This window comes from Symphalangus syndactylus, chromosome 10 (assembly GCF_028878055.3).
Source record: "Symphalangus syndactylus isolate Jambi chromosome 10, NHGRI_mSymSyn1-v2.1_pri, whole genome shotgun sequence".
In the NCBI taxonomy this organism is placed as follows: Eukaryota; Metazoa; Chordata; class Mammalia; order Primates; family Hylobatidae; genus Symphalangus; species Symphalangus syndactylus.
The window spans coordinates 87,101,386-87,245,564 of record NC_072432.2 but is presented as its reverse complement, the minus strand read 5'-3'; the positions used below and the strand labels follow the sequence as shown (position 1 = coordinate 87,245,564).

Below are 144,179 nucleotides of genomic sequence, written 5' to 3'. Positions count from 1 at the left end.
CTCTCAGCTTATCTATACAATAATATTTGACATGCATCTCTTATAGGTACTTTTATTAATGTCTATTGGCAGATGAATAAAGATAATGCGGTATATTCATACAACAGAATATACCGATGGACAATCTGTGTTTTATTTGGAGTATTTAAATTACATTTGAAATAATTATTGATAAGGTTGGATTTAAGCCGGCTATTTTGCTTTTATTTTCTTTTTTCTTTTTTGTTTTTTTTTAGACGGAGTCTCGCTCTGTCGCCCAGGCTGGAGTGCAGGGGCGCGATCTCAGCTCACTGCAAGCTCCGCCTCCCGGGTTCACGCCATTCTCCTGCCTCAGCCTCCCGAGTAGCTGGGACTACAGGCGCCGCCACCACGCCCGGCTAATTTTTTGTATTTTTAGTAGAGACGGGGTTTCACCATGTTAGCCAGGATGGTCTCGATCTCCTGACCTCGTGATCCGCCTGCCTCGGCCTCCCAAAGTGCTGGGATTACAGGTGTGAGCCACCACGCCCGGCCTATTTTGCTCTTATGTTCTATTTGTTCCCTCATTTTTTGCTCCTCTGTTCTTTCTTTCATGCCTTTTTATATTAACTGAACAATATTCGGCAGTCCTTTCTAATTCCTTTATTGACATTTATAAGAATGTCTTCATATGATGTGGTGGTTCTCTAGGGATTATAATCAGCACCCTGGGCTTATCGCAGTCCACTTACTGTTAACAGTCAACGTTTTCATGTAACATAAAGAAATGTTGCAGCAAAATTGTTGCGTTTATTCTCTTGTCAGAGCTATTAATTTAGAATAGTTTACATACATTATCAACAGTACACTTAATTTTTTATTTAAACCATCAGTTGTTTGTTATAAAACTAAAAGAAAAAAGCCTTAGTTTTTCATGTTGATGCACTTGCCATTCCTAGAGCTTCTCCTTGCTTCCTGTAGTTCAGAATTTCCATCTGTTGTTATCTTTCTTTAGCCTGAAAAATTTCCGTTTGCATTTCTTGTATTTAGGTCTGCTAATGACAGATGTTCGAAGCTTTCTTTTATCTGAATAAATCTTTATTTTCTCAAGAATTACTTTTTCTAGTTATAGAATTTGGAGTTGACAGGTTTTTTTTTTTATTTTGAAGATGTGGTTTCATTGCTTTTTAAACTGTCATTTCTGATGACAGGTCATCTGTCTATTTGTTTCCATGTATGTACATTATTTTTCTCCCTCCCTTTAGCTACTTTCAAGATTTACTCTTTTTTTGCCCAGTGGTTTGACTATGGTATGTCTGCATTTGGTTCTTTATTTTTATTCTGTTCTTTGAGTTTCTTAAACCTGTAAGTTGATATATGCTGACAATTGGGAAAACTTTTGGTCTTTACTTTTTCAAATAGCTTTTTCTGTCTCATTTTCTCCTTCTCTACTCTTTCTAGGACTCCAATTATGTTAGTTCTAGACTGGCCCTATTTTTATCATTTTTCTTCCTCTGTATTCTTAACTGTATTGGGAAATTTTTCTTGATCTGTTTTTAAGTGCACTGATAGTTTTTCTGCCATCTTTAATTTACTGGTATGTGCGTACGATGTCATTTTTATATAAGATATTCTGTCCCTCAGTTCTAAAATTTGTCCCATTATTTCTTTATCGTTTTTACTTCTCTGTTGAGATTCTCCATATATTCACTCTTATGACCATCTATTCCTTAAATCCTTGAATATGCTTACAATAGCTTATTTTAAATTTCTTATCTTCTAATCCCAGCGTGTGGGCCATTTCAATGTCTTAATCCATTGTTTACTTTTTTTCTTATGCGTCATATTTTCCTGGTTCTATGTCTAGACAGGTTAAATTATATGTTAGATTATGTGGATGATATTTTGTAGAGATAGGTTCTTTTATTTTCCTTTGAAGAGTGACTCTTTTCTAATATTAGTCTTCTTTGTGTAGTCAAACACCAAACTTTTACTCCTGAGCTATATGCAATGGTTGAAATATCTGCTCTGTACTAGCAATTTAGCTGTTGTTTTCTGCTGGATTCTATGGAGTCTCTTTTTATCAATGTGAAATGTAGCAGCCGTCATATATCTGAATGAAGTTTAAGTGCTGATTTTAGATTTTTACTCTGTGACATTCTCCTCTGTGACTTTCACTTGTGTGAGATTTCCTCCCATGTCACTCAAATTTCCCAGTTCTTCTTTTCTGTCAGCCTGGAACTCTGTGCTCTTATTCCTCAAGCTAGTAAAACTCACTGCTTTACTCGTAGACATGCAATTTTGCACAGACCAGGGAGTGTCATCAGGTGTGAAGCTGCATTGATGCAAATTTAAATCATTGAAATTTTTCTTCATTCAATGGTTAAAAACTTCATCAGTGGTCAAATATTCTACTATTTCTGCCTATTTTCTGTTTCTTATTACCATCAAATGTGTATTTTTTTTTTTAGAGTTTGCAGTTTTTTTTTTCTTGAAGAGTTAAAACTTTCTTTTCCTTCAGCAGTAGGGAAACAATGTTTTTGTAGGATATGCAAATGGACATTTGGGAGCTAATTGAGGCCAACCATGTAAAAGAAAATATCTTCAGATAAAAACTAGATAGAAGTATTCTGAGAAACTTCTTTGTGATGTGTGCATTTATCTCACAGAATTAAACCTCTCTTTTGATTCAGCAGTGTAAAAACACTGGTTTTTTCTATTAATGGACATTTGATATCTCACTGAGGCCAATGGCAAAAAAGTGAATATCCCAGGATAAAAAACTAGAAGGAAACAATCTGAGAAACCACTTTGTAATGTGTGCATTCAGCTCACATAGTTAAACCTTTCTTTTCATTCAGCAGATTGGAAACACGGTTTTTGTAGAATCTGTGAAAGGATATTTGAGAGCATTTTGAGGCCTATGGTGAAAAAGAAAATATATTCAGACAAAACCTAGAAGGAAGATTTCTGACGTGAGTTAAACCTTTCTTTTGGTACAGTGACTGGGAAACACTGTTTTTGTCCATTCTACAAATGGACATTTAGTAGCTCATTGAGGCCAATGGTGAAAAATTGAATGTCCCAGGAGAAAAACTAAGAGGAAGCTATCTGAAAAACCACTTTGTGATGTGTGCATTCATCTCGCAGATTAAACATTTCTTTTGATTCAATAGTATAAAAACAATGTTTTTCTTCATTCCGCTAATGGACATTTTGGAGGACATTGAGGCCAATGGTGAAAAATCGAATGTCCCAGGATAAAAACAAAGAGAAATCTATCTGAATAACCACTTTGTGGTGTTTGCATTCATCTCACACAGTTAAGTCTTTCTTTTCATTCAGAAGTTTGGAAACACTGTTTTTGTAGTATCTGTGAAGGGATATTTGGGAGTGCATTGAGGCCCATGAAGAAACAGAAAATATCTTCAGTTCAAAACTAGAAAGAAGCATTCTGAGAAACTGCTTCATGATGTATGAATTCATCTCACAGAGTTAAACCTATCTGTTGATTCAGCAGTTTGGGAACACTGTTTTTGTCATTTTTGAGAATGGACATTTGGGAGTCCTTAAGGCCAATGGTTAAGAAGAAAATAACCCCAGACAAAAACTAGAAAGAAGCTACATGAGCAACTGCTTTGTGATGTGTATATTTATCTGGCATGGTTAAACCTTTCTTTTTATAAAAGAGTTTGGAAACATTGTTTGTGTCCATTCTGCAAAGGGACATTTAGGAGCTCATTGAGGCCAAAGGCAAAAAATCCAATGTAACAGCATAAAAACGAAGATTAAGCTATCTGAGACCTGATCTGTGATGTGTGCATTCACATCACACAGATAAACTTTCCTATTCATTCAGCAGTTTGGAAACACTGTTTTGTAGAATCTGTGAATGGACATATCGGAGCTGATTGAGGCCTATTGTGAAAAAGAACATATCTTTAGATAAAACTAGAAAGGAGCTTTTTGAGAAACTGCTTTTAATGAGTGCATTCATCTCACAGAAGTAAACCTGTCTTTTTATTCAGCAGTTTGGAAACACTGTTTTTGTCCATTCTGTGTAAGGATTTTCAGGAGCTCATTGAGGCCAATGGCAAAGAAGCCTATATCCCTGGATAAAAAAGAGAAGGAAGCTGTCTGAAAAACAGTTTTTGTGATATATGCATTCAACTTGAGGAGTTAAATGTTTCTGTTCATTCATCAATTTGGAAACACTGTTTTTGTAGTATCTGCGAATGAACATTAGGGATCTCATTCAGGCCTATGGTGAAGAAGAAAATATCTTAAGATAAAAACTAGAAAGAAACATTCTGAGAAACTGCTGTGTGATGTTGGCATTCATCTCATAAAGTTAAACCTTCCTTTTGATTCAGCAGTTTGGAAACTCTGTTTTTGTAGTATCTGCAAATGGACAAAAAAAGAGCTCATTGAGACCCAAGGCAACAAAACGAATATCCCAGGATAAAAATTAGAAGGAAGCTATGTGAGAAACTGCTTTGTACTGTGTGCATTCATCTCACAGAGTTAAACATTTCCTTTGATTCAGCAGTTTGGAAACACTGTGTTCATTCTACAAATGAATATTGGGAGCTCACTGAGGCCAATGGTAGAAAAGAAAATATCCTGGATAAAAACTAGAAGGAAGCTGTCTGGTAAACTGCTTTGTGATGTGTGAATTCGGCTGGAAGAGGTAAATCTTTCTTTTCATTCAGCAGTTTGGGAACACTGTTTTTGGAGAATCTGCAAATGGACATTTTGGAGCTCATTGAGGCCTATTGTGAAAAAGAAAATATTTTCAGAAAAAACTAGAAAGAAGCTTTCTGAGAAACTGCTTTGTAATGTGTGCATTCATCTCACAGAGCTAAATCTTTCTTTTGATCCAGCAGTTTGGAAACACTGTTTTTGCCCATTCTGTGAGTGGACATTTCAAAGCTCATTGAGGCCAATGGCCAAAAATGATATCTCTGGATAAAAAAAAGAATGAAACTATGTAAAAAACTGCTTTATGATTTGTATATTCATCTCAGTGAGTTAAAACTTTCTTTTGATGCAGAAGCTTGGAAACACTGTTTTTGTCCATTCTGTGAATGGACATTTTGGATATCATGGAGGCCAGTTGTGAAAAGGCAAATATCATCAGATAAAAACTATAAAGAAGTTATCTGAAAAACGCTTTGTGAAGTGTGCATTCAACTGGCATAGATAAACTGTTCTTTGCATTTAGCAATGTGGAAAAACTGTTTATGTAGAATCTGTGAAGGGATATTTGGAAGCACAATGAGGCCTAATGAGAAAAAAAATTATCTTCAGAGAAGAACTAGAAAGAAGCTTTCTGAGAAACTGCTTTGTGATGTCTGCATTCATCTCACACAGTTAAAACTTTCTTTTGATTCAGAAGTTTGGAAACACTGTTTTTGTCCATTCTGCATAAGGAAATTTTGTAACTCATTGAGGCCAAAGGTGAAAAAGCAAATATCCCAGGATAAAAACCAGAAGGAAGATATCTGAAAAACTGCTTTGTGATGTCTGCATTCCTCTTGCAGAGTTAAAACTTTCTTATCACTCAAAAATTTGGAAACACGGTGTATGTAAGATCTGCAAAGGGATATTTGGAGTGCATTGAGGCCTATGGTAAAGAAGAAAATATCTTCAGATGAAAATTAGAAAGAAGCTTTCTGAGAAACTTTTTTGTGATATGTGCCTTCATCTCATAGAGGTAAAACTTTCTTTTGGTGTAGAAGTTTGGAAACACTGTCTTTGTCCATTCTGCAAATGGACATTTGAGAGCTTATGGAGGCCAAAGGGGAAAAAGTGAATATCTTCAGATAAAAACTATAAAGAAGCTACATGACAAACCACTTTGAGATGTGTGCATTGAATTTGCAGAGTTTATATGTTCTGTTCATTTAGCAGTTTGAAACCCTGTTTTTGTGGAATCTGCAAATCGATATTTGGGAGCACATTGGGGCCTAGGTGTAAATGAAAATATCTTCAGATAAAAACTGGAAAGAAGCCTTCTGAGAAGCTGCTTTCAGATGTGTGCATTTATCTCATAGAGTTAAACTTTTCTTTTGATTTAGCATTGTGTAAACACTGTTTATTTGCCTACTGTGCATGGATACTTGGCAGCTCATTGAGGCTAATGACCAAAAAGTGGATATCCCAGGCTAAAAACCAGAAGAAAGCCATCTGAAAAACCGATTTGTGATGTCTGCATTCATCTCACACAGGTAAACCTTTCTTTTCATTCAGCAGTTTGGAAACACGGTTTTTGTAGTATCTGCAAAGGGATATTTGGAAGCTCATTGAGGCCTATGGTGAAAAAGAAAATATCCTCGGATAAAAACTAGAGAATTTCTCTGAGAAACTGTTTTGGGATGTGTGCATTCTTCTCTCAGAGTTAAACCTTTCTTTTGATCCAGCAGTTTGGAAACACTCTTTTTGCACATTCTGTGAATGGACATTTGGGAGCTCTTTGAGGCCAATGGTGAAAGAGTGAATATCCCAGGGTAAAAACTTTAAAGAAGCTATATGATAAACTTTTTCATGGTGTGTGCATTCATCTCACAGAGTTAAACCTTCCTTTTCATTCAGCAATATGGAGACATTGTTTTTGTGGAATCTGCAAAGGGATATTTTGGAACGCATTGAGGCTTAAGTTGTAAATGAAAATATCTTCAAATAAAAACAAGAAAGAAGCTTTCTGAAAAACTGCTAAAGGTGTGTGCATTCATCTCACAAAGCTGAAACTTTCTTTTTATTCAACAGTTTGGAAACACTCTTTTTGTCCATTATGAGAATTGACATTTGGGAGTTCTTTGAGGCCAATGGCGAAAAAGTAAATATTCCAAGATAAAAACTAGAAGGAAGCTATCTAAGAAACCACTTTGGCCGGGCGCGGTGGCTCACGCTTGTAATCCCAGCACTTTGGGAGGCTGAGGTGGGCGGATCACGAGGTCAGGAGATCGAGACCACGGTGAAACCCCGTCTCTACTAAAAATACAAAAAATTAGCTGGGCGTGGTGGCGGGCGCCTGTAGTCCCAGCTACTCGGAGAGGCTGAGGCAGGAGAATGGCATGAACCCGGGAGGCGGAGTTTGCAGTGAGCCGAGATCGTGCCACTGCACTCCAGCCTGGGTGACAGAGCAAGACTCTGTCTCAAAAAAAAAAAAAAAAAAAAAAGAAACCACTTTGTTATGTGTTCATTCATCTTGAAGAGTTAAACCTTCTTTTCATTTACCATTTTGGAAACACTGTTTTTGTCTATTCTGTTAATGGACATTTGGCAGCTCATGGAGGCCAATGGCAAAAAAAAGAATATCTTCAGATAAAAACTATAAAGAACCTATCTGAAAAAGTGCTTTGTGATGTTTCCATTCAATTCACAGAGTCAAACCATCCTTTTTATTTAGCAGTTTGGAAACAGTGTTTTTGTAGAATCTGCAAAGTGATATTTGGGAGTACATTGAAGCCTATGTTAAAAAAGAAAATATCTGCAGATAAAAACTAGAAGGAAGCTCTCTGAGAAACTGCTTTGTGATGTGCTCGTTCATCTAACAGAGATAAATATTTCTTTTGATTCTGCAGTTTGGAAACACTACTTTTGTCCACTCTGTAAATGGACATTTAGGAGCTCATTGAGGCCAATTTTGAAACAGAATATCTGAAGATAAAAACCAGAAGGAAGCTATCTGAAAAACCGCTCTGTGATGTGGGTATTCATCTCATAGAGTTAAACCTTTCTTTTCATTCAGCAGCTTGGAAACTCTTTTTGTAGAATCTGTGAAGGGATATTTGCAGTGCATTGAGGCCTATGGTGAAAAAGAAAATGTCTTCATATGAAAACTAGAAAGAAGCTTTCTGAGAAACTTGTGATGTGTGCATTTATCTCACAGAGTTTAACCTTTCCTTTGATTCAGCTGCTTGGAAACACAGTTTTTGTAAAATCTGTGAATGGACATTTTGGAGCTCATTGAGGCCAATGGGGAGAAAAGAAATATGCCAGGATAACAACTATAAGAATGCTATGTGAGAAACTACTTTGTGATGTGCACATTTATCTCTCAGATTTAAAACTTTCTTTTCATTCAGCACTTTGGAAACACAGTCTTTTTACAATCCACGATGCAGATTGTATTTCTGTGGGATCGGTGGTGATATCCCCTTTATCATTATTTATTGCATCTATTTGATTCTTCTCTCTTTTCTTCTTTATTAGTCATGCTATCGGTCTATCAATTTTGTTGATCTTTTCAAAAAACCATCTCCTGGATTCATTAATATTTTGAAGGGTTTTTTGTGTCTCTATTTCCTTTAGTTCTGCTCTGATTTTAGTTATTTCTAGCCTTCTGCTAGCTTTTGAATGTGTTTGCTCTTGCTTTTCTAGTTCTTTTAATTGTGATGTTAGGGTGTCAATTTTGGATCTTTCCTGATTTCTCTTGTGGGCATTTAGTGCTATAAATTTCCCTCTACACACTGCTTTGTATGTGTCCTAGAGATTCTGGTATGTTGTGTCTTTTTTCTCATTGGTTTCAAAGAGCAACTTTATTTCTGCCTTCATTTCATTATGTACCCAGTAGTCATTCAGGAGCAGGTTGTTCAGTTTCAATGTAGTTGAGCGGTTTTGAGTGAGTTTCTTAATCCTGAGTTCTAGTTTTTTTGCACTGTGGTCTGAGAGACAGTTTGTTATAATTTCTGTTCTTTCACATTTGCTGAGGAGAGCTTTACTTCCAACTAGGTGGTCAATTTTGGAATAGGTGTGGTGTGATGCTGAAAAGAATGTATATTCCGTTGATTTGGGGTGGAGAGTTCTGTAGATGTCTATTAGGTCCGCTTTGTGCAGAGCTGAGTTGAATTCCTGGATATCCTTGTTAACTTTCTGTCTTGTTTATCTGTCTAATGTTGACAGTGAGGTGTTAAAATCTCCCATTATTATTGTGTGGGAGTTTAAGTCCCTTTGTAGGTCACTCAGGACTTGCTTTATGAATCTGGGTGCTCCTGTGTTGGGTTCATATATATTTAGGATAGTTATCTCTTCTTGTTGAATTGATCCCTTTACCATTATGTAATGGCCGTCTTTGTCTCTTGATCTTTGTTAGTTTAAAGTCTCTTTTACCAGAGACTGGGATTGCAACCCCGGCCTTTTTTTGTTTTCCATTTGCTTGATATATCTTCCTCCATCCCTTTATTTTCATTCTATGTGTGCCTCTGCACGTGAGATGGGTTTCCTGAATAGAGGAGTCTTGACTCCTTATCCAGTTTGCCAGTCGATGTCTTTTGATTGGATCACTTAGCCCATTTACATTTAAAGTTAATATTGTTATGTGTGAATTTGATGCTGTCATTATGATGTTAGTTGGTTATTTTGCTTCTTAGTTGATGCAGTTTCTTCCTAGCCTCGATGGTCTTTACAATTTGGTGTGTTTTTGCAGTGGCTGGTACCAGTTGTTCCTTTCCATGTTTAGTGCTTCTTTCAGGAGCTCTTTTATGGCAGGCCTGGTGGTGACAAAATCTCTCAGCATTTGCTTGTCTGTAAAGGATTTTAGTTCTCCTTCACTTATGAATCTTGGTTTGGCTGGATATGAAATTCTGGGTTGAATATTCTTTTCTTTAAGAATGTTGAATATTGGCCCCCACTCTCTTCTGGCTTGTAGAGTTTCTGCCGAGAGATCAGCTGTTACTCTGATGGGCTTCCCTTTGTGGGTAACCCGACCTTTCTCTCTGGCCACCCTTAACATTTTTTCCTTCATTTCAACTTTGGTGTATCTGACAATTATGTGTCTTGGAGTCGCTCTTCTCGAGGAGTATCTTTGTGGCATTCTCTGTATTTCCTGAATCTGAATGTTGGCCTGCCTTGCTAGATTGGGGAAGTTCTCCTGGATAATATCTTGCAGAGTGTTTTCCAACTTGGTTCCATTCCCCCCGTCATTTTCACGTACACCAATCAGACGTAGGTTTGGTCTTTTCACATAGTCCCAAATTTCTTGGAGGCTTTGGACCTAAAACCATAAAAACCCTAGAAGAAAACCTAGGCAATACCATTCAGGACATAGGCGTGGGCAAGGACTTCATGTCTAAAACACCAAAAGCAATGACAACAAAAGCCAAAATTGACAAATGGGATCTAATTAAACTAAAGAGCTTCTGCACAGCAAAAGAAACTACCATCAGAATGAACAGGCAAACTACCGAATGGGAGAACATTTTTGCAACCTACTCATCTGACAAAGGGCTAATATCCAGACTCTTCAATGAACTCGAACAAACGTACAAGAAAAAAACAAACAACCCCATCAAAAAGTGGGCAAAGGACATGAACAGGCACTTCTCAAAAGAAGACATTTATGCAACCAAAAAGCACATGAAAAAATACTCATCATCACTGGCCATCAGAGAAATGCAAATGAAAACCACAATGAGATACCATCTCACACCAGTTAGAATGGCCATCATTCAAAAGTCAGGAAACAACAGGTGCTGGAGAGGTTGTGGAGAAATAGGAACACTTTTACACTGTTGGTGGGACTGTCAACTTGTTCAACCATTGTGGAAGTCAGTGTGGCGATTCCTCAGGGATCTAGAACTAGAAATACCATTTGACCCAGCCATCCCATTACGGGGTATATACCCAAAGGGTTATAAATGATGCTTCTACAATGTGGAGGCTGGACGTGGTGGCTCATGCCTGTAGTCCCAGCACTCTGGGAGGCTGAGGCGTGTCGATCACTTGAGGCTAGGAGTTCGAGACCAGCCTGGCCAACATGGCGAAACATATGAAAAATACAACGGGCAAACCAAGCAACCAACCCAGTGACAACAAAACAGCTCTACCCTGGAGTCATACTCTAATTTTTTCTATTTTCTTCCCTTTCTGATCCTTTATCCCACTTTCTTTTTCTTCCTCTTCCTTCTCCTTCTTCTTTGTCAAATAGAGGATTGAGTTATCATTGATCCACACAAAGTCCCTCTCTCATTTATTTTCTTTAATTCCCACCCCCCATTTCTATTCCCCATCTTCCCATGTGCAACCTTCCTAATATGTTTGATATGCATCTTTTTGTTTGTATGTATTTTTAGAAAATGTTTATTGTTTTGTGTGCAAAAAATTTAATAAAAAAAGAAAAAAATAAGTAAATAAAAAATAATAAATAAATAAAAAATAAATATAAATAAATCATGCTTCTATAAAGACATGCACACGTATGTTTATTGAGGCACTATTCACAATAGCAAAGACTTGGAACCAACCCAAATGTCCATCAACGATAGACTGGATTAAGAAAATGTGGCACAAATACACCATGGAATACTATGCAGCCATAAAAAATGATGAGTTCATGTCCTTTGTAGGGACATGGATGAAACTGGAAAACATCATTCTCAGTAAACTATCGCAAGGACAAAAAACCAAACACCACATGTTCTCACTCATAGGTGGGAATTGAACAATGAGAACTCATGGACACAAGAAGGGTAACATCACACTCCGAGGACTGTTCTGGGGTGGGGGGATGGGGGAGGGACAGCATTAGGAGATATACCTAATGCTAAATGACGAGTTAATGGATGCAGCAAACCAACACGGCACATGGATACATATGTAATAAACCTGCACATTGTGCACTTGTACCCTATAACCTAAAGTATAATAATTAAAAAAAAACTTGACATAATCTATCTGTGAATATGCTTTGTTATGTGTGGATTTATCTCACAAAATTGAAGAGTTAATTTTTTCTTTTGATTTGGCAGTTGGAAACACTCTATTTGTGGAATCTGTGCAGGGACATTTGAGAGCCCATTGAGGCCTATAGTGAAAACCCAATATCCTCAGATAAAAACCAAAAAGAATCTATCTGTGAAAATGCTTTGCAATGTGTGGATTCACTTCACATAGTTAAACGTTTCTTTTGATTTAGCAGGTTGAAAACACTTTTGGAAGAATCTGCACAGGGATATTTCAGAGCCCACTGAGGCCTGTAGTAAAAAACTGCTATCCCTTGATCAAAACTACAAATAATCAATCTGTGAAAACGTTTAGTAATGTGTGAATTCATCTCACACAGTTAAACTTTTCTTTTCACTCAGCAGGTTTGAAACACCCTTATTTTATAATCAGCATAAGTGGATTCATTTCACAGTGTTAAACATTTATTTTAACTTAGCAGGTTGGAAACACTCTTTCTGTAGAATCTGTGCATGGACATTTCAGAGCCCATTGAGGCCTATACTGAAAACCTGATATCCAGTGATAAAAACTTGAAAGAATCTGTCTGTAAAAATGCTTGGCGTTTTCTATATTCATCTCACAGAGTTAATTTATTATTTTGATTCAGCAGGTTGGAAAAACTCTTTTTGTAGAATCTGCTCAAGGACATTTCGGAGCCTATTGAGGGCTGTAGTCAAAAACTGATATCCCAAGATAAAAATGAGAAAGGAGGTATCTGTGAAAATGGTTTGTGATGTGTGGATTCATCTCACAGAGTTCACAGAATTAAATTTTTTTCTTGACTTGGAAAGTTCAAAACACTTTTTTTGTAGAATATGCACAGGGACATTTTCGAGCCCATTGAGGCCTATAGTGATAAACCAAATATTCCATGATAAAAACTAAAAAGAATTTATTTGTGAAAACGCTTTTTGCTTTGTAAATTCATCACACAGAGTTAAATTTTTTATTTTTGATTCAGCAGGTTAAAAACACACATTTTCTAGAATCTGTGCAGGGACATTTCAGAGCCCATTGAGGACTGTAGTGAAAAACTGATATACCATGATAAAAATGAGAAAGAAGTTGTTTGTGTAACTGCTTTTGATGTGTGGATTCATCTCACAGAGTTACACTTTTTTTGATATAGCAGGTTGAGAACACTCTTTTTGTAGTATCTGCACAGGGACATTTGGGAGTCCTTTAAGGCATATAGTGAAAAACAAAACCCATGATAAAAATCTAAAAAGAAAGTATTTGTGAAAAAGCTTTGTGATAGATGGATTCATTTACAAAGTTAAACCTTTCTTCTGATTCAGCATGATCAAAATGCTTTTCTTGTAGAATCTGTGAAGGGACATTTGGGAGCCCATTGAGGGCTAGAATTCAATACAAATTATCACACAATAAAAAGTAGAAAGAAGCTATCTGTGAAAATGCTTTGAGATGTGTGGATTCATCTCACATATTTAAACCTTTCTTTTGATTCTGCAGGTTGGAAACCCCTTTGGCTAGAATCTGCCAAGGGACATTTTGGTGCCCATTGAAGACTATACTGACAAATCAATTATCCCACAATTAGAAATGGAAAGAAGCTATCTGGAAAATGCATTTCAATGTGTGGATTCATCACACAGAGTTACACTTTTCTTTTGATTCAGCATGTTGAGAACACTCTTTTTGTATAATCTGCAGAAGAACATTTGGTAGCCAATTAAGACATAGTGAAAAACTAAATACCCACAATAAAAGCTGAAAAGAAGCTGTCTGTGAAAATGGTTTGCAATAGGTGGATTCACCTCACAGACTTAAAACTTTCTTCTGATTCAGCACGTTGGAAACACTTTTCCTGTAGAATTTGTGAAGGGACATATGGGAGTTCATTGAGGGCTACAGTTTAAAACTGATTATCATACAATTAAAAAAACTAGAAAGAAGCTACCTGTGAAAATGCTTTTTGATGTGTGGATTCATCTCACAGAGTTCAAGCTTTCTTTTATTCATCAGGTTGGAAACACTGTTTTTGAAGAATCTGCATGGGAATATTTGGGAGCCCATTGAAGCCTATAGTGATAAACAGAATATCCTGTGATAAATAAAGTGAAGCTATCTGTGAAAATGCTTTGTGATGGGTGGATTCAGCTCACAGAGTTAAACTTTTCTGTTTATTCAGCAGGTTGGAAACACTCTTTTTGTCCAATCTGTGAAGGGCTGTTTGGGGGCTCACTGATGCGTGTAGTGAAAAACCAATATCCCACCATAAAAATAGAAAGAATGCATCTGTAGAAACACTTTGAAATGTGTGGATCCATCTCACAGAGTTAAAACTTTCTCTTGATTCAGCAGGTTTAAACACTCTTTTTGTAGAATTGGCACAGGGACATTTGTAAGCTGTTTGAGGCTTACAGTGAAAAACAGATATTCCATGATAAAAACAAGAAAGAAGCTTTCTGTGAAAATGCTTTGCAATGTGTGAATTCATCTCACAGAGTTAAACCTTTCTTTTGTTTCAGTGAAGCTGGAAACCATCTTTTTGTAGAAACAAGGCAGGGACATTTGTGTACCCATTAATGAATATAGTAAAAAACGTAATATCCCTGATAGAAACTAGACAGAAGCTCTCTGTGAAAACACTTCACAATATGTAGATTCATCTCACAGAGTTAAACCTTTCTTTTGTTTCTGCAGGTTGGAAACACCTTTTTTTAGAATCTGTTAAGGGACATTTGGGAACCCATAGAGGCCTGTAGTGAAAAAGCGAATATCCCATAATAAAAACTACAAAGAATCTATCTGTGAAAATGCTTTGCAATGTCTGGATTCTTCTCAGAGTTAAACCTTTCTTTTCATTCAGAAGGTTGGAAACACTCTTTTTACAGAATCTGTGCGGGGACATTTGGGAGCTGATTGATGCTTGCAATGTAAACTGATATCTCACATTAAAAACTAGAAGGAAGATATTTGTTAGAATGCTTTGTGATTTGTGAGTTTGTCTCATCGAGTTAAATTTTTCTTTTTTGATTCATCAGATTGGAAACTATCTTTGTGTAGAATCTGCATAGAAACATTTGGGAGCCTGTAGTGAAAAAGTGATATCCTATGATTAAAAACTAGGAAGAAGATATCTGTGAAAACGCTTTGTGACGTGTGCATTCAACTCACAGAGTTAAACATTTCCTTTGATTCAGCAGGTTGGAAACACTCTGTTTGAAACACCTGCACAGTGACATTTGAGAGCCCATTGAGCCATAGTGAAAAACCAACATCACACGATAAAAAAACAGAAATAAGCTATCTGCGAAAATCATTGCAATATGTAGATTCATCTAACAGATTTAAACCTTTCTTTTGATTCTGAAGTTTGGAAACACTCTTTTTGTAGAATCTGCACAGAAACATTTCAGAGCAAATTGAAGCCTTTGTAAAAATATGAATGTCTTGTGATTAATAACTAGAAAGAAGTTATCTGTGAAAATGATTTGTGATATGTGTATTCATCTCACTGATTTAAACCTTTCTTTTGATTCAGCAGGTTGGATAATTTTTTTTAGAATATGCAACATTTGAGAGCCCATTGAAGCCTATAGTGAAAATCAGAATATTGCATGATAAAAACTAGAAGGAATGTACCTGTTAAAATGCTTTATGATGTGTGGATTTATCTCACAGAGTTAAACCTTTCTTTTGATTCTGCAGGTTGGAAACACTCTTTTTGTAGGATACGCACAGGGAGAATTGGGAGCCCAGTGAAGCCTATAGTGAAAAATGGAATATCCTGTGAAAAAAACTTAAAAGAAGCATCTGTGAAAACACTTTGCAATGTGTGGATTCATCTCACAATGTTAAACCTTTCTTTAGTTCAGCAGGTTGGAAACACTTTTTCTGTAGAATGTGAGAAGGAACATTTGGGAGCCTAATGAGGCCTTTAGTGAAAAATCGAATATCCTGTGATAAAAGTCAGAAAGAATCTATCTGCCAAAACACTTGAAGATGTATGAATTCAACTCACAGAGTTAAATCTTTCTTTAAATTCAGCAGTTTGAAAACACTCATTTTGTAGAGACTGCACAGAGACATTTCAGAGCCCATTGATGCATGTCATATAACTTCTATATCTCAAAATAAAAACTACAAAGAATCTATCTGAGCACACACTTTGTCTTGTGGAGATTCATCTCACACGGTTAAACCTTTCTTTTGTTTTAGCAGGTTGGAAACACTTTTTTTGTAGAATCTGTGCATGGACATTTGGGAGCCCTTTGATGCCTATAATGAAAAACAAATATTCTGCGATAAAAACTGGAAATAAGTTGTCTATGAAAACGCATTGCAATATGTGGATTCATCTCAGAGAGTTAAACCTTTCTTTTCATTCAGCAGGTTGGAAACACTCTTTCTGTTGAATCTGAGCAGCAACATTTTTTAGCCCATTGAGGTCTACAGGGAAAAGCCAAATATTCTGCAATAGAAACTAGAAAAGAGAAGCTACCCATGAAAATGCTTTGCCATGTGTTGATTCATCTCACAGAGTTAAAATTTTATTTTGATTCAGCAGGTTGGAAACACTCTTTTCATATAATCTGTGCAGGGAAACTTGGGAGCCCATTGAGGCCAATAGTGAAAAACTAAATATCCCATCATTAAAACTAAAAGGAAGCTACCTGTGAAAACACCTTTCAAACTGTGGATTCATCTCACAGAGTTAAACCTTTCTTTTCATTAAGCAGGTTGGAAATATGTTTTTTGTAGTATCTGCAAAGGATAATTTGTAAGACAATTGAAGCCTATAAAAAAAATCAGTATCTCATAAAAAAAAGAAAGAAACTATTGGTGAAAATGCTGTGCAATGTGTGAATTCTTCTTCCAGTGCTAAACCTTTCTTTTCATTCAGCAGGTTGGAACATCTTTTTTATAGAATCTGCACAGGGACATTTTGAAGCCCATTGAGGCCAACAGTAAAATATTGATCATTCTGTGGTAAAGATTGAAAAGCAGCTCTCTATGAAAATGCTTTGAGATGTGTGGATTCAGCTCACAGAGTTAAACCTTTATTTTGATTCAGCAGGCTGGAAACACTTTTTTTGTAGAATCTGTGAAGGGACATTTGGAAGCCCATTCTGATTTATAGCAAACAACCAGATATCACGCAATAAAAATTAGAAAGAAGCTATCTGTGAAAACCCTTTGTGGCATATGGATTCATGTCACAGAGTTAAACTTTTCTTTTGTTTCAACAGGTTGGAAGCACTGTTTGTTTAAAATCTGCACAGTGATGTTTGGGAGTCTATAGAGGCCTATAGTGAAAAAAACAGATATCCCATGATAAAAACAAACAAACAAAAAAGCTATCTGTGAAAAGGCCTTGAGATGTGGGGATTCAACTCACACAGTTAACATTTCTTTTGATTCCACAAGTTGCAAACACTTCCTTTGTAGAATCTGCGAAGGGACATGTCAGAGCCCATTGAGGCCTATAATGCAAACTGATATCTTGCAATTAAAACTAGAAAGAAGCTATCTTTGAAAATGCTTTGCAATGTGTACATTCAACTCACAGAGTTAAAAGTTTTCTTTGATTCAGCAGGTCAGAAACACTCTTTGTAGAAACTGCACAGGGACATTTGGGAGCCCATTGATGTCTCTAGAGCAAAACTGATATCCCACGATTAAAAGCAGCAATAACATGTCTATGAAAATCCTATGTAATGTGTGCATTCATCACAGAGAATTAAACCTTCCTTTTGACTGAGCAGGTTGGAACACTCTTTTTGTAAAATCTTCACAGGGAATTATCAAGCCCAATAATGCATATACGGAAAAATTGAAATCCTGTCATAAAAACTAGAAAGAAGCTATCTGTGAAAACAATATGCAATATGTGGATTCATCTTACGTAGTTAAACCATTCTTCCAATTCACCAGGTTGAAACACTTACCATAGAATCTGTGCAGGGACATTAGGGAGTCCATTGAAGCCTATTGTGCAAAATCAAATATCCTGCAATAAAAACTAAAAAGAAGATATTTGTGAAAAGACTTTGAGATGTGTGGATTCATCTCACAGAGTTAAACTTTTCTTTTGATTCACCAGGATGTAAACACTCTTCTTTTAAAATCTGCATAAGAATATTTGGGGGCCCATTGAGGCCTCTAGGAAAAAAACTAATATCCTGAGAAAACAACTAGAAAGAAGCTATACGTGAAAATGCTTTGAGATGTGTGGATTCTTCTGACAGAGTTAATTTTTTTTTTTATTCAGCTGATTGGAGACACTTTTTTGGTAGAGTCTGTGAAGAGACATTTGGAAGCCCATTGAGGCCTATAGTGAAAAACCAAATATCCCATGATAAAAATTAGAAAGAATGTATCTCTGAAAACAAGGGCAAAGGGTGGATTCATTTCACAGAGTTCAACCTTTCTTTTGATTCAGCAGGTTTGACTCTATACTCTTCATGTAGAATCTGCACAGGGACATTTTGGAGCCTATTGAGGCCTATAGTGAAAAACCAAATAGCCCATGCTAAAAACTAGAAAGAAGTTATCTGTGAAAGTGCTTTGTAATGTGTGGATTCATCTCACAGAGTTAAACCTTTCTTTTAATTCAGCAGATTCAAAACACTTTTTGTAGAATCTGTGACATCTGGGAGCCCATTGGACCATACATTGAAAAACTGAAAAATCCGTGATGTAAACTAAAAAGAAACTATCTATGAAAACACTTTGTGATGTGCAGATTCTCTTCACTGAGGTAAACTTTCTTGATTCGTCAGTTTGGAAACACTCTTTTTGTAGTATCTGCTCAAGGATATTTGAAAACACATTTAGGCCTATAGTGAAAAGCAGAACAACCCCGGATGAAAACTAGAAAGAAGCTATTTGTGAAAACACTTTGCAATGTGTGGATTCATCTCACAAAGTTAAACCTTTCTTTAAATTGAGCCAGTTGGAAATTCTTTTTTTTTTCTTGCAGAATCTGCAAAGAGATATTCAGATCATATTAGTCCTAGAGTGAAGAATTGAATATCCAAAGATAAAAACTACAGAGAAATTATGTGTGAAAACACTTTGTGATGTGTGGATTCACCTGACAGAGTAAAACTTTTCTTTTGATTTATCAGGTTGGAAACCCTCTTTTTGTAGAACACAGGCAGGGACATTTGTGAGCCCTTTGAGGGCTATAGTGAAAAACTGATATCTAGTGATGAAAATTGTAAGGAATCTATCTGGGAAAATGCTTTGTGATGTGTGGATTAAACTCACAGAGTGAATCTTTATTCTGATTTAGCAGGTTGGAAAAACTTTTTTTGTAGTATCTGCAAAGATATATTGAGAGCCCATTAAGCCAGCAGTGAAAAACTGAATATTCTGCCATAAAAACTTGAAAGAAGCTGTCTGTGAAAACATTTTGAGATGTATGGATTTATCTCACAGAGTAAAATATTTCTTTTGATTCATTGGAGGGGGAAACACTTTTTTTAATAGAATCTACAAAGGGACATTTGGGAGCCCATACAGACCTATATTGGAAAACTGAATATCCCATGATTAAAACGAAAAAAGAAGCTATCTGTGAAAATGCTTTGTGATTTCTGGATTCATCCCACAGAGTTAAACCATTCTTTTTTTTCAGCAGCATGGAAACAATCTTTTTTTTGGAGAATCTGTGAAGGGACATTTTGGAGCTCATTAAGGCCAATAGTGAAATACTGAATATCCCTTTAAAAAACTAGCAAGAAGCTATCAGTTAAAATGCTTTGTGATGTGTGCATCCATCTCACAGAAGTAAAAGTTTCTTCTGATTCAGCAGGTTTGAAGCACTCTCTTTGGAGAATCTCTGAAGGACATTTTGTAGCCCATTGAAACCTGTATTGAAAAACCAAACATCCCAGGATAAAAACTGGAAAGAAGCTATCTGTGAAAATGCTTTGCAATGTGTGGATTCACCTCACAGAGGTAAACCTTTTTTGATTCAGTTGTTTGGAAACACTCCTTTTGTAGTATCTGCACAGGGACATTTGTAAGCCTGTTGAAACCTGTAGTGAAAAACCAACATCCCACAATAAAAACTAGATAGAAGCTATCTGTGAAAATGCTTGTGATGTGTGGATTCATCTTACAGAGTTAACCCTTTCTTTTGACACATCAGGTTGTAAGCACTATTTTGTAGTATCTGTGCAGGGACATTTGGGAGCCCATTGAGGCTTATAGTGAAAAAAAATGAATATCCTGTAATAAAAATTAGAAAGAAGCTATCTATGAATACGCTTTGCACTTTGTGTTTTCATCTTACAGAGTTAAATCTATCTTTTGATTCAAGAGGTTGGAATCACTTTTTTTAAATCAACAAGTGGATATTTTGGGGCCAATTGAGCTCTACAGTGAAAAACTCAATGTTCGACAATAAAAACTTCAAATAATCTATCTGTGAAAATGTTTTGAGATGTGTGTATTCACCTCACAGAATTAAATCTTTTTTTATTAGGCAAGTTGGAAACATTCTTTTTGTAGAATCTATGAAGGAATATTTGGGGGCCCATGAGGCCTATAGTGAAAAACTGAATATTCCTTGAAAAACTACTAGAGAGAAGCTATCTGTGAAAAGACTTTTTGATATATGGATTCATCTCACATAGTTAAAACTTTTCATTTGATTCAGCAGGTTGGAAACACTCTCTTTGTGGAATCTACAAAGCACATTTGGTAGCTCATTGAGGCCTATACTGAAAAACAGAATTTCCCACAATAGAAATTAGAAAGAGGCTATCTGTGAAAACATTTTATGTGTGCATTCATCTCACAGAGTTAAAACTTTCTTTTGATTCAGCATGTTGGAAACACACTTTTTGTAGAATCTGCTAAGGAATATTTAAGATTTTATGATGGCCTGTTGTGAAAAAAAAATATTACCCAGAAAACTAAAATGAAGCTATCTGTGGAAACGATTTTTGATGTGTGAATTATCCTCACAGAGTTATACCTTTCTATTGAACCTTATTGTTTGAGACATTCTTTTCATAGAATTTGTGCAAGGACATTTGGAAGCCCATTTAGTCCTATAATAACAAACCCAATATCCCATGATATAAACAACAAAGAAGATAACTGTGAAAAAGTATTACAATGTGAACACTTATCCCACAGAGTTAAACCTTTCTTTTGACTTGTCAGGTAAGAAACACTCTTTTTGTAGAATATGTGAAGGTATATATGGGAGCCTACTGAGGCATATAGTGAAAAAATTATATTGCCTGATAAAAACTAGAAAGGAGCTACCTGGGAAATCGCTTTATGTTGTGTGGATTCATCTCACAGAGTTAAACCTTTCTTTTTATTCAGTAGTTTGGAAACACTCACTTTGTGGAATCTATGAAGGACATTCGAGATCCCATTGAGGACTATAGTGAAAAACCTAATATCTCATCATAAAAAGTAGAAAGAATCTACCTGTGAAAAAACTTTGTGATGTATGGATTCATCTCATAGTGATAAACTTTTCCTTTGATTTAGCAAGTGGGAAACACTCTTTTTGTAGAATCTGCGAAGGGACTTTGAAAACCCATTGAGGCCTATAGTAAAAACTGAAAAATTTTGAAAAAAATTTAAAAAACTATCTGTAGAAACGTTTTGCAATGGGTAGATTCATCTCACAGGGTTAAACCTTTGTTTTTATTCAGCTATTCAGCAAGTTAGAGACACTTATTTTGTAGAATCTGCAAAGAGACATTCGGAAGCTTATTGAGGCTTACAGTGAAAAACTGAATATTCTCTGAAAAAATAAACAGAAGCTATTTTTGTAAATGCTTTGTGATGTGGGGATTCATCTCACAGAGTTAAACCTTTCTTTTCATTCAGTAGGTTGGAAACCCTCTTTTCGTAGAATCAGCGCAGTGACATTTGGGAGCAGATTGAGGCCTATAGTGAAGAACTGAATATTGCACCATAAAAACTAGAAAGAAGCTATCTGTGAAAATGCTTTGTGATGTGTGGATTCATCTCACAGAGTTAAACCTTTCTTTTGATACCTCAGGTTGGAAACACTTTCTTTGAAGAATCAACTTAGGATATCTTGTGGTATAACCAAATATCTTATGATAAAAGCTAGAAAGAATCTATCTGTGACAACACTTTGCAATGTATGAATGCATCTCAAAATAGTAAACCTTTTTTGTGATTCAGGACGTTTTAGAGCCTATATTGGCCTATAGTGAAAAAACGAATATTCCACAATTAAAAACTAGATGGAAGCTCTCTTTGAAAATGCTATGTGATGTGTCAATTCATCTCACAGAGCTAAACCTTTCTTTTGATTCACCAGGTTGGAAAACCTTTCTTTGAAGAATCAACCTAGGATATCAGTGAAAATCTGAATATTTTGTGATAAAACCTAAAAGAATCTATCTGTGAAAACAATTTGTGATGTGTGGCTTAATCTTTCTTACAGAGTTAAACCATTCTTTTGATTCAACAGGTCAGAAACACTCTCTTTGGAGTATCTATGAAGGACATTTTGGAGCCCATTGAGGCTTGTAGGCTGAATATCCTGCAATAAAAACTAGAAAGAAGCTATTTGTGAAAATACTTTGTGATGTATGAATTTATCTCACTGAGTTAAGGCTTTCTTTTGATTCAGCCTGTTTGAAACAATTTTTTGTAGAATCTGTGCAGGGACATTTGGAAACTCATTTACACCTATAGTGAAAAATCAAATATCCTGTGATAAAAGCAAGAAGGAAGCAAACTGTGAAAAATCTTTTCAATGTATACATTCATATCAGAGAGTTAAAACTTTCTTTTGATTCAGCATGTTGGAAACACTCTTTTTGTAGAATCTATGAAGGAATATTTGGAAGCCCATTGAGGCCTATAGTAAAAAACCAAACATCCCATGATAAAGCCTAGAAGGAAGCTATCTGTGAAAATGCCTTGTGATGTGTGGATTCATCTCACAGAGGTAAACTATTCTTGTGATTCAGTAGTATGGAAACACTCTTTTTGTAGAATCTGCAAAGGAAACTAGAAATAAGCTATCTGTGAAAATGCTTTATGATGTGTGGATTCATCTCACACATGTAAATCTTTGTTTTGATTAAGTAGGTTGGAAACACTATTTTTGTAACATCTATGAAGGACAATTGAGAGCCCACCAAGACCTATAGTGAAAAACCAAATATTTTGTGATTGAAAACTAGAAAGAAGCTATCTGTGAAAAAACCTTAAGATGTGTGGATTCATCTCATAGGGTTAAACCCATCTTTTGATTCCACAGGTTGGAAACACTCTTTTTGTAGAATCTTCACAGAGACATTTGGGAGCCTACTGGGTGCTATAGTAAAAATCCGAATATCTTGTGATAAAAACTTAAAGAAGCTATCTGTGAAAATGCATTGTGATCTTTAGATTCATCTCATAGTGTAAAACCATTCCTTTTATTATGTAGGTTGGAAACACTCTCTTTGTAAATCTATGAAGGATATTTTGGAGCCTATTGAGGCCTACAGTGAACAACAGAATATTTTGTAATAAAACCTACAATAAAGCTATCTGTGAAAACACTCTGTGATGTGTGGATTCATCTCACAAAGTTAAAATTTTCTTATTATTCTGCATGTTGGAAACACTCTTTTGTTAGAATCTGCAAAGGGGCATTTGGGAGCCCATTGAGGCCTCTGGTGAAAAACAGAATATTTTCCCCAAAATATTAAACAGAAGATATCTGTGGAAATGCTTTGCAATGTATGGATTCATGTCACAGAGTTAAAACATTCCTTTGATTCAGCAGGTTGTAAACACTCTTTTCATAGAATCTATGAAGGGACATTTGGGAACACATTGAGGCCTATAGTGAAAAAACTAAGAATGTGCAATAAAAACTAGAAAGAAGCAATCTGTGAAAATGTTTTGTGATGTGTGGATTCATCTCACATAAATAAACGTTTCTTTTAATTCTGTAGTTGGAAACACTCTTTTCACAGAATCTGTGAAGGGACATTTCGGAGCCCATAGAGGCCTATAATGAAAAACAGAATAGCCTGTGATAAAAACTAGAATGAAGCTATATGTGAAAATGCTGTGTAATGCGTGGATTCATCTCACAGAGTTAAACCTTTATTTTAATTCAGCAGTTTTGAAGCACTGATTTGCAGAATCTGTGAAGGGATATATGGGAGCCCACTGAGCCCTATAGTGAAAAACCAAATATTCCCAGAAAAAAAACTAAGAAGAAGCAATCTGTAAAAATGCTTTGCTATGTGCAGATCTAAGTCAGAGAATTAAACCTTTTCTGTGATTCAGCAGGTTGGAAACCCTCTTTTTGTAGAATCTGTGAAGGGACTTTTGGGAGCTCATTGAGGCCTATAGTGTAAAACAAAATGTTCTACAATACAAAGTAGAAAGAAGCTATGTGTGAAAACACTTTGCAATCTGTGGATCCACCTCATAATGGTGAACCATTCTTTTTATTCAGTTGCTTTGAAACATTCTTTTTGTAGAATATGTGAAGAAACATTTGGGAGCCCCTTGAGGTCTATAGCATAAAACCAAATACCCTGTAATAAAAGCTAGAAAGAAGCTATCTGTGAAAATGCTTCATGATGTGTGTATTCATTTTACAGAGTTAAACTTTTCTGTTCATTCAGCATATTGAAAAAACTCTTTGTATAGAATCCATGAAAGGACATTTAGGAGTTCATTAGGGTCTATAATGAAAAATGGAATATCCCGAGATAAAAACTAGAAAGAAGCTATCTAGGTAATGCTTTGTGATGTGTGGATTCATCTCACTGAATTAAAACTTATTTTGACTCAGCAAGTTTTGAACACTCTATTTGTAGAATATGCAAAGGGACATTTGGGACATAGTTAAAAACCAAATATTCAGCAGATTGGAAACACTCTTTTTGTAGCATCTGTGAATAGACATTTGGGAGCCCTTTGAGAGCTATAGTGAAAAAAAAAAATTCCATGAAAAAAACTAAAATGAATCTACAGTGGAAATATTTTGCCATTTGTGGATTTATCTTACAGAGTTAAACCTTTCTTTTGTTTCAGCAGTTTGGAAACACTTGTATTGTAGGATCTGTGAAGGAATATTTGGGAGCCCATTGCAGCCTACAGTGAAAAATGAATGTCCTGTGATAAAAACCAGAAAGAATCACTCTGTGAAAACAGTTTTCAAAGTGTGAATTCATCTCAGAGTTAAACCTTTCTTTTGTTTCAGCAGGTTGGAAACACTCTTTTTGTAAAATCTACAAAGGGCATTTGGGAGACTATTAAGGCCAATACTGAAAAACTGAATATCCTGTGATGAAAACTAGAAAAAACCTACCTGTGAAAATGTTTTGCAATGTGTAGATTCATCTCACAGAAGTAACTCTTTCTTTTGATTGAGGAGGTTGGAACCACTCTTTTGTTGAATGTTCAAAGAGACATTTTGAAGCCCATTGAGGCATGTAATGAAAAGCAAAATATCCCATGATAACAACTAGAAAGAAGCAATCTGGGAAAACGCTTTGTGATGTGTGGATTCATCTCACAAAGTTAAACCTTTCTTTTGATTCAGCAGGTTGAAAACTTTTTTTTGTAGAATCAGTGAAGGGACATTTGAGATTTCATTGAGGCCTATCATGAGAAACTAATATACTGCCATAAAAACTAGAAAGAAGCTATGTGTTAAAACGTTCTGCAATGTGTAGATTCATCTCCCAATGGTAAACCTTTCTATTGATTCAGTAGGTTGGAAACACTATATCTGTAGGATCTGCCAAGGGACATTTGGCAGCCCCTTGAAGCTTATAGTGAAAAATTGAATATCTGGTGATAAAAACTAAAAAGAAGTTATCTGTGAAAATGCTTTGTGATGTGTGGATTCATCTCACAGAGTTAAACCTTTATTTTTATTCAATAGTTTGCAAACACTGTTTTTGTACAATCTGCAAAGGGACATCTTGGAGCCCCTTGAGGCCTATTATGAAAAACTGAATATCCTGCAATAAAAACTAGAAAAAGCTATGGGTGAAAATGCTTTGCGATATGTGGATTCAACTCACAGATTTAAAGCTTTCTTTTAGTTCAGCAGTTTCAAAAGCCTCTCTTTGTAGAATCTGCAAAGAGACATTTGGGAGCCCATGAAAGCCTATAGTGAAAAACAAAATATCCCGAGATAAAAACTAGAAAAAAACTATCTGTGAAAACGCATTACCATGTGTGGATTCATCTCACAAATTTAAATATTTCTTTGATTAAGCAGGTTGGAAACACTTTTTTTTTTTTAAGAATCTGTGGAAGGTCATTTGGGAGCCCATTGAGGTTTGTAGTGAAAAACTGAATATCCTGTAATAAAAACTAGAAAGAAGCTATCTGTGGAAATGCTTTGTGATGTGTGGATTCATCTTACAGAGTTAAACCTTTGTTTTGATTCAGCAGGTTGAAAAGACTTGTTTTGTAAAATCTGTGAAGGGACATTTAGAAGCCCATTGAGGCCTACTGTGAAAAAAATGAATATCCCTAGATGAAGACTAGACAGAAGCTATCTGTGAAAATGCTTTGTGTTTGTGAAAATGTATAAGTTCACCTCACAGAGTTAAACCTTTCTTTTGATTCAGCAGGTTAGAAAACTCTTTTTGTAGAATCTACAAAGGGACATTTTGGATCCTATTGAAGACAATAGAGAAAAATGGAATATCCCAAGATAAAAACTAGAAAGAAGTTATCTGCGAAATGCTTTGTGAAGTTTGGATTCATCTCAGAGAGTTAAACCATTCTTTTGATTCAGCAGGTTGGAAACACTCCTTTTGGTGAATCTACAAAGGACATTTGGGAGCTCATTAAGGCCTATAGTAAAAAAGTGAATATACCAAGATAAAAACTAGAAAGAAGCTGTCTGTGAAATCACTTTATGATGTGTGGATATATCTCACGGAGTTAAACCTTTCTTTTGATTTAGCAGATTGGAAACACTCTTTCTGTAGAATCTATGAAGGGAGATTTGGGAGCCCATTGAGCTCTATAGAGAAAAATGAAATATCTCGTGATAAAAACTAAAAAGAAAATATCTGTGGAAGGTTTGCAATGTGTGGATTAATCTCACAGTGTGAAACCCATATTTTGATTCAGCAGGCTGGAAATAGTTTTCTTGTAGAAACTGAAAAGTTATATTTGGGAGCACATTGTGGCCTACAGTGAAAAACTAAATATCTCGTGATAAACACTAAGAAGAAACTATCTTTGAAAATCCTTTGTCGTGTGTGGATTCATCACACAGAGTTAAACCTTTTCTTTGATACAGCAGATTGAAAACACCCTTTTTGTGGAAACTGCAAAGGGACATTTTGGAGGCCATTGAGGGCTATAGTGAACAATGAAATATCCCATGATAAAAACTATAAAGAAGATATCTGTGAAAATACTTTGGAATATAGGGATTCATCTCATAGAGTTAAACTTTTCTATTGATTCAGCAGGCTGAAAACACTCTGTAGAATCTGTGAAGGGAAATTTAGAAGCCCATTTTGTCCTATAGTGAAAAACTGAATATTCTGCAATGAAAACAAGAAAGAAGTTATCTCTGAAAATGCTTTGTAATGTGTGGATAAATCAGAGTTAAACCTTTCTTTATGTGAAGCAGGTTGGAAACAGCCGTGTTATAGAATCTGTGAAGGGACATTTGGGAGCACATTGAGGCCAATAGTGAAAAACCAAATGTCCCACAATAGAAAATAGAAAGAAGCTATCTGTGAAAATGCATAGCAACGTGTGTATTCACCTCACAGAGTGAAACATTTATTTTGACTCAGCAGGTTGGAAACACTTTCTTTGTAGCATCTACTAAGGACATTGGGGACCCTATTGACACCTACAGTGAAAACTTTATATCCCATGATTAAAACTAGAAAGAAGCTATCTGAGAAAACACTTTGCAACGTCTAAATTTATCTCACAAAGTTAAATCTTTCTTTTCCTTCAGTAGTTTGGAAACACTCTTTTTGTAGAATCTGTGAAGGGACTTTTTTTTTTTTTTTTGGTTGCAATCATGTGGCTCATAGGGCAGAGCCAGGACTGGTACCCAGGTATACCTGGTATACTTGACCTTAAATACAACGTTTGGTTTTTGTTTGTTTTATTTCCTTTCATGCTTGCTTTTTGAGCTGCTAAGATTAGAGAGGTGAACCTAGAGGGGCTGAGGAGCTGTTCAGGAGAAGGGGAATCTAGCTGATAGAGAATCTTGACATTTTTCAGTATGTCAATTGCCTTTTTCAACTGCAGAATTTCTTCCTGATTCTTTTTAATTATTTCAATTTCTTTGTTAAATTTATCCGATAGAATTCTTAATTCTTTTTCTGTGTTATCTTGAATTTCTTTGAGTTTTGTTCAAACAGCTATTTGAAATTCTCTGTCTGAAAGGTCACATATCTCTGTCTCTCTGGGGTTGTTGCCTGGTGCCTTATTTAGTTTGTTTGGTGAGGCCATGCTTTTTTGAATGGTCTTAATGCTTATGGATATTTGTTGGTGCCCGAGCTTTGAAGAGTTATTCATAATCTGGGCTTGTTTGTACCTGTCCTTCTTGGAAAGGCTTTCCAGGTATTTGAAGGGACTTGGGTTTGGTGACCTAAGTTTTTGATCACTGCAGCCATATCTGCTTTAGGAAGTACTCCAAGCCCGGTAACACTGGTTCTTGCAGACTCATAGAGGTACTCCCATAGGGTCTCGGATAAGATCTGGGAGAATTCTCTGGATTACCAGGCAAAGACTCTTGTTTTCTTTTCTTACTTTCTCCCAAACAAATGGAGTCTCTCTGTGTGTGTTGAGCTGCCTGGAGCTGAGGGAGGGGTGACACAAGCATCCCTGTGACCAGCACCTCTGAGACTGCACTGGGTCAGACCTGAAGCCAGCAAAGCCCTGGGTCCTGCCCAGGCCTGCTATAACTACTCCCTGGCTACTGTCTATGTTCAATCAAGGCCCTGGGGCTCTACAATCAGCAGGTGGTGAAGCCAGCCATGCTTGTGTCCCTCCCTTAAGGGCAGCAATTCCTCTGGCCCCCAGGCAGGTCCAGAGATGCTGTCCTGGAGCCAGGGCCTGGAGGCAGAAACCGTAGAAGTCGATCTGATGCTCTAGTCTAATGTGGCTGAGCTGTCACCAAAACCACCAGAAAAAATCCTTCTCACTCTTCCCTCCCCTTTTCCCAGGCAGAGGATTCTCTCCCCATGTCCGCCACCACCATAAGTTCATGGAGAGTACAGCCAGGGTACCACTAATATTCACTTAAGGCCCAAGGGCTCTTCAGTTAGCTTTTGGTAAATGCTGACAGGCCTGGGACTCACTCTTCAGGTAAGTGGGGTCCCCTCTGGCCCAGGGTAGGTCCAGAGATGCTGTCGAGGAGCCAAGGCCTGGAATCAGGGACCCCAAGAGTCTGCTTGCTGCACTTTTCCACTTTGGCAAAGCTGGTACCTAAGCCCACGTCAAAGTCTCCTTTACTCTTCCCTCTTCTTGGGAAGAAGGGGTCTCTCCTCATAGCCACCACTGCTATGAATGTGCTGGGTCACACCTGAAGCCAGCCCATCTTTGAGTCTCACCCAAGGCACATGGTGTCTACTACCTGGTTACTGCTGCTGATTATTCAGGCCCAAGAGCTTTTTCGTCAGCAGTTGAGGAATTCTGCCAGGATTGGTTTCTCCCCTTCAAGGCAGCACGTTCCCTTCTGGCTCAGCATTGTCTAGAAATGTTGTTCAGGAGCTAGGGCCTAGAATTGTGGCCTTATGACTCTGTCCAGTGCCCTGTCCTACATTGGCTGAACTGGTATCCACATTGCAAGACTAAGTCCTCCTTGCTCTTTTCTCTGCTCTCCTCAAACAGAAGGAAGGGATCTCTTTTGGAGCTGTGAGCTGCACTGCCTGGGGTTGTGGGAGAGGTGGTATAAGCGATTTCTTAGCCCTGCCCAGCCGGTGTCTCATTAGGTCATGCACCCACAAAGTACACTGGATCTAAGCCCTGCACAGCCCTAGGTCTTGCCTAGAAGTTGCAGTCCTTGTGGCCTAGGGTGCCTTTCAAGTTTATTTAGAACCCCACAGCACTTTAGCCTGTGGGTGAGTCTTGTTTTTTTGTTTTTTGTTTTTTTTCTTTTTTCTTTTTTTTTTTATTATACTTTAGGGTTTTAGGGTACATGTGCACAATGTGCACGTTTGTTACATATGTATCCATGTGCCATGTTGATTTCCTGCCCCCATTAACTCGTCATTTAGCATTAGGGGTATCTCCTAATGCTGTCCCTCCCCACTCCCCCCATCCCACAACAGTCCCCAGAGTGTGATGTTTCCCTTCCTGTGTCCACGAGTTCTCATTGTTCAATTCCCACCTATGAGTGAGAACATGCGGTGTTTGGTTTTTTGTCCTTGGTGGATAAGCTTTTTGATGTGCTGCTGGATTCGTTTTGCCAGTATTTTATTGAGGATTTTTGCATCAATGTTCATCAAGGATATTGGTCTGAAATTCTCTTTTTTGGTTATGTCTCTGCCAGGCTTTGGGATCAGGATGATGCTGGCTTCATAAAATGTGTTAGGGAGGATTCCCTCTTTTTCTATCAATTGGAATAGTTTCAGAAGGAATGGTACCAGTTCCTCCTTGTACCTCTGGTAGAATTCAGCTGTGAATCCATCAGGTCCTGGACTCTTTTTGGTTGGTAAGCTATTGATTATTGCCACAATTTCAGAACCTGTTATTGGTCTATTCAGAGATTCAACTTCTTCCTGGTTTAGTCTTGGGAGGGTGTATTTGTCGAGGAATTTATCCATTTCTTCTAGATTTTCTAGTTTATTTGCATAGAGGTGTTTGTGGTATTCTCTGATGGTAGATTGTATTTCTGTGGGATCGGTGGTGATATCCCCTTTTTCATTTTTTATTGCATCTATTTGATTCTTCTCTCTTTTCTTCTTTATTAGTCTTGCTAGCGGTCTATCAATTTTGTTGATCTTTTCAAATAACCAGCTCCTAGATTCATTAATTTTTTGAAGGGTTTTTTGTGTCTCTATTTCCTTCAGTTCGCTCTGATTTTAGTTATTTCTTGCCTTCTGCTAGCTTTGGAATGTGTTTGCTCTTGCTTTTCTAGATCTTTTAATTGTGATGTTAGGGTGTCAATTTTGGATCTTTCCTGCTTTCTCTTGTGGGCATTTAGTGCTATAAATTTCCCTCTACACACTGCTTTGAACATGTCCCAGAGATTCTGGTATGTTGTGTCTTTGTTCTCATTGGTTTCAAAGAACATCTTTATTTCTGCCTTCATTTCATTATGTACCCAATAGTCATTCAGGAGCAGGTTGTTCAGTTTCCATATAGTTGAGCGGTTTTGAGTGAGTTTCTTAATCCTGAGTTCTAGTTTGATTGCACTGTGGTCTGAGAGACAGTTTGTTATAATTTCTGTTCTTTTACATTTGCTGAGAAGAGCTTTACTTCCAACTATGTGGTCAATTTTGGAATAGGTGTGGTGTGGTGCTGAAAAAAATGTATATTCTGTTGACTTGGGGTGGAGAGTTCTGTAGATGTCTATTAGGTCCACTTTATGTAGAGCTGAGTTCAATTCCTGGATATCCTTGTTAACTTTCTGTCTTGTTGATCTGTCTAATGTTGACAGTGGGGTGTTAAAATCTCCCATTATTATTGTGTAGGAGTTTAAGTCCCTTTGTAGGTCACTGAGGACTTGCTTTATGAATCTGGGTGCTTCTGTGTTGGGTGCATATATATTTAGGATAGTTAGCACTTCTTGTTGAATTGATCGAAGGGACATTTTATAGCCCATTCAGGCCTATAATGAAAAACTAAATATCCTGCAATAAAAACTAGAAAGAACCTATCTGAGAAAACACTTTCTGATATGTGGATTCATCTGAAACTTAAAAATTTCTTTTGATTCAGTAAACAGTCTTTTTGTAGAAACTGTGAAGGGACATTTGGGAGGACATTGAGGCCTATAGTGAAAAACTGATTATCCCATCAGAAAAACTAAGAAGCTATCTGTGAAAACCCTTTGTCAGGTGTGGATTCATCTCACAGAGTTAAACCATTCTTTTGATTTGGCACGTTGAAAACACTCTTTTTGTAGAATTTGTGAAGGGATATTTGGGAGCCCTTTGAGGCCTATAGTGAAAAAGCAAATATCCTGTGATAAAAAACTAGAAAGAAGCTATCTGTGAAAATGTTTTGCAACGTGTGAATTCACCTCACAGAGTGAAGCCTTTCTTTTAATTCAGCAGGATACAAACACTTTTTCTAGAATCTACAAAGAGACATTCAAGAGCCCATTGAAGCCTATAGGGAAAAACAAAATATCCCGTGATAAAAACTAGAAAGAAGCTATCTGTGAAAAGGCTTTGCCATGTGTGGATTCATCCCACAGCGTTAAACTATTCTTTTGTTCAGGAGGTTAAAAACACTTTCCTTGGAGAATCTACAAAGGACATTTGGAAGCCCATTGAGGCCTATAATGAAAAACTGAATATCCTGCAATGAAAACTAGAAAGAATCAATGTGTGAAAATACTTTCTGATGTGTGAATTCATCTGAAAGAGCTACACTTTTTTTGATTCAGCAGGTTGGATACAGTTTTCTTGTAGAACTGCAAAGTGACATTTGGGAGCACATTGAGGCCTGTAGTAAAAACAAACTATTCTGTGAAAAAAAACTAGAAAGAAGCTATCTTTGAAAACCCTTTGTCATGTGTGGATTCATCTCACAGAATTAAACCTTTCTTTTGTTTCAGCAGTTTGGAATGACTCTTTTTGTAGAATCTGTGAAGGGACATTTGGGACCACATTGAGGCCTATAGTTAAAAACTGAATGTCCCACAATATTCAGAAGATATCTGTGAAAATGCTTTGAAATGTGTGGATTCATCACACAGAGATAAACCTTTTTTTGATTCAGCAGATTGGAAACACTTTTTTTGCAGAATCTGCAAGAAACATTTAGGAGCCCTTTGAAGCCTATAGTGAAAAACACAATATCCCATGATAAAAGCTAGAAAGAAGTTATCTGTGAAAATGCTTTGTGATGTGTGGCTTCAGCTCACAGAGTTAAACCATTCTTTTGTCTCAAGAGGTTGAAAATACTTTCTGTGGAGAATCTACAAAGGGCATTTAGAAACCCATTGAGGCTTATACTGAAAAACAAAATATCCCATGATAAAATCTTGAAAGAACTTTCTATGAAAGCAATTTGCAATGTGTGGTTTCAACTCACAGAGTTAAACCTTTCTTTTGATTCAGCAGGTTAGAGACACTCTTTTTGTAGTCTACAAATGGATATTCGAGAGCCTATTGAAGCCTGTAGAGAAAAACTGAATATCCCACAATAAAAGCTAGAATGAAGCTATCTGTGAAAATGCTTTGTGATGTGTGTATTCATATCACAGAACTAAACCATTCTTTTGACTCAGCAGGTTGGAAACACTCTCCTTGGAGAATCTATGAAGGACATTTTGGAGAACATTTGGGAGCCCATTGAGGCCTATAGTAAAAAAACAAATATCTCGTGATAAAAACTAGAAAGAAGCTTTCTCTAAAATTTCTTTGTGATGTGTGGATTCTTCTCACAGAATTAAACATTACTTTTGTTTCTGCAGTTTGGAAACTCTCTTTTTGTACAACCTGTGAAGGGACATTTGGGATCACATTGAGGCCTATAGTTAAAAACTGAATATCCCATAAAGAAACTAGAAAGAAGATATCTGTGAAAACGCTTTGTAATGTGTGGATTCATCACACAGAGTTAAACTATTTTTTGCTTCAGCAGGTTGAAAACACTCTTTTTGCAGAATCTACAAGAAACATTAAGTGCCCTTTGAAGCTTATAGTGAAAAACCCAATATCCCATGATAAAAACTAGAAAGAAGCTGTCTGTGAAAACGCTTTGTGATGTGTGGACTTATCTCACAGAGTTAAACCTTTCTTTTGATTCAGCAGGTCAGAAACATTGTTTTGCAGAATCTGCATAGGTATATTTGGGAGCCCATTGATGCCTATGGTGAAAAACCGAGTATCTCCAGATAAAAACTAGAAAGAATCTATCTATGAAACTGCTTTGTGATGTGTGAATGTGACACAACAAAAATGCTTTGTGATTTGTGGATTCATCTCACAGAGTTAAACCATTCTTTTGATTCAGCAGGTCAGAAAAACTCTTTTTGGAGAATCTATGAAGGAAATTTGGGAGCCCATTGAGTCATATAGGGAAAAACCATTTTTCCCATGTTAAAAATGTGAAGGAAGCTGTCTTTGAAATTGCTTTGCAATGTGTGGATTCACCTCACAAAATTAAACCTTTGTTTTGATTCAACAGATTAGAAACACTCTTTTTGTAGCATTCACGAGGGCACATTGGGGAAAACGGAATATCCCATGATAAAAACAAGAAAGAAGCTATCTGTGAAAATGCTTTGTGATGTGTGGATTCTTTTCACAGATTTAAACCATTCTTTTGATTCAGCAGTTTGGAAACTCTTTTGGTGAATCTACAATGCACATTTGGGAATCCATTGAGGTATTTAGTGAAAATCTGAATATAATGTGATAAAAACTAGAAAGAAGCTATATGTGAAAATGCTTTGTGATGTGTGGATTCATCAAACATAGTTAAACCTGTTTTTGATTCAGCATGTTGGAAACATGCTTTTTGCAGAATCTACAGAAACATTTCAGAGCCCATTGAAATGTATAGTGAGAAATCAAATATCCCGCCATAAAAACTAGAAAGAAGCTCACTGTGAAAATGCTTTGTTGTATGTGGATTCCTCCCACAGAGTTTAACCTTTCTTTACACTCTTTTTTTTAGCATCTACAAAGGACGTTTCAGAGCCCACTGTGGCTTATACTAAGAAAGCTAATATTATGCAATAAAAACTAGAAAGAAGCTATCTGTGAAAACTTGTTGTGATGTGTGGATTTATCTCAAAGAGTTAAATCTTTATTTTGATTCAGCATGTTGGAAACACTATTTATGTAGGATCTCAGAGTGATATTTGGGAGCCTACCAAGGTCTGTAGTGAAAAAAACAAATATCCACCAAAAAAAAAACAACCTAGAAAGAAGCTATCTCTGAAAATGCTTTGTGATGTGTGGATTCATCTCACAGAGGTAAATCTTTCTTTTGATTCTGCAGGTTGGAAACACCCTTTTTGTAGAATGTGTGCAGGGAAATTTCAGAGCCCATTGTGGCCTAGAGTGAAAAACTGATATCCTGTGATAAAAACTAGAAATAATTTATCTGTGAAAATGCTTTGTGATGTGTGGATTCATCTCTTAGAGTTAAACCTTCCTTTTGATTCAGCATGTTGGAAACATTCTTTTTCTAGAATCCGTGCAGGGACATTTCAGAGCCCTTTGAGGGCTATAGTGAAAAAGTGACATCCCATGATAAAAACTATATCTGTGAGAACACTTTGCGATGTGTGGATTCATCTCACAGAGTTAAACCTTTCTTTTGTTTCAGCAGGTTGGACACACTTTTTTGTAGAATCTGCGAAGGGACTTTTGGGAACTCTTTGATGCCTATAGTGAAAAACCAAATATCTCATGATAAAACCTACATAAAAGCTATCTGTAGAAACACTGCAAGGTTTAGATGCATCTCACAGAGCCAAACCTTTCTTGTGATTCATCAGGTTGAAAACACTCATTTTTTAGAATCTGAGAAGGGAGATTTGGGAGGCTTTTGAGGCCTATAGTGAAAAACTGAATATCCTGTGACAAAAACTAGAAAGAAGTTATCTGTGAATACACTTTCTAATGTGTGGATTCATCTCACGGAGGTAAACCAGTTTTTTTTTATTCAGACAGTTTGAAGCACTGTTTGTAGAATCTGCAAAGGGAGGTTTGAGAGCCAGAATATTCCACAATGAAAACGAGAAAGTAGCTACCTGTGAAAACCCTTCACTATGTGTCAATTTATTTTGTTGGGAATAACGTTCAAAATCCTAAGGAGATTGAAAACTCAAAATATTCTTAGCAAAGCAATTTTACTTTTGTGCAGAGGGGTGCTTTTCCTTGGTCAGTTGCCATGGATCACACCTGAACATTAAAGAATAAAGGATTGATCAGGCTATTTGAAGAGAGACCTCATCATATCCCACAACTTTCCCCTTCTTTTTTTTTATATAACTCTTTCTCTTCAAATCTTCAAATCTTTTTAGCATAATTTGGTTCCGTTGTTCTACTTGATATTCTAGAAGGAAAAGGTCATTTGAATGAGGGGTAGGAGGATCATAAGAGGTTTTAGTGATAACTGTTTTAATAAATTTTTGTATTAATCCTCAAACACAAGGTATAATGCAGCATCCTACAAGAATAAGCAACCCTATTCCGATGGCCAGAAAGATGAGGATTGAGGACATAAGTCCCTTCCATATACTGAATCAACTTCCCATTAAATTTGGGAAGGGATAGTTTAGTCCAGAATTTTTGGCTAGCTCATTTGATAAGGCAGTAAGACCTTGTAATGCTTTAGTTATGGTCCCACCAGGAGCAGTATTATTAGGGATGTAAGTACAGCATTGGGTCCCAATCATCACAAACTCCACTCTTCTTTGCTAGTTTCATGTCTAATGCTATCCTATTTTCCCAGGCCATTTGACTGGTGGGTCCTAACTGTTTAGCTATCCCTTTAATAGCATCTCCAGTATAATTAATAAATCATTGCTGACTGTAGTAAATGTAATTTATCCAATTCACATTTTTATTTACAGTTAACCACCAGAAGAACATAGATTCAAATCTGGCTGTTATTTGATTTGGGGCTCTAAATTCATTTGGAACTCCTCTTGGGACCCCAATGGCATCTATACAAACATGAGAATCAAAGGACCCATGGGGGGCTTCTTTTGTTTGATGATGTTCGGTTCCTATCTTTTCTGGTTGATGAAATGTCAGAGTGAAAGAAATGGCCAATTGAATTAGAGGACAAATTTTGCTCCAGTTACTTGGCAGAGTGTCCAGTATTGGTCCACCACAATACCACCACACATTCACTTGAGGATGGCTAAGGGCAGACTGATAGGTAAGCTCTTGGAAGAGCTTAAGCTCACTACATCCCATTAAGGTTCCTAGGAATGCCAAGTTTTCTCCATGTCATGAGAGACACGAAGTAAAATTGGCATTGGGAGATGGACACTGAATGGCCTTTGGGGGCTGACCCACAGGGTGTCGAACCTCAAGGAAGAGCAGAGAAAGAGCTTGGCATGATTTGTTGCCCCAGGCTGAGGGGTTTTGGAAGAGAGCTACCATACAGCTCATGCCTGGTCAGCTGGAAGACCATCCAAGTGGAAAGGGGACAATCTGGGCCTCTCATCTATCTTGCACACAAGTGTAATATTCACTTTTGTTTAAAGTGCAGACGGGATATTTAATCCATTCCAGCCAAGTATTTGCATTTTGATATCCTGTCTCTAGAGCTATAGTTTGCCTTAAGTTTTCTACCTCCACAACTGTTGCCTTGGTTGGGTCATTTTGGAGATGGCAGGAAGACGTTGGGCTCACTATACTTGGTGAGAGAGTTGGGTTTCACGTGTCTCCTGGACTCCAGGTCTGAATTCCCTTATTATTATTAACCAGTGGTTTAACTAACGCTAGAGAGAAGATTCCTATAGGGTCCTGCCCTTCAATGTCTGCTCCTAACCCATACCGCTTGAATACAGAGGGTTCTTGGGCCATTGTCTGGGGATTATTTATAATCAGCAACAAGGAGTTACAGTGTAATGGCTTACAATTTGGTGGGGTGGCACCATGGACTAGCTGGAGTTTGTTTTTGTCCCCATAACCTGTTTGAAACAGGAGGCTTGGCTGTCCACCCTTTTACTTAGTGGTCCATCAAACATCTGCCCAGTCACTACAGGGACCTTTTAAAGCTCCATTCTTCTACTTGATTGACTCTTTGCAGTATGGACATAGATACTTATCAACATGGGATAGCTTCCTTTGAGCTTTTGAGCTTGCTTTTCTCCACATGGGATGACTGAACAGGCATCAAACTGAAACATTAAAGGATGGCTAGCCTGAGTTACATTGATGACAAGATGACCTTCTGTTGAAAAGGAAAAAGAAAATAAACAAGTGATTATGAAGCTCCTTTTGGAGTTAGTTTGGTGGGGGTAAGCCCTGGAGTGACAGTCCATGATTCTGGAGGTTGTGGCACCTTTTTGACTCAGGTGTGATGAGTACATCCTCTTTCCGCTGTCGGGACTGCAGTCTCGGTAGTTAGAGGCACTAGGTAGGGACCTTCCCAGGCTGGTTCAAGTTTCCCTTCCTTCCACACTTTGATGACGACATAGTCTCCAGGCTGATGTTGATGTGCTGGAAACTCCTGGGGTAGCACCTGGGCTAGGAGACCTTTAGTCTTAAGGGAAGAGAAAGTAGAGGATAGACCAAGTATACAATTTTTGAGGAACTGATCTTTTGTTTCAAATGCAGGGATGTCAGCAGTGGAGTGTACGTAGGGCAATCCATAAAGCGTTTAATAAGGGGAAAGGCCAATATCTCCCTGAGGGGCAGTCCAGATTCTTAATAAAGCAATAGGAAGACATTTAATCCATGGCAATCAAGTTTCTAAAACTAACTTAGTTAGGAGGATTTTAGAGTCTGATTCATCTGCTCTACTCTTCCTGAGGAGGATGGATGTCCGGGCTAACTTCTTAACGACATGTGCATTGAAATGGGTTTCATTATCTGAATTAATATTTTCTACTAGTCCAAATCTGGGTACGATGTTTTCAATTAATGCTTTAACTATATTACTGGCGGTTGCACTTGAGAATGGGATAGCCTCCACCCAGTGGGTAAAGTAGTCTATTATTACTAATAATTATTTTAATCGACCAATTGGGGACATTTCAGTATAATCAATCTGGACACTTTGAAACAGTCTCAGCCCTGGATTCCTTCTTCCAAGGAGTGATTTCCTGAGAATCTGCTTATTAGTCCTTTTACATATTAAGCAACTCTCTATAACTTGTTTAGCCAGGGTGTAAATTCCTATACATCCATAAACCCGGAGAACTGCATCACACATTACTTGGGGTCCCCAGTCAGTGGGTCCCCTGATGTAATTGAGACAAGACCTCCCTCATGAGACATCTCCCTTTGATCTGGTAATGTCCATTTCCCTTCTGCGTTCTCTTGAGCTCCTATTCTTATTAACTTCTCTTTTCCAGTGGAAGAGAAAATGGGGGTTGCAGTAGGAGAAGGAAGGCATGGAGTTCAATGAAAAACAGGAATTTGGAAAGAAACGGCAACTTGCTTTGCTATCTGATCTGCGAGATTATTTTCCCAACTTGTGAAAGACAAGTCCCTTTGATGCCCTGAGACATGCACAATAGCTATCTCTTCCCACAGTTGGAGATTGTTAAGGACATGGCCAATTAGTTCTCCATGAACTAAATCTCTGCCTCTACTATTGATAAGACCTCTCTCCATCCAAATTTTTCCAAATGTGTGTGCCACCCAAAAGGCATACTTAAGAGTCAGTATAGATAGTTTCTTCTTGGTTTTGTAAATTTTCTAAAGCTTGACTGAGTGCAAACAGTTCACACGTCTGGGCAGACCAATTATTAGGCAGTCTTCCTGATTCTACTTCTTCAAGCGTTGATCCATCAATCACTGAATACCCATTATGTCTTTTCCCTTCAATTACCCAGGAGGACCCATCTATGAATAAGTGCCACCCTGTTTTGAATGGAGTTTCTCCTAAGTCTGGTCAAACTTTTGTATGGTAATCAATAAGATGTAAACAGGTGTGCTCTCTTTTTAAGTTTGGATCCCCCATTAAAAAGCCTGCTGGATTAAGTGAATTATCAGTAGTTAATATTAAACCATCCTTTTCAAGTAGAATAGCCTCATATTTTAAAATCCTTGAGTCACTGGTCCACCTTCCCGCTTTCTGATTTAAAACATCTCTAACTTGGTGGGGCAAGCTTACTATTAATTTTCCTCCAAAGGTTAATGTCCTACTTTCTTCAACTAACATTGCTGTAGCTGCGATGGATTGGATACATTGGGGAAACCCACGAGTGGCTAGGTCTAAGACCTTTGACAAGAAGACCACGGGCTGTTGACGGCCTCCATGCTCTTGAGTAAACACTCCTAGAGCTACACTCTTTTTTATGTTTAAAAAAAAGGTGAAATGGCTTTTCTAGGGAGGGTAGAGCTAGAACAGGGGCATTTATGAGCATTCCTTTTAATTATTCCATTTGCTGGATATCCTCAGAAGTCCGCAAGAGATGATCAGGCTTCTATTGGGCAAGTTTCTCATATAGAAGTTTACCTTTTTGTTTGTTTGAGATGGACTCTCACTCTGTTGCCCAAGCTGGAGTGCAGTGGTACAATCTCAGCTCACTGCAAGCTCCCCCTCCCAGGTACATGCCATTCTCCTGCCTCAGCCCCCTGAGTAGCTGGGACTACAGGTGCCCACCACCACCTCTGGCAAATTATTTTTATTTTTACTAGAGATTGGGTTTTACCATGTTAGTCAGGATGGTCTCAATCTCCTGACCTCGTGATCTGCTCGCTTCAGCCTCCCAAAGTGCTGGGATTACAGATGTGAGCCACTGAACGCAGCCAGAAATTTACTTTTAAATGTATATGCGTCAACCCACGAATGGCAATATTCAATTAGTCCTAAAAATTTCTTGAGTTATTGTTCAGTTTGAGGCAGGGGTAGGGAAACAATTATCTCCACTCTTTCAGATCTTATTCTTCATTTACCTGCACTGATTAGGTGACCTAAGTATTTAACTTTAGGTTCTGCATAGTGAAGTTTCTATTTTGAGACCCACAATCCCTCACATTGCAAGTGATTGAGAATATGTGTAGAGAAGTCACCTACTTCCTTTATATCTTTACCAGATATAAGAAGATTACCTACATACTGAAGCAGGCATATCTGCTTAGGGACTGTGACTTTCTCTAGTACTTTTTCTAGGATCTGACCAAAGAGATTGGGAGAGTCTTTGAACCCATGGGGCAAGACAGTCCATCAACATTGCTGTCTCTGTCCTGAGTGGGGATCTTCCCACTCAAAGGCAAATATATCTCAGCTATCCTCAGCCAAGGGGCATGCCCAGAAGACATCCTATGAAGCTATCACTCTAAACCACTGATGATTGTATGAAATTTTGCTAAGAATGGTGTAAGGGTTAGGAACAACAGGGTGAGTGGTCTGGACTGTTTCATTAGTAGCTCTCAGGTCTTGCACTAATTGATACAACCCATCTGGTTTCTTGACAGGAAGGATTGGAGTATTATAAGGAGACATACAGGATTCAAGAAGCCCATTTTCAATGAGACCCTCAATTATAGGCTTTAGCCCTACTCTTCCCTCTAAAGGTATTGGGTATTACTTTCTCCTTACTATTTGCCCAGGAGTTTTTAGTTTAATATGTGTTGGAGGGATTTGGAGTTTCCCTCTATTTTCTTCCTTTGACCAGACATCAGGATGAATACATTTCTACTCCACAGCAGTGAGTAAATGTAGTGAAGTGAAGAATCCTTTAGGGCCCACTTGAAGGTCTATGCCTAGCCTTAACATTAAGTCCCTTCCTAATAGATTAGTTTCCACATAGGAATTAATAAAAATTGAATATGAGTAAATCGATCTTGATATCTGACTTCTCTGCTTTCTAAAATTTTTGTCTTAAATCCTTTTTCTTTTACCCCAGAGACTAAAAGTTCTTCTGAAGAGCAGGTAAGACCAGGTGCGGGGAAACAAACAGAGGCGCGTGAAGCCCCTGAATCAACTAAAAAGGTGATAAATTCACATTTAGGTCCCACTTCCAAATTTATTAAGGGCTCCTGGTAGGACTCAAAATAAAAAAGGTGGAGCCCCTGACTCCCCTATTGCTCTTCAAAAGTCATGAGTGTGAAAGTTTCTCTTTCTTTAGTTCAGGACATTCCCTCTTGAAGTGACCTGTTTTCCACATCTGTAACACATCCATAACATCTATCTTGTCCTTCTTCCTTCTCAGTCTTAGCATTCTCTCCCCTTGCTCCCTTATACTCCTTAGGGGGCTTATCAAATGAGGGCCCTCTGGATGGAGGCTTGGGTCCTCTCAAGGAGGGTTTAGGCCCCTTATAATCTCTGGCCCCTTGAAAGCCCTGCTTAGAGATATATGGATTTGGAGCTATCTATTGGAAGGTGGATAACTAAGTTTTGTTTTTTGTTTTTGTTTTCCCTTGTCTCTTATTACATATATTTTGTGAGCCTCCCTGAGCAGTTCACTTAGGGACGGTCCTCTCAATTTTCTATCTTTTGTAATTTTCTTGGAATATCTGGCCAACTTTTAGTAATAAAGTGAAGTTGTAATATTCCTTGTCCAAGGAGGTTTTCCAAATCAAGGCCTATATATTGTCTCATTTTCTCCCTCAATCTATTTAAGAATCTAATGGGTCCCTCATCTTTTTCCTGTTGAATATCAAATGCTCTAGAAATATTTTGAGTTTGGGGTACTGATTTTTGTATTATTTTTATTATCATCTCCCTTGGGTCTGACATGTTTTCCCAGTGATTTGCATTGTTATTGTCCCACTAGGGATCTCGAGGGGGAAATTTATAGTCCACAGGAGGAACACTTTGACTGGGAGGGGGCTCACGTTCTCAAACCACCATAGCAGCCCTCCAAATCATACTTTGTTCTTCCCCAGAAAAGAGGATGCCCAAGATGGACACCAATTCAGCCCAAGTGTATATTTGAAACCCTAGAAATTTATCAATTTTATCTGCTACTTCATTAGGGTCATCCAGTAGTGGCTTAAGCTCCTTTTTAAAATTCTGCATTTCTGAACTAGTCAATGGGACATTTACAAAGCCAATAGCCCTCCCCTCCCCACCCCCATAGTACCTCTCTTAGTGGAAAGAAAGTCAGATCTGGCTCTCTAGGTGTGGAGGGAAATGGAAAGTTTGGAATTTCCTTTTTACATTGCTCTATGTCATGTTGAAGCCCCTTTAATGACGGATACTTAATAGGTTGGGGGGGCAGGCTCATAAGATGGTAATTCCGCAAAGTCGGGATTATAGGGAGGGGAAGCAATATGAGTAGAGACACCACAAGCGGAGGAGGGATCCGCAGCAGCAGTTGGGGGAATAGAACACGGGCAAGTAACACAGGCAAGGGAGTGCCATGAAATGGCTGAGGAGTAACCCAAAACCGCAGCTGGAGGGACGTGACAGCACAAGCTGGGGAGTGGCCTGGATTGGAAATGGGGGGAGTGGGATGGGGACAACTGGAAGAGTAACGCAAGCTGGGGAAGGACCTGAAACAGAAATGGGAACCAGAGGTGTGGGGATCAGGGAAAGCTGGAAGAGAGATGCAAGCAGGGGAAAGACCTGAAACGGAAACAGGAACTGGAGGGGTGGGATGGGGGACAGCCAGAAGAGAGATGGAAGCAGAGGAGGGACCTGAAATGGAAACACGAACTGGAGGAGTGGGATTGGGGGCAGCCAGAAGAGGGACGCAAGCAGGGGACAGACCTGAAATGGAAACTGGAGGAGTGGAGTCAGGGGCACTGAATGGAGGAAGATGACCTAGAGGGTCCCATGTGTTAGTAGTTGTGGATTTTCTAGACATGGGGACACTTTCCATTCCAGAGAGGTTGGTTTCTGGTTTTCTCCCTCCAGATTCTAAAGGGTTAAGGAGGACAGGCCTCTGCCACCAACGGAAGGTGTAATCAATTTCTTCCCAGGAGACAGGGCTGTTATCATTAACATGCTTGATTAAGAGCTGACAAATCTGCTCCTCATTAGACTCAAATTTTGGCCGGAAAAGTTAGGGTTTAAGGATGGGTTCTTGAACCCAAATAAAACAGTATTTTATCATCTGCTGTTTTCATTTATACTTGATTCTCTCATTATCTTTCCAATACTTCAGCATAGGCCCCAAGGGGCTATCAGAAGGAATTTCATCACTATCTAGACTCCTTAGTTTTCCTGTCTTATTTGAAACATTCCCTACCTTAGAGGCTATGGGGTGGGGGGGCTCCAAACTCTCCTATTAGAGGTGTCTAACCCCCTTTTTCTGTAGGCTCACTAAGGCTTTTAAGAGGGGGTCAAACCTCTCATATTAGAGGTTTCTCACCTCCCGATTGCTGGAGGCTTACTAACATTTTTAAGAGGAGGTCCAATATCCCAAGATAAAAACCAGAAAGAATCTATCTATGAAACTGCGTTGTGATGTGTGCATTCATCTCACAGAGTTAAACCTTTCTTTTGATTCAGCAGGTTGGAAACACTCTTTCTGTAGAATCAGTAAAGGGACATTTGGGAGCCCATTGAGGCTTATAGTTAAAAAGAAAATATCCAGGAATAAAAACTAGAAAAAAGTTCTCTGTGAAAATGCTTTGCAATGTGTAGATTCATCTCACAGAGTTAAACCATTCTTTTGATTCAGCAGGCCTATAGTGAAAAACCAAATATCCTGCAGTGAAAACTTGAAAGAAGCTAGCTATGAAAACACTTTGCAATGCTTGAATAAATCCAACAGAGTAAAAACTTATTTTTGATTCAGCAGGTTGGAAAACCATTTTTGTACAATCTGCGAAGGAACATTTGGGAGTTCAATGAGGCCTGTAGTGAAAAACCAATATCCCATGATAAAATCTATAAAGAAGCTATCTGTGAAAGCGCTGTTCAATGTGTGGATTCATCTCACAGAGTTAAAACTTTCTTTTGATTTGGCAGGTGGGAAACAATCTTTTTGTAGAATCTGTGCAGGGCCATTTGGGAGCCCATTGAGGCCTATAGTGAAAAAACGAATATCTTGCAATAACTAAAGAGAAGCAATCTGTGAAAGTGCTTTGTGATGTGTTCATTCATCTCACAGAGTTAAACATTTATTTTGATTCAGCAGGTGAAAACTCTCTTTTTGTAGAATCTGTGAAGAAATATTTGGGAGCTATTTGTGGCCTATGGTGAAAAACTGAATATCCCATGATAAAAACTTGAAAGAAGCTAGCTGTGAAAATGCTTTGCAATGTGCGAATAAATCAAACAGAGTAAAAACTTCTTTTTGATTCAGTAGGTTGGAAACACTCTTTTTATACAATCTGCGAAGGAACATTTGGGAGCCCATTGAAACCTGCAGTGAAAAACCAATATCCCATGATAAAAACCACAAAGAAGGAATCTGTGAAAGTGCTGTACAATGTGTGGATTCATCTCACAGAGTTAAAACTTTCTTTTGATTCAGCAGGTTGGAAACACTCTTTTTGTAGAATCTGCACAGGTATATTTGGGAGCCCATTGAGGCCTATAATGAAAAAATGAATATCCTGAGATAAAAACTAAAAAGAAGAAACCTGTGAAAATGCTTTGTGATGGGTGGATTTATCTCACAGAGTTAAACCTATCTTTTGATTCAGCATGTTGGAAACACTCTTTTTGTAGAATCTATGAAGAGAAATTTGGGGACCCATTGAAACCTGTAGTGAAAAATCAAATATCTGCAATAAAAACTAGAAAGAAACTATCCATGAAAACGTTTTGCAATGTAGGGATTCATCTCACAGATTTAAACCTTTCTTTTGATACAGCAGCTTGGAAACACTCTTTTTATAGAAACCGTGAAGGGACATTTGGGAGCTTATTGAGGCCTATAGTGAAAAACCAAATATCCAGTGATAAAAACTAGAAAGAAGCTCTCTGTGAAAATGCTTTGCAATGAATGAATTCATCTCACATAGTTAAACTTTCTGTTGATTCAATAGGTTGGAATCTTTTTGTAGAATCTGCAAAGGGATATTTGGGAGCCTATAGAGGCCTATAGTGAAAAATGGAATATTTTGTGATAAAAACTAGAAAGAAGCTATCTATGAAAATGCTTTGCAATGTGTGGATAAATCAAACAGAGTTAAACCTTTCAGTTGATTCAGCAGGTTGGAAACATTCTTTTTGTAGAATCTGTGAAGAGACATCTGGGAGCCTATTGAGTCCTACAGTAAAAAATCGAATATCCTGCAATAAAAACTAGAAAGAAGCTACCTGTGAAAATGCTTTGCTGTGTGTGGATTCAATTCACAGAGTTAAACCTTTCTTTTGATTCAGCTGATTGGAAACACTCTTTTTCTAGAATCTGCAAAGGGACATTCAAGAGCCTATTGAAGCCCACAGTGAAAAACTGAATGTCCCATGATAAGAACTAGAAAGAATCTATCTGTGGAAACACTTTGTGATGTGTGGATTCACTTCACAGAGTTAAACATTTCTTTTGATTCAGTAGGTTGAAAACATTCTTCTTGTAGAAACTGTGAAGGGACATTTGGGAGCCCATTGAGGCCTGTAGTGAAAAACTGAATATCCTGTGATAAAACTAGAAAGAAGCTATCTGTGAAAATGCTTTGTGATGTATGCACTCATCTCACTGGGTCAAAACTTTCTTTTGATTCAGCAGGATGGAAACACTCTATTTGTAGAATCTGCGAAGTGAATTTTTGGAGCCCAATGAGACCTAGAATGAAAAACCAGTATCCCACAATAAAAACTAGAATGAAGCTATCTGTGAATATGCTTTGTAATGTGTTGATTCATCTCACAGAGTTAAACCTTTCTTTTTATTCAGAAGGTTGAAAACACTCTTGCTGTAGAATCTAACAGGAGCATAGAGTCACGATGATAAATAAAATGGGCTTGAGATGTTAAAGACATGGGAGAAAGAACTTACAGATATCTTTGAGAATGGATGAAATAGGATTGAAAATTCAACTAAGACAATTGAGAGTGATATCTCCTTCAAAATAAGCCATTTGACAGAAGAGGAAGCAGAATGAATTGTATATCTAAAAATCACACACTTACATAACAATCCATTCACTGGTATGTGAAACACAGTGGTGGGCATTTAGTTGAGAATTAAACAAAAGAGAAATAGTAGTAATATTTTCGTGGGAGGGCACTTTATAATGTCTTGACACAGTTAGATATATATTAGTAGGTTATTTATACCATAAATGCCTATGTTTTAATGCTTTATTGTGCTTTTATTGAGGTGAAATTCACATAACATCAAATTAACCATTTTAAAGTGAACAATTCAGTGTCATTTAGTACATTCACAATGTTGTACAATCACCTCCTCTATCTAGTTCCAAAACATTTTCATCACCCTACAATAAAACCCTGTGTCTGTTAAGCAGTTACAACCCACCCCTCCTGACAACTACTAATCCATTCTTTGTCTCTATGGATTTACCCGTTCTGAATATATTATATAAATGGAATTGTACAATATGTGACCATTTGTGTCTTACTCCTTTCACTTAGCAAAATGTTTCCAAGGTTCAGCCACATTGTAGTATGACTTCATTCCTTTTTATAGCTGATAATATTCCATTGCATGTATATATTACAATTTGTTTATTCATTCATCCACCATGGACATTTGGCTTGTTTCTACCTTTTGGCAATTGTGAAAGTGCTGCTATTCACGTAAAAGTAATTGCTTGAGTGCCTGTTTTAAATTCTTTGGGGTATGTACCTAGGAGTAAAGTTGCTGGGTCAAATAGTAATTCTATGTTTAAATTTTTAAAGAAATCCCAAATTATTTCCCACAGTGGCTGAACCATTTTACATTCTCACCAGGAATAGATGAGGCTTTTAATTTCTTTACATCTTTACAAACACTTGTTATTTTCTGTCTTTTTCTTTAATTATAACCATCAAAGTGGGTATAAAGTGGTATCTCCTTGTGGTTTTGATTTGCCTTTTCCCAATAACCAATAATTTTGGGCATCTTTTCACTTGCTTGTTGGTTGTTTGTACATCTTTCTTAGATAAATGTCTATTCAATTCCTTTGTCCATTATAAAATCTAGTTGTCTTTTTGTTGATGAATTGTAAGAATTCTTTATGTATTCTGGATGCCAGGTCTTTATTGGATATGATTTGTAAATATTTTCTCTCATGTGAATTCTATTTTTTCTAAATAAATTCGATAGATTTAAAATTATCTTTATATTAACATCAATATCACTTCCTTGTATTCTCATATTCTTGAGTGGAGACTTGGTAAGGGCCCTGTATACATAAAAACCTATGCTATATATATTGCAACACTCCTGATCTTAATAAGTCTTTGGGAACAAGTTACTCATGGGAACATATTTTTTTACGTGTATTATGACAGAAAAATCATTGAGAATGACTTTTTTAGACTAAGTGTCTAGATTCAAGAATAGGATTATGTCTTCCTTATTCCCGGGTACCAAAAACTGGTACAGAGGTATGAAATAATGGCAATGAAGGATACCAACTAACCTAACATGAATAGGAAGTTTCCTGTAATTAAAAAGATAGTATTTGAATAGCCTTCAACACATCCTGCTGACATTTCTATCAGAAGTTAAAAGTATTAAGGGAAACTACTTCTGTAAACTTAATGGCTTAAACTGCATTGTTTAGGACTCTTTTTTATTGCGTTAAGACTCTTAAATCCCAACCTAATGTACTAAGTTCTCAATTATTTCATTTGGATGCAGTTTCATTCTGTCTCTTGGCTCTGCCCTCTGCTGGATTGACTCTCTTCTTAGACAGGTTTTCCTTCCTAAGTGCAAGACGGCTCAGGTAGCTCTTCCAGGTTTAATACAGAAGAAGAGATGAAGACTCCAGTACCTCAAATACATGCTGGCTCTGACTGACTTGACTTAAGTCATGTGCCTGTCACTGAACCAATTACAATGGCCAAATAAATTCAATGAGCTCATTGACTTAGGCCCAGGTCTAAGAGGAATTACAGGGACATATGATAACTCTATGTTTAAACTTTTGAAAAACTGTTTTTTAAAATTTAACTCCTATTTTAAGTTCAGAGGCACATGTGCAGGTTTGTTATATAGGTAGGTAAACTGGTGTCATGGGGGTTTGTTGTGCAGATTATTTCATTGCCCTGGTATTAAGCCTAGTACCCACTAGCCATTTTTCCCAGTCCTCTCCCACCTCCTACCCTCTACCCTTTGATAGATCCCAATATATATTTTTCCCCTCTACGTGTCCATGTGTTCTCATCATTTAGCTCCTGCTTCTAAGTGGGAAGATGTGGAATTTGGTTTTCTGTTCCTGCGTTAGTTCGCTAAGGATAATGGCCTCCAGTTCCATCCATGTCCCTGCAAAAGACATGATCTCATTCATTTTTTATGGCTGCACAGTATTCCATGTGTATATGTACAACATTTTTGTTATCCAGTCTACCATCGATGAGCATTTATGGTTGATTCCATGTCTTTGCTATTGTGAATAGTGCTGCAATGAATGTACACACACAGGTGTCTTTATGATAGAACGATTTAAATTCCTTTGGGTATATACCCAGTAATGGGATTGCTGGGTTGAATGATATTTCGGTTTCTAGGTATTTGAGGAATTGCCACACTGTCTTCCACAATGGTTGAAGTAACTCACACTCCCACGAACAGTGTATAAGCATTCCTTTTTCTCCACAACCTTGCCAGCATCTGTTATTTTTTGACTTTTATTTGTTTGTTTGTTTGTTTGTTTGTTTGTTTTGAGATGGAGGCTCTCTCTGTCACTCAGGCTGGAGTGCAGTGGCGCAATCTCTGCTCATTGCAAGCTCCACCTTCCGGGTTCATGCATTCTCCTGCCTCAGCCTCCCGAGTAGCTGGGACTACAGGTGCCCGCCACCACACCAGGCTAAGTTTTTTTGTATTTTTAGTAGAATCGGGGTTTCACCGTGTTGGCCAGGATGGTCTCAGTCTCCAGACCTCGTGATCCACCCGCCACAGCCTCCAAAGTGCTGTGATTACAGGTGTGAGCCACCGCATCCGGCCAATTTTTTTTTTGACTTTTAATAATAACTATTATGACTGGGGTGAGATGGTATCTCATCATGGTTTTGATTTGACTTTCTCTAATGATCAGTAATGTTGAGCTTTTTTTCATATTATTATTGGCCACGTGTATGTCTTCTTTCAAAGTGTCTATTTATGTCCTTTGCCCACTTTTTAATGGGTTTGTTTGTTTTTCTTTTCCTTGTAAATTTAAGGTTCTTATAGATGCTGCATATTAGACCTTTGTCAGATGCACAGTTTGCAAATGTTTTCTCCCATTCTGTAGGTTGTCTGTTCACTCTGTCGATCATTGCTTTTGCTATACAAAGCTATTTAGTTTAATTAGAACCCACTTGTCAATTTTTGCTTTTGTTGCATTGCTTTTGGTGTCTTTGTCAAGAAATCTTTTCCCATTCCTAGGTTCAGAATAGTATTGCCTAGGTTATGTTCCAGAGTTTTTATAGTTTGGGTTTTACATTTAAGTCTTTAATCCATTTTGTGTTAATTTTTGTATATGGTGTAAGGAAGGGGTCAAATTTCAATCTTCTGCATATGGCTAGCTAGTTACCCCAGCACCGTGTATTGAATAGAGAATCCTCCCCTCATTGCTTATTTTTGTTGAAAATCAGATAGTTGTAGGTATGCAACCTTATTTCTGTGTTCTCTATTCTGTTCCCTTGGTCTATGTGCCTGTTTTTGTACCACTACCATAATATTTTGGTTACTGTAGGCCTGTCACATAGTTTGAAGTCAGGTAGTGTGATACTTCCAGCCTTGTTCTTTTTGCATAGAATTTCCTTGGCTACTCAGGCTCTTTTTTAGTTCCATATGAATTTTAAAATATTATAGTATAGTTTTTTTCTAGTTCTGTGAAGAATGTCAATGGTAATTTAATAGGAATAGAATTGAATCTATAAATTGCTTTGGGTAGTATGGCCATTTTAGTGATATTGATTCTTCGCATTCATGAGCTTGGAATGTTTTTCCATTTGTTTCTGTCATCTCTGATTTCTTTGAGCAGTATTTTGTAATTCTCATTGTAGAGATCTTTCACCTCTCTAGTTAGCTGTATTCCTAGGTATTTTACTTTTGTGTGGCAGTTGTGAATGGGATTGCATTTCAGATTTGGCTCTCAGCTTGACTGTTGTTGATGTGTAGGAATGCTTGAGGTTTTTGCACAATGATTTTGTATGCTGGGACTTTGCTGAAGTTCTTTATCTGCTGAAGGAGGCTTTGGGCTGAGACCATGGGGTTTTCTAGATATAGAGTTATGTCATCTGCAAATAAGGATAGTCTGACTTCCTCTGTTTCTATTTGGATGCCATTTATTTCTTTCCCTTGCCTGATTTCCTTGGCCAGGACTTCTAATACTGTGTTGAATAGGAATGGAGAGAGAGGGCATCCCCATCTTATGCTGGGCTTCAAGAGGAATGTTTCCAGCTTTTGTCCATTCAATAGGATGTTGGCTGTGGGTTTGTCATAGATGGCTCTTATTATTTTGAGGTATGTTCCTTTAATACCTAGTTAATTGAGAGTTTTTACCCTGAAAGGTGTTGAATTTTATTGAAAGCCTTTTCTGCATCTATTGAGATAATCATATGGTTTTTGTCTTTAGTTCTGTTTATGTGATGAATCACATGTACTGATTAATGTATGTTGAAACAATCTTGCATCCTGGAGATGAAGCCTACTTGATCGTGGTGGATAAGCTTTATGATGCACTGCTGGATCCAGCCTGCCAGTATTTTGTTGAGGATTTTTGCATCGATCTTCATCAAGAATGTTGGTCAGAAGTTTTCCTTTTTGTTGTGTTTCAACCAGGTTTTGGTATCAGGATGATGCTGGCCTCATAGAATGGGTTAGGGAGGAGTTTTTCCTTCTCAATTTTTTGGAATAGGTTTAGAAAGAATGATACCAGCTCTCCTTTGTAAATATGGTAGAATTCAGCTGTGAATCTGTCTGGTTCTGGGCTTTTATTGGTTGGTAGGCTATTTATTACTGACTCAATTTCAGGGCTCATTACTGGTCTGTCCAGGGATTCAATTTCTTCCTGGTTCAGTCTTGGGGGGGTTTATGTGCCCAGAAATTTATCAATTTCTTCCAGATTTTTCTAGTTTATGTGCATAGATATCTTCATAATATTCTCTAATGGTTGTTCACATTTCTGTGGGGTCAGTGGTAATATCCCCCTTCTTGTTTCTGATTGTGTTTATTTGAACCTTCTCTTTTTTCTTCTTTATTAGTCTAGCTAGTGGTCTAGTTTATTAATTTCTTTCAAAAAAGCAGCCACTGGATTCATTGATCTTTTGAATGGTTTTCCGTTCCTCACTCTCCTTCAGTTCAGCTCTGATTTTGGTTCATTCTTTTCGTCTGCTAGCTTTGATATTTGCTTGCTCTTGGTTCTCTAGCTCTTTCAGTTGTGATGTTAGGTTTTTAATTTGAGATCTTTTAAGCTTTTTATGTGGGCATTTCGTGCTGTACATCTTCCTTGTAACGCTGCCTTACCTGTGTCCCAGAGATTCTGGTATGTTGTAGCTTTGTTCTCATAGTTTCAAATAACTTCTTGATTTCTGTCTTAATTCCATTATTTACCCAGAAGTTATTCAGGAGCTGGTTATTCAATTTCCATGTAATTATATGGTTTTGAGTGAATTTCTTAGTCTTGATTTCTAATTTGATTGCACTATGGTCTCAAAGAGTAGTTGTTATGATTTCAATTCTTTTGCATTTGCTGAGAAATGTTTTCTGCCCAATTATGTGATTAATTTTAGAGTATGTGCCATGTGACTGAGAGAAGAATGCGTATTCTATTGCTTTTGGGTGGAGAGTTCTGTCGATGTCTATCAGGTCCATTTGATCCAGTGCTGAGTTCAGGTCCTGAATATCTTTGTTAATTTTCTGTCCTGATGAGCTGTCTAATATTGTCTGTGGGGTATTGAAGTCTTCTACTACTGTTGTGTGGGAGTCTAAGTCTCTTTGTAGGTTTCTAGGAACTTGCTTTATGAATCTCGGTACTCCTGAGTTGGGTGAATATATATTTTGTATAGTTATATCTTCTTGTTGAATTGAACTCTGTGTCATCATGTAATGGCCTTGTCTTTTTTGATCTTCTGAAAAACTGTTTTCCAAAGCTGTTTTATCATTTTACATTTTCACTAGCAGTGTATAAGGGTTCCAATTTCTCCAAGATGTGTTGGTCTGTAACACCTTTGCCAAAACTTGTTATCATTTTCTTTTGATTAGAGCCATCCTAATAAGTATGAAAGGGTGTCCCACTGAGTTTTGAATTGCACTTTCCTAGTAAGTAAGATACTGGGAAACTTTTCATGTGCTTATTGGACATTTGTGTATATTTTTTGGAGAAGTGTTTATTCAGGTCCTTTGCCCATTTTGAAACTGAGTTAGTTGTCTTTTTAAAGTTGAGGTGTGAGAGTTCTTTATATATTTATAATACAAATACCTTGCAAGATATATGATTTGCAAATATTTTCTCTCATTCTGTGCATGGCCTTTTTACTTTCCTCATGGTGTCCTTAGAAGCACAAAAGTTTTTAATTTTGATGAAGTTCAGTTTATCTGTATATTTTGTATCACTTGTGCTTTTGGTATTATATCTAAGAAACCATTGCCTATTCCAAGTTCACAAAAAATGTATGCCTATGTTTTCTTATAAGCCTTTATTTACAGTTTTAGCTCTTACACTGAAGTCAGTGATCCATTGTGAGTTATTTTTTGTATATGGTGTGAGGTAGCAGGGCAAATTTATCCTTTTGCCTGTGGATATCCAGTTGTCCCAGCACTATTTATTGAAAAGACTATTCTTTCTCTGTTGAATTGTTTTGGCAGCCTTGTCAAAAATCAATCAACCATAAATGCTTACATTTTTATTTCTGTGCTCTGAATCGTATCTTATTGATCTACATGTCTATCGTTATGCTAGTAACACATCATCTTGATTACTGTAGATTTGTAGTAAGTTTTAAAATCTGAAAGTGTGAGCTTCCAAATTTGTTGTTATTTTTCAGTATTGTTTTGGATTTTCAGGGTTCCTTGAATTTCTATACATGAATTTTTATCTGTTTTGCTAATTGCTATATCCCTAGAGTCTAGCAGAGTGCTTGGTACACAGCAAGTGCTCAACAAGTATTGTTAGAACAAATGAATGCATTGTCATAAAATAACAATAATAATTACAAAGTAGACATCTTAAAAAAATTTCCTGCTTAGCATTTCTTTCCTCTATTCTTCTGGAAATAGCTTCATGCCTTCTTTGGAGTACTGCCCCTTCTTTACTAACTTTATGTTGTTCCTTTGGGGCTCCCAATCATAGTACCCAATGGCCCCAGAAGAATTTATATGATTCAGTCCTGGCCAATTCTATTCCATCCCCTGCTGTGCCATAGGCTTAGATATAAGCACATGACTTAAGCCCTGCCAGTCAAGATCCTGAGATCACACATTTTAAAGAGTGATCCTAAACTGCAAGATAATATATCCTCACCAAAATGAGGAGTGTGTGAAACAACACACACAAAAAAACTCAAAACCACCATCACAACCAAAACAAGTCAAAACATACATAGAAGTGGAAACAAGACAGTGAGAGGAATCCCCTTGAGTTCTAGTTCCTGGATCAAGTTGACCCTGAGACTAGATTATGTCTGCTGAACTTGGCAAGATTCTTGGTTGCACACAACAAAAGTGACTTTGGTTAACTTATACAGATGATTCATTTAGTGGATGAGCACTGGGGAGCTCATAGAATGCATGGAAAGTTTGAAAACCCTAGCTTATGCAAGAACCAAGCAGTTTAGAGCATAATTTAAGTCCTGCCACAGAGATGGGCCACTTAGGACGCTGCCACTGGCACCAGGCCAGTGCTCCAGACACTTCCTGCACAATGCTGGACTCTGCTGCTTCTGAATTCTCTGTGTTGCTGTTAGACTCTCAACTTTGCTGGAGTCAAATGGCTATCTCTGATACATTCTTGTACCTTTGCACCACGTTGTAAAAGTGCAAAGTCTTGGGCAAGAGTATCTGTTTTTTTTTTTACATGGTCCCAGCAAGCCACTGGGGCCCCTCTCTCAGTGTCAGGGCCAGTGCTCTATAAATAAACTATTAGCATACCTGTTTTGCCTTGTTTTGATTACTCCTTTTTTACCTAAGCTATACAGATTGAACTTTTATCATTTATAACAAAAGTGATCTGCCTAAAGGAAACAAAAATAATAGTGAAAGCCACAACAACTTATGAAATTTTATTGGGTACCTGAATAAGTGTTATACATGCCGTATTAATTTCTTATGACTGATATACTAAATTACCACAAATTTTAGTGGCTCAAAACAGCACATATTTATTGTCTTACAGTTCTTGAATCAGAACTCCAAAATGGCTCTCATGGGATTAAATCCAGGTGTTGTCAGGGCTGTGTTCCTTCTGGAGGCTCTAGGGGAAATCTGTTTCCTTGCCCTGTTCAGTTTCTAGAGGTCACCACATTCCTTGGCTCTTGGCTCCTGGCTCCTTCCAGCAATCGCCTTACTCTGACTTTATCATATCTTCTTCTCTGATTCCCTCCTTCACTTCTAAGGACACTTGTGATTACATGAGGCCCACAGTGAGAATCCAGGATAATCTCCCCATCTCAGGGTCCTTAATCATATCTACAGAGTCTCTTTTGCCATTGTTCTGTCTTTCGCATTATGCATTGTCTGTTTGAGTCCCCACAACAGGCCTGTGAGGCAGGTGGCGCTATTGGGCCATTTTAGAGACAGAAAATCTTGCCTGGAAAGGCCTTATAACAATGTCCTCTGTTGGGTGGAAGAGCCAAGATCAAACCTTGGCTATTTCATTGCAAAATGTAGGTGTAGCATCTTTTTGCAACCCCCACCACCTGGTTTCAACAGATTTGCTGGTTCTATAGTCTTGGAGGAGAAAGTGTGAATAGAATCTGATGGATGCATTCTCTTCATGTTTATCCTCTTATGAAATGAATTGTGAAAAGAACGACAGATACTCTCGAAACCCTTGGGTCCCAAGATTCTGGGAAGAATAGCAACCTAATTCTATGATTCTTATGCCCAAATATCGGTTTATTCAGCAGCCTCTGTGGGCCACCCTGGGTCTCAGTCAATAGACTCTGGCTTATTAAAAAGGGACATGAGTCTCAAATACCAGCTCAAATACCAGCCTCAAATACCAGCCTTTTTAACAAAAAGCCTCAAACACCAGCTTCTTTAACAAAACTAATAGCAATGGTGGTGGCAGCAGCAGCAACAGGATGAGATGCAGTAAGAAGCTGAAATTCTTCAGGCCCTGGAGTTGCAGGGGAAAGATACGCTGCAAAGAGTGATTGCCTTTAATCTGAGAATAATACAGAGACCAATGGGAAAGCAGACTGTTTTTGGATGACAAAACCACAGAGAATTTCAAGTTACCTGACACCTCTAGACAGGGCCCTAGTGGATATTAAGCATAGAGTGAAAGTCATCTTCAACATTCAGCAATAGACTTTCAGATCTGAAAAGCACCTTAACCTACTGAGAGAGAATAAAAGCTGCAGAGTCTTTTCCTCACGAAATCAACCCCTCTAGCTATCCATAGACAAATTCTAAAGTCATTAGACTCAAATCAGAGTCATCTACTAACATAAGTATAAGCCCGAGACTGCGTATAGAAATATTCCCAGTAGAAACCTGTGGATGAACTTGGAGGGTGATGAGAGAAGGACAGAAAAGCCAACCCATCCCTCAATACTTCACCACATCGTCCAGCCATGGTGGACGAAATGACTACTAGCAAAGAATTTGTCAAATCTTGATTTGCGAAATGTTTATTGAGTTTCTATTATCTGCTAGAGACAGGGCTAAATCATCAACGATAGAGTTCTTGCCCTAAAGGACAGCAAGTCATACAGAGTAGAAGTTTCTATCATGGAAGGATGGGGTCTGGTAGAGGTAATGGAGGCTCCCTGGACTTGGGAGGAAGGAGAGTTGGACAAGCTTTGCTCTATGAGCTGTGACTTTCCTGGTTTCAAGGGACAGAAACCTAACTTGAACTACAGAGGGGGATGGACTGCCATGAGACCAATGCCCTGGAAGGGCAGAGAATTGGCCAGGCCTTGGGAGTGATTGAAACCAGGGGCTAGAAAGTCATCATCAAGACAAGGCCATTGCATAGGCTGTTCCCTGTGTCTGGAAAGCTCTTTCCTCCAACTTAGTTTATCTTTTGCTCATTGTTCATGTGATTCCAGTCACCTCCTCAGTGAAGCCTCCCCCTCCTACTACTCAACTCCCTGACCAGATCACACCCTAATTCCTGGCTGTTCCACTCAAGTGTTTGGGGCAAATTAGAAAAAGGTGATCCCTTTGGCTAGACAGTGCCAGTATGTGAAAAACAGAGTGCCCCTTTTTCTGAGAAAACACAGCTTCTTACCAGGGCTCTTGGCTTAATGAGCAGAGTATAAGTGACATTTCAGCCCACTTGGCTCATGCTGTTTTGTGCAGTGCACAAATTGCACAACTGTATACAGCAATTGAGCCAGATTCCATAGCTCTCAAAAAAAAACTGTGCACTTTTTCATCTCACTACTTGTTAAAATGGTAGTTTTACTTTGCTTACATGATTATTTAAGGCAAGCTCCATGAAGGCAGCAACTGGGTTCATTCTTGCTCAATGTATAATGCCTAGAGCCCAGGACAGTGTCTGACACATTGAAGGCCCTGGATAAAAAAATGGTTGTTTCATGAATGAAATGAATATGTAAGGAAATGAGTGTTCCTGCCTATTTCTCTTAGACTAGCTTTTTCTATGAGGTGGGAGCCATGGTTGTTGGTAGCTAGGAGCTCACAGCCAGAGAAGGCTGCTTCTCTTTAATTCTAATTTTTAGAATTCCAGGGAAGGATGTTCATTGGTCCAGCTGAGATCACATGCTCTCTGGGAGTGGAAGTCTCCCTGACTGGCAACCCCTATTAAAACTTTGTTGCATAAATGGTGGAATAAACAGTTTCCCAATAGATGAAGGAGTCCTTCTCAGCCAAAGACAGGAGGGCTAAACAGAAACAATTACAGATGTCCCCCAAACAGCCCACTGATGTCCACAGGCTGGCCACTTCTGTGTCTTCCTTTCCTCACCTGTGAAAGGAGAGAATGTGCTGAGCTCACCTCTGAGATTATCTAGCCCCAAGATTCCATTCCCTTTTGTTCTGGTTCTGGTTCCGATTCTCCTGCAAAATTCTGTTTTAGTGCTGGAGGCAGTAAGTGGAAAAAGACACGACTGTGGGGAGCCTCAGTCAAGGAAGGCTTAATGGAGGACAGCTTTAAGCTGTGGCATCAAGGTGGATGAGGATTTGTATACCAACAGCGGAAGGGGGGAGATTTTGCAGAGTGGGAGCCTGGCTTGGGGAAGTATTTTAGGTTTTGGTGTTCAGCCATTTGTTTATTAGGAGTCTTTCTCTCTCTCTCTCTCTCTTTTTTTTTTTTTTCTGTAAATCTGTTTGTAAGGGGTAATATCTTAACTCATCTATATTTTTCCCCTAACTGATAACAGCAAGCCAATCATCCACAAGGATCTGAGGGAATGAGACACTGGAAAAGCAAGTTTTGATAAGGGCAAGTTAATCAAAATAGGTCCTAAATACAAACATGTCTAGGATGTCTGAATTAGGCTGATTCCCTTGGGGTCTATCCTTCGTATGTATGCTGGGGGTTTTGGGGGGTGGTAGTTTGTGCTCCAGTAGCACAAACTGAGAGCACTTCAGGGAGGCAGGGAAGAAAAAAGCATCTCCATTTCATGATGCTAAAAGGACATGAGGCTTTTACACACCCAACTGGCCCTATACCCTTCCCTAGATCATTAAAATAGAATAATCTTGGCACTCGTCTATTCTCCTTCTGAGTCTTCAGGCTCCTTCTCCATGGCTTTCCTCAAGTATATTGTTCAAGCTTTTTTTAATCTTCTTCAGCCTATTCACAAGTTTAGGGAACAAAGAGTGAGGTTTGCCTTTACTCACTGAGAATGGGCCTTGTCCCGAAAATGGGAGCAGTCTGTCCAGGAGGGCCACCCACCAAGAGCCATGGTCAGGAAGCTGGAAAGGAGACCAGAGGCTCCCAAAGAGGATGTGGGAGAATGGGAACAACTGACGCACTTCTGATCAATGCACAATGGCAATCCTTTAAAGTCGCGTTGCTTGTAACTACACTCTGCTACTTAGGGACCTACTCTTACATATGCCAACTTGTGGTCCTGTTTCCAGATGCTCCAATCTGCTTATCAAGGAAGAGAATAAAGGCCCATACCCTGATATTGGGGAAACTGTGTATCATGTTGCCCATAATGGTGGGCAGAGAGAACACTGGAGATTTGCCTTGGACTCCAAAGACTATGCTAGGTGTCTACTGATGCTAGAAAAACAAGCACAGCTTTCACATTAAAGAATTTGGAGTCTGTGTTGGGGTTGCAGGTAGCAGGTGGGCAAGCAGCCCTCTGTAAAATGTTATCAAAGAGGCAACGTAGCACAGTGAGTAAAAATACCGATCTGAAGCTCGTCTGCTAGGATTTCATTCTCTGACTTCCACCACTTACTAGCTGTGTGTCTTTGAGAAAGTTACTTTACCTCTCTGTGCTTCAGTGTTTTCACCGATAAAGTGGGTTTCACAAAAATATCTACCTCTTGGGATTGTTGGGAAGATTAATGACTTAACATGAGTACTTGAGACAGTACCTGGTACAAAGTGAGTGTTACTTAAAATGTTTGCCAATATTTCTACTCCCCAATCTGTTATCTGTGGATTTGAAATGTTTCTCAAAGCTAAAGTTATAAAATGTGAATGGAGGTTTAGGAACAACTGAGGTTGTGGTGATGGTGCTTTGAAGCCAGAAAAAGTGCTTGTGAGATGGAGGAGTAAAGAATAAGAGAGAAGCTATTGTGGGGGCCCAAGGCTGGACTTGTAGGCTAAGACTAGTCTGTGGGGTGGGGACAGGGCAGCTGGGAGGTCTGGGGCATTTCTGGGGCTTGAGGAGCTGCTTGGGGCCTCGGGTTGAGGGTGAGGGGATGCCATGATGAGATGAGAGAGATGGCAAAGGAAGACTGTGGGTGGGGGTACCTGAGTCTGGGTGTGGTTGGCCGCACAAGAAGCAGTTCTGACTAGACCCCTGTTTGGAATTGGAAGTGGGTAAAATTTGGAAAGAGATGAAATCTTTTTTTGGCATTTCGTCTCCAAGAGCTCTTCTCCTCTCTTGCTTCATGTAAAGTACTTTCCCACTGCCTTAAAATGCTGGCCCCCCAAGCCAAGCCTTCCTCCTCCCGCTGCTCCACAGCCTGAAACTGTTTACTTCACCCATCAGCCCCCTAACAGAATTCCCAACATTTGAGTGCAGGCTCAGATGTCAACCAGACTCCGGAGGCAAGCTAACAGGGTGGAACTAATCTCTCACTAACAAAATTACTGATAGCCATGGATTGTTCCCTAAAGCCCCTGGCTTTTAAAAATAAAATATTTGTTAACTTGAATGTTTAATCTAGGAATTCTTAACTCAGGAGCTGGTGGGGTAGCATGAGGGTGTTGCAGGCCTTTGATAATCATCTTTGGGAATGATTAGTAAAAGGGGTCTGTGACCCCTAAAATGTTAAGGGCCGTTTGCTTTAACCTGTCTTGGCTGAGGCAGTGTAACAAAGTGAAATGTAAGCATTCGGGTTAGTTGGAAATAAATATTTTTCAATGGGGCAAGCTAGTGGTTTGCATGTGTTTGTGTGTGTGCCTGCAAAAGAACATATGTGTGTGTCTCCAAATTTATTTCTTTTTCAATTTTGGAACCACAGATTTTTCTTCAATGCTTTTATTCATTGCATTCCTCCCACCAACATAGCCCCTGTGGTAGATTCAACTGGGGGTTCAGATCTGAGTGTTGGGCAGAATGGGGTGGCTGAGGCGGCTGTAACCCGGTTGTAGGGTATGGAATCTGCTTACTTATGGGTTTTTGACATACTGCATGCTCTTCCCCCCTAGGACAGGAAGTTCTTACTTCCATAGCACATTATCATCACCAAGGAAGTGAGCACATATTTTCCACAGCTCCCATCCTCCTCTTCCCTCCCCCATTTCCTATTCCTGTCTGCCTTCCCCCTCCACTCTCCCAGAATGCTTCGCTTTGCGATAATGAGATGCTCAGCTGCCATGCAGCCACCAACGACCGGAGATGGATGGGGTCTCCTGTACTGCCCTGAGAGGGATGTTAGAAAGACACTGTATTCATGGTAGCAGGCTAGAGAAGTCAAGGAGAAATTAAGAGCCTGACAATACACAGAAGCCATTATCCAAATAAAATGATTATTCTTTCTGTCCAGCCCCTGCTAGCTGGAGTAATTGAAGCAATGCTATATTTATGAAAAACACCATAAAGGTCATGCATTGTTTAGACTCAGTTGGAAAATTGCACCTTCTGAGATCAAATTTAATGCAGCAGCATTAGGACTTGATTAGCTCAATGCAGAATAAGGTGAAAGTACTCAATTCAGAGAAGAACATGTGGTAATGAATGGATACATTTTTATTCAAATACTTTGTTAATTCCCTAGGCAGGTGTGATTTCCATAAAATAAAAGGTCCTGAGTAAAAAGGAAAAGAGTCAGTTTAAGAATTCTATGGCTGTACTGGAATAAAATATTAGCAAAAAGACTTACTAATGCTACCCTGATAGTGCTGTGTTAAGAAATCTTAGAAGTTGGAAATAATTTTACAAATAAATGATATTTTTCTCTATATCCAAGAAAGGCAAAAAAATCATTGCTAAACCAAGTTAAAATTGAAACACAGATGTCAAATCTAAGTATAATTGGAAAATTCTTAGCTTTTCTGAGAGATTTTTAAGATGGCTGCTTCATAAAGAAAGAAATCAGGATTTTCTAGAAAATTTAAAAGTAGAAGGCCAGGTGCTATTGCTCATACCTGCAATCCCAGCACTTTGAGAGGCTTGAGGCAGGCAGATCACTTGAAGTCAGGAGTTAGAGACCAGCCTGACCAACATGGTGAAAACCTGTCTCTACTAAAAATACAAAATTAGCCGGGCATGGTGGCGCCCTCATGTAGTCCCAGCTACACGATGAGCTACGAGAATCACTTCAACTCAGGAGATGGAGATTGCAGTGAGCCGAGATCATGCCCCTGCACTCCAGCCTGGGTTCTCAGTGACATATCGAAGTCAAGAATTTATAACATTCAACAGAGCTTCATTAGACACTCTGAATAAATCTCATTTGCTGCGGGGATAAGGTCAAAAGGGTAAAATAGATAAGAATTTAGTAACCTGGAAGTAATCCTTCTGACCCATACTTTTCATTATATAGGTTTATAAAAGGAGCCCGAGTGGCTAGATGTTCATCCCTAGAAAGAGGCCTGGTTTCACTTTATTTATTTATTTGAGGCAGGGTCTCATTTTGTCACCCAGGCTGGAGTGCAGTGGCATGATCTCAGCTCACTGCAGCCTCCACCAGTAGGGCTCAAGGGATCCTCCCACCTCAGCCGCCTGAGTAGCTAGGATTACACGAGGCTGCCACCACACCCAGATAATTTTGCATTTTTTTGTAGAGATGGGGTCTCCCTGTGTTGGCCCAGGCTGGTATCAAACTCTTGGGCTCAAGTGATCCGCCCACCTCGGCCCCCCAGAGTGCCGGGATTTCAGGCATGAGCCACCATGCCCAGCCTGGTTTCACTATCTTTTGAGAGCACGTTAACATCCATATTATTGTATCCTTATAAATAATCTCTGAGATATAAAGGGGCATATATTAACCTGATTAAAAAGAGAAGGAACTGGCCAGGTGCGGTGGCTCATGCCTGTAATCTCAGCACTTTGGGAGCTGAGGCGGGCAGATCACCTGAGGTCAGGAGTTTGAGACCATCCTGGCCAACATGGCAAAACCCCGTCTCTACTAAAAACACAAAAATTAGTCCGGTGTGTTGGCATGTGCCTGTAATCCCAGCTACTTGGGAGGCTGAGGCAGGAGAATCAATTGAACCCAGGAGGCAGAGGTTGCAGTGAATGGAGATCCCACCACTGCACTCCAGCCTGGGTGACAGAGTGGGACTCCATCTCAAAAGAGACAGAGAGAGAGAGAGAAAAGGAAGGAAGAAGGAAGGAGGGAAGGAGGGAAGGAAGGAAGGAAGGAAGGAAGGAAGGAAGGAAGGAAGGAAAAGAAAGAAAAGAAAGAAAGAAAAGAAGGAAAGGAAGAAAGAAAGAAAGAAACTAAAGCCCAACACAGGAATATTAAAAACACGGAGTCTGGCTACTCAGGGGCACGTTTACTTATTAGCTGGGTGGCAAGTTACCAAAGTTCTTGAAGCTTCAGTTAACTTACCTGTAGATTGCGGATACTATTAGTTATTAGTACTCCATTGGGTTGTGAAGTTAAGTAGATTGGTTTATCAGTACAGTACTATTAGAGTAGTGCCTGTCACATAGGAAGCATTAAGAAAGAAGTTGCTATCACTTGGGACAGCAGATTCAGTTGGTCACATTTGGAGAAAGAAAACTATCCTGCCCTCTATGGATAAATTATCCTTTTGGAGAGGGTTTATTTTCATTTCCAAATCCTGGAAACCCACCTAGCCTGACTTTTTATTACTAAAGGAGTTCTGCCAACTCTCTCACTGTAATCTAAGGCCAAATTAATTCCTCCCTGTCCTGTGTTCTTTCTTATTCTCTTTAAATCTTACCAGGGACACATTTATCTGTCTGTGCAGGCCCAACTTATTTTCAGTCTCGAGGACTATGCTATTCTTCCCCCTACTCCCAATCCCAACACATGCAGGAAAAGCATGCTACAGTGGGCTTAGCAGAATTTAGGGGAAAGCTTAACATTTGATTGAAGAGCTCTGCTGTTTTTTTTCTTTTAGTAGACTTCTCCATATCACATTCTAATCTAGGCTTAGGGCATTTCAAAATATATCTGATTAAAATTAATATTGTACGACTAATAAAATAGAAAAATTCCAATTAAATTAGGTATCATTAACAGGAAGTACCTTGCTTCAATATTACCTTAAAGCAGTAACTGGGTGAAATGAAATGGCATAAAGACTGCACCTCCAAATATCTCTACCCATCACAGTCCCAAGATATTCAATTATTAATTTTTTTCTCCAGGGATTCAAATATAAATGTACAGAAGTATAACATTATTATCTCAGTAAACCTCTCCATGGGGTTCATGCTCTTTGGGAATACTACAAAGGAGAAAAAAAAAGTGAAGTATTGAATTACATATTGAAAAAAATCCTGAATGAAATACATAAAAAAGAAGGCAACATTTCCACCAACGTAATACAAGCAGACTTGTATTAGATTGGCATAGTAACTTTCAGATGGCAAGGGAGAGTAGTTTACCTATCTTTGGAATTTGAAGCTTTGATATTGGACAGTGTGGTACAGGGGATAGAGTTGAGAAACCTGAATTTAAGCTCTGTTTTGTTATCAACCAGCCGAGTAATTCAGATTACACATTTAACTCCTTTGGACCTCAAGTCTCATATTTTTAAAATGAGGATGTTGGATTTGATAATCACCAAGGTTCCTTTCCAGATCTAAAATTTCATGTACAGTAAATATTCATTTTAAGGGGTATGGTTAACCAGTGCCTACCACAATATTTGAAAGCATTGTACTAGGTGCTAGGCAAGTAAAAAGATAACTATAACAAGTTTCCTGATCGCAAAGGTTTATATGGTATGGATTATTTAAATGACTAGGTAATATTTGCAGAGCATTATGTAGTCATTTTATTATACTTAATAAAACGTGGGGGCAGTGAGGGTTAGCCGACTCGGAATGAGCTTTGCCTCTCAATCCTTAGGCTATAGCTATTATAAAGATCTGGGTAAATTACCTCTAAGTCTTCTTTTTGCTTGAAAATAATCATACTGACTCAACTGAAAGCAATGTTGAGAAATAACAGAGTTTGTACATTCTATAAATTTTTATGGACACCATGCATATGCCAGGCCAGTGTTGGGAGCTGGGGCAAAGCAGCCGACCCATCCTTCATCTAGCTTAACTCTTATACACATTATTATAAAGTATGCTGCAAATAAATTAATAGAGCAAATGGCTAGCTATAATTAATTGTGGGCTTATTGGAATTTAGAGGTGTCACGAAGGAAGCCCTTTTCTGTGCAAAATAACATGTGTCTCAGCCTTTGAAGTACCATAGTAAACGGTAAAAAAAAATCATAAATATTACACACACAAAAGATTTGAAACGTATTAAATGACATATAATTTATTATTTCCTAGATGTAGATTAAGCTGAAACATAAATAGAATAAAGAATGCAGGAGCAGCTTCCCTGCTCAGAGTAAGGGCGGATATTCTTACTGCTAGATCTGCCCAACAAGCAATCCCCTATCTCAGAGTCCAGAGGTACCTACCCATCACTGTGGGGCCCCGCTGAGGTACTGTCATGATAAAGGTGATCAATAAGGATGTTCTATGAGAGATTCTTGTCTTGAGAAGGAACCTGAAGTAAATAATAAATAACTTCAGGTACAGTTCTGAGATTCCATAAAGTGATTCATAAATGTTTGAATGATAAAAATATTATATAAATAGTATTATAAGGATGTAATTTATTAAAGAGAAATTAGCGATTAAGATGGAGGGAGCATTTTACCATGGGAGTGCTGTGGAACGCAGAAACTGGTTTTTCTGAGCCCCTTCCAAATAGCATAACATTTGTGTCCTGATTTAAAATCTAAATTTCAGAGCCTCGAAACCCAAAAGCCTTGGCTGTAGAAATCTAAAACCAAAAAGACCATGCATTCTGTTACCTGTGATTTGTGGTGTCACCTACTCTTTGAGGCTCCCAGGTGGCACAGGGCCTTAGGATATGGGGATGCCTTGTAGGTGTGTTGTTGTTGGAGTTGGTGGCGGGGATGGGGGTGGAGGCAGGGTAGGGTGGAGGCGGGTTGAGGTGGGGGGAATCCTCCGTTAATATCTAGAAATATTGTTCTGTTACCATAATGCGGTGTGATAAGTTAAAGTATTGAAAAATCAGGGCAGAACTCATGGAAATGGTGAGAATTCTTTTTTTTTTTTTTTTTTTTTTTTTTTTTTTATTATTTTTCACACTTATGGCTGAAGAGACTGAGGCTCAGAGAAGAGAAATGACTTATCCAAGCTCACCGAACTCTGCCACCCAGGCTGGAGTGCAGTGGCGGGATCTTGGCTCACTGCAACCTCCGCCTCCCGGGTTCAAGCGATTCTCCTGCCTCAGCCTCCCGAGTAGCTGGGATTACAGGCAAGTGCCACCACGCCTGGCTAATTTAATGTTTTTAGTAGAGACAGGGTTTCACCATGTTGGTCAGGCTGGTCTTGAACTTCTGACCTTGCGATCCGCCCGCCTCGGCCTCCCAAAGTGCTGGAATTACAGGCGTGAGCCACCGCGCCCGGCCAATGGTGCGAATTCTTGACTTAGGGTCAGAAGAATTCACCAAAATTAACGTCTCCCTCTGCCAAATAACAGCCAGTTTCAATTTCTGTACGGCCTCTCCGCGGGAGTGACAGGTTTTCTTAGATGCCGCCGGGGGTCTTTCGCGGGCTGGTGGTCTGTCCCCCGGACTCGTCCATGTGTCAGGCTCAGTCCGCAGCTCAGAGCGCAGCCCTGTATTTCTGTCTGATGTCTAGGGCATACAGATATGTGTGACGGACAATACTCGTGGCATTCGAAGCCTCAACAGACATTTGTGACTAGAGGAAAGAAGTGTGCGAACTGCGAAACAAGTGTGCGGACTCTGGAAAAGAAGTGCATTTCGAAAGTGGGGAGAGGATGGATCTTCGTAGGAGAAATAGAAATTTGCTCCCCACCAGAAGGTTTGCTGGAACTGAAGACGCGGCAATTCTTAATCCAGTTTCCTGAGGTAGGAAACAGCTGGCAAGAGAAGTCCCAGTCCGAGTTCGGCGCGAACTAGACAAGTGTCGTGGGACAAGTGGCGGGAGACCCGGCCGCGTGTCGCCGGGCGCTAGGGACGGACGCACTTCCCTACTTCCAGCAGCGGGTACGAGCCGCCCCCAACTGCGCTGCCCTGCACGATTCTTTGGGAAACACTTCGCGTGCTTTGTTTCAGACGCCGACCCATCTTTCTTGGTGGGTCTCCAGCTCCACCAATCCCGCCCGCCAGTGGGCGGGGTTTCAGGGTCAAGGTGGACCAATTTCCCAGCTTCGCCCCTACACGCGCTCTCGGACCCCTGGGGGTGACTGACAGCAGCCGGGCCCAACCCGCTGCTCCAGAGCGTGGCCTCCGCCAGGGGCGTTACGGAGACAAGGCCCCAGGACCAATCGTATTGGCCCATGGGGGCGGGGCCTCGTTGTCAGCTCCAGACCGGCGCTATGGGCACTCCTTTTGTCAAATGAGAGACGCAGTGGGGCGGCCCCTCAGCCGCAGTTTAGCCAATGGAGAAGGCGAGATGGGCGGGCTGGGAGTGCCCGGCGGCGGATCCTCAGCTCTGAGCCGAGGTGCAGTGAGCTGGTGGGGGGACCGCGAGGCGAGCGCGGGAGCCTGGGCGGCGAGCCGGGTGTGAGCTGCCTGAAAATGCACTCGGATGCCGCCACTGTCAGTGAGTAGTGGAGAGCCAGCCAGCGGGCCGGGGCCGGGGCCGGGCGGCTGCCAGCACTAGCCACTCGGCTCCCACAGTCCCCGCCCCACGCCTCGGGTCCCGAAACGCGCCGGGAGCCCCTGACCGGGAACCACCCCTTCCCCTCCCGGGCCGGGGCGGGCGGTGACGCTGCGGGCGGCGTGGGGCGGGGGCGGGCGTGGGGGGAAGGGACCGGCCTGCGGGGAGGGCGGAGGTGAGGGGGGTGGGGACTGGCTCTCTTTCAGTGTTGGGGGAAGGGAGGGCTGGACGTGCGATGAAGGGCCAAGACCGGAGTGTCTGGGGTGCATGGAGGTGGAGGCAGCGTTGGGCTGTAGCGGGCAGGGCCGGGGATGGGGGGGTGGCACCGGCGGGGAGAGGGAGGGAGCGAGCGAGCGAGCGGGGCACAGGGGTGAGGATTTCCAAAGGGCTCAGCGGTGCGGGCGGCTCCGTGAGAAAGGCGGGTGAGTGCGAGGGGGGCGCGGGGGCGGGGACAATGGGAAGAAGGGCTGGTTGGCGGGGGGCGGGGGGGGCGGCGAACAATGGGGTGGGGGAATGGGGGCAGCGGCCGAGCGGGGCAGGAGGACGGGCGACGGGACGAGGGCTGATGTAACGGGAGAGCGATGTGGTGGGAGGGACTGGGGTGTAATGGTAGTTGGGGAGTCCGGCGGGGCGGGAGGGGCGTTGGAAGGGCGGTGGGTAACGGAGAGTGGTGGGAGGGAAAGATGTTGGGGTAATGGGATGTGGCAGGTGTGGAAGGGTAGGGCGATTGGGAGGAAGAGGAGAAAAAGGTGGGGAGGATTTGGGGTGGCAGAGTGGGGGCAGGGGTAGAGAATATGAAATGGGGGTGATGAGCCAGTCGGGGAGGAAGGGGAGGTGGGGCGGAGTTGGGCAGGAGGACTGTCACGTCCAGATTCGGTCCGGAGCCGGGCTAAGGGGGTGTCAGACTGTGCTTAGGGGAGGTGCTTCCTCTCCTCGTCGAGGCAGGGTCCTTTGAGGGGGGGAGTCCAAGCTTCGGGGTGCGGAGAGAGGAGGGGGCGGGGCTGAGGTGGAGGAGACGGGGTAAGTGCTCTAAGGTTGGAACTGGCCGTGGCTCCCCCCGGACGGCGGGAAGCGAGGTCAGCGCTGGCGCGGACTCAGGCAGCAGGACTAGGAGGCGGGGCAGGGGTGCGGGCTGCCGGCTTTCAGCCGCGGGAGCCAGAGGGGTAGGGCCCTGAAGGCCGGGTCGGGGGCTTGGTGCCGGGGAGGTGTCGGGGTCCCTGGCAGTCCGTGGGTTTGGTAGTCTGTGACGCAGTTGTCTAATTTCTGACTATCAGGTGTGGGGATTGGTGCCATGGAACCCGCTTCCCTAGAGGGATGGCCGGGCCCTAGGCCGCGCGCCACGCCCGGGGGGGCGCGACTTCTCCCAGGCGTGCTGGGAGGGCGCTTGAGGTGTTTCCTTTAGGGTTTGTCTCCAGTCAACGGGTGTGATGGGGAAAGGCGGTCCCGCGGAATTCTGGGACTTGTAGTCGCGGCCGCGCCGGGCCGCGGTTGGGTTGGGTGCACGTGGGTAACTGTGGAAACGAGTCCCGGCATGCAGCGCGTCCTTGGAGCCTGCCTGCTCGGCGAACTCGTGCTTTATTCCCCGGCCAGCTCCTGCGCGCTCTCGGGAGGCGGTTGAGTCCCCAGGGACGAAGCGGCTCCCCAGCCCTTCTCCCTTGCGAGAGGGAGAGCCCACGCCAGGCGCAGCCCTCTCACACTTAGGTTCTTGGTCCCCAAGTGAATTTCCCCCTGCGTTTTGTGTCCTTACTTGTGGAATAAATGCTTGGTCTTGAACCATCCTGCGCACAGGTTGTGGGAAAACATTCAAGATGCAACACAATGTAAAGCAGCCGTTAGAATGGTGTATTTAATTATGGCATCCAGTGTGTGTAAGCACTGGGTTCAAACATTGCCTTACATAAATATGAGAACACAGTGGAGGTACATGTAACCCTTGTAAAGATAATATAAACTGTGTGTTGGTATTTCTTGGGGTGTTTGCAAAAATAACTGTCTTGAAATGAGTGATGGAGGTGGCTTAATGGAATTTAGGGTGGCAATGTGAAGGTGAGCAAAGGTAATATGTGACGTCTTCAATTTTTGAAGAAGCTTGGAAAGCAAATGAGAAGGGAAGAAAACTGTAAAAAGTGGAGAACCTTAAGACTTTTTGTTTGCTTGTTTTGGTTTTAGCTGCAGGCTGCAATTCCTTCTCTCCTTAGTATTAGAAACCTTCCTCTCCATAGGTAGACTCCCTAAACATCACATCCTTCAGCAGTTCCCTTTACTGTTTACAAGGAAGGGACTCCAGAATCTGTAATGTAGAAGGCTAAGATTAATGCAGAGATGATAGATTTTTGTATGTAATATATAAGGTATTATGAAACTACTGGCAACATAGTCATTAGAAGAATATTGTAATTTTTCTGATGATAAAAATATTACCAAGAAGTCCTAAGATTTGTAAATCTTTTGGTGTGGTTACAAATATACTGAACTTGGATACTTGATTGTTTGATGGTTCTTTTCATAATGAGTGAAAAATTGGGCAATGTGTGTGGTGTTCTTGTGGAGATCATCTATATCTATCTGTCATATTTGACTTAATCGTGTGGTGAAATATCCAGAAAACTCTTGGTAATATATAAGTATGTACAAAAATGTGCACTTAACTCTGGAATTTTTTTCTTGCAGAGGGTAAAGTGATGAGGTTGAAAAACATGCAAGAGCTATAATTGTCTTCAAAATGGTGTTTTTAAAGAAAATATGAAGCTAGTCATAGCTTTCCATTTTTCTTTTGTTCTATTATATCCCAAAGGGCAGGTGCTTTTTATACACATACAGCCCACCTCCCTCCATTCCCCAAAGCCCCAGGCTCCTACACACTTTCTGCTCTGGTTTTTAGTTTCCTTTTTGATTTTTGGCGCTTGGGGAGGTCCTTTATTTTCTTGTGAACCTAGCTGTGCATTTAAACAGATGTTGCTTACACGTTATCCAGAATTTTTGACTGTTTTATATTAAGAAGGATTTTTAGGTAATCTTGTCTGTAACATTGCCAGAAAAGAAGGTCTGCCTCATTTTCTCTATCTTAGTGGCCTTCACTCTCTTCTTCCTCTGTTCTTAACTCTATGTACCCCTACTGGCACTTAATCATATTTTTTCAAACTTTATCATTATCTTCTTTTCTGTTTTTATGTTAAGTTGCTCCCAGCAGCTCTTCTTGGCTTAACTACCTTCTTCCTGGCCACATGTTTACATTATTATCTCAATCATCATCTGCTAATTATAACTAATAATTAATAGCTAATAATCCTGCTAACTTAGCAGCATAAAAATCAGCCTGTGAGAAACTGACCTCATGATGATCTCTGTTGTATCAGTTAGGATGCCTTTGCCAATACAATGCTCAAATTAATGGCTTAAATGATAGGGCTTATTATTGTTCGGTAACAAGAAACCTAGAAGTAGTTGGTTCTAAAGCTGGTGCAGTGGCTTAATGATGTCATTAAGGATCTAGGTTCTGCATCTTTTTCTTCTTCTATTAGTGTTTTAGCTTTTATTCCTCAGGCTCATTTGCCTCATGTTTGCAGTATGGTTGCTGTAGCACCAGACATCATGCTTGGATTGGAAAGCAGGGAAGGAAGGTGCATATTTCCTTATAACTCCCTGTTAACAGAGAAGTCTTTTGCAGAAACTCACTTTAGAGAGTTCCATTTCAGTATCATTGGATTGAACTGATCTCATGCCACTGCTAGCTGTGAGGGAGGCTGAGACAGTGAATGTCTGGCATTTACCAGCATCTCTTGTAAGATATGGCCTTTCATAGGGTGGAAGAAGGGTGAGAAGAATGTGCTGGGTTGGCAGCTTGCAGGTTATATCCCTGAACCAGCTACTTTGGCCAGCTGTCTCTGGCTTGGTCTCAACCTTTATGTTGATTTATTTTCTGCCTTATTCTAAAAGAATTAGGGGTGACTTGCTAAATATAGATAAAATCCTGTCAAGGGAAGGAAAATTTATGTATAGACTTGTAAGGTACACAGAAACACTTGCCATATGTTAGAAATATTTGGCACTGAGCTTCTTAATAATCAAAACAACGAAGAGAACAAAACTAATAAATTTTATTCATTTGGTAAATGAAACTGCAGTAATTTTAATAACCCACCCTGAAATCCTGGACATTTCTTATCCTCTTCTTCCCTGGTCAGTGGCAAGGAGAGATTGCATCTCTTCCTATGCCCAGCCTCTCTTTTCCATACCTATTGTCATGGCCTTATGTCTGAGACAGCCTTTCTTACAGTGTTATAATAACCAGCAATACATTTTTCTTTCTTTTTTGTTTTTGTTTTTAGAGGTTGAGTCTTGTTATGTTGCCTAGGCTGGACTCGAGCTCTGGGCTTCAGGGGTCCTTCCACCTCAGTCTCTGAGTAACTGAGGCTATAGGTGCACACCACTGCGCCTGGCTCCAGCTGCCCTCAGTGCTACTGTTTTAGAATTTTTCTTTACTGTGCTTCCTCTCTAGCAGACTCTCCTTCCATGGAATCTCTGAAGCAGTGCTTCCTTCTGTTACTCAGTTTTATGTTACATAACAATAGCTGCTTGTTTACTTTTATTTCCCCTCCCCAATTAGATTATTATCTTTTTGAGATCTGGGACCATGTCTTACCTAGTATCCACTGTAGCATCTAGCATGATGCCTTGCATAGCTACCCAAATATGTATTGAATTGAACTTAAATGGTCAACTATTGAATAACTTGTGCATTAACTAGAAAAATTAATTCTTCCTGTTGCTGTTGTCTTTCAGTATCTTTAGATTTTTCTTCAAGGAACACAAGCTATTCATTTTTTGCATTTTTTAGACGAAGTCAGTTGTATGCAAACTAATATAATATTTCTTTTTCAAACATGCAGATATCAGTTTTAGAGAATGTGGCATGGAGAAATTCTCAAGGAGAGAGTAAAATGCTGGTGATGTGCTGAGGGAACAGAAGGAGTGTTTGTGAATGTGCACACGTCCATTTCTGGTCTCTCGTGTCAGCGTTCTACCTGCAGAAGGTTAAGGCAGCATTAACAGGTCTGATGTTAAGGGGCCTAGAGTGTTTGTCCTTTTCCCTTCTTTTTGTTTTATATCTATATTCTGGTCCTAAGGATTTATTTCTTAAGTTAACAATATAGTGAGATCGCTGAAAGTCTTTCATCAAATATACAGAGCAAAATTTTCTTTGATGAATCTGACATAAATGCTGGTAAATTTTTATAGTTGGTCAACTTGAATTGATGTTAATTCTTCTCATAGCTTGCTTTTTTTCTTTTGAAATTTACATTAGGAAAAGTACCTCTTGAGAAGTATTCTAAGCAGAACATGTATTTTAAAATGTGTTTTAAAAAGAAAAACATTGAAATGATTTTAAATAGAATTAGGTATTTTAACAATCATTGTATGACAGTTTTAGATGTAGCAAAGTATCTGCTACTTCAGGTTTGAATTGCTTTTAATCAGAAAATGCTGTTAATGAGTTATGTTCAATCTAGGAAGATAGGCTTGTCATTTGTAACTAATGTACTGAATAAAACACTAGATATAAAAAAGACCCCTGCCCTCCTCAAATAGCATTACCTGTGGTATGATTTATTTTAGTTCTGCCTTTGAGGATTTTTTTTTTTGCTTGTGAAATTTTTTGCTGGCCTGTATCAGTAGATTTGCAGAGACGGGGAGTAATCCATTTGTGCTTTTCCCCCTGCCCCATCACCACAATTGTTGGCTTTTAACATATGTCATCTTAGGCCTCCTCCATATTAGTTTATGATTAGTGTCTGTAATGGACACTGTCAGTCTTATGAGGCCCTGACTCTTGGTCTGATTGGAGAATTCTTACCCTAGCAGGCAGATCTTCTCAGACACACTCACCTGAGACTGTGAACCTGAGGCTGGAGGCAAGGAAAGAAGAGTAGCCCATGTGGCCATTTTCTGGGGGGATGCACAGTGGTGGCTGCTGTGCTTCTAGAGGCAAGGTCTAGTTGTTGCTGCAATGATGATGCAGTCTGCTGTGTGCCCTTAGGCATTGTTATGGCCAGGGGGAGATTCTGTGAACTAATAGCCACCCCCCTCTTTTTTTAAATCACTTTTCTGTTTAAATTAACTAGAATTAGTTTTTGATGCTCTCAACTAAGAATTCTGATACTTCGGCATCCAGACTTGTCACTGTCGCTGGTCAGATACGTGGTAGAAGCCCTTGTGAAGAGCAATGATGTATCTTTTTCATCCTGGTTGCTTGTACATTCTGGTCAGAGGTGACCCAGAGGACTGGAGGAGGACACAGTCGATATCAGCTGTGGGTCTTGGGAGCTGTGTTTGCTGGTGGTCAGGCAGGACTCCGAACCACACACTAGCCCAGCCCACTGGGTCTCATCATGTGCCACTCTTTACTGCTGCTTTTTCCTAATTCTTTGTCCCCCAAAAGTTGGGATGCCTGGGAGCTAATACATAACTCCTTGTGCATTTTTTTTTTTTTTTGGCTCTGATGTGGGAATATTAGCTACAGAAATATGTGTGTGTGCGTGTGTGTGTGCGTGTGTGTGTGTGTTTTAGTGGAATATTTATTTTGTTTAGCCAAAAATTACATCTGATGTACCAAATAACTTTTTAGTCAACATTATTTAGGTATAATTTTATGTATTATAAAATTATAGTCATTTTAAGTGTTGTTTGGTGAATTTACTAAAGATATAGAACATTTCATTACCCCAAAAGTTCCCTTGTGTCCCCTTGTAGTCAGTGCTTCTCCGAACCCTGCCCCACTACCACAATTGTTGGCTTTTAACATGTTACCTTAGGCCTCCTCCATATTAGTTGATGATTTGTCACTTTGCTGTTCCTGAGGATATTACAGTATAATAAAGGCATGATAAATCTCTCGTTTTTACTGAACTATGAAATCCAAAGAAAATCTATCAGTGCTGTATAAATTATCAATCTGATAAATAATACTTTGCCACACGGAAGTGTCTTGAGTTAGATGACTTGTTCTGGTGAGCGGCTTTCCAGTGGATGGCTTTTCTGGCTTCTCTGTGGCCTGTAGACATGCAGGGCTCGGGTTTTCTCCCTGGACGTGATGATGTCTTTTAATTGTTATCTGGGTCAGGTTGGGAGGCAGGAAAGCCAAAATGGCTGGATTCAAATCCTTGCTCTGTCATCTCCTAGCCAAGGGACTTGAGTAGAGTTACCCAGCTGCTCTGTGTGCGCTTCAGAGCCCTCGTGCCTAAAAATTGCCTATTGAAGGCTGTTCAGTCGCCAAGTGTTTATTGGGTATCTACTATGTACCAGGCCCTGCTCTTCATATTTCATGAAGTTTTCCTTTTAGCGTAGGGGAGGGGGCAGATAATAACAAGTAAATTGTGTAATATGTCAGATAGTGATAGGTTCTGTAGAGAAAAACAGAGCAGGGAAGGGGTGCATGCAGGCACCCCTGTGTGCAGGCGTCGGGTGGGGTGGAGGGTGTTGTAATTTTAAATAGCGGAGTCAGGAAAGGCTTCACTAAGGAGATTTTAAGCTAAGCCCTGATGGAGGTGAGGGGTCATTCCAGGCAGAGAGAACACAAATGCAGAAGCTCAGAGTGGGGAGCAGGCCTATATTTGAGGAACAGCAGAGGCTGGGGTGCTTAGAGTAGAGTTGTGAGGGCGGGCAGAGGGAAGAAAGTAGGAGGCAAAATAATAAGTGGTCCGAAGGATTAAATGAGATGAAACACATAACATGTTTTTGATGCTTACAATTACTGTGTGATGACAGTCTCCTAGATAGGCTTTAAAAAATAACTCTTGAGAAGAAAAGGTTATAAGAAAGAACAGAACCAAATGAGGCATTCCCTCACTCATCCATTCAGCAAACATTCAAAGGGATTTTTGCTGCCAGGTGCTGCTGTCACAGGCAGGTCTGTGTGGGGGAGACCGAGGCTTCAGGAGCTTCCTTCAGTGAGTTCAGTGTGGAGACAGAAGGAATGGATGCATGGGATGATGATGCCTGCTAGGTTAGATGGATGCCCAGCGGGGCTTTGAGAACATGTGGGGAATGGTTAGCAGTTGTCATGTGAGTTTTAGCTTTTGAAGTTGGATTATGTGAAGAACAGGATCTGTGTGCATGTGCAGGTGGCGCGTGGGGTCAGGCGGGAGCTTTCCAAACCCAGCGACAACATGGCATGGTGGGGACAGAGAACTGTGGCAGGAGAATGGGTGTTTGGTAGGCTAGAGTGGAGGGGAAGGTGAGGTGCAGGGCTAGGCAGGAGCTGGTGGCAGGGGTGGGGTCGGGGGCAGTGGGAAGAACTCAGAAGAGGCACCGGGGAGAGTGTATGAGTGGAAGGGAACTGAGAGAAGGAAAGAGAAGTCCGAGCTGGGACACAGGGAGGGAGGAGGAGCAAAGGGGAATGGGGAGGGACTAACGAATTCAGTGATGATCTTGGATTTGCTTCAACTGCTTTGCCTGTATTAGCTGTTTTAATCCTCACAGCAACCCTCAATAAGTTAGGGACTGTTATTATCTCCATTTTACAGATGAGGAAGCTGAGGTGTAGAAAGGTTAACTCACCTTCTCAAGGTCACACAGCTTATAAGTGGTGAATTGAGATTCTAACTCAAGCATTCTGACTCCATGATCTTGGTAACCCTCTACTGCCACTGAAATCATTCTTAACATTTTGTTTGTGCTTTTCATTGAACCCTGATTGGAACACTGCATGTATATTGGAATTCTTTTTTTTTTTTTCTTTTGTCACTGGCTTATGAATGATGATGACAGAGCCAGTTGATGTGATTATCTCTTGGTTCTTTTCTTCTTGGAATGAGTCCCAGCAGGATCAGGATCTGGGATTTCTGAGTCTTTTCTTTCCCATTCTTCTTCATCCCCTCTCATTTTTGCCGGTTTGCTTACAATGAGAGTAGGCATTTAAAAACTGATTTTAAGTGGGAAACTGAAGAATTGTGGCAAAGTATTTGCATACTCTTAACTAATGAAATAGTCATTTTTAGTCTTCTTAGATTTTATTTAAATAGACTTGTTATTTTTAAATATAGGAGATCTCAACGACATTGCAGCAAAACTAGAAAACAACTACTAACTTCATTTTTACATAACATTTTTGAAATTATTTTTCTTTTTTTTTCCTGTAGGTAAGGGTAAGTTTAATGTCTTGTCCTACATATGCAGTTCCCAAAATTAAACCACAGATCACTTCTTAATTATTAATTAAACAGGAAAGGGGATAGTTGTACATTTAAGTCCAATAGCTAGTGAATTAGTAGTTTTAAACACCATCACTTTGTGATCTCTTCTGCCCTGTCTTTTTGTAGTTCTAGGTTCAGTCTGTCTCAGTGTCTTCTACGTTCTAATAATAATAGGGATGAAAACAATTAACGCTGATTGGCACATAATATGGACCAGCACTGTGCTAAGTGCTTGACATGCACCATCGCATTTAATAATCCCCACAGTAGCCTCGCAAAGAGGGTTCTGTTATTTCGGCTTTATGGCTGAGGACACGGGCACAGTGAAGTTTGGAAGCATGTGCAGGGTCACTCAGTTAGGACTCAGTTGGAGCTCTGACTCCAACCCAGGGCTTTATGTTATCAGAGCTCATTGACATTCTTTAACCAAAATCTGGGCTCATTTAACATTAGTGAGATGAAAGGATTTTTACACTGAACCACCCAGTGATTCTGTGTTCTTCAGTGGGTAGCACAGATTATTTGTGCTCGTCTTCAGTGGGTAGGTGGGGTGAGGAGAATGAAGCTAGGGCCCTTTGTACCATGTCACATTGGGAGTGCAGCCAGACCGGGTGTCCTGAAGTGACTGAGTCCCTTGGGATAGCACCAGCAGGCACAGGCAGTGTGGTGGGCGATGGATGGATGCTGCCTCCCTTGGGCGGGTGGTTTCTTCTCCCAGCCCCTTTTTTGAGTCCTGCAAGAGGAAGAAAAAGCCAGCAGCAATATGCTTGGATAGCTTTAACTTTAGATCTGTGTTCAGTGAAAATGCTGAATCACTTTGAATGACCTGTTCCCTTATCAGTTTTCTCCCTTGGCTTTTGGCTTTTGTGCCTTGTAAATAGCGAATATTTATTGATGAGAAGAATGAAGTTAGTTAACACCTTCCTCACCTGCTACTTTCAATTCTTTTGGTTTTTACCCTGCTTTTCAGCTCTGCAATCTTTCTCCTGGACCTTGGCCTTTTCATTGTGTGCTGATAGGGTATGGTGAATGAGGTAGATTCCTGTCTAGCAGTGCTGAGGTTGTTCCAGGAGTGGATTGGCTACTAGCAGGCCAGGGATTGAGTTGAGAGTCGAGGATAGAATCTCCTTCTCTGGTTGCATGTTAGAATCACCTGGGCTGCTTGAGAAACACATGGCGCCCCACACCCATTTTTATTTAATTGATCTGGATTGGGGCCCTGGTATTTGCTGTTTTTCAGTCTTCTTAGGTGATTCCACTGAGTAGCCAGTGGTTTCATTTAAATATTAATAGCTTAATTAGGAAGCTGGGTTTATTTTGGGCTGTGGAGATGGGGCTCAAAAGATACAGCAGCTCCCCCATAGGCACTGCACTGGGCAGGTCATGCAGACCCTTCCTACTCGCCTATGACATAATAGTCAACTCTTGGTAGTGCTTCCCCTTTTCCATGCACTGTTTGAAGCACAGTGCAGCATTAACTCATTTAATGCTCACGATATCCTTATGAGACAGGCACTGTGATTATCCATTTTGTAGAAAAAGAAATTCCCACTTGTAGCCATGAAGGACATGTAGCCCATAAACCTAGGTTTTGGTTTTTCCTAGATTTACAGTATAGAAAACATTTCAGATCTTTGTGTTTTAATAATTTAGCCACAAATGTGAATGTATTTGTTTTTACAAATGAAACTGAGACCTGTGCCATGTCATATAGCTAGTGACTATCAGTTAGTATACAGAGTTGTAAATTGGTATTGTAAATCATTTAAAACACTACTTTTTTATGGTTTTGACATAGATTTTACTTTATGGTACATTTTATATTTCAGGTTATTTGAGATGTACCTCATTTTTAAGGGGATCTTTTTTACTTAAAATTGCATTTTGTACTTTTTAAAAACATATGTACTGTGATCTTTGAGTGCATATTAGATCTTCACTGACCTGTGATCTGACCTGCCTCTTCACATTCTGGCTACTGTAACCCTCTAAGATACTAAGCAAAACTAATAGCAGCATTTTAAGCATGCTCAAGTCCTGCCATTGTAAAACCCAAACTTAGCACTCCTTCAAACCCACATGCATTTCTAGTCTCCCCTTTATAGCCAACTTACTGAACAAGTTGTCTTTGCTTGACATAGTCTGTATTTCTTCATCACTCATACGATCCTCAGCCCACTTTGTTCTGGTCTCAGTTCTGTCATTGCAGTCTTTGAGGTCATGGAGTAACCTCCATGTTGCTAAATTTAGTAACTATTTTTAAAGCATTTATTCTCCTATTTATTGGTACCTGCCTTGTGCTAGGTTTGTGCTGTTGTAGGTACAGGTCGAATGTCCTTTATCTGAAAATCTGAAACCCAAAATGCTCCAAAATCTGAAACTTTTTGAGTGCTGACATGACACTTAGAGGAAATGTTCATTGTAGCATTTCAGATTTTTGGATTAGGAATGCTCAACTGGTGAGTATAATACAAACAACAAAACCTGAAGAAATCTGAAATCTGAAATGCTCTGGTCCCAAGCATTTCTGATAAGGGATACTCCAAAAGATACTGGGATAGAGTAGTGAATAAAGCAAAAGGAAGTCCCTATCCTCATGGAACTTGGGCTCTAGGAAGAGTGACAAAGACATAAATAAATATTTAACATAATGTCAGGATCGTGAAAGACCTCCTGTTGTATGACTCCACTGATATAAAATGTCTAGAATAGGCAAATCTATAGAGACAGAAAGTAGATTAGTGGTTGCCTAGGGCTGAAGAGGGGTGAAGGGAGAAACGGGGAATGACTGCTAATAAAAAATATTTTATTATTGGATTGTGGTGATGTTTGCACAGCTCTGAATATACTGAAACCATTGAATTTTACACGATAATGAGTGAATTGCATGCTATGTGAATTATATTTCAACAAAGCTGTTAATATCAGGAAGTGGTAAGCGCTATGAAAAAAATCTAAATCCACTGGGAGATGGAGGTACTGTTTTGCATAAAGAAGTTAGATGAGACATCTCTGATGAGGTGACATTTAAATAGATATTTCAGGAAAGATAGCTGTTGGGCCTGTAAACGTCAAGGGTCATGGAGGCTGAGGGGCACAGTAAATGCAAAGACCTTGAGGTAAGAATTCACTTGAATATTCACGAATTGTGTGGCTAGAATGGAGTAGGCAAGGATAATGGAATGGGATGACTTAGGTCAGATCCTGTAGAGCCTTGTGAGGACTAGAATTTTTTTTCTTTTATGCTGCAGTAGCAAATACAACATCTCAGTGATTCAAGTAAAAGGTTGTTATGCATCCTTTGTGGGTCGGAATGGGTCTCTGCTCCACATCGTTGACATTCTCATCCCTAGTCTATCTGAAACCCATGGGAAAGAGGGCATGTGTTTCTAGAAGGAAGGAAACAAGGCAAATCTAAACAGTGGCTCCCAACCACAGTGCAGCCTTGGCTTTAACAATTCTTGTTTTCTTTTCCAATATCACGTAGTAAAATTGACTTTTCAGGAGGCTGAGCCATGTGACCCATGGCTTGAAACACCCTTAAGCATTCCCTGGTGAATCCCAGTTAGAGAGGCAGATCCCTGTACCTCAATCGTGTTCTTGTTCTGTTCCAGAGACATTTAGATGAGTGCCAAGGTTAGATGGTAACCTTTAATTTTGTCCAATTTTGTTTTGCTTTTTTGGCAGTAACATGGTCACTATTTTACCCTTTCCTTCTGCCGCCTTTATAGGTTTATTTCATCATTTTCATCGTCATCGAAAAGCATTTATTAAGAGCATAATACTGTTTAAAACTTTTATACCTGAGAGAATTGTTCAGCTGTAGTTTAATAATAAAAAACTTTGATGATGCTTTAGTGACCAGAAGAGTGAATTGTGCTTAAAAATAGAAAGTTAACACTGGTGTTAAATCTTTTCTGTACCATTATTTCCCTGGGGGAAAAATGGTGAATTGTTTCAGATTCAGCCAGTTTTAAAATTTTTTTCTTTAATATTAAATTACTTTAAGTGTGTGCTTGCTTATTGACAGCTTTGGTTAGGAAATGCTGCTGCTTTTTTCCTATTACAGAGTATAAAGATAGATTGATATTTTTGCTTTTATTGGAAATAATTGAAAATGGAAGAAGTAGCCTTGGATTGGGAGTTAGAAGATAGAGTTTTGCCCAGCTTGGCCATAGCTAGCTCTCTGACTCCGCTCAAGCTAATGAAATGAGAATTGGACAGAAGAACGTGAACCATTGAGTGCCTCACTCACTCTCATCTCTCACGTGCAATCCTGTTTTTCCTTACACTGCAATCACATTTTATATAGAGGTTGGTTCTAAAGTCCCTATGTAAGGTGAAGATCATTCGTGTTAAAAATACCATTGGAAACACTTGCAGAAGATTCCCCTTTGGAAGCTGTCTCAGAAGAATCCAGCACAGCCCATTCCTTCCTCCAGCATTGGAATAGATCTCTGGCTGTTTATTTGAGCACCAGTTGAAGCATCTGGCCTCGGCTTCAACTTCAGTTTAGGGACCATGTTTTATGAAAATACATCACTTTAAATACTCCACTCATACCATATTGTGAGACGCACAAAATCTGATTGGTATGTGGAAACTGAGACCAATGGAGTGACTATTCATGTGTCATGTCTCGTGCTCATTAAGTAGAAGGGGGGGGGTGGGCAGTTAGTGAGACAACTGAAATTTCTTTTCATCTTGCTTCTTTTTATTTTTTTGACCAAATGAGAAGAGTTGAATTTGTGTGAGCTAAATGTCTATTTTCTGCAACTCCAGTGTACTCAGAATCTCTCCTCTCCACTTTTACAGCCAGTGTCTAACTTACGGCCCTAATGCTTTCCCACCTCAGTCACTTCTAGTCATCTCCATAAATGGCCACTCTAAATTCAGATCACCCATCATCCTTGCTGCACACTTGTCCTAGAGTGATCTTTTTAAATAACTCTCCTGATCAGAACACCTCCATGGCACCAAGACTCTCACAGGTGTGCTCCTCAGACTTCCCGCCAATGTTTTCCTGTACAGAGTTTGGTGAAATAAGTTGTTTCAGGGTCCTGGGAGCACAGCTTGATGTGACGATTATGTTTGTTTTCATGTAAGACTGTCATATTATTGCTGATTAGAATTGATGCTGCTGGAATGTGCCATTCCTGTCATTACGTTTGCATGGTCTCTGGTGTCCCTGTTTGAAGTACAGATCCTTAGGAGATTAAATCTAAATGCTCAAGCAGGATTCACAAGTTCTTCATTTTCTGATCTTTGCTTTCCTGTTCAGTCTCCTCTTACCATGACACTTCTCACATTTGAAGATCACTTGAAGTGCCCTGAATGTATTGAATTTAAGCCTTTGGTGCCTTTGTATCTGCATTTATTCATTTGTTGAATATTTATTGAGCACCTAATATGTGTCAGGTACTGTTCTAGGTATTAATATTATGGGATACAGCAATGGGCAAGTTTTAAGTCTTGGCCCTTGTGGAGCTTACATTCTAATGGGAGAGTATGATGACAAATATATAATGTTGGATGGTATTAATGCTGTAAAGAAAAGCAATGCATGGTAAGATGATAGAGTGAAGACGGGGCTCTGTTGGTCTGGCAAGGTTATGTAAGGAGGTGATTTTTCAGAATTTTATCCTCAATTGACAAATAATTGTATATATTTATGGAGTGCAATGTGATGTTTTGATACATGCATGATTGTGGAGTGATCAAATCAGGCTAATTAACATATCCATCAAAGGTGATATTAAAATGGAAACCTGATGAAGTATGAGAGCAACCATGTTATTATTAGAGGGAAGAGGGCTCAAGGTAAGGAGAACAGCACATGCAAAGGCCCTGAGGTGGGAGTGTTCTTGGAGTGTTAATGGAACAGTAGGAAGCTCAGTGTGGCTGAGTAGAATGAACAAGGGGAAGACGGGTAGAAGATGAGATTGGAGAGATTAGTAGATGCAGAGTGTACAAGGCCCTGAGCCCATAATAAGTTTTCTTTTGCTTTGAACAGCTTCCCCTTCCATCTGTAACTGTTGGGTGAGGTGGAATTAATTTTAATTTGTTCTGCATGCTAATCAGTTGCCCCTCTGTTCACTGAATTATTATGTCTTCTCCATTGAGTTTGAAATGCCATTTGATTGTATGTTATGTATTTGTATTTATACATATATGTTTATCAGCTCTCTGTCACTGATTTTTCTTCTTGCACACATAGCATAACATTTTAATTACTGTACCTTTATACCAGCTCTTGGCAAACAATGGCCCATGGGCCAAATCCAGCCCTACCACCTGGTTTTTATAAATAAAGCTTTATTGGAAAGCAGCCATACTTATGTATTGTTTATGGCTGCTTTTGAGCTACTATGGCAGTATAGTTGCAACAGAGACTGTATGGGCCAGAAATCCAGAAATATTTACAATCTGGCCCTTCACACAGAGTTTACCAGGCTCTGCTTTATACTGTGTATTGATACCTGATAGGGCAAGTTCATCCTCATTCTTTTTCAACAATTTCTTGGCAGGCCTAACATGTTTATTTCTCCAGATGAACTTTAGAATAAATCTGCCAGGCTTGCCTGACTTCCTTCTTTTCCCCACCGCTTTTTAGGTGGAGAACTGGGGAGCCAGCAGAATAGGAATTTTGATTGCATCAATTTGTGGTTTAGTGAAGGGAGAAGTGATTGCTTTACAACGTTGGGTCTTTCTATTCTAGAAATATCTCTCTACGTGTATATCTTTCAGTAAACTTTAATTGTTCATTCTGAACAATAAAATCGTACATATTGGAGTTTATTCCTATATGTATTCTTGCTTTTTGTTGCCATTATAATTGCGATCTTGTCCCAGTTATATTTTGCAAGTGACTATTTATGGTATAAAGGGAAGTTTTTCCTTTTTATGTATTTAAATTCTGTTTCTAACCCTCTTATGAGAGTAAACTATTAAGACTGTTAATTTTTGTTTCTTTTGATTGACAGTCATTGTCTGAACTTACGAATAATTGTTTTATTAATGTTTATGTCTCTGCCTATATTGTGGAGTTCTCTTACCTATAGTAGTTTGGGGGAATGGACTTTGACACCCTCAGTGGCATTCGTTTTTTTTTTCTTTTGTGTAGGTCACAGCAAATGGTAGTTAAAACAAGCAAAAACGATAGACTGGATTAAGAAAATGTGGCACATATACGCCATGGAATACTATGCAGCCATAAAAAATGATGAGTTCGTGTCCTTTGTAGGGACATGGATGAAACTGGAAAACATCATTCTCAGTAAACTATCGCAAGGACAAAAAACCAAACACCGCATGTTCTCACTCATAGGTGGGAATTGAACAATGAGAACTCATGGACACAGGAAGGGGAACATCACACTCCGGGGACTGTTGTGGGGTGGGGGGAGGGGGGTGGGACAGCATTAGGAGATACACCTAATGCTAAATGACGAGTTAATGGGTGCAGGAAATCAACATGGCACATGGATACATATATAACAAACCTGCACATTGTGCACATGTACCCTAAAACCCTAAAGTATAAAAAAAAAAAAAAAAAAAAAAAAAGAAAAAAAAAAAAACAAGCAAAAAAAAAAAAAAAACCAGACAAGTTTATGCTCAATCAGCAGTTGCTGGTAGTTTTAAGAAAATCCAGAAGATAATGTAGGCAAGCTATTTATCAAGCAGGCTGTGCCTTTGTAGAGCTGATTGCTGGTTTTAATACATATAGAGTTGCCATGTCACACAGGAGAGTCAGACTCAGCACTGCTTTACTTTGGAGAGCCGTTTGATCATGGAATGCAGTCAAAACCTAGCATTTATCCTTTGGAATTGAAATATGAGCAGAAGGAGATTTTTATCAATCAGTGCTTTCCAGAATACGTTCTCAGTAAAGCATTTGATCTTTACCCTTAACATCTATGCCTTAAGGAGGTGAAATCTACTGTAGATTTCAAGGGCTATTACTTGCCATGAGCACTGAACAGATGAACTGTAAATCCAGTGTGTGTTAACCTTTGTGAATCTATCTTTTAGTGACATTTTTGTCTTTTTTTCTCCCGAATTTGTCTTAACTTCTCCTTACGTTGATGAGACGAAAGAAAAATTATCCATGTTACTGATTTCACTTCTTCCTTTTGCTTTTTTCTTTTTTTGGTTGAAGTGATGATGATGTGGTAGCAATAGAGATTGGATATAGAAATGGATAATTGCTGACATATATTGTGTATTTGTGAAATGAACCTGTTTACTCTTGTTGCCTTTAGTAAAGTAAAACTTCATACGTGGAACCTGATTTTAAACATAATATCTGCATTTTTGTTCCTGTGTGTTGTGATTATCTGCAGTCAACATTATGAACATCAGTTGCTGGTATATGAGTAGCAGTGCCATTCTTCCATTACTATAAAGAAATACCTGAGACTGGGTAATTTATAAAAGAAAAGAGGTTTAATTGACTCCGGGTTCTGCAGGCTTTACAGGAAGTATGGTGCTGGCATCTGCTTCGCTTCTAGAGAGGCTTACAATCGTGGAGGAAGCAGGAGAGAGAGAGAGAAAGGGTGAGAGGAGATGCCACATACTTTTAAATGACTGAACCCCATAAGAACTCACTCACTGTCTCAAAGACAGCACTAAGCCATGAGGGATCCGCCCCCATGATCCAAGCACCTCTCACCAGGCCCCACCTCCGGCATTGAGAATTACAATTCAACATAAGACTTAGGTGGGGACATATCCAAACTATTTCACCATCATAGGCTAAAAGATGTACCAGGCCACCTGCCTCAATTACAGAGGAAGCTCTGACCTTGGGATCATTGATGTAAGGCGAGAATTGGACCTAGGAAAAGTTAGAGACTATTTTAGACAGCTGCGTGGTATGGAGAATGGTATAAGTAAATATAGTCGGAATTGATGTCTTTTATTGAGCACTTACTATGTTCCAGGTATTGTAATGGGTACCTGACATACCTAGGCATTGTAATAGGTGTCTGATAAATATTTTCAACCATACAACAACATTATGAAGGAGAATTTTTTTATCCTCACTTTACAGATGAGAAAATTGGGAGTTAGGTTAAATAAACTGGTAGACCTGAGATTTGAACCAGCTGTTAGACTCCAGAGTCAGGTTGTGAAGCAAAGTGGATTTTTGACAGGAATAGAATGGTTGTGTGTGTGTGTGCGAGTGTGTGCACACATTTGAATTCTGTTGGGTATAGGAAGGGCAGTGGGCAGAATGTGGGGTTGGAAGGAAGGGTTTTTGTGGAGTGAGGTGGTGAAAGATGTTTGGAGTATGAGTTGGGCCCAGCTCACGAAAGTCCTGGAATTCTAGATTGAGGATAACTTGTGTTTCTTGTCTTTTCTACTTCTTCCATATTTATATAAAGGAGGGAGAAAGATATAACAGTTTTGGTTTATGTAGATTCTCTTATGGGAATTTTGGGAGTTTAATTAACAGCAGGGTGGTGAAATGACAAAGGCATAGCCTGGAGAGTTAGAAGAGACCTCATTACTGGAATGGCTTTTGGCAAGCCCTTTTTTCTCTCCCCTCCCTTACCCTCAGTGAAAAGAGAATCTAGAGCCTAAAGTTTTCTCAGTTTTTGCTTTTTGTTTTTTTGGGGGCCCAAGAGTTTAACTTCATATTTTAAGGTGATAATGGAATGTATCATTTGTCTTCCTATATTTAAGCTGAGAGAGTACAAAAAGGGGGCTATGGCTTGGTAGTAGATGGGGTGGAGGTGCAAGAGTTGGATGTTCAAGCTCCTCAGCACCTCTTGCTGGTCCTGAGAGGCCTCTTGGTGGCGAGAGGGCTGTTGCTTCTAGCTTCTACCCCTGTTCACGTTTAATAAATATAAATGTAAATAAATAAGTATATAATACACATACTTTTCTAAACCTCTGTGCAGTCGTATTTAGATGAAGAATCCAGATTCTGAGCCACATTATGTCATCATTTACCTTAAGCATGGCTAGGCTATTCGGATGCTAAGCAATTCAAGCATGTCTATATTGGAGGGCCATTTAGAGCTTGAGGCCCTGCTCTGGCTGTCTCTCAGCACAAAACGCTGGTTTTGGGGACCATTCTAGATGGCTATGACTGTGAACAGTGCACATGCACATGTATGTATACAGGTATGGCCTGCTGTTCCTGACACTGCATGTGAATGTTAGGGGCTGTGCTTCTGCCAGCCCCTCTGCCCTGCAGACCTACTCAGAACTGGATGCCCAACAAGCTTTAGAAGAGAAAGTAAAGCTCTCTAACTGTGAACAGGGAGGCCAGCTTGCTTTCAGGGTTCAGAGTAGCAGCCCAGAGGATCCAGCCCAAGCACAGACACCTGATATTGTAGCACCTGCTCTTTGGATCTGTTCTTTGGATCTGAAACGTGTCCTAAATAAAATGTTTCAGTAAAGGGAGCTTTTTTCTTTCTTTCTTTTTGTCAGAATGGTATAACTTGGAGAGTTACAATATCATTTCATGGTCATTTTCATACTAACCTTTCATAAGAAAGAAGGAACTAATGTAAATCCTGATATTTTATGAAAATACTTCCAGTGGTGCTTATATATGAAATTATTAATAAACTTTCAGCTTACATTTTTATTGCCTAATATATATGCAAACATACTTTACTTGAAGTTGAGGCTGCGCGTGGTGGCCCACACCTTTAATCCCAACATTTTGGGAGGCTGAGGCGGGAGGATCACTTGAACCCAGGAGTTCAAGACCAGCCTGGGAAACATAGAAAGACCCTGTCTCTACAAGAAAAAAGAAAGAAAAATTAGCTGCGCATGATGGTGCACACTAGTAGTCCCAGCTACCATGCAGGCTCAGGCAGATCACTTGAGCCTGGGAGGCTGAGGCTGCAGTGAACCATGATTGCACCACTGCACTTCAGCCTGGGCAACATAGTGAGATCCTGTCTCAAAAAAAAGGAAAAGAAGAACTAAATACTAATGTTGAGATGCTTTTCTATCATTTTCTTGCCATGAGCTTACTTTATTGTACCAGTAATTCTAGGGAAGAGAGGGGAAAGTGAACATTTCATTTGAGACTTATCTTTCTATTAAGTTCAAGTTCACTGCTGGCAGGATTTTTCAACTACTGAAGTACTTTTTGTTTTACCTTAGAATTCACATGAAAATTTCATGAACTTTAACATTTGGTTGGGAATTTAACTTTATTGTCAGACTATTTCTAGGAGGTAGGTCACTAATTGCATGTTTTTAAAAAACTTTAGTGTCAAATTAATTGAGATAGTATTTAATTATATCAAAACATTTGTTTATTTTCTGAGTTTGTTTTTTTACGGTGTTGGAAATAAATGACGCTGACATTTTTCATTTTTCTTTTCAAGATTTTCAGCTGAACTCTCATCTCTCAACACTGGCAAATATTCATAAGATCTACCACACCCTTAATAAGCTGGTAAGTCATTCTTTTAAAGACAAAATTACCAACTGTTTGAAGTAGTCATTTTGTGTAAGTGTATTTGATAAAAATTTAGATTCTAGATATTAGGATATCAGTTGTTTATGAAAATGCTAACAGTATGTGATTTCTTGGTAATAACGAACATCTTTCTTTCAGAACCTAACAGAAGACATTGGCCAAGACGATCACCAAACAGGTATCTGTAAATGCTGGCACTACTTAATTTTAAATAACTTCTTAATATAAAATTAGGAAAGAGAAATACTAGCTATCAATGCGCTGTGTTGTCATAATGTACACCATTAACAAATTGTTCCTTGGCTGAGGTTGTTTTTCAGGGAGTAATGAAGGCAGCCATGTTATAGCTTCTTCCCAGTAGGAAATCTCTTCTGGAAGCACTTTTTAATGCCTTTAAAAAGGCTCGGATTCTCTTATAGTTTCAAGATACCATTTTTTTCTCTACTGCAGTATTTTCATTTATACTAAAAAGGTGCTACAGTAATGCAGTTTGAAAGGTAGTCCACAAATATTTGAGAAATTGAGCTGAAAAATGATTTAATATGGTGTGTATGTGTGTGTGTGCATGCACATTTGTGTGTATGTGTGTGTTCATAGTTACTAAAGATTTAGGAATCAGAAAATTGAAGCTTGATTAGTATAAGTTATCCTCTAACCCTGTGGTTCTCAGAGTTTAGCTGGCATTATAATCACCTGTGGGAAGGCCTTGTTTAAAGTACAGATGTTAGGTTCTACCCCAGAGTTTCTGGTTCTGTAGACTTGGGGTGGGGCCCCAGAGCTTGCTCCTATGTGATGCTATGGAGCTGGTCTGGAGACCACACTTTGAGAACCACTTCTCTCAACTGTTAGTAATCATAAAGTCCAGAAACTTGCATTTGATCTATAGTTACTAAATTCCCAGCAAAAATTATTAAAACACATTTTAAAGTTTTTGAAAATGGCCATAGTAATAGATGAATTGAAATTTGTCTTAGTCTGGGCTGCTATAACAAAAATACCTTAAACTGGGTAGTCTATAAACAATAGAATGTGATTGTTCATGGTTCTGGAGACTGGGAAGTTTAAGGTGAAGGCACCAGCAGATCCTGTGTCTGGTGAGGGTCTGTTCCTCACTGAAGGTGCCTCTTGCTCACTGCATCTTAACATGGCAGAAGGGGCAGGCAGCTCCCTCAGGCCTCTTTTATAAGGGCACTAATTCCATTAATGAGGGCTCTACCTTCCTGACCTAATTGCCTCCCAACTCTACCTCTTAATACCAGCAGACTGGGGATTAGGTTTCAGCATGTAAATTATGGAGGGACACAAACATTCAGGCCATAACAGTGCTTGTTGGGGAATTTTGAATAGCACAAAAGAAAATAGAGTGAAAAGTGACAGTCGTCTTTTAGACAGCTATTTAGACATCTATTTAGATGACTAAATAGAGTGAAAAGTGACAGCTGTCACTTTCTGCCAGCACATGGTTTAACATTGGTTCTTTCAGACTTTTTTTCAAAGCAAAAACTCTTTATTTTTAAGAAAAAGGTATGATTTCTCATTTTCTATTCTTAGCAGAAGTTTTAATTCTTTCCAGTGGATCCCAAACCTCCTGAACCTCTTTCAGTGTCATCCAAAGCTTCGAACTTCTATTTCTGGATAAAGAATTTGTTCACAAATGAACTGCAGTTCAATCACCTTTTTTGACTTCAGACTTTTCTTTGCCAAAATTAAACAGTACAGCACCAGCATTTCCTCTGTAATCTTCCTTTATGATACCACCTCCTACATCTATAAAGTGTTTTGCAGCCAAGCCAGTGTGGAGCTACTCTTCCACAACACCTGGAAGGAGGAGCTATCTAAATGTCTGTTCACAAGAGCTTTCTCCATAGGTGGTATTGTATCATCTTAGGCACTGTACAGGTCATAGCCTGCAGCCTGTGCAGACCCTCAGGTCAGGCCGTGGTATGCTTGGAAAGCTGGGCAAGGCAGAGCTGCATGCTGACCTCCTCCACAGACCAGAGAGCTTGCTGGGGGAAATGGCAGGTATCTCTTTAGAGAAGGGCATGGCAGAACGAGAAGGTGAGCGAAGGAGGGAATGAGAGGGTGCAGGATCCGTTCTCACATTTGTATGCATACATGTATGTTTATAGTCGTGGTTTTTAATTTAGCATTGGTGATATCATACTGTACATGTTATAGTGTGTTTTTCTTTTACATTTAATGGTGCATTTTGGGGACTGTTGAGATTTAGGACTGTCCCTACCTTCTCCTCTAAATTGGTTCAGAATCAATTGAAAATTAGGTGTAAGATGGAGACTGAAGTAACAGTGTTTTTGGAAAACACAACTTAGATGTGCAGCAAGAATGCACAGGACTTTAAGCATTTCACCTGAATCACTGTCACAACTAGATAAGCACAAGCCAGCATACCTGCTGACCCTTCACACCCTGCACTATGACAGTGGAAGTGTTCATACTCTTTCAGCTTGCTCCACTGGCAGGCACATCTGAAAGGGAGTTCAGAGGGGTTGGGCTCTCTGCTCATTTCGGGCTCTCTGCTCAGTTCAGTCTCTCAGTGCTTATTAGATCAGGCACTCCTTCTTCTAGGGAAAGGAGTGAGACAGGGAGGCAGAGAATGCGCTAGGAGTGTCTAGGAGTTCAGGGGTACTAAGGGCCCCTTCACCTGATCCTTCCATATCAGTAAATATAGATCAACTCAAGGACAGTCAAAAACAATTTATTTAATAACTTTAAAAGCAGTATATTTGCATGGTTTTGAAAGAATTATTGAAAAAATATAAAATAAAAAGTAAAGATTTCTGTCCCAGTTTATCACCCCTAGCTTCCATCCTCCACTAGTAGTCCACGTTTGACTTTCCAGAGGTAACTTAAGTTTCTTCTGTTTGTTAACCAAATGATGATGATGATGATGATGATGATGATGATGTATTTTTTCCTTAAATACAAGTGTACATTTATATTTGCCGCTTTTTCACTCAGAATATCCTCGAGATCTTTTCATATTAACACATTTATAAAGCATCTGCTTTCTTTTTTAATGGCCGTGTAATTTTCTAATCCATGGATATTTTATAATATGTTTCTTCAGCCTCCTGTTGATTTATGTACACTTATGCTAATGTGTTTAACTTTTAGCCACCACCAATAATGCAGGAATATAACTTTTGGACCAGTTTTAATAGTCCTGAACTTTTGAATTAGATAAGTATTGTTACTATAGTAATTTTGCATGTAAATATTTAACCCAAAGTGTGGCAGCTGAAATTCAGTTAAACAAAAGTATACTTGGACTCATGCCTCCACTTTTGCCTTGGTTACAGTGGATATGTCCAATACTGGGAGTACTTTTCATGGGATTCTTGGGGTGTTGCTTCGCCAACCGGAAACTTCTGTGGCTGGTGGCACCTTTTGCCTGAGTATTGCCTGTGTCTGCTGGGCTCCTTCCACCCACTTGGCCAGGCAGGCTGCACTCAGCTCACGCTACCGGCCTGGATCCCACACCTGCCAAGTGCGAGTTAGGCACGGAGCGGCGAGCAGTGTGTGGGTGAGCGAGCACCCGCTCCAATCACTGCACACAGCGAGGCACGCTGGCTGCTGCAGTGGGGCTGGTAGCTCCAGGTGCCAGCACAGGCGCCAGTACAGGCACCAGCTCTGTGCGAGGCTGCAGCTGGACCAGATGTACTGCATGTGGCTTCCACTGCGGGCACCTGCACCTGGATGAGGAGAACAAGGTGGCACCCGGAAGCTTGGAGACACCAGGAACCATAGAACCCCAAAGAGGGTGTCACAGCGCTGGCTCAAGGAGCCCATAGGTCTGGGCTCCTCAGAGGGCTGCAGCTCTTCTCTCTTCACCGCCCACAATGTGGCAAATGGCAAGGGATGTGTTTCAGCCCTGTTTGTGTTACAGCTCTTTTAGTCCTGCCATTTGGCAGATCCTGAGTTTTTGTCCCGCATCCAGGAAGAATGAGGTATGCAGACAACTGGAGGGTGAGCAAGGTGTAGAGGAGCCTCATTGAGTGGCAGAACAGTTCTCAGCTGACCCAAAGTGGGTAGCTCTTTTCTGCAGGCGGGTGCTCCCGACATCCTATGCAGCCCTCAGTGGAGAGGAGACCTGGAGTGAGTAGCTCCTATCTGCAGGCAGGTTGTCCTGTCCTCTGCCTGAGTCTGGCAGACTCTGAGGTTTTTAATGGGCTTCAGAGGGGAGAAAGCACGTGCTGATTGGTCCATGGGCGGCCATGAGCTGGCCTGGAAAAAGCACCATAAGTTCTCACTCTAGTCCCTGGAACTGGCAGCCCAGCCTCCAGGCCTCAGGCCATTCCAGGCTTGAAGTTGGGGATTTACCGGGGACCCACCCCTTTCTGCCCAGAAGCCTGCTTCCTGATGCCATTAACCTGCCATCCATGGTGCCCACGGTGCTCAGGTTGTTTGTGCCAAGGGGCACCTGCAGGTCTGTGCCAAGCTGCTTTCAGCCCCCCCTCGGTCTCCCCCTCATGCTTGTTGGTGCCCAAAGTTTGAAGGGGGCTGAGGTGGCAGGGGGCTTGTGTGTCAGCGTTGCCTCAAGCATGTGCACACCTGGTCAGGTCATGACAGTGCTTGGGCTCAGCCTCAACTTTACTCTGATATTGGACAAGGCACCAGGAGTGGGGAGATGCCAGGAAGTGGGAGCAGTCACTTTTGAGGCTGTGGGGGCAGGGGGCCTTCCCAGTCCTTGAGAGTGCAGGGATGCCTGGGTCCGCAGCCGTGGCTGGGCGAATGCAGCTGTGCCTGGGAGGGCGAAACTCCTGCCCCCACAGCTTAGAATGGGGTGGAGCTCCTGCCTGTTCCCAGCTCCGTGGAGTGTGCAGCCCCTGCTGCTCCTCCCCCACTGCAGCCCACCTCATGGCATTGATTGCTCCAGATGGGCTGCTGCTGCCGTCAGTATGACATGCTGGTTTATTGCCTGGTACCTTGTAAGTGCCCAGTCAGTGTCAGTTAGTGTTAGTAATTTCTTGGAGTAGTCAACTTCATTAACATTTCCCAACTGGTTACAGCATCCCTTGTGATTCCTGTACCCAACAGAGTATACTTTAAAAACTGAGCAACATAAAATCTGTGATGTTCAGAAATCTGAGATAGTTGAGTCATTGTAGTACTTCTTTGAGTCTCTCAGCCTAACAGTAGTCTGGGCAATGCTACTGTGTGTGGAAGAGCCAAACCTAAGTCACAGAGGTCAGATATCTTCCTGCTCTGCCTCCTCTCACGCCTTTCTTTTGTGTGTCCCAGTCTTCCTCCCACCAAAAGGAAAAAGAGAGAATGAATTAGTGGCTACTCTTGGAGAAATAGCACAAAATAGGAGTGAATTTTAAAAAGCCAATCAGGCTGGGTGTGGTGGCTCACGCCTGTAATCCCAGGAGTTTGAGAGGCTGAGGCTGGTGGATCACGAGGTCAGGAGTTCAAGACCAGCCTGGCCAACATGGTGAAACCGTGTATCTACTAAAAATACAAAAATTAGCTGGGCATGGTGGTGCATGCCTATAATCTCAGCTACTCGGGAGGTTGAGGCAGGAGAATTGCTTGAACCTGGACCCAGGGGGCCGAGGTTGCCGTGGGCTGAGCTCACGCCACTGCACTCCAGCCTAGGCTACAGAGGGAGACTCCATCTCAGAAAAAAAAGAAAAAAAAAAAAAACCAATCAGAGAGGACAAAAAATAAAAAAAATAAAAAAATAAATGAGTAAGGATGATGATGATAGATGTCGGAAGTATTTAGAGAGAGGAAAAAATTTGTCTTTCACAGTTCAATGATCTGTTCAAGAAAATGAAATAAAAATATTAGCTACTGGTAAGATATCTTAAGAGGCAATCTATTTATCAACTTAAATTACTGTATCTTTGTGACATTGTTCAATGAAAAGTGAAGTGAAATAGCTATATAAAAAGTACTGAAGTGGCAGAATGAGCTCTGTAAAATGTTAATAAGTGAAACAAGGCTATGATACAGTCAGCTCACTAAAATGAAACATGAGACAGTGAGATTTTTGTATTGGCACATCTATTTGTATTAAGTTTGGAGAAGTAAAAAATATTCTGTAATTTTGTAAACCTCTTGTACTCTTTTTTACTTGAGGACCACAAAGCAGAAAAATTAAAAAAACAAAGGAAGTGAAGCACATACTTAGGTACTATTTGTTAAGAATAATGTGCTACGTAATTAAATTATTATGAAAATAGCAAGCTGGATAGACGATAAAGGGCCTTTAGTCTGAACCAGGTGAACTCAAGTTGCCCTTTAAAATGGACTTTCTGTCATAAATACCAGGATAGACCTGTTGAAAAAATGTTGCCAGTATTTCTGATTAATGTGGGAAGAAAAGCTGTATTCATTGACTGATTTATTTGAAATCAGATGGGGTCAGTTAAAAAATATTTAATTTGTTCTCTTGAAACACTGAACCTAAAAGAAATGGACCTGAACTTAAATAATAATCTTTGGGCAAAAATTGCCCACAATTTTGATTGCTTTCCTAAGTGTCATGTAAACACCAGAACATGAAGAAAGAGCTTCTAATGATAGGAGGATTGATTTCAGATTCACTAAAACATCAGCCTTAATATCTTGCTTCTTCCTCTAATGCCAGATGTTCGTACCTAAGTAAGTACTTTAAAATGGTTAAAATAGCTCATTTACTGAAGCAGATAAATATTCCATAACATTCTTGTTTATGTTATTCGTATTTTTTTTGTAGTTTAAAGATAAACTTGTAAAGTCAAGTAACACAACTCATACAAGTTCTAAGTCGGTGAAGTCTAAATTTAATGATACAAATAAATACAAATTTGTAGAAATTATTTATATTTAAGTATTTTTATCATAAAAAAATCAGAGTTATTTTAAGAAGCAAACATTCCTTGAATATGTCTTTTAAAAAAGTCCTATCTGCCAAGAAACTTAAAGTTAACTGTTTGTTTTAGTGACAAATGGGGAAAAAATCTGAAATGATGGTGTTTTATTTACTCATAGGTGTTTTAAGTCTCTGGAAATGTACTTTTTTTTTTTTTAGAAGAATCTGATTTATACATGTTTTAGGAGCATTTATTCAACGAATATTTACTGAGAGTCTACCGTATGACTCAGTAATAGATGTATCTTATTATTACTGTAATGAGATACTGTATTAGCTGCTGAGTGTGCACAAGTGAAAGAAACAGGACCCCGCAAAGCAGTATGTGCCTTTGTACGTGCACTTGAGAAATCCTAGTTGTTGCTCTTGCTTAGTTGGGATCCCTGCAACCATTGGGGGAGCAGGTTTGGGGCAAACAGACTTGAATTGGGTGTTCTCTGTGCGTTTTGTTGATTTAGTTCATGTTGTCAAATTACTATTTTAAGTAAAGTTGTTTTCCTAAGCATTAAAAAGTTGCTTTTTTGGTAGCCTGAATGGGTTCCAGGGTGGCTCTGCCTTGACCAAATGTGCTGTGTGGTCCTAAGTCAATTCCCTTCCCTTTCCTGGATCTGAGTTTGCCTCATCCTCCTTGTGAGCCAGCTGTGTGACAGTCAGTGAGTCAGTGCCTGAACTAGGATGGCTGTTGGGGCAGGTGGATAGACACACTTTCTTTGTGAAAAATGACCCCTTAACTGTCACTTGCTTATACTGATGATTAGAGTGGAGAGATTTAAAAAAAAAAAAGTCATGCCTCTTAGTTAGGAGATAAAAATTTTAATAAATGACAGAATCACTTGCCAATCTGGGATGATTTGGGTCTCAGAGATGAGTAAGTTTTCCACAGACACAAGAAAAAGTATTTGTGAAACTTTTAATAGAAAGCATTTATCAATAAGAAAGAAACATAAGAGAAAGCTGAAAATGTTAGTTAACATATGATGTTTGTGTATTTACCAAAAACATGCTAATCTTGACAGGTAGGATTCAGTGGAAACCAAATGTTGTACAGTGTGTGTCTAGGAAGAAGCAGGTGGTAGAGGAGCTAATGAATGAACTTTTGTTGGTGAATATTGGTGTAGACGTTATTTTAAACAGTGTTCCTCTTCTTATGGGTTGAGGAGATAAGTGCATTTTCTTCTGTGTTTTGCACATGTGGAAGGGGAGGGGTTACTGCTAGACCGGAAGCTAAGAACCAAACCCTGACTGCTATTGGAAGAAAATGTCTTTTCTTCCTGAATATACATCTAAGGAGGGAGAAGCCAGCCTTGAGGATCAGGACAGACTCTTCATTTCTGGGCAGTATAACAGTCTTTACAGCTGAGCAGGGCATACTTTTTCATTCTGCAAGCCCTGCCCTAGGGCATTAATAGATATGAATAAATCTTTGTTTTTGTATGTTGGCAGTCTGCAGAAGCTTGGGTCACTGCAATTCTTTGGACCTTTTAGTATGCTTTAGTGGTGTTTGTGAACCAGGGCAGCATTTTACAGGGAAGATGAATGGGGTGTGTGGGGTGGTGGGCAGCACTCCCCCTGACTCTTTCTTTTCCATTTCACATTGCTGGTATGGGAAGAGCGATATGGGGGTGCCTAGTGTCTCTGAAGAGCCCTCTACTCCAATCCTTGGAACGAAAGAGCCTGGTTGGTTCCCCAGAAATGGTGGCTGAGGGTCATCTGTTTAGGCCTGAACTGGTTTTATGCTGAAGGAGCAGGCAGGATCCTTGAGCCTGGGCACTGTCCAGGACTGGGGTCTGGGAAGGACCCTCATCTGGGCCAGAGTCCCGATTTATAATGGAAAAGGTGCTTTGAACTGGTATGTTGCTGAAGCATGTCACCCTAGGAACTTATCACAGTGATAGAAGCCTAGATATGAACTGGGATTTAGGTTTCAGCTCTGATCATTGCTCTTAGCAGGGTTGTGACTGTTGGCTATTGACAGCTCTCTCTGCCTTCAGAGCAGGTATCTGGAAAGAGCTATTCACATTCACTGTGTCCACTTCCTCACCTCATGTCTGTCGTCTCTCCACAGCCTGCTGCAATCTGGCCTGCACTCCCACCAATCCATGGACACTGTACTTGATTGCTAAATCTCATGTGTACCTTCACTCCTTACCTGAGTTGATCTCCGTGCTGCAATTGAACACTCCCTTCTCAAAGCATGCTCTCCTCCTTTGGCTTCCAGGACATGACACTCTCCTGGATTTCCTCCCTGCCTAGGTTTTACCTTCTTTTTCCAGGGCTCTGTCCTTAGTTCTCTGCTTCTATGGCCTCATAGAGGTGGCAGCAAATGGTAGCTGAGAGCTTGGGCTTTGCTGCTGGGCTGCTTGGGTTCATACCTTGGCTTTACGTGCTGCTTTCCAGCTATCACTTAATCTCTCTCTGCTTTGGTTTCCCTGTTTGTTAAAATATGATACATGCTGGTGAATCGTGTCCTGAGAGTTCAGTGAATGCTGAAGGCCGCCATGAGCTCAGTGCGCATGTCTCCTTCCGTGGTGCTGCTGGGAAGTGATTTCTTTATTTCAGCAACACCCGAACACAGCACTTGGCGCCTAAGCTCTTAATGAATCGATATTTTTTCCTTCATAAAACTCCTGAGAGGTAGCTATCTAACAATTCTCATTCTTCAAATGGTGAATGAGAGACCCTAAGTAGGTTAGTGACTGATAGAACCACATAGCTGAAGAACTGGAACTCACTCATTGACTGCAGATCATTCAGTCCCCAGCACCCTTCACGCTCTCCTGTCCTCATCACTCCCTGAGAGCCCTGGGCCTTCAACCAAGGGCTTGTGCAAGGAGGAAAGGCATGGGGTTCAGAATTCACCACTTCTCACTCCTGAGACCTCAGGAGGTCAGTCGAATGCCTAAGCCTTAGTTTTCCCTATTAAGTAGAAATAATTTTCTTTGCCCTGCCTGTCATTCATGATTATTGTAGGAACAAAATGACATAATATATTTGAGGGCACTTGTACCAAGATGGTATTTTAATCATCTTATAGTTGTCTTGTAATTTATAATTTAAGACGGTTTGAAGCAAGACTGCCTGGATTCGAATCCTGGCTTTGCCGTTTGCCTAAACCCCCTCCGCTTCCGTTTTCTTATCTGCATAAGGCAATAATAGTTCTTTCCTCATGGAAACTGTGAACCTAAATGAGTTAGTACATGCAAGTGTTAAGAACAGGGCCTGGTTCAAAGTAAGACCTCAATAAGTGTTCAGTGGCTATTATTATCTGTTATTACATTTTAGTATCAGACAATTACCAAATGAAAGTTATGTTTCCTAACTGAAAACCCTGACTGAACGTGGCAAAATCTTCCAGTGGCAGAAACAAACAAAATTGTTGTGGACATTTTGCTCAAGGTCATGTCAGACTTCTGCTTAAAAAACCCCAAATCCTGTTTTTTTTTAAATCAGATATCTCTTGAAGCTTAAGACTGCTGGGACTGATGTGCCTACGTGTATTTTAAAGTCAGGGTTACTTGTTGAGCTGACCTTGTTTCATGAAGTGTGTACATGAGATAGCACTGCAGTGCGTTTTGAGAGAACATTGACGTATAAGAGAAACAGAAAGGTTAGATGACTTAGATTAGTATTTTTGGAGAGTAAACTGAAATTATAATAACTTCTATTTCTGGTGTGATTTGGGTTGGTGGAAGTATTAACTTATTTGTGTCATCGCTAGGTTTATTTCTTGACCATAACATTTTTTCAAAAAGGAACTAAAAGCCCATCTTTTCTTTACCATGTAAATTATTTACAATACAAGCTGTGGAAGTGTTTAAATTAGCAGTACTGTTCTTTGGAAGTACAGAGTTAGGATGTAGCATACCTTAATTTTGTGCCCTTTGAATTTGTTTTGTAGGAAGTCTGCGGTCTTGCAGTTCTTCAGACTGCTTTAATAAAGTGATGCCACCAAGGAAAAAGAGAAGACCTGCCTCTGGAGATGATTTATCTGCCAAGAAAAGTAGACATGATAGGTATGATGTAGAGACAGTAGATCAGAATCAGTGATACATATGTCGAAGATGCACATTTCTACCTAATTTAGTGTGGGTCTTCTAAGTGTGCAAATGCCAAGTGGAATGGGCTTTGCCAGTGGATTTTTCAAAATGTAATTATTTAATTATGTTTATTTTGTGTTTTAGTTTAAAAACATAAAAACAAATTAGGTAATTTGAATTCTTAGAAGTTAAAGTTTTATCTTAATCCATTGATTGCCCAAAACTTGTGCAGAGTTGATTTCTTTCCTTTTAAAGCCTTGCTGTCTGTGCCTGCTGAGGACCACAGAATTGGTCTCTTGTTCTTTAAGCGGGTCTCACTCATTCACTTCAACCACAGAGCTGGAGAGATCTGCCTTTACTTAATGGTCTGTGCCTACCCAGAGTATCAGCCAAGCTGAGGTTTATTCTCATATGGGTGAGAATTCGATAGAACTGTGAAAGCAAGACTCTTTAAATTGCTTCTCTTTTAGATAAGTGAACTTATTAATTTTGGTAACTCCAAGCGCCTGTTAGATTCGTTTATTTCAGACATCTTTATTGTTTCACCCACCGTTTAGTAAGTAGTTTTTTCTTCCTTGTTTTAGAAACGATGAACGAATGTCGTTGTCTAGTCTTTTCTACCTTTCTCCATCTTTCCCCATTCTGGCTTTGTGGGTCACATCACTAATGGGCCAGAATTTCCACATCTATTAATCCAGGGAATTTAAGTGAGATTTTTCTGTTTCTTTCTTGCTGTGATTCTTTGTATACTACAACTCAGAGGAGTAAGAAAGACTCTGAAAATGTAAAAATAATGTCATTGTTTATATCTCAAATGAATAGAAAATATTATCTAAAAGAAGATAGTAGTGATTTAGAAAATAATCACCAGCAATCTTTAGGCCAGTGATTTTTCAACTTTACAAAGGCAGGCTACTTTGATACTTTTTTGGTGGTGTGGATGTTATTATCAGAATTGTTAAATTCTAACAATCATATAACATTTTGTGACTTTATAGCACTTAGTATTTTCTCACCATAGCCTAATAAAATATAGTATGATAAAGCCAGATTTGAAACTGGCAGTGTAGTTGCAGTTTCTGAGTTTCATTCTTGGCCTTTCTTTTTTAAACAACTTTATTTACATACCATAAAATTCATCCATTTTAAGTGTACAGTTTAGTGATTTTTATTAAGTTAACTGAGTTGTACACATCATCACTACAAACCAGTTATGGAACATTTCCATTATCCCAATAAGATCCCTAATGCCCATTCAGTCACTCCCAGCCCCAGACAACCACTAATCTACTTTGTCTCGACAGATTTCCCTTTTATGGATATGGTCTTTGTGTCTCGCTTCTTTCACTAAGCATGATGTTTTTGAGATTCTTGCATGAAATAGCATATATCAGTATATCATTCTTTTTATTTGCTGAATGGTATTCCATTGTATGCTCTTGGTTCTTTTTTATGTATTTTTGAATAATTCATATATTATAGTGTCTCCAAGTTATTGACCATTTACAGGCTTCGAGCTGAGATAGGAATGCCTGGGCCCAGAATTAGAACATATCTATTTGAACACTTGGCCGGTATCCGCTTTTGTTTCTAGATGGTATGGTTACCTTTTATAGAAGAAATACAAAACTGCTGGTTTGCAGTTTCAGTAACCTAACACCTTATTATAACCATGTTCTTTTTTTGGTGTTAAAACCCAGACTAATCAGAGGTATATACTGATAGTCAGGTGAGTGTCTAGGTCGTGAATCAATGTTCAATAAAAAAGAATTATACCAAATGTCCAACAATGATAGACTGGATCAAGAAAATGTGACACATATACACCATGGAATACTATGCAGCCATAAAAAATGATGAGTTCATGTCCTTTGTAGGGACATGGAGGAAGCTGGAGACCATCATTCTCAGCAAACTATCGCAAGGACAAAAAACCAAACACCTCATGTTCTCACTCGTAGGTGGGAATTGAACAATGAGAACACATGGACACAGGAAGGGGAACATCACTCACTGGGGCCTGTTGTCCGGTCCCCCGGGAAGGGGGAGGGATAGCATTAGGAGATATACCTAATGTTAAATGACGAGTTAGTGAGTGCAGCAGACCAACATGGCACATGTATACATATGTAACAAACCTACACGTTGTGCACATGTACCCTAAAACTTAGTATAATACAAAAAAAAAAAAAAAGGATTATACAGTTGACTGTTGAGCAATACAAGTTTAAACTGCACAAGTCTACTTCTGTGGTTTTTTTTCAGCCAAACAGAGATGGAGAATATACTATTGAGGGATGTGAAACCCCACCTGTATGGAGCACTGACTTTTGGTATACACGGGTCTTCCAGGGCTGACTGGGGGACTTGAGTATGTGCAGATTTCGGTATAGGTGGGGGTCCTGGAACCAGTCCCCTGCATATACTGGGGAATTACCAAATATTATTTTCATATTCTTACATACTATGAAAATAAAAACTGTATTTGTAAATGCTTATATACACCACTAGGTAATTTATATATAAGGGATACAAAAATGTATATACTTGTAATTTTTATATCCAGATCATCATTTTAAAGCTATTGCCTCCTCTTCCCTCTCCATGTAGGGAGGATCACCTTCCTCCCCCTGGTTATTATGAAGTATGTCATTTTTGTGGAAGGTCACAGTTGCAACAGGAGGCTGCTGTGCTTCCTGATTCAGTTCTCCAGTTTATGCTGGGCTGTCCACAAGGCTAGAATTAGAAGAAAAAGGCAGAAGCTGGATTCTCTATACTTCTGTCTCCTGAGGTTTCTAAGGTTATACTAATTAAGAAACCACCCAAGGGATATTGTCTTTGTCAACCTTACATCAAAGTTTATTTTTTTCCTGGAAGCTTGGACATGATTTGATGTTTCTTTTTATTTGCTTAGTGTTCTCTTGAGTTGTCTAATATTGAGAGATTCTTCCTTAGACTGTGTTCTGTGCCCAGCCTAACTTGTAAGACAGAAGTCAGACATGAGTTGTAGGCTACATTAATAAATGTAGGCAAGACATTTCTTGCCATATCTCACCATTATTTTGTAGTTAGTTCTGGCTAGTGAGGTAGAAGGGAGTATATCAAATACCTTTTCTGTTCAGTTCTTACTGATTATTTGTTAATCAGAGAAAAACTTGTATTAAGTGCTTACCACTTCTATATTAGGAGTGACTGTGTTTAAACACTGTAGTTAAAAGCTGAAGCCTGCAAATGCAGGAAATAAAATGTTTAAAATATACTTAAAATTCCGATTGAATAGATGTCTGGTTTGGGTAAAAGAATATAAATTATCTGCTACTTAAAAGAACTCAGTATCTTTAAATAACTTAAAACTGTTTTTTCAATTTCCAGCATGTATAGAAAATATGATTCAACTAGAATAAAGACTGAAGAAGAAGCCTTTTCAAGTAAAAGGTGCTTGGAATGGTTCTATGAATATGCAGGTAGGTAATCATTTTTATCATCTAAGACTGATCCTTATGACAATAAGGAGTACCTTAGAGATGATTAAAAAATTTAAAAATGTGTACGTTTCAAATTTGGGTGTGTGTGTGTGTGTCCCTGTTAGAGAGAGGGAGAGGGACATAGCTGTAACAAATCACCAAATGGCCTATTTTATAGCCAGCAGCTAAGCCAAATAATTCAGAACACTAGGAAGGAACTGAAAAGATGAAATGACTTGGGAGAAATACTTTGGATTGCTAGGAAACCTATTTGGAATGCTGATAATGGGTGATTATTTGGTCAAAGCACCTGTGTTAAAATAAGCTTTGCTGCTTTGAACCTTTACTTAGTGCAGTGAAATTTCTTTATATTAAGTGTTTCTATTCGGAAAGATCATTTGGCATAAAATGTTTTGTCACTGAAAATGTCTTAAATTTAGTCTTTCTTTTTGCAACTTACTATAATTGGTTGGATAATATAATTTTGCAACCTGAGGCTTGTTTGTTATTGTGGCTTTGTGTGGTGTAAAAGAGGAAAAGGAAAAATTTTCAAACAAACTCAAGCTGAAGGCTCTTTTACCTTTCTTCTTTCTCACCATATTTCAGGCTCTTTTATAACTTATCAACTGGCTATTCTAGCAACCTTCAAACCAATTTTCCTGTCATCTCTTCTCCAGACAACCTGCCATGTACCACTGTTGTCTTATTTTTTTAAAACTAAGCTGAGCAGATCACACATACATTCCTTAACAACCCCAGCCACTCCCCTCCAATCCCAACCCTATCTCCTGGCCAAAAAAATCCCTGCTATCTGCAGGGTAAAAGACAGTGAACTCCCTGTGCTTTTGCCTGAAATGATTTTCTCTGCTTTTCCATCTGACATGCTCTTACAACTTTTAAACCCTTAATTACCTTAGTAGCCTTTTCTGAACTTCCACAGGATAGTGTTTATAACTTGTTATAACTTGTTTTGGTTCCCTTTTATTGGTATCAAAATGAGGAATTCCCCCTGTAGCCTGATCTGGCTATTTTTCTCCTATTCCCACCCAACCCTTTTTGTGATAAGAGCCTTGCCCCTATTGGCCACAGAGATTGGTCTAGGTGGCTGGCACATAACCCAGGCCAGGCCAGTCAGAAAAATCTTCACAGGGCTTTTCAGATTGAAGCTGGGAGGATCATGTCTTTCTCTTCTGGTGGAGGACTTGAGAGGTTATAGTTCAGATTCCTGTAGTTCTTCTTTGGACTTTTGTGAGCTACCCCAACATCTTTCTAATGGATTCTCTGTCATTCCTTTAATGAGTTTGATCTGGATTTTGTTTGCGGGGCATGGACACTAGTGCAGACACATGGATGCTGTTAGCATTTGTCTGTTTTCATGTTTACAGACAAATTAAACATGAATTTGTTTGATTCATTCAACCCGAATCTCTTGGAAACCTTTAGAATTTCTAGTAAAAGTGGTTGACAGCTGGGCGTGGTGGCTCACTTCTGAAATCCCAGCACTTTGGGAGGCCAAGGCAGGAGGATTGCCTGAGTTCAGGAGTTCGAGACCAGCCTGGGCAACACGGTGAAACCCCGTCTCTACTAAAATACAAAAAACTAGCTGGGCGTGGTGACATGCACCTGTAATCCCTGCTACTCAGGAGGCTGAGGCAGGAGAATCACTTGAACCTGGGAGGCAGAGGTTGCAGTGAGCCTAGATTGTGCCAGCCTGGGCAACAGAGCAAGACTCTGTCTCCAGAAAACAAAAGTAATTGACACTTTACCAGATATTCTGTAAATAGGTTCTGAATGAATGAAGAGCATTCTCATATTCTTATCACGCTGATTATGAAGATCTCTTGCTTTCCTATATTGATTCACATTTATTGTTATGAAAATGTTTTATAAGAAGGAAATTTTAAAGAAAAAGTACACTTAATCCCATCACCATAGCATAGTTATTCTGATTTCTTGATGTACCTTCCTTTATAAGCAAATACAGATTTTTTCATAATATAAGCCAAGAAAATAGCAAGGTATGACTTTTCTTCTTCTTTGCCTTTCTCTGACTTTAGAAAGGTGACATTTTGGACATAAAGATTAAGCTACATTACTTAAGTTCCTTGAAATCCCTGCTAAGTCGTTCGTTTTAACTCATCCCTTCAAGAAATTTGTGTAGAGGTGACTATTCCTATTTTTAGCCATCCCCTTCTTTTTCCCCCTTTTGCTATAGCTTGTCCATAGGGAAAATAACTGGCATTGGGAATAACTGAAAGCCCCATTGGCATGTGTTTTCATTTTGTGTTTCTCAACCACATTAACTGAAACTGTAGGTCAGTATTAGTCAAGAAAAATGAATCGTGAGAAGAACCAGTGTGACTAACAGGTTGTGCTGTAGGATGAGTCTGTGGGAGCAGGCTGTGATGCCACAGGCCCCCTAGATACCAGCACGAAGAGGGCTTGTAAATGAAATTGAGCCATGTTCATTTTCCATAGAAGAGAGCAGGCTGGTTTGGGCTGAGGATAAATGCTGACTCCCTGCCTTTTAATCTGGAGTAGAGTGGAGTGGAGGGGCAGCGGGGGCCTGGTGTGTGATTATTTCACGTGGATGGACCTTCAGCTCTTTCCAGAATTCTCAGTTCCACTTTGTACCTTGCCCTCTGCTTTCCGTGGCTCCTGAGGCCTGAGCCCAGCTCCTCCAAGTTTCTGTCTGGCCAGTTAACCCCAGTCATCCTCTGCACATTCTAGGATGCAGCTTCTCACTTTCTAAAATCTCCACCAGCTCAATTTCTGATCTCCAGAAATGTAATGAATAAACCCTTCTTCGCTGGGAGCTTTTCCTCCTGTTCTCTGGTTGTAGGTTTACTCCCTTTTGCACTTTGGTACTTTAGCTCTCTGTGACTTTAGAAAGGATCAGCTGGGAGGTTCAGGGGAAGTGTTTATTTAGACCTTGATCTGAACCTGGAATCCCATTTTGTTTCATTAGAATGAAGACAACCAGGCTGGGCATGGTAGCTCACGCCTGTAATCCTAACACTGGGAGGTCAAGGCGGGTGGATCATGAGATCAGGAGATCGAGAATATCCTGGCTAACACGGCAAAATCCCATCTCTACTAAAAATACAAAAAATTAGCCAGGCATGGTGGCATGCGCCTGAGGTGCCAGCTACTCGGGAAGCTGAGGCAGGAAAATCACTTGAACCCGGGAGGCAGAGGTTGCAGTGAGCCAAGATTGCGCCACTGCACTCCAGCCTGGGCAACAGAGCGAGACTGTCTCAAAAAAAAAAAAGAATGAAGACAACCAGTTTACATAATTTATCTAATAACTTCCACTTTCTGAAATACATCTAAGAATAAGGAATTAAACCAAATACACAGGTGTCAACATTGGTTTTACAGTTATACCAAAGCTCGCATACATAGGTCATAATAGTTCTACAAGTCCTGACTGTAGGCCCTTAGTCTATTTTGGGTTAAGTTCTATAGCAGAATTGTTTGGTTTACCAAAAATAAAGTCAGTCATGGAAAGTTGCAACAAATAATAAACTGGTCTGATAGCGAAGGAAGAGATGTTAAAAACTACCTAAGAGACCATGTGGGCCCCATTTGTCTCCATGATGTGGCATGCTGTAATTATGGGGCCATCATGAAAAGGTCAAATATCTTTAGTTAGGGGCCCCTACTTAAGATGGCAGGGAAAGTGGAAGGACCACTTCTTTCTGGATTATTGTCAATATATCAGCCTTACCAGATGTACCTCCAGTATCTTGTCACCTAGGGCATTTTATAGCTTATTATTTTAGATACAAGTGAAAAAAAAAAAAAGAAAAGAAAAACCTCTCTCAAACTTCACTTCTAACTTACTTTGTGTTAGCCAGTGGTGTATTTGTTAGCTTGCTTGACAGAGGTAATTACCTTAATTCTACAGGTAAATTTAGTGTAAAATACAACTAGAATCCCAACAAATCATGCGATTACAACTAGATTTAAATGTGTGCATGGGAGAGATGAGAAGAAAAGTGTTAGGGCTGGGTGCAGTTGGTCACACCTATAATTCCAACACTTTGGGAGGCTGAGGTAGGAGGATCGTTTGAGCTAAGGAGTTTGTGACCAGCCTGGGCAATATAGTAATACCCCATCTCTTAAAAGAAAGTGTTAGATGGCAGGGTTATTGGTAGCATTTCAATAATGGTGATTGGCAAACTATATTTTAACCTATTCTGGATAAGATATTACTTTGACAGTCATGCCATTGCAAATTATACTCTAAAATCTTGCTCTTCTAAAACACACAGACACATGTATTTATAAGTAGTACAGCAACACTATATAAAATTGGGAAAAAAGAAAAAGCATTAATAACTTACGTAACCACTGCAAAGGATACCTCAGCAGACCTTTGTTGAGGTCTTGGGTGCAGTCAGCAGAAGCACCGTGCTCGGAGTTCATTTTCCCGTGTGGGAAACAGGCAAATAAGTAGAGAAACATTATCTTTGTCGTGAACACTGACAGAAAGAGAAGGCAGTAGCCAGATTGGAGGATGCACGAGGGGTAGAGGAAGCCGGGGAACACCCAAGCCATGTGCAGAGGCATGGCAAATGCAGGCAGCTTGCTAGGCTTAAGAATAAGTTGCACAAGGGCCGGGCGCGGTGGCTCACGCTTGTAATCCCAGCACTTTGGGAGGCCGAGGCGGGCGGATCCCGAGGTCAGGCCGAGATCGTGCCACTGCACTCCAGCCTGGGTGACAGAGCGAGACTCCGTCTCAAAAGAAAAAAAAAAAAAAAGAATAAGTTGCACAGGCCGGGCGCAGTGGCTCATGCCTGTAATCTCAGCACTTTGGGAGGCCGAGGCGGGCGGATCACGAGGTCAGGAGATCGAGACCATCCTGGCTAACAGGTGAAACCCTGTCTCTACTAAAAAATACAAAAAATTAGTCAGGCGTGGTGGCGGGCACCTGTAGTCCCAGCTACTCAGGAGGCTGAGGCAGGAGAATGGCATGAACCCGGCAGGCGGAGCTTGCAGTGAGCCGAGATTGCACCACTGCACTCCAGCCTGGGCGACAGTGCCAGACCCCGTTTCAAAAAATAAATAAATAAATAAAAGAATAAGTTGCACAGAAAGAGCTTTTTTAAATCAGGAAGAATAGAAACCAAAGAGAGAGGAATTTTAAAAGAATTACAAAGTAACTTTTCCGCCAGCTCTATGCAACTGCTTCTCAATAAGCCATATCAGTAGATACCAAAAAGTATCTGTTGCTAAAAAAAAAACACCTCTTAACAAAATAGGAATAGATGAATATTTCCTTATCAGAATAATTATTCTTTAATCTGACAGCCTAAATACTTTAGGAGAATGATGAAAAGAACTTTTATTCATATAAATAAACACATATGTACACTTACAATGGGATAACATAAAATGTATTAATATTAGCTGAGAAGAATGAAGTAAATGTATGGGTACTGTCACAGGAAGATTACCAGACACAGTCAGTGAAAAAGGCAATGTGTAGAATTATAAGTACCTCACAAACCCATGTGTGTAGATGAACAAATTTGAAAACTGCATTTTAGTATATATTTGCCCATATATAGCAAAAAGGTCCAGGAGCATACATGTCTATCTGATAAAGAAAGGGAGAAGGCAACTTTCTTTTTTTACTGTTTATTTTACTCTGTATCTTCTCTATTTGAATATTTTATCATCTGAATGAATTGATGTGTAGTGTGTCTAATACACACATGAATGTGCACATGTGGATATATGTACTCTCAAACCAAAGAAAGCAGGCAATATATGTATGATAAAATGCTAAATGTCCTATTTGAGTCAAGAATGAGATAAGAATGTCCACTCTCACTACTCTTACTTGCCATTGTTTTGGAAGCTACCAGCCACTGCTGTTAGACAAGAGAAAGAAACAAGGAATGTAAATATTGGGAAGGAGGAGAGAGAAATGATCATTGCAGATGAAATGATTAAATTATTTTACACTTGGAAGGCCAAAGAGAATTGCCTGGGCAAACTTAGAAACACTAAATAAATGTGTATATATTCCATGCATATACAATTCTATAGATGGCTTATTTTGGGAAGTGTTGTTAAAGAAGCTCTTTAATAAATAGTTGTCTCTGCAGAGTAGGGAGGAGTTAGAGGGGACAACTTCACTTTTGGAACATCTTTATTTTTTATTTTCAAATGAAACTTTGTATCATGTTTATGTATTAATGTACAAAACTAAAATATTATTTAGTTTTCTTCTGATAATCAAGATAAGAAAACTAGGAATATATAAATATACATATATTTATATATAAATTTATATTTTTAAATTTATGTTTATACATTTATATAAAAAGGGGATAAAAGGGGACAAAATCCCAGAAAAAAGTAATAGATTTGAATATATGAAGCAAAATATTGTGTAACAAAGTAGAACATTTGTGATTAAAAGGAAAATAATGGCAACAAGAAAAAGGTATTTGCTTTGGCCAGATTATGAGGAAGGGCCTGAGTTTGAACTTTAGGGGGAGCCAAGGATTTGAAGCAGAAAAATGACATAAGACTTTCCAGCAGGAGCTCCCGGTGACTTTAATGTTCCTCCTTTGTTAAGAACAGCCACCTTATACTTTGTGTTAAGTGAAAGTCTTCTTGTTACTTTGTATTGAAGTTACTTCTGTACTTTGTCGCCCTTCATGGAAGTCAGGGACCATTTGCACCCTAGGCAACTACTGCAGTGCATAGCTCCAGGATGTGTCTAGCAAATGTTATGGGAATGAAATGGATACATACTAAGAAGGTGAATTCTGCTGGACTTGTGACTTGCTAGATCTAGAGGGTATGGGAGGATTGTAGAGCGTTTCCTATATTCTGGTATTCAGTCATTCATTTATTCCTTCATTCAATTTTTATTGGGCCACCTACTCTATGCCAGATGGTATGCTGAGCTTGTCAGAAGAATAAAAGAACTCTTGCTCTTGAGTTTAGAGGGAAAGACAGATGAGCTGGGACTTTGAATGCAGTGTGCTGAATGTGTGAGAACCATTCCTAGAATTGTGAGGGGTCACAGGACTGCCTGACCCAGCCTCTGCAGGTGGGTAGATTGAGAGGACTACCCCTTTGCTCTCAGTCTTAAAGGTTGAATAAGTTAGCCAGGGGAGTTGGGGGAAGGGAGAGGAGGGGACAGGAAGGGGACTAGAGGAAGATAGGCAGAGACACAAAGACTAATACCGTGCTGGGTGTATGTTCGGTGGTGGTGCAGAGTGAAGCCACAGGTAAGTAGGTGTTTCTGGACCTTAATTTTTATTCATCCAGCAATCTCTATTGATTCAGTTATTTCTGAGAAACTTGTTTTGCAGTTAGAAAGATACAAGACTGAAGAGGGAAGAAAGGCACTAGAACATAGAGAACCTTATGTGATAAGCCAAACGCTTTGGATTTTATCTTTTGGCTCTAGGGAGCCATTGAAGGATTTTAAGCCAGCATGGGATTGTGTTTGAAGTGGATCCCTTCAGTGGCTGTTTGCAGGGTGGGTCAGGGGGAGAAGACTCTGGAGATCATGAGGAGACTGCTGTAGTTGTCAAGAATAAAGCCTTGAAAGAGCGTGGTGCAGGAGAGGTGCAATTAAGAAATAATTAGAAGGTGAAATTGGTAGTACACTTGGTAATTCATTGGGTGTGAGAGAAAGGAGGAATACAGGATGACTCCCGGGTTTCTATTTCTGGGTGTGCCACCAGCTAGGACAGCATACAGGAGGATAAGCAGGTCTGATATGGAGAGACTCTGGGCTCCGTTTTAGTGAGGCAGTGTTTGAAAATGTGAAATGCAGGAGGAGTAGGTTTGAAGCAGATGAGTGTAGTTATGGCAGTTAAACAGGAGGTGGAGCAGCTAGTGATAAAGAGGCAAGTAGTTCAAAAGTAAGGAGAAAGTGTGATCTAGAAAGACATTTGGGTAGGACCTGACACCTTGAGTATGGTTGAAATTTCCTAGGAATAAAGTATATAGCAGTCACTAGAAGAGGTTTAAGGATGAATCTTTGCACATCAAATTTAACCATCTGGGAGAAGCAGAAGAACCCATAAAGAAGCCAAAAGAGGAGAGGAAGGAGGAAAGCCAGATGAGAGAGGGTGCTTCAAGAAGCCATGGGAAGAGACAGTTTTGTGAAGAAAGAACTGCTTCAGATTTTCAGACCTCATACAATGGTCAGATAAAACAAAGACTGAATTTGTCTGTTAGATTTGACATTTAGGAGACCTTGGCAAAAAGAATTTCAGTGGAGAGCTAGGAGAAGAAGAAACCAAATTCCAATGGTTACAAAGTGAAGGGGAGATAAATTTGAGATGGAATGTGTGGACGCTTCAGGAACAATCAGAGCTAATGCTAGAACGGAAAAGGGGGCCTTACTGACTTTATCAAGAACAGAGTGATAACTTGATTTTTTTCTATGTAAAAGAAACATTTATGTTTTTTCATATTTAATTTTATAGAGACTATTATGTGGTTCTTTGCTATGTTTCCAAAAGTTATTTTATGTATTGAAATTATTACCCAAGTAAGAGTAGAACATTAAGCTGTTTTAAAGAGCAGGAATTGAATTCAGCCTTAACTTTAGACAAATGCTATATACCATATTCCAACGATTGAAGGACATGGTGATAAGTTGATTTAAATGATTGTACAAAGTAGAGTCCTTTAAAGATACTGAAATTCCAGAATACTTTTCAACTTAGACTTGATTTTTTTTTTCCAAAAGGAGTTAATGGCCTTTAAGTCTTACTTGTTGACAGTATACTACTACTACAGTGGTAATAGTATAGTGTGCATGGTCAGATTTAATTTACATAAGACTGTATTTCACAGGAACTGATGATGTTGTAGGCCCTGAAGGCATGGAGAAATTTTGTGAAGACATTGGTGTTGAACCAGAAAACGTGAGTCTAACTTACTGAGTTCGGTGAATCAGTTGGTTATTTTTCATACTTAAATCTTTGTTCTTTAGTAAGTAAATAATTAAAAAGTAGTGGTATGTTAGTTTTTATGAAGCAATCTAAGAAATAAGTTCTAATTCTAGTTTGACTTATAAGCAGATTTTCCATTCTTGTAAGTGATATGGTGTAACTACAGTTATTTTTTCTCTCATTTAATTTCTTGTATGTAAAAGGTACAGTAAGCCAGATGCTTACAAAATGGTGTGTGGGCACATGTGCCTGCAATGACAGATCAACTGGAGACCACATTGTACGCTGTGTACCTTTGTGCCCCTCAGTAGTTGTTTCAGCCTAATGTAGAGTCAGTCTAGGACTTATAATTATTCATCATGATTTTGAGTAGATTGTAATCATCAAAAATTTTTCACAGATCTTTTACTTCCAATTGAATTCAGCTCAGAAAGTGATTGCTTTTGTTTTTTTTTTGAGACGGAGTCTCTCACTGTCGCCAGGCTGGAGTGCAGTGGTATGATGTCGGCTCATTGCAACCTCCGCCTCCCGGGTTGAAGCGATTTCCCCTGCCTCAGCCTCCTGAGTAGCTGGGACTACAGGTGTGCACCACCATGCTTGGCTAATGTTTTTTGTATTTTAGTAGAGACGAGATTTCACCATGTTGGCCAGGATGTCTCTGTCTTCTGACCTTGTGATCCGCCCGGCTCAGCCTCCCTAAGTGCTGGGATTACAGGCGTGAGCCATAGCACCCGGCCATGATTGCTTTTTATAATGTAAAAGCCCTAGGTATTTATTTTTAATTAGAGTGATTTTTATAGGCTTAATTATTTTTGCCTAATTCTTAGCATGTTGTTGAATATTTTTTCTGTTCCCACATCACCTCTCTTATACTAAAATGAAAAACTATGCTTATACACATGCCCTGCCTCATTAACTATGCAGTTTGATATTACATTAGCTCCAGTTTAACAAATATATCCAAGATCCTAAATGAATTTATGATCTGGAAGAGATCTCAAGAGATCATTCCCTTCATTCAGGCTGTTTGCAAGACATCTGGTGCCCAGGAATGTATGTCATGCTTTTACAGAAACTAGCAAAATTCACATTTTTTTCTTTAAACTTTTTATTTTACCCTTACCATTTCTGTGCTTCTCTCATCTATCTCAGCCCCCAGCAATGCTTTAAATTTTCTAAAGAGCCTTTGGAATGTCTTTCACTTATTACATAGATTTTTATCTTGTTTTTTTTTTTTTTTTTTAAATGTATTCCAGTTCAGGTATTTCAATAAATTACCCAACTTGGCATGAAGGTTTGGGGACACCTGGGTCAAAAGTATTTTGCCATAGACTGGGCCATAGGCACAAGAAAAGACCATTACATTGAATTTAAGAAGGAGGTTTTCTATGAGAGCTGGGCCAAGCTTGGCAGAGTGTTTTCTAAACAGTGTAGTCAGAGGGCTGAGAGTGAGTTGGGCTTGAGAGGGGCTCCGGAGGTTCCACATGGGGTACCGTAGTAAGTGTATGACAGAGGAGTGGCAGCAGGGCCTGGGCTTGAAGTTAGAAGCTGAGAAGATTAGGAGACAAAGGGCTTGCTGATACGTAAAAGATGAGCTGAGCATTTAGTCTCAGAGGCAGAAAAGCCTGTCCAGGATGGGAGAGCACTGACATTGATTCTAACTGAAGAAGAAAGGGAGGCACAGCTCTTCAAGTTTCCTCACCCCCAAATACCAGTACTCAGTAAAAGATAATTATTGTCATTCTTTTTTGGCAGTTATGAGTCCTTTAGAACTCTATTTCTGGCCTGGCATGGTGGCTCACGCCTGTGATCCAAGCACTTTGGGAGGCCGAGGCAGGCGGATCACCTGAGGTCAGGAGTTCAAGACCAGCCTGGCCAATAAGGCGAAACCCCGTCTCTACTAAAAATACAAAAATTAGCCGGGTGTGGCTACTTAGGAGGTTGAGGCAGGAGAATCGCTTGAACCCAGGAGGTGGAGGTTGCAGTGAGCAGCTGAGATCATGCCACTGCACTCCAGCCTGGGCGACAGCAGGACTCTGTCTCCAAAAAAAAAAACAAAAAAACAAAAAACTCCATTTCTGTAGGAATAGAAATAGCCTTAAAATTTAGAATCCTATTAAAGACTAAAAGACCATATTATCCAAGTATGTAGGCCGGGCGTAGTGGCTCATGCCTGTAATCCCAGTAGTTTGAGAGGCCGAGGTGGGTGGGTGGATCATATGAGGTCAGGAGTTCAGACCAGCCTGGACAACATGGTGAAACCTCATCTTTAATAAAATACCAAAATTAACCAGGCGTGGTGATGTGCGCCAGTAATCCCAGCTACTCAGGAGGCTGAGGCATAAGAATCGCTTGAGCCCAGGAGGTGGAGGTTGTAGTGAGCCGAGATCGCACCACTGTACTTCATCCTGGGCAACAGAGTGAGACTCTGTCTCAAAAAAGAAAAAAAAAGAGAATATTATCCAAATATTTATACTGTATGTACTTCAATTCCAAGCTGTCACCAATAGAAGTTGTATCATTTTATATCACTAAGAAAGAAAAAATGTTGCTAAATGAACTCTGACATGCTATGTCAATTGTGGATGCATTCCCGTTTCAGAGACATTAACATTTGTAAAACAAGTGGTGAAATACGGTGTTTTCAAGCCTTGTCTGCATTGATGGGCAAGCACATTTAAAGTATTTAAAACCCTCACCTTGCCTGATATTTATAGCTTATGAAATTAAGCAGGCTTGTAAAATTCAAGTCTATGTTCATTTACCAAGATAACAGCAAAATTCTTTATTTAAGTACTTAGCTTTCTTGTTAGTTAACTTATGAAAGTCTCTTTTTTATGAACTTTCCCATTATGAGTTTCTGTTTTGGCTGGTTAGCCATGTTTCATTCATACTTGTGTGTGTGTGTTCTTGTACCCTCACTATTTTTTTTTTAACTTAACAAGTGTTTATGTAGAATTTTTAAATCTTTTTGGTAGAGAGTAGAATAGAGATGGTTTGAGAATACCTAGTTTGCATTAGAAAATGTGAGTTGGTTAGTTGTCCTAGGTAAATTGATATACAAGAGTCAGAATTCCTAGAAACCTGAGGGATGAGGAGAAAATCCACTAATGTGTGAATAATTTGAAGAACTGTAACCCCATCTTTTTGGGAAATTCTTAGTAGCCCCTTGGTCTTTTAAGTCACCACTTTCTAACCTATTTAACAATCATTGCCCTTTAAGCAGTCATTACTAATCAGTCCTAGTAATTTACCTAGTAATCTAAATTTTTTAATCTAAAAAATACCTAATGACTTTCAAAAAATTGTTATGTACTAATTTATTTGATGAAAGATCCTAAAAATTTCGTAGGTTCTCACTGATACTAATTTCCAGTGAGGAAAACCATAAAGTCAGCATCAAGAGAAAGCTTCTCTTTACTCCGCTGGATGTAAATTAGACAAAGCTAGAGATTTTTTAGCCTACAAACTAGCTTATTGGCAGACAGATTAAAAAGAAGAGCTTCTGAATCTCCTAACTACTCTTGTTCTAGAGTTTTTAGTGGACATGTTGGCTCTCGGAGGCTCAGAAATCATTAAAAATGATTTCTTGCCTCATGTATCATGTTTTTATGTCATCCTAGTTCCTTTCACCATAGCCATCATCTGACCCAGATGGGCACAGGGGTGGTGTTTTGATGGTTTTGAATGGTTCTTTCAGTAGCTGAAATGTAGTTTCTATGTAAAGAGATCAAATTAACTGCCAATGTGGGATATCCTAGCCCTTGGAGAAACATGTGTCTCTCTACCTATTGCCTCTGTTTCAACACAGAGAGAGAGCCCATTAACAGTATACCTGATCCCCAATTTAGGACTTGGGTGTTCTTTATATATGAATGACTGTCCAGAGATAACCAGCTCTACAGAGTGGCTGGCAGAATGGTCCTAAGAAGGCCTTGTCCCTCTTCTTTACCTTTTTAGGACTGACCTTCTTTTTTAGTTACTTCTCACCTCTTCTAGGATCTTTGAGGTAGATGAGAAGGAAGGCTTCCTCCTCTTGTCCTAATCACCCATGGCCTCAACCCTGTCCCTGTGTAGCATTCCAGATAGCTTAAAGCTGGGTGCACCTTTGAAATGTCATTTTGTCTTTACACCTTTAGGGATTTATTAAAACTCACCATCAGTTCTCTGTGCTATCTTTTCTCTAAAATAGCTAAGTGAAAAAGTAGTAAGCAGTGGCGTAAACCAGAGTTGTCACCGTTTCTGAAACCTGTATGGTTTCAGAAGAGTCACAAAAGTACAGGTGGCACCTGGGGGCCTGCCCCTTCTTTACAAGTGATGGGACCATGCCACGGACCCTGGGCCCATTCCAGGCATAGTGCTGTCTTAAGTGGAATGTGGGGCTACTTTAAAATAATTTCCCACCAGTGTATATAGTGAATTCACAAACATTAAAGTATGTGTGCTCCAACTTCACTGTGTGTCTCCTCCTGTCCACCTTGTTATGTTTTAATACACTGTTCTACACCTTGCTGTTTCACTTAATACATCTTGGAGATTATTCCATATTGGTCCAGCTAGTTCTACTTCATTCATCTTAGTGGTGTCATAGTATTCCTTTATATGGAATGTATTCAGCAAAGAAGTATTTAACCAGTCCCTTATTAATGGCCATTTGGTTGTTTTCAGTCTTTAACTGCTACAAATTGTACTGCAGTAAATACTGTTGACTATTCATCTTTGTGTCAGTTTACAGGTAGACCTATAAGATAACTTTCCATGGGTGGAATTGTCAATAACTGGTTTTACATTTGATATTGCCCTCTGGAGAGGGTGATCACCTTACACCTCCACTATCGTGCATCAGGAGAATACATGGTTCTCCAAACTCTTGTCAGCAGACTATATTGTCAACTTTTTAAGATGTTTGCCAAGCTAGAACTCATTTTTGAAGTTAACTCTGCTCATATTTCAGTGACTAAACTACTGTGAACAGAAGCATTTAGCAAAACGTTAATGTATTAATGACAGATCTATTTGTTTATTCTTTTTTAATTTGTCTAATTTTTTTTAATTGTGTATTTTTTTTAACAGGTAGTTATGCTTGTCCTAGCTTGGAAATTGGATGCACAAAGCATGGGTTATTTTACTCTACAGGAGTGGTTAAAAGGAATGACTTCTCTCCAGTAAGTCCTAGGCTGCACTAGTGGGGTCCCTGCCCTTCCCAGGTGGTTGCCTCCTCCCTAGGACTTCAGGAGGTGATTGAGTGAGTGGAAGGAAGTCAGGTGGTCTGGCCAAGCTTCCCCAGTGGCCAAAGATGTGAAGACTAAGACCCATTTTGAGGACTATTCTGGGCAGATTTATAAAGTGTCTATATGTGTATGTGGAGCGAGAGAGTGTGTTGGTATTCCTGTAGAGCAGCTCTCTCCAGGAGAAATAGACCAACATTTTCTCATATGAGAAAGCCACCTATGTAACTTAAGATTTTTTAATAGCCACATGTAAAAGTAGAAACAGGTAAAATCAGCTTTAATCTATTTTATTAACCCCAAACAATCCAACATATTTTCATTCCAACATGTAATCAATGTTCTTAAGAAATCAATGAGATATTTTTATATTCTTTTTTCTCATGGTTAGTCTTCAAAATCTGGGGTGTATTTTATGGTCCATCTCCATTTGTATTAGCCACATTTCAAGTGTGCAGTAGTCACATGTGCCCAGTGGCTATTGAGTTGAACGGTGCAGTTTTAGAGCTTAAAAGTCAAAGACTTATTGGCATCTGGTTTATACTTAGTGAGAAAAAGTTGAGTAACGTATAACTTGTAAGTTAAAATATTTGATATCTCTATATATTCTGATTTTAGCTTTGGGCAAAATTAAAACTTCATTACTCCAGTGATTTAAAAAATTAATAAAGATTTGGTTTGTGTAACCTGACCCAGGATAAGAAAAGTCAGTGGTTTTATGTATTTGCCTTGTGTATGCAATATGTGCGTGTGTGCATGCGCCTGCGTGTTGTGTGTTTGCTCAGTTTCATTCAAGAAAACAAATTGTCATTCTGTATTAGGCCTTGAAAGATGCAGTTGAAGTGGATGACTAAATGTTCAAATAGCATTGAAGATGAAGTGCTAATTCTTAACATAGTAATTTTAATCTAAAGTAATTGGGATGACTTTCTTTTCACTTTAGGAATAATCTTGATTTTTACTGGATTAAAATTGGAGTTGAAATGGTTTTATTTAAATAATTTTGGAATTTGTCCACTTTTAATATCACTGTCCATTTGTTATTGTTAAGAATGCTTTCGCATTGTGCTTTAATAGTTTATGAAGACTTCACTGTTCTCCCATTTGAATGCCTCATAGCTACTTTGTGAAGAAGACAGATCAGATTTTATCCTGAACGTGTTACAAATGAGGAAACTGAGGCATAGGGGGATCGGTGATGTGTGAATGTGGCAGAGATGGGAAGAACACTGAAGACTTCTGATTCTTAAATCACATTCTTCTTTCTAACAATATTATCTGATGACAAATGAGTTTTAGGTAAAAGCCAAACCACCCTTTTATAAATATACTTTCCTATCAGAGTGTGTTCTAGAATTTTAGAGTTAAATTCTCTGAAATCTTTTAAAATTTGTTTGTCCTTTTGGGGGAACATCTCCTTATGATTTTAATCCTATTCACTCGTTTTTTCATTATTTTTCTCACTTTTCTTCATTGCTTCCTTTTTCTTTTCTTTCTTTTTTTTGAAATGGAATGTCCCCGTTGCCCAGGCTGGAGTGCAGTGGCGTGCTCTCGGCTCACAGCAACCTCCGCCTCCCGGGTTCAAGTGATTCTTGTGCCCCAGCTTCCTGAGTTGCTGGGATTACAAGCAGGCACCACCACGCCCAGCTGATTTTTGTATTCTTAGCAGAGAGGGGGTTTCGCCATGTTGGCTAGGCTCAAACTCCTGACCTTAAGTGATCTGCCCGCCTCAACCTCCCAAGGTGTTGGGATTACAGGCGTAAGCCACCGTGCCTGGCCATCATTGCTGAGTAGAGCAGCCGATGGCTGCTTTGTAAAGTGTCCTTGTGATGATGAATGCATGGGCATATCAGGATTTTATTTCAAGCCTTCAGACGAGGCACCATCAACATTTTCAGGTCCATTTTTATTTGTCTTAAGAAGGTGTGATACCCAGTTTGTATAGTACTAAGTTCTTTACAAAAGAATGTCCTTCTACAAAAGAATATTACCTGATACCAGACCTTGCCCATGTGTTTTGAGGGCCATATCTCCTAGGAAGTGAGAAGCAATTTCCTGGAAGAGGTCTGCGTCCGCGTTCTGAGTCCAGGGTACTCCTTCAGGCTGTTTGTTGGGAACCTTGCTTGCCACTTTGTATGATGCAGGTGGTGGCAGGTGGGTTCTCAGGGTGATTGCCACTTGATCCTTGCAATTCAGGGTTTAGCGACAAGCCTGATCCACTGTAAAGGCATGGAGGAACTGCTTGCTTTTTGTGGTATGAAACCCTGAAGTTGGTGTCCTCATCAATGAGGTGGAGATAATTATTCAGAATAACTTTTAAGGTTCTTTGTAGTTCAAAAATAGTCCAACTTCAAGTTTAAGAACCTCTGCCTACCCTCCCACCCCCACCTTCCAACCTTTCTAGATTAGTCATTTGTTCAGCAAATGTTTGAATGACAGTGATGTGCCAAGTGTAGTATTCCAGGCCCTAGAGAATCAAAAACCAAGAGTAAGATAGTCCATTAAGAGGAGGGGCTTATAAACAATATTCAGACAAAAGATCCAGAAGTAATAAGGTCACTTCTCTTTATGCCAGTAAAGTAACTAAATAAGCATTGTATTTGTGAAGTATTTGCACCTAGTCCACAAGAAAGCCCAGAGAGTAATCATTTATATGCTCTAAAGGCAGAAAGTAGCCTATCTTTAAACTATTTTGTCTTCTGTTTTGGATTTCTTTTCTATTTTTGCTCATTTTAATTTTATTAAACCTATCTAATGAAATATTTTGATCTCAAACTAGAATTAACAACTATAAAACAAAATATTTTTATGTATTCATATATGTCTTAGGCCATTTAGGCAGCTATAACAGAATGTTTTAGACTGGGTGGCTTATAAACAACAGAATTGTATTTCTCTGGAGGCCCAGAAGTTCAAGACCAAGATGCCATAGATTTTGGTGTCTGGTGACAGCTTGCTTTTTGATTCATAGATGGTGCCTTCTAACTGGGTCCCTCCCATGTTGGAAGGGGCAAACAAGCACCCTTGGGTCTCTTAACTAATCTCATTCATGAAGATTATGCCCCCAGGACCTAATAATCTCACAAAGGCACCACTTTTTGATACCATCATCTTGGGGGTGAGGATTTCAACCTAAAAATTTCGGGGGGATACATTCAGATCATTCATTATATTTGGTTAAAATGCTGTTAAAAAACAAAACAAAAAGGTTACTGTATGATGGGAGTGTGGTAGAAACAGAAAGCCCATGGGCTGTGAAACCGGAGTTTTTAATCATTTCTGTCATTTCCTGGGTGTCTCTGGTAGCATCCTTAAACTAGGGTGGTGAAGTATGGCTTATGGCTTATGCATGGGCTCTCAGAGGAATTGTGTGCTTGGCTTCCCTAGGGCCTGTGAGCCTGGAACAGGACGGGGGTGGTATGAGAGTTTGGACTTAAGCCGGCAGCTGGTAGGGAACATCTATCCTTGAACTCCAGAGATCATTCCCCTGCCAGAGAAGACACAGCTCCTGTTCTGGTCTGATGAATTAAGCTAATTGTGGTGCTTAAACTTTAAAAAAAAAAAAAAAGAATTGTAACTAACTGCAATAAACTGATGGTGGGCTGGAAAAATACCTTTGGGATGACTAAGTGAAGGGGCAGAGGCCTTTTCCTGGGTAATAGGGGAAAACTACCTCTGATTTTATAACCTTCGGTGATTACTGTATTGATTTCTGTCCTTACAAATCTGTTACAGCAGCAAACTCAAAAAGAAATGATCTTACATTGTGTGCATTTTTTGTGTTGGGAAACGGTGTTCCTTAGAAGCGTGGCACTGTCACTGTGACTTCTACTCGTTTTTTTATACATGGTACACAGAAACATGTGGGAAGACTTGAGTTGAAGATGTGACTGCTTTCTGAGTTCACATTGGTGGCTTACATGTCCCAAGCCAGGCTCTAGAGTCCTCTGAAGATATGCATGTTGAGTGGCCACTAGATGGCAACCTGTGGTTCTGGACAGGGTGACTCAGCAGCCTGTTTCACTATTAGGGGCCAGTCCAGGGGCTTTGTGTGTTCAAGACACCCTTTAAAGCAGATTAAACTCTGTATTGGCAACGTGAGCTCCCAACCCCAGGTTTTTAATGGGTACCAGAGTTAGTAATATTACTTGTGTATTTTATGTTTAAAGCGCAACAACTGTTCATTTCCTGCATTCCAGACAGGATCTCTGAGCATCTTTCAAACATAGGGACATCTTTTTGCCAGGATGTTGGGCTTGCTCCCAGGCATGCTGCAGAACTTCACATTTCTTCTCATAGCTCTGCCTGGAGTTTACAGCTAACTTTATTTTCTTTTAACTATGGGGTAGTTATCTAAATGAGTGCCTCCTGCTCTTGAATCTGTTAAAACAAACAACTGCTCTTCTTCTGCTTAGACAGGACTAAACTAAACTACCAGTCAAATCTATGGCTTTGGTCCTTGACCCTCTTTCCGGTGAAGAACAGGGACCTCGACCTTATGTTTTTGTGTTACCCAGTTTCCCTCCTCTTTGACCCTCCCCGATTATTGTTAATATTATATTATTATATACACACCATTAAAAAAATCTAACCCTATAGTAGAAAATCTAACCCTATAGTGTGAATTCAGCCCTGCCTCCCAGACTTACTCCTGTTTACTGCTTTCTTGTGTATCTTTCTAGTCCCTGTGACCCCCTCATTGGGATTCTGGCACTAGATCTCTAACTGGCTCTCAATATCTCTTTTCCTTCCCACCAGTCCTTCTCCATGGAGATCAAGAGTGAGCTTGTCAAGATGCAGCCCTGATCATGGTCTTTCTCATAGTGGCAGGTGGCCTCCATTGTGTCCTAGGATGTAATTTTAAAAACCCTCACTGTGGACCACAAAAGCCTTTTATGAGCCCAACCCCATGTTCCTCTCAGCATCATCGTATACCTCTTTCCCACTTCCTCTATCCACTCCAGCGACAGTGGCTGTCTTTTAAGTCTGTTGGACTTACCATACTCCCATCTGCTTCTGGGCCTTTGCATATGCTGTTCCTAATAGTCAGAGAGCCTTTCCCACCTCTCCAAAATATCTAGTTCCTGCTTATCTCTCAACTCTTAGCTTATGTGTCATTCTCTTGAAGAAGTCTTTTCCGACTCTAAAATAGCCTAATTTTAATCTTTTTTATTTTCCACATTAGGAAGAAATAAAGGGCTTTCTAAATTGTTCTGTTTCATAGAAATTAAACGTTTAGTCTAATTGCAGGCTTTTAGATAGTTTATCATATCAACAAAGAGATCATAAGGACTTATTTGTAGTTAGGTGCAAAGAAGGAGTTTTCACAGGTTTGTTTTTAAAATTAGCTTAGTGTGCTCCATTATGAACCATTTTAGTTCATATAGTACACAAAATATATTTGATATATAGTACACAAAAAATATATGATAATACTTGGTGTATGTATTATCTGTACTTAGTAGGTTAAAGATCTATAGAGAAAGAGTACATATTCAGTGTTGAAAATCTTTAATATTGCTGGTGAAAATGGTGACTCTTGATTCTCATTTTTAAGGGCTAGATATTGCAAACAGAAAATTGGTTTGTAAAAATAACCAATAAGTCTGCTTGCTTATGAAAAGTAAACTGTATCACTTACTGGTAAAAACAGGTTATTATCACCAAGGCTCCCTGGAGAAATGGCTGATTTCAAGTCTGGAATAGGGTAAGAACAGGGTGAGCTGTTCCACCTTGTGCCAGAAAGCAAGGAAATGCTCAGAGACTTGTGGGGGGCATGTCAGAAGGAAATTAGAGCCAGCTTTAGGGGGTTACTGCCCAAATGGGGAAAGTTTGTACGATCAGAAAGAGTAATGACAGTAACAGATTATAACACACTGAATTAAATGCAAAAAATCCTAAGTCCAGAAAATAAGAAGGTCATGTGTGGAGCTCTTCTTTATAGAAGAATTATAGCCAATAAATGTAGAAGGAATGATAGGATTAGAAAATCACCATCTTGGATCTTCAGATGTTACTGATTCAGGCAGGTATCACCAATGGATGCTATAACCATTGTGTCTTGTCAGGAGTATGTCCTCCTTGTGAGGTCTTTAAAAATCATTCCAACGTGGCCATAGAACTTCCACTGGAAGAGGCATAGGAGATTAAAGGATTTATTTTACTCTCAGGTCCTAGAGAGGGAAGCATGGCATTCCACAAAGGGAGCTATGTGGGAGAAGCTCCCAGGGAGTGGGCTCCACTAAGCAGGTGGGGAACTGAGAGAGAGTGAGGACCCATGGGCAAGTGCCTTCCCTGGACGTCAGATTGGTGTGTGTGGATGTCACTCAGTCATAGTCAGGGGAGGGCAAGAAGGGGACCTTGTGGCAGGGGGCAGACTTATCGCTAGTGGACCTGGTCTCCTGGGTAGGATGTTCATTGCTTATTTGTGGGGATATTGAGGCAGGAGGAAAATAGGAAGTTTAAGTGGTGTACAATACACATTGAGTGAAAGGTTGTTGGGGACTGGACATTTATAGTCTCAAGGTATCATCCTTTAGGTAGTTACTATTTCAAAGAGGAAGAATTGCCTTTAAATGGAAAATGGTGGACACCACTATAACCATAGGAATCCACCAATAATGGGACAGGGACAGACAGACATGATGAAGGACACACATCTTGTCAGAAGTGTTGGATCTAAATATAATCATAGGGAAATTATCTGACAGATGGACATTCTGCAAAAACAAGTGGTCTGGTCTCCAAAAATGACATTGTCAAGAAAGAAAAAGGCAGGGCACTCTTCTAGAGACTAAGGAAATATGACAGCTAAAAGCAGCACATGATCCTTGATTGGATCCTGATTGAAAACAGCGGCTATAAAAGAAATTGGGGAATAATTGGGAAATTTGCATGTGGTTGTATATCAGCTAAGAAAGTTAACATTGATACAGTAGTAAGACTGATGATGGTGTTGAAGTGTTTAGGGATGAAGTTTCATTATATTTGCAACTTTTAAATGGTATAGAAAAATGTGTATGTATATGAGAGTGTGCATAAATATAAAAAAAGTTAATTGCTGGATCAAGGGGATGGTATATGAGTGGTTATTTGCTATTCTTTCAACTTTTCTGTACATTTAAAAAATTTTTTAAGTGTAGAAAAAATAGGTTATGGATGTGTTTCAACTTCAGGATTTTGTTCTTTCCTTTGGTATTGTGTTTATATTACTGCCTCAATTAAAAAAATCAATAAATGAACTCAGGTCATAATTTGCCTTTATTCTGTTTTTCTAGATGTGATACAACAGAAAAACTCAGAAATACTTTGGATTACTTAAGATCATTCTTAAATGATTCTACAAACTTTAAACTTATTTACAGATATGCGTTTGACTTTGCACGGGTGAGTTCTCTGGAGCCTATCCAGATGTTTCTCTCTCTTCCCTCCCCTTTTTAAATTGCCTTTTGAGGTTAGTTTTTACATGCCACAGCAAAAAAACTTGAATAAGTTACTCCCAGGATGCTAGTTAGTATTTCTTTCTACATGTATGCTTTTGAAAACTAAGTTTGATTCTGGGCACACATTTTGTAGGTCAGCAAAAAGCTCTAGTGGCAGACGTTTACTGGCTCTTGGAATTGGCTTAGAAGTGACATGGGCCTGCAATACACACTGTCTTAAATGTCTCTTAGATAAAGTTGGAAAAGCTTTCCTTCCCACAGAACAACAAACCTTCTCCTGTTGAGTTTACTAGAATAAGCTAATAATATCTAATTCAGATTCACCCTGGGTGCTATTATTGTATTTGGAAATCATGTGAATTTTAGACCTAAGCTGATTTCTTACATTACTTAACGTAATACATTACTTAAATGTATTTTTCTAATCATCGTTTTGAAAAGCAATTACCCTATTTGTCACATAGTGAGTCAGGTCGAAGTATGTGAAAGTGGTTCCCTTGGAGTGAAATAAGTCTTACTTTTCAGCCTAGTCACCATACACAGTGAATTTTGAAGCACCAGTTGGCATCATACTCAATTCAAACAAAATCTATATCCTATACAATTACAATTTATTCTGAAATGATGTTTTCTGTTAGGTCTGTTAGTTTAGTGGATTAGGTGACTAGGCTTTCTTGTTTAATTGCACTTTTTTAAATGATTTTTTTTTTAAGGCAGAGAACTCGGTGACAAATTATTCTTTTTTCCTTACCACCATATTGATTTTTTTCACTTTTTACTCTCTTTGGCTCTGCCAGTTCAGCACCAAAGGTTTATTTGATGGTGAATTCTGATGCATCTTGCAATAACGTTCTCTGTGGTGCCCTCATTCATGCATTTTCCCATTATTACAACCTTCTAGTTAAATCACACCATGCATAGAAGTTTATTGATGTTAAAAATGATGAGGTGAAATTCAGATACAGTGTTTGATAAAATGACATTTGCGTAATAATATATAAAAATTACATGCCAGGCCAGACACAGTGGCTCATACCTGTAACCCCAGCACCTTAGGAGGCCGAGGCAGTAAGATCACTTAAACCCAGAAGTTTGAGACCCGCCTCGGTAACATACCCTGTCTCTATAAAAAATAAATTTAAAAATTAGCCAGATATGGTGCCTATAGTTCTAGCTACTCAGGAGGCTGAGGTAAGAGGATTGCTTAAGAACAGGAGTTTGAGGTTAAAAAAAGAAAAAGGAAATTATTTGCCAGATGCTTTTTTTGCTAGATGCTTTTAGAATAGTTGACTGGTTTCTAGGATTGAATAGTTTATTTCATGAGTTTTTTTTTTCCTCCCGAAGTCAGCTGTTTCTTATAGTATGGGTAGAAATTCATTTAGAAACATCATACCTTCTCTACCCAAATCAGCTCTATTTTCTAACTTCCTTGATTGGGGGATCACAGTTCTTCCAGATATCCAGTGTGCTTTAGATCCAGGTTCTGCTTTACTCCTCCCTGGCTTCCGTCCCGTTCTGGGGCAGTCACCCTGGCCCATCTCATGAGTGCTCCTTTGGCCACCTTTTTCTTGGTGCCTCCACTGCAGCCTCACCGGTGAAGGCCTTGCTTCTCCTTACCAGCACTCTTCTGGTAGCCTCATGTCCACATTCTTTCACTTCTTACCCAGCACTCACATCACTAGGTGTCATTTGTCTTCTTTCAGTCCCTGGGTCACTCAGCCACCTTCCTGCTCCCCACAGCCTCTAGTACCTCCCCACTGTCTTTATATCGACCCAGCACTTCCCTGTGTATACGACACAGTTGTTCCCACAGCAGCTTTGAGGGACAGCCAGGGGTGGTTTCAGTCCACTTCACAGAGTAAGAAAGTGCACTTCAGCAAAGGGGAGAAATGGCCACGTTGTTCATGGTAGATCCATGACTCAAACCTAGGCCTTCTGTCTCCAAGTCTAGTGTGTGGGTTACTCCAGACCCTCACAGCTAAGTCCCAAGCTTCCCCACGCAATGCCTGCATTATGATGAAATTGCACTAATGGTTGCTCACTGGCCCTGCTTCCTGGCCTCTCTGCGTTCTGCCTTTGGGAGTGCTGGGCCCTTGCCTAGAGCCCCGTTTGCACTAGCACAGTTTTATCCATCCAGGCCCTGGGTCCAAGCCACGTACTTCTGCTTCCACACAGCCTCCTGGTCAGCCTGTCAGGGATCAGCCTGTCGGGGTGGGATTGTGCTGGTTTCAGTTACATACCCCTGGTGTCTCCTCTGCTTGGCTTTGGAGTTTGAGTACAGGCCTTAATTTTTCCTGGTGGATTGAGGGACTCTGTAATTTCTCTTTGTACATCCTTTGTTTTAAAGGAGAGAGTCTCAATTAATATTGGTGAATTAAGCCCTTTCACATAACAATAAATAAAAACAACCATATTTAATCATTGCTTAATTACCAGATAGATTCAGTTTAGTTAAAATCTGCTCTAGGATAAATTTTTTTAATGAATCCTGTTCTTTTTTGCTTTGTTTTGTTGAGCTGTATCTTCACAAATTTCAAGATGTTATATTTTCATTTTCATTCAGTTAAAAATATTTTCTAGTTCCCCTTGTGAATTCTTTTTTGGCCTATTGATTATTTAGAAGTATGTTATTTTCCAGGTATTTAGGATTTGCCAGATAATCTTTCTGTTATTGATACTCAGTTTAGTTCTGTTGTGGTCAGGGAACATACCCTGTATAATTTTAATCTATTTGATTTATGGTCCAGAATATGGTCTGCTGCAGTGAATATTTTATGCGTACTTTAGAAGAATGAATATTCTACTGTTGTCAGTGGAGTGTTCTATAAATGTCATTTAGGTCAAGTTAGCTGATAGTGTCTTTCAGGTCTTCTGTATTCTTCCTGATTTCTGTCTACTTGTTCTATCAATTACTGAGAGAGGAATGTTGAACTCTCCACCTGTTTGTCTTCTGTCACCTCTATCACTTTTTTGCTCCACATGTTTTGAAGCACTGATATTAGGTTTAGTATTGTTATATCCTCTTGATGAATGTAACGCTTGATGAATGAACCTAACTCTTGATGAATGAATGCTTTACCATTATGTAATGTCTCTCGTTATCTCTAGGAATATTCCTTATACTGAAGTCTACTTTGTCCAATACAAATGTATTCACTCCAACTTTCTTTTTATTAAAGTCTGCATGCTATATCTTTTTTAAATCTTTTACTTTTAACCTGTTTGTTTCTTTATGTTTAAAGTGGGTTTCTTATGGATAGCATGTGGTTGGATCTGACAATATGTGTTTTAACTGGGATGCTGAAACTGTTACATTTAATGTAATTATTGGTATGGTCAAAATTTATATCTCCTATCTTGCTATTTTTTCTTTATGTATCCCACCTGTTTTTTGTTCCTTTTTTCCTCTTTTCATGCCTTCTTTTTGGATATTTTCACTATTGCCTTATTAACTTTTTTTTCCTAGTAGTTGCTCTGGGCATTCCAGTATACATCTTTAAATTTCACAGCCTACTTTCATATAATGTTATCCCACTTCATGTATAATGCAAGAATCTTTACAACTATGTAGTTTCATTTTGCCCTCTCATACTTTATGCTGTTTTTGTCATATATTTTATTTAGGCTATAAATCTCGCAATATGCTGCTATAATTTTTGCTTTAAATTGGCAAAAATGTCTTTTATTGTTACTCAGAAATACCAAATATATCATATATATCTATGCTCTTTATTTCTTTTGTGTAGATCCAGATTTCTATCTGGTATCATTTTCCTTCTGCCTAAAAAACTTTCTTTAACATTTCTCATAGGATAGGTCTGCTGATGATGAATTCTGTAAGCTTTTATTTGCCTTCAACTTAGAAGAGACTTCTCTGGGTAAAAAAATTCTAGGTTGACACTTTATTCTTTCAGTACTGCAGTAATGTGTCTGCATTGTCTTTCATCATGTGTAATTATAAATCTGGTGTCATCTTTATTCCTCTTAACATGTCTTTTGTTTTCTGACTTTTTTTTCTCTTTTTGTTGCTTTTTAGCAAGTTTATTATAATATTCCCTGAAATAATTTTCTTTATGTTTATTTTGGTTGGGGATTGTTGAGCTTTTTGGATCTGTGGGTTTGTAGTTTTTATTCAGTTGGGAAATCTTTCTACTGTTATTTCTCCAAATATTTTTTCTGTTCTGTCTCTGCTCTTCTGGGACTACAGTTATAACTATGTTAGGTTGCTTGAATGTGCCCCACAAACCACTGATGCTGTGTTCCTTTTTATTTTTTCAGTTTTTTTCTGTGTCTCATTTTTAATAATTTGTATTACTGTCTTCCAATATTAATCTTTTCTTTTGCAGTGTTTAATCTGTTAATCTCAACCAGTATATTTTTCATTTCAGATACTATATTTTTCATCTTTAAAATTTCCATTTGGGTCTTGTTGATGTCTCCAATTTCTCTCCCTATGATGATAATATTTTTTTCTGCTTCTTTGAATTTCTAGAACATGTTTATAGTAGGTATTTTTATAACCTTGTCTTCTGGTTCCATCATCTGTTATTTCTGCGTCTCTTTCTGTTGGTTTATTTTTCTCTTGGTAATGTGAGTCACTTGCCCAGCTTCTTTGCATTGCTTGTATTTTTTTTTTTTAATCGGAGCTGGATATTATGAATTTTAGGTATTTGGTTGCTGTGGGTTTTGTTGTATTCCTTTAGATAGCGTTGAGTTTGTTCGTTTTTTAAGTGCATAAATTACTTGGAATCAGCTTGATCCTTGGGAAGGGCTGTCCAAAGCAGTCTTGATAGGGATGATTTGGCCCCACTACTAAGGCAATATTTTTTTTGAGGATTCTACCCAATGCCTTGTGTGCTATGAGATCTTTCCATGCTGACTGTTGGGACTACAAACTGTCCCCAGCCCTGAATAAACCCTGGGGACTTCTGCTCACTCATTTGCAATGTTTCTTTTCAGACTCAGGTTGTTTCCTCACATGTTTATATGGCCAAAGACTGAAGGAGACCACTCTGGAGACCTTCACATCTCTTTGTGTAGTTCCCACCTCACTAGTATTTGGCTGCATAAATTATAGTTATCTTTGCCACCTTCAACTCCAAGCTCTGTCTTTTCCAACTCAGCAAGATTGCTGGGCTCAGTTTTGGGTTCCCCCTCCTTTGCTATGGCCTAGAAACCACCTCCACAGAGTAAGCTGGTATCAACCTAGGGCTTACCTTATTTATTTTCTTTTTCTTGGGGATCACAGTCCTGTGTTGCCTGTTTTTTATCGTCTGAAGCCATCATTTCATCTTTTTGTCCAATTTCCTGCTTGTTTTTAAGTGGAAAGGGAAATCTTGCCTGTTAACCTATCTTGGTCGGAAGAAGAACTCAAACCTCATTTTTTTCCCCCCTCAAATCTTTTTTTTCTACTAGAAAAGTGGACTCCTGGAGGTGAAAACTCAATTAACCAGCAGTGGACCTTTTAAAAATCACACTTTAATGAAAATTGAGCTTTATGATATAATTTTAATATCCTAAATATTATATTGCAACTAACATTGGTGGTATATATTAAATATTCTGAATTCTGCTTTAATATGCTGGGAAAGAAACTACAGTACAACACCAGAAAATGATAAACTTAGCCCCTTTAACAGCTCTCTACCAAAATTGCAGCCCCAAGGGGCTGATCATTTCTTTCTTCCCCTTTGAACCTTCTAGCCAATCTAAAATAGTACTTGGCTATAAAGTTGTGTTATTTTTCTCCTAATTTGTCTTTGACTTGAACTTATTTATAGTTCTATATGACACTTGAGAGGTGAAAAGATCCTCAGAAGTCATCTGGTCCAGGCCTGTCAATGTAGTATGATGAGATTGAGAGCCAGCGAGGAGGGGCAGCAGCAGGGCCCACATCTGCCCTTGACGTCCAGGCCAGTGTCCTTCACAGAGCCACATTGCCTTTCCCTCCACAAAGCTCGCCTCCCACTGTGGAATCTTGCTAGAAGAAGACGGTGGGATATACACAAGGGCCAACATGATCAGTTCTCTTCTACAGTTGGAATTTTGCCTCAGTATTTTTATGCATAGGTTTTTTTGCCCTCAATATAAATTTTATTATATAAACAATTATTGTTATATGGATTCTTTTAAATAAAGCAGCCATTTTTCCTTGCTTCCTTTTTAAAAAAGGACCTAGTGAGAACAAGATTAGATGAAGAGAATAGACTAAAATACTATATAATTTTTCATTAATCTGAGACTAGTTATAAATATCAGTCCATTGGATGTTTTTACCTTCTCTGTGGTGGAGACAAGCTTGCTGGTTCAAGGGTTGTGCAGAGGCTGGCGCATGGCATTTGGAGGAGGGTGTGTGTGGGGTTGAGTGGGGCGGGGCACTGATCAGCAGCATTGAGGGCCAGGTGAGAGCAGAGACCACGGATTTGCAGTGCTGTTGTTCTCCACAGAGTAGGATGTGTTTCTAGCATTGCAGTCCTGCCTTGATGCAGGAAGGGACAGATTTAGAGTGAGAAGTTTGAGAGGAGCCCTGGTGGAGTGATCGAGGTGAACCAGACAGAATCAGGAAGGAAACAAAGTTAGGAGAAGCTGCTAGAGAGGGAGAGAAAGGGAGGCCTTTCAGGAGAAGGGGAACAAGTGAAAGGGAAGATGGGAGGAGGGCACTGGAGAAGTCGCCTTTTCACTTCTTGAAATAAAACCTTAAAGAAGTTGAATGAAGAGTCTTGTGGCGGCGGAACACTCCAGTGGGAATGGCTTTTACTGAGAGGTAATCTTGTGGCAGGTTAGAGAGCAAGTCTGTCAGCCCCTCCATGTGCTCTCCTTCCCAGCAGAACGTGCCGGCTGCTCTTCTCCAGTGTTTCTGAGGCTATGTTTCAGGAAGCTGTAAGCAGCCACGCCGGTTCAAGCTGGTACAGTGTCCTCCTCTCTCTACCACAATGGCCAAAGCAGAAATGATTAGGGATGTTACTCATATAATTCACCAAGAAAATTTTGCTAGGTCTTGTGTTCAACAACCCCTGTTATCAGAGAAATCCTCTTGAAGCTTAACCTAAATCTCCTGCAATCATTTGGATTCACTTCCTCTTCTGATTTGAGTCAGCCTTTCATTTGTTAGTTGATGTGTTCGTCCAGTTTCCTTCTCCACACAACCCACCCCCGACCTCAAACACACGTGTGTCCACGTGCACACTCATACACTCTCCTCACACTTTCTCTCATACTTCATTGTCAATTACAAAGAAAACTGAAGGTAGGCCTGGGTGATAGTAAGAGTAAGAATGTGATGGAGTCATCTAAGCCCAGGTCTATTACACTGAAAATCTTAGTTTTATCCTTAAGATTCCTCTTTAGTTGTTGCAGAGCCAGGCAAATTTGCTCAGCAGTTATTGGTAGAGCCCACTGACCTGTATGTTTCTTCATACCGAAATCTCTCTTCCCTCCTTACTTCTGAGGGAAGCAGCCTGGTAGGCAGTGAAGAGCTCCAGCTTGGAATCAACTTCCTAGCTCAAGTTCCAGCTCTACCATTTATTGACTTTATTTAACTTCTTGTGCCTCAGTTTCCTTATTTATAGATTGGGGATTATAGTAGTCCCTATTTACTAATAGAGGTGAAATGAGTTTAAGTGTAAGGCACTTAGAACAGTTTCTAGCTTGAAGTAAGTTCTCAGGAAAAGTTAACCATAGAATTAGAAATAATTGTTGAATTCTTCACTGATATTACCTAGGTGTCTGTAGACATCGTTTCAAATAATGACATTTTTTTAGAGTAGTGCTTACAGTAGTAGAATCAGATCGTACCAAATAAAATAATAAAGAAAGCCTGTGCCAGCTGGCAGATGTTTTCCTTTTGTTTTAAAGGAAGTATCAAGAATTGAGCTTAATTGATTGCCTTGCAAACATTGTTATCTCTAAACTAATGTTAGCTAAGTTCTAAAAGCACAATTAAACTCCCGTTCAAAAAATTATTTTGCTATATTTTTGGTTTCATAAACTGAGCCATAATATTTAAGATATAAACTTTTTACAGCCCTCTATTTTTATCTTTTGGTTACTTAGGTTAGCTGGGTTAAGAAGGACTGCATTTTCTCTATTTCTGTTTTTCCTGTGGCCTCAATTGGAACACCATGACACATGTAATAGGTCTTCACTTAAGACCTTTTGATTTCATGTACCAATTTCTGACTTCACCATTTATGTTTGGAATTGTGATTGCCTGTATATTATTTCTTGATTCCAGCTAGTCTCTCTTGAAAATCTTCTGGGTTTTTATTTTTCTTGTTGAATTTTTTTCTTTGTAATTTTAATAATTCAGGGTTCCTCTTTTCATACGTAAGTCTTAAGCTGTAAAGTTTGGTATAAATTGGAAATACATCTTTTGAAATAGTTAGGGGCCTTTGATTTAGCAGATCTGGATACTCAGATGTTTAAAGGTTCATTTTTGTAATATAGTTATATTTACATGTTTACAGTTAACTATTTTGTTTCAGTTGTTAAGTCATTTGTGTCATCTAAGAAAAAAATGCTTAATTGTCAGCTCTTACAGGAGGACCGATACTGAAACAGTAATATGTAAACAAAGGCACTGGTTTTTTATTTCATACTAGAACTCTGAATCAGATTTTAATAAAATTTCACTGTTCTCTACACTAGCTCTTAGTCTTTAGCTTACGGAGTATATTTATTCCATTCATAAAATATAACAGAATATTTAGAGTAGGATCCTTTGGTTTTGCAGCTGTACTATATCATTCTATAACTTCTATTTTTAATCTACATTAAGGAAGACCACAAAGTAGAATCTAGTTGTATATTGTGGGGGATTGGTATATCTTTAGTGTATAGAGCCTGTTCAGTTTGTATTATTATTTGAAAAATGACACAAAATTCCTTTGCTTTTTATCTCAGTAAATTAAAGTTTATGAAATACCTACATACACATTTTGGGTCAAGAGGTGGGTAGGGAGAGATGTTTTCATTTCCTTCTCCTTTAACCTTGATGGGCCTTCTGGGGATGCTGGTTGGCTCTTGGCAGGCTCTCAAGGTACCTTCTGTCTAATTCTGACCTTGGGATGCGGGAATCTATTGGTCTGCCCCTTGCTCCTTGGTGCACCATGAGCAGAGGATCACAGGATTGGTGTTGACAGCGTATAATTTTAATTTCTTACAAAGAGCTTTTGGATGTCTTTACTGTACTCCTTGAATCTGTTACGGTGATTTTTTTTTTTTTTTTTTGAATGCCTATAAAGTTGATGGCTGCCTGATAGCATCCTGGGAGATTCATTTCACTTTCAATTGGGAACCCCTTTGCAGAGAATGTCATTAGGATCATTGTTGTCAGAGAACCCCCTGCGAGTGTCTCCAATTTTGATGTTTAGTAGATGTTTGCTGTGGGAGCTCTCCACTGTTGTTCCCGGGAATTTTGAGTGTTTCCAGTCATGGTCATTTGCACATAGCCACAAGTCCACTCACAGGAAATGTTGGTTATCAGTGAGATGCCACTATTCAGATTGTGAGTGCATCCATAATATCTTTCTCTTATTTGCTAGGCCGAAGATGGTGTTAGTGATTGCGAGCTGCTGTCTGGCACCCTTGCAGAGCAGGAGTAAGTGAGTGCTGTTCAGCTTTCCAGTCCTGTGAGTCTGATGCCTTTCCTCCATGTTTTGGCATCACTGCCAAACATATGCATTGAAATCCTTCATGATCATCAGTTTGTCAGATGATTATATTGTTGCAAAGAGTCTGTCCAGGTCTTTTGTATCTTTTTTTTCTTTTTTGTCACCTTAGTGTATGTCCATTGTGACGGGGACATAGGTATTGATGATGATGGAAGAAGGCACAATATATATCACAGCAAGACTAGAGATTTAGGGTTTAGTGAATGATTACAAACTCTGCAAAGGGAAAACTCTTCCAGAGCGCCAGTGTTGTCAGCCCAGTGCTGCATAAGCTGTTGTTCGACAAATGGACTTTGGCCGAGTCCTGTGGTGCCGCGTGTGTTTCTCAACAGTTCACTCGTTTATCTTGTGGATTGCTTCATAGTATGGTGTGCTGTTGCCATCTGCCACACCTATGATACGGGGTAAGAGGAAGTTTTCCATTTGCTTGCACAGTGCATCACAGAAGTGTAAGCCCTTGAAACACAACAACCAATGCAGTTTGGCTGGCAAAAGGCAGGCAGTCTCTAGATCACCTCTTCTCCTGTCCTCTTCTCCATTGGGAGTGCGTACTGCAGCCCTGAGCAGGACAATACATATGGCCAAGGGACAGGCAGAGAACCCTGTGGAAAGGAGGTCCCACCTGTTTGCATAGAACTGTGGAACTGGGATACACCTACCCTCATCAGACTTAAGTTATGTGACCTCTGAAAGAAGGGTGATGTGGAGCCATCTGACCTGGTCTATCATGGACAGTCGTTACACTTCACAACTGAGACCAAAAGGCCAGATCTATTGCACATCTTCCTTAGGCAACAAGTTTCCTTGTCTTCATCTACCTTGATTGTTGTTGTTAAGTGAGGCCCTTACATTTGCTGTATTAAGTCCCAATTCAGGGTCATGGCTAGAAATGGTTTGTGTACTAATGAGTACCTCACTGTTAAGAGTCCTTGCAGTGATGATTTATTTTATCAGGAGGTATATATGGCTGCATATGTGGCATCATCCCTTAATTTGAACATTTAGATTCCACTGCACTGGGCTAGCCAGGCACTTTCTCCCTTTGTAAAAAAATACTTTTACAAATTTCCACTGTAGTTAAGATATCACATGGAGGCTAGCTTTGGATATGTAAGGTATGCTTATGGTCCCAGGCCCTCTATTCCTTTCCATGGAAACTGACCGCTTGTAGTTCTGGAATGGAAGCATGTAAGAAAAACGGGAATGAGAACTTAGGATCCTTAATTGCAAATATAAGTGGAATGAGCTTACCCTGCCCATATTTAGGTTTATGTTCTTATCTTTTTTCTGGTGTCCTTATGAAATGTTGTCTTTCACTTGGTTACTAGTTAGGAGTATTTTACTAGGAAATTTACATCTAAGAAATCTATCTATCTATCTGTCTATTGAAGGACTGTATTGATAGACTTCCTGCCTTCCACCAGAGTGGGTAGATGAATATATCCTCTGACGTAGAGAGACACTTCAGAGCCCCAGCATTTGGTATGAGCTGAAGTTAATTCCAGCATGTTTAGGTTCAAGAAAAATATTTATCAGTGAAATCAAATTGATTTCATTTAACAAAAAATCGTTTTTATTAAGGAAACCTATGTCCTAATTATAGGCATCAAAACCTTTAAGCTCCGTTGAGTTATAGGCTTTATGGTCAACAATTAGGATTTAGATAATTATAAATGTCAAACAAGCAAGTGATTGAGTTACAAGTTTTTATTAATCCCATGAAAAGCCTGTAGAAACTGCTACGACATAACTAATTGATTTTGCATTAGGGTGATCATTCAGTTGACATAAATCTTTCTCACAGTAAATTTATATAATATCGCAATGCCCAAGCCTTCCATTGTGTTCGACTACCTCCCCTCCCTAACCTTAGTCTGGATGTAGGGTCTTTAAGGTGTATGATAAATGAGCTGTTTACTAATTTCCTGTTGAAGTGAATACACATTTACAATTATTGGAATTTATTATTTGGGGGCATCTGGCTCATCCTTGTTTTTGTTTGTTAAACAGGAAAAGGACCAGCGCAGCCTAGACATAAACACTGCCAAGTGCATGTTGGGACTGTTATTAGGAAAAATCTGGCCCCTTTTTCCAGTTTTTCACCAATTCTTAGAGGTACCAAATTGTTGTTTTATGAAATGTATGTTTGCTTGCTTAGAACTACCAAATAACTTTATTCACCCGTTGTATGTAATTTTTTGTTTGTTGTACTTTTCTGCCTATGTAGGAGTTACGGTGACATAATTGCTGTCAGTCAGCAACTACCTATCTTCTTGGAGTGCATCTGTGTATGCGTTTAATGTTGTGTTGCTTCATTCCTCATTAAAAATGCATCCGAAACAGCCACAGCTCTGTCCTTTTCTCTCTTTTCTCATCCCCATTTTAAAGCTTCACTTTTGTTTAGATTTTCTGTTCTTTATAACAATAGAAAAAGAAGATTTACTTTCTTTTGACTTTACATGAACTTCCACTTTTATTAAGCAGAGGTTTAAAAGACAGTCATCTGCCTTCTTACCAAAATTAGTTTGTAGTATGTTCTTATCTACTCTTATCACCAAGTAACTTGAGGACCTTAGATCAATCTAAGTATTAGGCAAACTGACAATATCTCCTTCAGTTTAAATTGTCTTCAGATCAGTATCAAAACAATCCAGCACTTTATTCCATCATAGTTTGTGTGCTTTAAGTATTGATGATCAGAAATTCTGAGCTACTGGTTTTGTTGAAGTGTCATTCTGTGGGACCTGGAAGTATATGGGATACAAGTTTGAGTTACTTGGGTTGTCATATATGGCATCCTCCTTTCCCTGCTGCCCCAAGCCCTTCTAAAAAGTGTCCTTTGCATGCAAGGATGAGGGTGTTGGGTCTTTGAGAAAATGCTGGGCCGTATGATGACTCTGGCGTCACTCTTGAATAATCTTTCTCACAACTTACTTTATGTAATGGTCCAGAAAATTTTTAATATCTGATAGGATTCTTTGAGAACTGTTATTAAAAATTTCTTTTAACATTACTAACTGGGACTCCTCAAAAATTTAAAAACTAGTTTTACGTAAGTATCTGTTTACCCAAAATAGTCCATGTTGACATATGATCTATTCTAATTTCTCTGACAATCCCTTGAGATGAGTTAGCATTATTTGGAAAAATAAATAGAAATAGTTCCCTGTTCTCAGAGAGTTTAGCTGGATTTGCACCTGTGTGTAAAGTCTTAAGCTGGAAGACCTGACCTGGAGGAAATCTGACTTTGCGTAATTCCAGGTGCATCATCAACTGTTTCAGGACTGGTTTTTCGTTTACTTGCGTGGAAAGTTAAACTTGTAGTCTGTACTTTGTTCTCTCTCTTACATTAGTTTGCATTTTTCTTTAAAAAAGACAGTATTCCTCTCATTTCAGCTTTTCTTGTGTTTGCATCCTCAAAACCATTGGCTCAACTCTCTTTGCTTTTTATGTACTTGTATTGTTTTACTATGTTTCTGATTTTAGTGGGGAAGATTTAAAAATCATTGATTCTGGATTTTATTTATGAATCTTCATACAGGGATACTGTATTTTTAAATAGATACATGGCAAATTGCTTATCTAAGAGGAATAGAAAAATGATTTCACAGCTATTCTAGTTTCTTTTATGATCAGATTCGAGTTTTGAATTATTAGAACAGTAATTTTTTTCTGTGACAAGAACACCTAGTTTTGAGACCACTTGCAGCACCTACCGGATCTCATCAAGTAACCTGCTGCTGCATGTGCTTTAAGCCGAAGGCTTGGCCATGGGCAGTGCTGGTTATGTCAGGGGTTATATTAATGGGAGCTACTCTTTATTTAGCACTTACTTTGTGCCAAACACTGAATGAAGTGCTTCACGTAAATTAGTAAATGATCTCTTTTAATTCTTACAGTATCTTTATGAAGTAGATACTATCCCCATTTTATATAAAACGGCTTTTGCAGTTTAGAATTTTCACTTCTGGGGATATATAATCATGTTGTTGTGATGTGCTTTCCATTTTGTATTGAGACCCTGTAATATTTTTGTAATGACAATTGTCATCTTAAATTCTACTCTTGCTCTCCCTCACCACCCTCCTAGATTGGTGCTTAACAAACCTCAAACGGAAAGAGTTAACCTTACATGAACTTAATTAAGTTGATTCATAAAGCAATTGAAACCGTCCCATTTGTTCATTTTAAGTGTCAGTAATTCATATTACTTTTCCCTCCATCAGCAATCAAAATACAAAGTTATTAATAAAGACCAGTGGTGCAATGTCCTAGAGTTTAGCAGAACAATTAATCTTGACCTCAGCAACTATGATGAAGATGGAGCATGTAAGTACTGCCGCTACCATTCTGCCATTCATGTACATTTCTATATCATCCTCATTGGGAAAAGCCTCAGCTACATTATATTATTGTTATTATTATTGTTATTATTACTACTGTTTCTCTCTTTCTCTCCAGGGCCAGTTTTGTTGGACGAGTTTGTGGAGTGGTATAAAGACAAACAGATGTCCTAGGACTTTATGCATAGCAGCAAGAGAGTCACTGTTACCACAGTTTTGTCACCCATTAGCCATAAATTGCTGTTTGTATCAAAGCGCATGCTGCTTTTCTTGCACTGTTTCCCTTTCGCAGGGACATGTTGGTGTTTGCTATTGAATTGGCCAGCTCTGCTTGCTGTGTGGCATTGTTCTCTTGGAAGGCTGCTTTGCAGTTTGTACTTACACTACAGATTGGTGAATTTGCAAACGTCCTCACTGTGATTATGTGTATATTGCTGTTTAAATTTTGTATATGTGTATAAAAGGAAAAAACTTCACCTAGAGATTATTTCTGAAAAATGTATTGTAAAAATAATTTTGTGGCATTTCTAGTCCCTTTTTTTGAATGAACCAATTATACTTTATTTGGTCTCCTATGTAGCATTTCAGAAAACAAGACAAAACTGTTAACCGTGAACAAACATTGCCAGAATTAACCTTACTGTTTAAGAGGCCAACTTCTGGAAGGAGGTAGGAGTCGTAACTTTTCAGAGGCATATGCCAAATATCATTTGGTATACTTAACATATTAGTGTTTTAAAATGATGGGTTATAATTATTTGAACATATAGATATGTAACATGCCACAAATCATTTCCACCACGCAAGGTATATAAGTTGTTTATTTTTTAGTATTAAAACTATAGTAGCTTGAATATAGGTACCAATGAACAAATTCAAATTGCACCTCTTTTCTTAAAAGAATGGGATTTAAACTCTTGTAAACATTCTTTAACTTTTTTGTTTGTTTTCTTTTTTTCCTTTTGCATTCTTCTAGCCAGTGATTGATCTGCTAATGCTTTCTTTGCCACTCTTAAGTAAAATTTATTTTGCCTCCTCAATGAAAACCTCATGGTTTTGCTGGCTAGCTGGCTATTTATAACTGCATCACACTTCTAGTTATGGCTTGAATTTTCGGTTAAGCTTTCATGGTATGTAATTTTCCAGCCTTTTGAGAAAACAAGCATACTATAAGTGAGGGCTGTTTTGTTTTCCTTGTTTGTTTGTTTCATGCTAGGCTTTTCCTGTCAGCATGTCCATTGCAGGCAGTGGACAAGAAACCACCAGCATTGAGCTAACCCAGTACATGCTAGGGCCTGTCCTAGAGGGGCCACTTTTCATTACCTGAGTTATTTGTACAGAAGGGCGATAGCCGTTATTTTTGTGGATGAGGAAACAAGAATAAACAGAATGGTATTTTTAGGTTTGTATTTTATGTCTTTTTTTTTTTTTGCCATTCTTGAGGAAATACAGAGATGACATGTTTTCACCCCAACTATCTGGTGCTATTGAATGACTAATTCTGTCCCTAAAGTTCTGTGAAAACACAAAAGTCTAATGATTTGAGTGAGTAAAAGGTAATGGTGCATTTGAACAATGCTGTCGTGGTCAGCAAGATCTGTGATTTGAGCATGTGATGATTGGAAAAAGGTTTGGGTTATTTGGAAGTCTGGCTAAAACTTATTTTGGGTGACATGTGATCCTTTAAATGGCATTAAGTGAATAAAGCACACAGACAGTGCTACTCTTGACCACTATTTTACCATTTCTTTGCAAACAGTGTTCACATTTTCATATTTTTTCCCTAATGAAACCACCAAAGAAAGAAATTTTGTATGTATATACAGTGTGTGTGTGTATACAAAATCATGATATAGTAGAATGCAACTACTTTCTTTTTCTACCAAACGAGAGGTTTTATTTGCTGTGAAATAAACCAGAAGTTTAAAAAACCCTGTAGTGATTAAGCATACTTAACCACTTCTTGTTTGTAGATTCACTTTCAACCTTAAAAATTAATACCAGTTTGCATAAACCAGTATCTGAAAAGAACAGAAAATGTTGATGGCAAGCAACAGCTATTAAAACTGATGTGACGGATACATTTGTTTTGCAGTGGTGGCTGGCCTGAGCAGGTTTGGATCTGTGAAGAATTGATTCATTTTCAAAATTATTCCATAAAGTTAAAAAATTACATTTTAAAGGCAACAGGTCATACAGTTGTTTAAATTTGATCAACCGTAGCTTTATTTAAAGCAAATATAAATCATAGATGAAGTTATTTTAAACATTATGTTAGAATATAGAGATTTTTTTAAATGCTAATAAGCACAGTTAATTCTAAAATGAGAGGATTGTTACAGGAGGGAGATGTTACAGTTAATCCGCAATCAACATTTTGATGGTAGGGAAAAAACTGCATAAAAACTATTGCATTATGTATGATAGGAAAGTAAGTATTCCAAAGGGATAATCTTGCATATTAAGAAAACTCCAGATAATCTTTAAATTGCCTTGATAAATAAACCTCTATGACTGCTGAGCGGCAGAGTGCTTACCCTTGGTTGTCTTGATTTTATATAGTTATTTCTAAGGGGAGAAAAGGGTCAGACAGAGTAATATGATACATTTTCTTAAAAACTTCTCTAAGTTGCACAAAATTGAACAATCGTCAAGCACTTATTTACTGGCTAATGTTGAATAAATTAGGGTGCCTTCATCTGGGTTTTCTTTAGTACCTAAGTCTACAACCCTTTCTCTTTTTCTATTGTGTTTCGAACTCCACATTGCAATACTCTGTTGTCATGGAATACAACCTTTAGATGTTTACTGCTGAAGTAGGTCAGAAATTGTATTATTTGATTTGCCTCAAACATCCACTGTAATGTTACATGCACCTTTTTTGAAGCATGAACTCTGAATTACGTTTTTATAAATCTGGCTAGGCAAACCTAGATTCTGGTTTCACACAATGGATTTATTTTGTCTCTCAGTCTCCATTTTAACAGTGCTTTTGAAGTTTATACAGAAAGCTTTAAAAGTTAGTTTGTGCCCTTGGTTTTTATTCTTAAAACTGCTAAAATACCTCTGTAAGCCTTATCCTTTATTCTTTCATATGTTGTATAATAAATGTATAGATTTCATTGACCAACTAAAATGTTGGGTGTCTGTAAATGAGACCAAAATGTGGGTTGCTTTTTTCATAAAATAATTTCTATTGGGGGTTACTGTTCAATGACAGCAGGTAACCTATAACTGTGAATGCTTCGTGTCGTCAGTATTTGCATTACATTCATAAAAGTGTGCAAGTCCTGTGACTCCCAGCTTAACTGAAATACTGTTATGCCACCTAACTTGAATACAGCAAACTGGTTTTAGGTTTCAATGAAATTGATGTAAAATGATATCCCATAAATAAAAAGTATTTGTGTTTGGTTTCAGAACAGATATGTAAATTTTTTCTTCTCTCTTCTGGCTTTCTCTTCAAAAACCATTTAAGGTAGTCTTTGAAGCATTTTTTATCCTTTTTTGTTTGTTTGTTTTTTTTTCCAGCTTTTTCTGTTGAAAATTTCCAAAGCTACAATAATATAATGAACACCTGTGTACCTGTCACTTAGATTTTCTGGTTGTTAACATTTTGCTGTATTTCCTGCCTTACTCTTGGGCTATACATGTGTGTGTACCTCTCACTTTCTGTAAATAGATTCTGAGAGTAAATTACATTATGACACATCACACCTGTTATTTTGGAATAAGGGCATTCACCTATAACCATGATACAATGATCACACTCAAGAAGTTTAATGGTGGTACTATACTATAATAAACAGTGCAGATTTAAATATCCCCATTTGTACCAGTCATGTTCTTGATAGCTATTATCTTTTTAATCCAGGGATAAGCATTGTATTTAGTTGTTACGCCTCTTTAGTCTCTTTTAATCTAGAACACTTTCAGATACAGTATTTTAAATGTTTTGATTAAAGATAGTGCAGTCACTCCTCAGCCAAATAGTGATTTAAAAAAAAAAAAAAAACAGCATGTTTTGTGTATTTCTACACATTGAGCTAAAGAATTAAGTACGTAATGTGGTCCACAAGCTAGGCAGGAATGACCACTTTTACTACCCTCAAGGCTGGCATCCAATTAGTCTATAAGTGTGTATTAGCCCTGGCTACCCCTTTCTGGTATAATAATGGGTAGCCCTGGCTACCCCGTTATTTCTAGAATGTAAGCTTTCTGAGGGCAGGACCTCTGGCACGTAGTGGATGGCCAGAAAATGGAAGGAAGCAGGTAACAGAATTTCTTCTCTGGGCAAAGAATTGTCACGACCTAAGAAACATGTAAAGATTAGAAAATCCAAGAATAAATCAAGGAAGACTTTGATTTTTACAAGCTTGAAAGCGAGAGAGAGGAAGTAGAAAATAAGATTCCTTAGAATCCAGGTGCACACTGTTAAAATTGTCAATGTAGATGATTCTTTAAACCATAATTTGGGCCAAAAGCTGAGCATCACACCAAGAAAATATCTCTGCTTCTAGACATCAAGAAAGAGAAGTGGAGATAAAGGAAAAAACTTAATCCGAAATTGATAGGAGTGAGAGGCAACAAACCTTAGGACAGGGAATTCTTAACTTGTGGCGGAGCAAACAGTAGAAACTCAGGAGACATGTTATCCAATAATAGAAAACAGGAACATGAGATTTATTCCACTAGACAGTACTAGAACTCTACATACATGTAAATTCATGGGAATTGAAATAAAGTTCTCCAGTGTAACTGGAACAAGGTAGACTGAGGAGAGAGTAAACCACGAATGCTGGCTCAAGACAAAAAACCCAGCAGAGGTGCATTGCAGACATACCCATGAAGGAAAAACTTAACACAAGGTCACTCTAAAGGAAGGACACTGTTAAGCCCTTTGAAATAATGGGGTGGAGAGGAAAGTGAACTGAAAAAATAAAAAACATCCACAGGAAGAAATAGAAGACGATTGGGTCAACCCCAAGGCTACAGAAGTGAGGAATAAAGTTGGCTATTTCCAGACACTGACTTTCCTGATTTGTTGAACATACGTGAAGGCAGGACATGCTTTTTCCATGGTCACTGGTTGCATCAAATAGAAATGACTCATTGGAATGTTACCTCCAAATCCTTACATGAAGATTAAGCAAAAAATGAAAGCTTTTATGATTCCTTTAGAAAAGAATTGCTTTTCGGACTTTATTATAGCCAGAAAAAAAAATAAAAAAAAACTATCACGCAAGGAAATAACACATGAAGCTTTCTGGCCCCATATATGGCAGAAAGTAATTCAAAATCGGGCATGTTCACCACTTTTGGCACATTCAGCAGAAAAATGTTTAGTTTTTTCTCTGCCAGAATTTGTTCCTAGCATTTATTTCCAATTGCCTTAACGAAAATAAAATCATCCCATGTATAGAAGTACTTGCTTAGAAATCATGGTGAATTAGTATGTAGGCTATGCTGAGAATAATAATTGGAAACTGAAAAACAAAGATTGATTATAGTAATTAAATGGAAACTTAAAACCATCATTTAAAATGTAAATCTCTTCTCCAATAAATGTATTCGGTCCTTTGAAAGAAATTCCTTTGCAATCACTCTCTGAAGAATATAGATTGTAAAGAATCCTGGCTGTGAGAAAGGAAGCTGAAAAGGGTTTGTTTTTCCCTCTGACACTTTCCAGCAGAGACATCTCAGAATTGCCCAAGTGTGAATATCTAAAATTACAAACTAGTGTTCTCTAGAAATCTTAGGATACATGCGTGATGATATAGAGAGCTACAGCTGTACTCATTACCAGTGAAATAACTCATGAAAAAGTTTTGGGCCAACTTTCGATAGCATGTTGAAAGCCACTGCGTTTTCTTTGTCTCTACTTGCTTATTGTTCATTTTTGCTTCATTACCTATGGTGGCTTCTATGTATCCCATTGTGAGAGTAGGGCCTGGACAAGGTTTATAATCCTATCACACTTCCAAAATTATTGAATAAAATAATAGATGCTTTCTAGCAACCTGTTCTGTGTGTCTATGTTCTGTGTGTCTCAAAGTGCTCATAAATCCTTCAAGTCCTTATTTTGCCTACATCAGGGTTGATTTTCAGATTCTCAATATAATCATTGTATCAACAAACTTAATAATTGTGTATTAGGCCGAATTCCTATGTGAAATTGGTAACACAGGCATTAAAGTTTACAAGAGTGCATAGAGGAAACTGGAATAATGGAAAATCAACAGACTGAAGAATTAGGAAAGACCTGTGAATGGGAGGCCTATGCCCACTGAGTGTCAGTGCCTTCAGACACTTAGAAATGGTAGACCAGAAACACACCAACTGGGTTAGAGCTGAGAGTTCCTTTTGGAGAGTATGGTATAATAGGGAGAGATCAAGAATCGGTGTAGGGC

General features: G+C 39.2%; 1 protein-coding gene and 1 pseudogene across 12 annotated transcripts; one reads left to right on the top strand and one right to left on the bottom strand.

Annotated features, from left to right (window-relative positions):
* The first annotated feature begins 66,837 nt into the window (after nucleotides 1–66,837).
* Nucleotides 66,838–141,191, top strand: DCUN1D4 (defective in cullin neddylation 1 domain containing 4). Of its 12 annotated transcripts, XM_063611255.1 has the most exons (12): nucleotides 66,980–67,065; nucleotides 72,012–72,174; nucleotides 87,671–87,741; nucleotides 87,904–87,943; nucleotides 98,544–98,658; nucleotides 102,055–102,146; nucleotides 110,988–111,058; nucleotides 116,159–116,250; nucleotides 123,591–123,699; nucleotides 135,437–135,541; nucleotides 137,653–137,755; nucleotides 137,888–141,191. In XM_063611255.1, the coding sequence occupies exons 5-12, from the start codon at nucleotides 98,588–98,590 to the stop codon at nucleotides 137,941–137,943; spliced, it is 699 nt and encodes a 232-aa protein (XP_063467325.1). In that variant the 5' UTR covers nucleotides 66,980–67,065; nucleotides 72,012–72,174; nucleotides 87,671–87,741; nucleotides 87,904–87,943; nucleotides 98,544–98,587; the 3' UTR covers nucleotides 137,944–141,191. The 12 variants fall into 12 exon arrangements, 11 of the variants coding, with proteins under 11 accessions (XP_063467319.1, XP_063467327.1, XP_063467324.1 ...); XM_063611249.1 differs by lacking the exon at nucleotides 72,012–72,174 and having other exon boundaries at nucleotides 66,838–67,065; XM_055294757.2 differs by lacking the exons at nucleotides 66,980–67,065; nucleotides 72,012–72,174 and adding an exon at nucleotides 67,315–67,544.
* LOC129491044 (deoxyuridine 5'-triphosphate nucleotidohydrolase, mitochondrial-like) lies at nucleotides 89,325–89,824 on the bottom strand (annotated as a pseudogene).
* Nucleotides 141,192–144,179: the final 2,988 nt, after the last annotated feature.

Bases quoted from the DNA above. Each gene is read 5' to 3' on its own strand.
- DCUN1D4 (XM_063611247.1), top strand. From the start codon at position 67,358: ATGAAGGGCCAAGACCGGAGTGTCTGGGGTGCATGGAGGTGGAGGCAG. The intron at 87,742-87,903 runs GTAAGTCATTCT...TCTTTCTTTCAG, and splicing joins ACCACACCCTTAATAAGCTG to AACCTAACAGAAGACATTGG. The intron at 98,659-102,054 runs GTATGATGTAGA...TTCAATTTCCAG, and splicing joins AAGAAAAGTAGACATGATAG to CATGTATAGAAAATATGATT.